The following is a 141,479-nucleotide window of genomic DNA, read 5'->3' as shown; positions in this document are numbered from 1 at the left end:
ATAAACTGAATGACAATATGGATTGGAGGGAGTAGAAGGCTAGAAGCTATACTGGGATATATCTCAATATTAGTTCATTAAGACAATCCAACCATATCCTTTGAATTAAGAATACTAGTTCAGACTTTTTTTTTTTTTTGTGAAGTTAAGCTTTCACAAGACCATTCCTGATTGGTTATATGAAAAAGTTATCCATGTGATTTCTTTTACTATTAAGTTATCCATGTGATTTCTTTTACTATTCCATGGACAAAAACAAGCACTATGCTCTTGAAAAGTAAAAACTACACACTAAACATTGTCAATAGAATTTATTCAAATTTATTTATATATTAGTAGCAGCAAAGGGGAATACTTAAGGATATTACATCCAGCATTATTTGTCCAACATATGCTATGTGAGCAATTTAATTCGTTGTATGAACTATCCATGAATACAAGTAGTGTTTTTGTTTTGTTTTGTTTTGGTTTTTTTTTTTTCAAGCATACATTGCTGGAAACCAACTAGAAGTCTAGAGTGGCATGCTAACATTGCTAAGAAAGAAATAGAATTTGATAATTACAACTTAAAATGCCACCAGCACATAGAGATTCAGGAAGAGATGGCATTTGATAGTAAGCAAACTCTCATATGAGGTTAAATTAAAGTGAAGGCAGAAAAAAATACTTGATATGGAGCCTGTTTATGACTAAGATATCATTCATGTAGATGAAGCTAGTAGAAAACTTACGCCTTCATAGTTAACTGGGGCCTTTATGAGCTTAGGATCCGAATCCACTACATTTTCCAAGTGCTTCAGCACAGCCTCTCCATAGTCCCGGAAGGATCTGCCCATATGTATTGATAATAGGTCATGACATGAAACCCAATTCAAAGTGAACAGATGCTAAGCAAGTCAAGGCACCATTGCTCACCCTCCTTTCAGATCTACATGATTCTGATCAATTTTTAATCTCAATTCAGTAGTAACAGCTGCTTCTTGCAGGCCTTCCACCAAATCAGTCAACACTTTGCTGCCCCCTTTAATTCCTGATGCCCTGGCAGAAGCAAGCTTATTTAGGAGCTTAACCTGCAAAAGGCATACTTTACTTACAGAATTAACGAATCCAGAACGAAAAGCAAAAAGGGAAGGCAGTAATAAGAGAAATTGCCTACCATGAGGTAAGCTCCATCATCAAGCCAGTGATTTTCTTTGAGGGCACCATGCCCACTGGTCTCAATGGCCAAATGTGACTCTTCTCCAATAGAGTTCTATCAAGAAGAAACTATAAGTTCAGTATGTATTTATGCTAGAAAAATGATGTACCATATCTGATCAAATGCCACAAATGAGGAGAAAATGGATTGTATTACATGGTTCAAGATCTATACCGACTGAAATGTGTACTAGAATAACTTCCAAAGAAAAGGAAATCAAAGTTCAAGCTCTAATATGTAACAAAAACATATGCAATATATGCAAACCTAATGACAGGAATCAAGGAAACATAAGGTTACAAAAAAAAAAGTTCAACATGGGCAGATGAAATGATAAAATATAGTACCATTTTCTATGTATATTTGCTAGTCTCAAAAAACTATCGAATGATAAAACTTAAATATTACCAGCCGGATAGCTTCATCGATTACGTTTTTATACCCTCTTTTGAATCTGTGATGCTTTCCTCCTATTCATACAAAGTCAATAACAAGTCCTCAGGGTATATACAATTAAAGAAAACCAAATCAAGTCCAATGTGGAACATTAAGTTGATCTGAACAGACTTGGACTTGAACTCACCAAGTTTCTTTTCAATAAATAGAGTAAGACCATCTGAAGTCACACTGTCTGTGACAATTGTTGTCCCTGGATGCTAATGTAGATATATTGTAGGAAAATAAACAAAGTTAGAAGCTCCTTCTACTTAACAATACACTCTGTATAAAACAGAAACTGATACGCGTACAAGCAGAAATTCTTACTTCTTCAAGGACTATTGCAGATATTAGAGCAATCAAACGATTTCGATTGAGCTCGCTGCCAGTAGAATCTACAGCAGCAGACCTATAAAAGGAAAATATCATAAATAAACACAATAAACCGCAAGAACATGTCATAAGAAAACTATTACCTATCCACATCGGTATCGAAAATGATGCCCAAGTCTGCTTCGTTATCAAGAACTGCCGCAGTAATTGCTCTCATTGCAGCCTTATCTTCTGGGTTTGGGATATGATTAGGAAACATACCTAAAGCAAATAAAACTAGTTAGAAAAGCATCAGGAACCACGCTTGAATAAGTCAACAATACCGTGAAGTACCATCTGGCTCCAAGAATTGACTGCCGCTAGTGACAGCACCCAAAGGCTCAAGCACCTTGTCCTAGAAGTAATTCAAAAGAAGACCAAGCCTTAATATCAGATATGAAAATCCTATTCAGAGTAGATGTTGCAGAATCAACACACCACATTGACAAAAATATAGCCACTATTACGGGTTATTACCCAGCCTGACTTCATTTCACAAGAAAAGGTCATCGGTATTATTATAGAAAAACTGGAAAACATAAAAGCTTTCACAACTAATTTTCCTATATTATTCTCTCCTTACTATGATTAAGCAGAAATCATCACTGAGGATCCAACAAATTTTATCATAAGGTAATCCAATAAGAAACTCGTTTCTCATAATTTTTTGATACTTAAGTCAAATCTTCTAAATCTATGATATAAAAGCGTATCATGGTTTGTTTCGCCAATATTTTTCAATGATATCGAAAAAAGGAAATAATGTAATTCCAAAAGGTGCACTAGTGTTTTTAAATTTTCAAATTGACAGAGAAGGCATTTTCATATAAAAGAAAAAGAATAGTTTCAAAAGATTGCAAATTCGCAATCTGAAATAAACCTCTATGATATAACAAGTATGTCATACTCTGCAACTTTTTATGATTTATCCACATGTTCTACTGAAAAAAATACTTGGAATTTAAAGCCTTGTTTGGTTCCCCGAATCTACTTATGCAAGTTACAAATTATTGAAGTCAAACTTCTTATACAAAACTTGGAATTTTGAATCCATTTACAATGATTAGTTTATAACATTGGAAGTATAATAGATGAAAAAATGCATATAACTACCTCCCTCCTCAAATAATTGTCATGTATTAATGTAATACTATTTTGATCAGTCCCCAAATAATTGTGTTGTTACCTTGAATGGAAAATCTTTCTCACCCATCATCTAACGCATATGATTTGGGCTCCACCACCAAGTATCGCACACTCACTCTCTTTCTTCATACCACATGTGATGTGAGACCTTCCACTAACCTTTTCCCCCTCAAACAAAATTTTTAATTCTTATTTTTTCACTATCTACCAAAAAAAACCTACACAAACCAAATAGCTACTCTTAATATGCATGCCCAAGCCTAAGAGGACGATGATTTAAGAGCAGAGAGAGTATTTAGTTAGATAAACATCGTGAAATTTCATGTTCCCCACATAGATAATTTCCTATGAGACATGAGATGTTGCTAAGTGGGCGGGGTTAAATAAATGTAAGTTTCCACGAACAATTTATGGCATCAACTTCCATAGAAGGCAATTCTACAAAGCATACATTATTAATGCCTTAAAAATTGATATCCTTTTGGAAGTTTCATTTCCAAAACTTCACAATTTCTACTAAAAGTTGATCTTGTTGAGCCAAACAATGCAACTTACAGAAGAGAAAAAAGAAAATTTGTAAGATAGGAAGGTTAAACTTCTCAAGTTCAATGTGACTCCTTTTTATTTTCCAGGAACTTCCAATTTCCATGACAGCTAACTAAAATATGTGGAAAGATAGATGCCAAGTGCCAATACACAAGGTCAATATATCGAATATCCCACACATGAAGACTTAACGAAAGTGGTTTCTCCCTCCTACCTTCCTGTTTCGAGGGGTATTGTCTGGTGGGTCCAATTTACTTTCTCCTCTAACCTCCATTACTGACTTTATGGCTACCGCCAACCAGTGATCATCAAGTACAAAGTGGATAACTTAGCTGTTTTGGTCAAATCACATTGAAGAACAGTAGCCTCTATGTAAGTATTGTTGTAAATGGTCTTTTTTAATACAAAAGTATGTTTATTGATCCAAGTCTTAGATCTCAACAATCTTATTATTGTACAGGCAAAGTGTTGTAGAGCCAAATCCACCCTGAGATCCACCCATTAGCAGGATAACATCCCACGTAGGATTGTTACAGCATATTAAAGGCCTTCTGAACCGTATCAGAGTACCAGAGACTATCTAATAAGGGAAGGCAATAACAAAGCTACCTTCCAAAACTGTGTACCAAAGAGCTCCTTGTGCTGGCAGGGAAAAGATTGAAGGCAAAGCATTGGTTAAGCCAATGGACCTCAGTCATCTCCAGTGAAAACGCTAATGGGAAAGGTTACTGAGCAGATGAGTATCAAGAAATCAGGGACACCATGCATTTTTCAAATTCATTGTTAATTATCAAGATGAATCAAAACAACAACACCGCATCATTTAGATTTTTCAAATTGATAGAGAGATGTAAGAGAACTCTGCAGGTTACTGTATTGTGACATGAAGGGAAATATCAAGCCTCATTTATAACCCATCTTAATAAGGTAGATCATATAAGCCTCACAAAGATCTTGAGTATTATCGTGAAGAATAGAGCATATGATACAATAGTATGAAGTGGGGAAATGTTTTTCCAAGCACTGAGGTTGGGAGTGATGATAGGTAATTATATCCTCAGATCAAATTCAAAATAAATGAAGGTAAACAGTACAAGTATAGACAATAGAATATAGTTGATGTCACTTGTTAGTCTAACAAAAGAAGAGTACTTTAAAGTTTAAACAAAGAATAGAAGACGAAGTAAAATTTCTAGAGCACAGACATGTTTCATGTTGTTCCCAGATTTTAAGATACAAGTAGAGAAGAAGACACGGTTTCGGTTTCAAGTTTCAATATAGACAGATAGATAAATGGTCAAAATGGATGTTTAGTCAAGAACGGATACTGCAAACAAAAGAATACTTACAACAAAAAAGCCTCCAGCTCCATTTCCAGCATCAACAACTATATGAAAGCCCTCTAGAGGCTTCTCTGATACAAGGAATAAAAAGGAATGAGAATAAGCAAATTAAAGAAGAAACAGATGACAGCAGAAAATGACAACATTCATATCTTTGCTGGTCTTATATTAGAATATAAAATATTTCCAAAGCAGAAAAAGAAGTCCAAGGTTCTAACTTATAAGGAGATACTAAGAGGGCAGATATGAGCTCTTTTCACAACAAATCACCTAAAAGTAGATATGTCTACTCTCTACACTTAAAATAGTTTCATTACAACACCCATAATTCGGAGTAAACTTTCCATGACCTACTTGATATTTAAAAGGAAATGAAGAAATAATTTTAAGGAAAGCATCACATGTGCTTAGTTTAATCAGTCGAAGATGCTGATGCTATTGTTGCTCATCTAATTCTAAAAGTTAAGGCTTTAAAAATATTGGTGGAAAGTGGAATAATTAGTTTTTCTAAACAAAAAAAAAAGTCATAAAATGCGTCACTGTGGCTTGTCTGTAATATAAATTAATTATTAATAAATAAAAATTTAAATGGACACTTTCAGGTATATGATACTATCAGTTCTGTCCGCAGGCATCATTCATGGTTTTATTGGTTATTGAGTACCTGACCTGATAACATTATTGTTTTGGTTACCTACCCATGTTCGGCCCGAGTTATTAGATCTGCATAAATAACTGATACACACAAACGCAAACACAGAAGTTGCAAGATCACCTATATTTCCAGCTGCTTTGCGAACGGCATGCACAAGATCAGATGCATAGATAGACATGTAATCTACACTTCTAACAGACGCAGAAGATGTTCCCTGTGATTCTTGGAGACCATCATCAGTTACTTTATTGTATATATCAGAAGCACGCTCCAGAATATCTTTGATGTCTGCTTTACCAAGACCTCCAGCATTGGTAAAAAATTTGAATCCATTTCTGTTGTAAGGAAGATGACTAGCTGATATGATAAGGCATTAGTTCAGTATGCGGCTATAGTAACTAACTGGATCAGTACTACTTCCAACTTTCCAAGTTCCCACACTATACTAGAGAGATTATAAATCATTTATGCCATTATCATACAAATGAATGACTACCTGTTATCATGATAGCTCCATCAACTGGACACCTAATCTCCTCATTTTCAGTGAGAGTGCTATTAAACATTGCAGGTGTGGAAGCTAGCCTGCATGTAATATCTGAAGTTTGTCAAAAAGGCTCATTTCAAATCATTAAACAGAACCAAGTGTGCACATGAGAATTCTAAAAAGAGTATGTGAAAAACCTAAATCGGTAGGATCCATACATGGTTTCCAATTCAAGAAACAGGAAGGGAAAGAAGATAGCTACCTATCTGCTTACTTGTTCAATAAGGATAACATAATGTCTTTTTACAATGAGATAAGGATGTTTTAAGACTTGCATTATATATGAACTATCATATTCATGGCTTTAACTTATGTCCAAGACCTTTTAAATCTAAGTATACACCCTGAGAAACAAGCAATTGTTTAGAACAAACAAAAGTTGTGAGTCATCAATATTATACTTAGTAATTGACTGCTTCATTCCCACATCACCTAATTACGATACAGAGGAGTATATTAACTTCTTTTATAAAGACAGGATATCAAAATGATTAATCTATTTCATACAGGGAAAAAGATTAAGGCTACGTTTGGTTGAACGAAAGACATTTTTAACTGAAAAACAACTTTTTATGGAATTGGTTTTCCAAGGGAAGATGCAACTGAATATCAGTATTCCTTTGTTTGGTTCCTTTAAAGAAAAGATAGAGAATGGAAAAGGAGGAACAGAGGGGAAGGAATGAAAACAAGAAGTAGAGGAAGGTGAGGTTTTTTTTTGAGGAGATTGTGGCATTCCTTCTTTATGAAAGGAAAATCTTTTCCACCCTTGATAAACCAGTTTTTAAACCCAACAAAAGCTAAATTTAAAGCTTCACAAACCAACAAGATTACTTAGGTGGAAAATTGTTTGTTGAGCATGAAAACTGATCATATCAGGTAAAAAATAAGTTTAACAAATTTGTAAGAACTATAACTGCCAATACATAAACCAGGCTCCTGAATATTTATGTGTTCATCAATTCCTCAATACTCATTGACAGCATGATAACTAAAATAAAAAACAAAGAGAACTGTCATTTAACCACTATAAACTAACATTCCTCCTGCCCACAAATAATCTTCCTATTAGGATTAGGCATGCATATTAACAAAATTAGTAGGGTGGAGTGAGAATATGAGAGAGAAAATTAGTGGTGCAGTCCACATCACATGGATTAAGTGTGAACTCTATCCATTTAAAGCAACATGAAGATTTTTTGTGGAAAGGAATACAGGAAGATTATTTGTGGATAGGAGTGACAGTGCTAGACATGTCCTGCTGCATAAAAACAGGAATATTACCAATTTTAAAATTAAAAAATAGGTGAGAAGGCAATCTAGTCTAGCATAAACAAATATTGTAATGAAAGCAAAATAAGATGAATAGACATAGCTTACCCAAAGTGCAAAACATTGACACCAGAACTCATCAGGCCTCGAGACACAGCATCCTAACAATAGAATTTTGATAATTTATTATCAGCTAAACAGTGCAAATGGAAGACTGAAATTGCTCTACAATTTTGTGGAGAGGAAGCCATACTTCATAATATGGGATACAGCATTTAGTATAGGACTACAGGGTTTGTAAGGAAAATTCAACATATTACAATGCAGCAGGAAGCAACTCAGAAAAATAATGAAGTTAAAGAACAGTATATCATCATTGCTTAAAAATGACATATTAAGGGGGGTGGGGGGGATAAAATGTCAAAGATAAGTCACAGGAAACTTATCATTTGAAATCTAAACTGACAAACATAAGCAAATATGTCAGTCACAATAAATTTCTTAAGCAAAAGATGCGTCAAAATTACATTTTTCTGAACAAGAAAGCTGTACCAAATTAAAATTCAGCAAAAACTTGGAGGGCCTGTATAGGCTGCATTAAATTGGCAACTAATGATAGAACGAAAGCATGGAATGTTACAACTTCACCTGTGTATTTTATGTTCTGATGCAACTTAATCTGTCATTAATTTTGAATGTGAATACTCTGATAGAGTATGGAGTAGTGCTCATCAGCGTTTAATAGACCATTACACTTTAATCTTAAGGCTGAAGGAGAAAAATGGGAGAGATAGGGTAAAAAGGGGGGAAATACGAAAAATGTGAGAAATTATCCTAAATACGTAGTATAAGAAAACATCGTGAAACATACTGGGAAAGGAACTTCACACTTTGGGATCTCCTAGGGGTCCCATGGGGTCATGGAGAACTCGTTTTTCAGGTTTGGGGCTTGTTATGAATTGGGCATGGGGCATTGTGGTGCTGGTGATGGTGCTGGTGCATGGATTATTTGGTTTAGAGATGAGAGGCATTGAATACAACATACAAGCTTGTGTTTATAAGAAAATTATTTTATTTATAAAATTTAACAATAATTTATGTAATTTATTTGATCTAATAGGTAAAAAATAGGGAAAAACAAATGTAATGATTTTCACCCATACTGATTTACCACCCATGAAGTTCTATAATATCCCTTTTTGGATTCTTTCACAAAGACTTAATTATGAACAATGGTAAACAACCAAAATAAACAAAGGTGGGTGGGTGTAATAACCTAGTGATGTATTATCGACACCTTACTAGGATCTCAAATGCCTAGTTGGTGATTATAACAATCTATTGCAGCTATTGATTACCACTATAACAAATATTCGAGATAGCCATATTATTGAACCAAATATCATTATTAGGACAATGTAAACCTAGTGGTAGGATAATTATGGATCCAAACCAACTTTTATAACCCCGTGAGACAAACCTCAAGAGGCCACCTAATTCATGTCTTGGCCCATGACTATGTAGCACTCATAATCAAGTCTTATGATGTCTTAACTACGCCTTGCCTTGCCTCTTCTCTTCTCTTGCTCATTCCTTTGCTTGGCTCTACTTCATGTCATGCCTCTCCCAAAATGCCCTTAAGGCGAGATGTTTTTCTGCTTTGTCCTAGTGCTCATGCTTTTTGCCCATACCCCATGCTCAAGGAGGCCCCCATGTAATTTAGACTTTTCCCACAAACTAAGTAATTGTTTTAGCAACCAAGGCACGTTCCTACCCTTGTGTAGCCACATATAAGTGTTTATAGGGAAGGTGGAGAATGAATCGAATACGCATATGTTTAAATCTTAGTAGTTAGGAATCAATCTCACTATGACACGAACAATATCCTGTCGCGTATTTAAGGCATCTATAAAAGAAGCCAAACTTCCACTCGGTTAAAAAATCATACTTCTAAGGTAGTTGACTTAGCCACCGACACATGCTCTTAGGGACCAAAGCCCCCATAATGGCGCATGCGCCCAGATGGTAGCTTTGCGTTACTAGCTTTACAACCTAATGCAATAACCAACTTTGTGAATCGACAATTCCTCTCATAATAGGTTGATATATCATTGAGACACTAGTTAGAAATAAGATTTAAACCAAGCTTACGTTCCCTATTGGTGGGTGAAAAATCCAACAATTAGGGGATTTGGCTTCACAATAATAGGAAGAGATGACATTGATGGATAAAAAAATCGTTATAGTGGTAAATTTCTAGACACCTCTAGCTTTAAATTCAAAAAATATAAAGGATGAGGCCACACTGTCTCGGTTCCTTTTGGCATTGTAATCCTAGGACACGATAAAAAAACCTAGAACCGGAAATGCACCCTCCATGAGCCTTTTCCTGGGAGTATGACAACATTTCTCTACTAGTCATTAATAAGGTGGCTTTTGGGGCATAGCTTCACATTCAAGATGATATTTCTATAAACAATTCAAAGACCAATCATAAAATTCAACAATGTTGTCAGGAAAGAGTTTCTCTTAAACTTTGACATTTCTCTTAAACTTTGACACACGTTATTATCAAACATACTCAGCAAACTCTTGATACTCATGTGTTGTACCATAATTAAAAGACTCCAGACCAATAGAGAGACGGGTAGTTAAAACACATTTTGCAAGATTTTCAGCATCTTATCTAAACAGACAACTGCTTAATTGTTCTTATGAGATTTAAAGAAGGTAATTACAATATATTCATTTAAAAAAACAGTAATTTACCTGAAGCATTGATGCTGAAATTCGAGAATCATGACCAATGGAAACGCTCATGGGTGTAGAAGCATCAACTTTCTTTTTATTAGAAAGCCATGCAGCAAATGCAGCAGCTATTGCCTCTGATACTGGTTCTGTAAGTGTAACAGGTTCGCCATCAACACCAGCAACAGCAACCCCTCGGATATCACTGTATCAAAAACGAAAACACATGTACAGAACCAAAATTTTAGTTTTAACAAAAAATTACGAAGTCCCCACTCCAGCAGTAAAATCAAACACATTAGTAAAACAAATGCTGCCATTTTTATAAACAAAAGATGAGTAATGGTTGTTGATTAGTTGGTCAAATGCACATTTCAAATTAGTTTATATTTTAACCAAAACTAATTCAAGTGACAACATCTACAAAATATATCTCCAGACTTCAAAGCATGATAACCCCAATTCCCTGAAGCAATTTGACTGCAATCTATACTTTGATCTTCTACAAACAACCATTTATCTTTCTGGTCCTTGTCTTTTGTTTTTCCGTTATGCTGATAAAAGAAAGAAGTGCAGGCAGTACAAGATACAGAAATTTTGCGCTCAGCCAATTCTGCTTACTAGGATAGAGAAGTTATTTGCCAACAAAATGATTACAAAATGCTTTCCTTTAATCACATTTACTATAGTGGAAGATCATGTCTAAATGAGTTTCTTTAACATAATATTTCCAGAACAATCAACAATGATCATTGTCTTCAAAGCTTATATTGGAAAAGTACTTGTTCCGAATTACATTACATTGACAAAGAAAAAATTAAAACAGCAGATACAGATTACTAAAAGTTAAGACAAGCTGTCCTGCTAGCAGCAGGAACAGTTTAGAATGTAGCCCAGAATCTTTGAATTTCCCAAACTAACTGCTAAAATCCCCCGCTACCAAAGCCCACAAAAATGCTAGATAAATTATTCTATCCCAAAGCATTTTACTAGTTAGCAGAGGTTAGCACAATTCCCAAGAAAATACAAGCATCCAGCACTTATAAGGGCTAGAGAATCACCAGTCCATCACATCTTCTTTTTCATTCTTCTAAAGCCCACAAATCAAAGTGGCATCAATTCAAAATCACATGACAGAAACTCCAACACTCCTTATGGACAGAAAAAAGGCCACCTCCAAATACTAGGCAGGCATGGGCCTTTATCGGTTCCCGAGGCCTGAATTTAGAAATATGGAGGGAAAACTTCGGGAGGTTGTGACTTTGCTCCTATGTTCCAATCAGGCCGATTTTATTTTATTTGTTCAAATTGGGTGTCCCAACGAGATCTATGCAATGCAAACCCCCTTTGCCTAAGTAAAAATTTGAAAAAAGGCCTCTAATTGGGGAATAGGAATTTTGCCATCAACATCCCAAAGGAAAGGGGTATAATTGTAAATTTATTTAATTTAATTAAGGATACTTATGTCTTCACCAATAAAAAAAATTAAGGACACTTATGTAACTGGCTGTCTCCCAAAAATATAAACATAAAAATCGTTAAAAGTCTTAAAATCTATTATGGTTTCAAATATAGGTTATTGTGAGTATATTTTAATATAAGAATTTACCTTGATGGAATGAACCTACAACATACACTGATGTTACATTCTTTTACATAAGATTGCAGGTGTAATTAGTATGTTGAATAAGACTGCTACAACCTATTAGCTACTATTGTTTCTCTTCAATACTTAGCCTAAACTTTTTTCAAGAATTAGTGTTTGCACTGCTTATATTAATCCTCAAATAATTAAAGATAGACTACTACATCATTGGATAAGCAAATAACAAATTAAGCTAGCATTCAACAATATGCCATATTGTTACAGTGTATCTATACTCATTATAACATCAATATTTAACTTCTGATACTATCCACTAACCTCTAGTAAAGTTCCACAACTTAACATTGTCTCATTTAGTCTCAATTTCCCAATACTTCTATATGTATATAAATAAATGATCAAGATATGAAAGAAAAACCAATTTGAAACATAAAAAATATTAAAAAAATATAATATATATACATATACATATATATATACATATGTATATGTATATACATATGTATATATACATATATATATGTACATATACATATATATATGTACATATATATATATATATATATATATATATATATATATATATATATATATATATATATATATATATAAAACCTTCACGCACTACCTCCCAAAAATGTGAATTTGCAACCAGTTTGTAGGTATGAAAATATGAAATCTAATAGAGTAATATTAAGGGTAACATTGTACCTTGGTGTAAACTCTAATTGTTTAATATTACATATAGTGCCAGGGCTAAAGTCTTTCAGTTGCTTGCTAAGAACTAATTGTTAAATCTGGTTTCATCAGGATGTGAAGTATGACATCAAGGTGTGATACCATGATGAATGAAAGGATATTGGACATGAAAAGGTTTAGTTCTGGTGTAGCTTTTCAAGCTACATGCAAAATGCACCATATGTTACAAAAACTCATGCTAGCAACATAATTATCAATAATTTCTGAATTTTGATACAAAATTGACTATTAAAAAATGTACTTAAAGAAGAAAAAATAAGCTCAAGGGTCCGAACAAGCTACCAGAAAAGCATATGAAAGTTTTTGATTTCAACGTTGTTCACCTTCAAATATAAATACAAGGAACCATACACCTCAAATTTGCAAAGCCACGAATATAAACAATCACATCATATAAGAAGTTGATAAGTATAATATTTCTTAACTGAATTCCAAGTAGACTGATAAGTCGGAAGAATACAGCCCAAATGATGCATAATGTTCTCTTACCTGCCATTTTGAAGTTTGAGAAAGTCACTCTTTTCAAGGGATCGAACTGCTGTGGAAGATGAAGCAGCTGCAAGAGCATAACAAAATGTGAATCTAGATGAAGTACAAGTAATTTTAGTCTTCAAAAGCAAAAAAACAGCCAAAAAAAATTAGAAAAAAATACGGAGTAATATGGTAATAAAATAGAAGAAGTCAAACAATAACAAGAAAAAACACAAATAAACTAAAAAGATTGCCAGAGCGCTACGGTAGCACTAGATAGCAATCTTGAGAGTCTAGAACAGACCATTGCAGCAAATACTTCCTCGACTAACAAAATTGTTCTGATACATTGACAAAGTGCGCAACTGCATGGCCAATATACCATTCCATGCTGACTTCCTTCCCTTTAATGGAAGGAAGTTGCGGAAGTTTGAAGTAAAAGAGTCTCTGCTGCATTGGCTGTGGAATTGTCTATTTTGTTGGCAGTGGTGTGCTACAGAAACATTTTGAAAAATCTTCCCTGACACCGCTGCATGAAAATTTACAATTCGTATCAGAATTAGAACTCTAAACCTTTGATAATGACTGTGGCAGGTTCTTTGTTTTCTAAGTTCTTCTTAAATAGGTATATTTTATGAACTTGACATGCCTTGTGGGACTTTGCCTATTATCATATTGAACCAGAGATGGTTATAATACAACAGTATGAATCCAGTAGAAATGTAGATTTAACAGTTTATTGCTACAAACAAGAAAATTCCCACAAGAATCAAGTGTACCAGATTATACGTTAAAGGTGCCAATTCCGTTAACACCGAAACCAGTAACCACAGTGAATTAATTCCATTTCTATGCAGTCAAAGTGCAGATTAATTATTGATAAGTGATTTAGATTTCTGTCTATTATCCTCCTTGTTTTGTTCTCCTCATTTTAGCTTAACCATCACAAGCATACTTTTTTTTTTATTATAAAATACGGCAACAGATAATATAATTAAACTCTTATGAATCCCATCTGACTATAGTATAAAAACACCCGCAAGCACAATACGATTTCTATCCTACACTCGGGTGTAAGTCGTATAACCGTTTAATTTTACACCCTCTCATATCTACAATCACATCCAAAACTAGCTCATTTGAAGCAAACTACAAAATTAATACTAACCCATTAACGACCCAACTCCCCTTATAAGCAATTAGCCTGGATTTAAATCTACTCGGATTGTCGCCTTGTCGGACCATTTTTTCCAAGTATTTTTTACATCATATTTCCTCAATAAGAACATAATTCAACCATCACAAAAATGTAAGCTATGATTCCACAATGTTAAAATGACAAACACACAATTTGCAATAGCAATAATACTAACATATACACTATAACAGCACCATTTGCAAGAGTATTTGACAGTAATTTAAAACTTGTATCATTAGAAGCAATAAATTCAAAAAAAAAAAAAATCACCTGACATGGTGGTGGGAATCTATCGAGTGTTGAATAAATAGGAAATGAAAATCACGAAACTAATTCTGAAGATTAATTCTTCGTTTAATTGAATTTATTAAGGTTTTCAATCGCGATTGAAAATTTTGATGAGATGAGGAAGAAGAGAAGCTGGTGGAAGAAAGTGGAGAAAAGAGGAGAGAGAATATTTGAGTTGGTGGAGCTTTCTGTGTAAAGTGCACAAATGCGATATCTAAATGGTTAAGACCGGAAGAATTCTAGGACTCTAACAAGGGGCATAACCGCATAATCGTCCATTTATTTTTACGGTATTTGAAAAAATTAATGTCATAACATATGTTGATATTTCATTGTATTTTAGATAATATCACCACGATATCAACAACCTTATTCAATGATACCAACGAACATAAAATTATTTTGTTGGTATTGATATAATTTGTTGTCGTGTGCTGTTAGAGTCATTTCTAACAATTAGAGTCCAAGAATTCCTCGACCGGCCGAGGCGTCGTAAGTTCACTTTATTTTTACAAGTTTTATCTAATTTGATCTGATATAATGTAGTCGAATTGCCTAATTTGATCAAAATTTACGTTAATTTATTTAAAAATACTACGTATATCAAATGAGATCTTATTAGATTTGTAATAATTGTAATTTTCATAAATATTTTCGCAAATAGAATGATAAAGAGTAGCAAAACCTATTTTTCTTTTTTTTTCTTTTTTTTTTTAAAAAAAAAAAAAAATAGTGTTTCAGGCTCACTTCTATAACTCTTATATACTAATCTTCTTTATAGCTTTTCAAACATGTTGAAGACTACACCTTCTATTGAATTCTATAAGTACATTTTTTTTTAATTTAGTTAGGTCTTGTATGGTATTATATGAAAATTCTTGATTGTTCTTTTTTTTGAAGAAATTCTTAATTGTTCCTTTACTTGAGTAATTTTATTAGTAGTATTTAATTGATTTGACACCGAAATAATTTAAACATGCAGATTAACAAGTAATAATAATGAATTTATATTTAGTCAAAAAAAAGTGGTAAAGTCAAATTGAGGCATTTATATTTAAACATAAGGATTAACAAGTAGAAACCATATTCTAATGGATTTAACTTATACTTGTAGTTGGTATATCATATTATCAAGGGTATATTGAAATGTAGTTCTATGATTTGCACCATAGACGGCAAAAATATTAGTTGATTAAAACCAACCTTGCACAGTATTAAAGCTACTACAAATCAATTGCATTAAAAAAGTAGTACCGAGTAACATCCATAGAGATAACTAAAGGACTCGCACATGAGAAAATTCTACCATCACGAAGTAATATATCATCAATTAATCAATCAAAGCCTCAATCTCATAAGTAGGATCGGCTACATGAACAAAATTTGATTATTTCGTGTGGAGAAGTAATATATCTCATCCATTACACAAAATAAGATAAAGTCTAGAAGCGTTCTAAGCCTTCATATTTGTCACAACTAATGAGGATCAATAGCTTAAGACGATTTCTCACCCGAGTTGCTTATGAAATCCATTGAGTCTCCCACACTTCATAAGCAAAATTATCCATGCTTGAGTGGAAGGAGTCGGCCTCTCCTCAACATACTTACCATTCAACTTACTATAAGAATCAAAGGAACCACAACCACATCATCACAACTGACCTTGGTAGCATCACATACCTCTTCCCATTAATCTTCTCTATATCCAAAGCAATAAAGGAATCTTTACCTGAGTAAGTTGTTTTGAGACCATTATATGTTCTAATTTTTTGTAGGTTAAACAACTTCGGTGTCCACAACAGCAAAAGTGTATTAGCTGAGTATCCTAACATGGAGCATTTCATGCCTTGAACTTGCTTCTACTGATAGACCACTACTTGACTGCAAGTTACACAAGTCTGCTTAGGCAATTCCTACTTAATACACACCTGTAAGGAAGTAGCAATATCTAATTAAATCGAGAGTAAGTAGGCAGCCTGCAAGCCACGAAGTGAGAGCAGCTACAAATTATACCCAAACAGACATCAATGTTATTGACAACAAGGTCAAGAGTCTAGCATTTTACAACTTGGCTCCATACCAAAAAAAAAAAAAAAAAAAAAAAAAAAAAAAGGTCCCATGGAGACAGTTATATGATTTAACGATAAAATTGAAGATTTAATTCATGGAAAAATTAGTTCTCCCTTGGAAGAAGAAAGTTGCCAGGATTGCGACTCGCAATCTACCCCATATGCATTTAACATAATTTTCAAACACATTTAGAAGATTAGCTTCAAGGAAGTAGCAAATAACAGCATAATTTACTTCGTTTTCAATATCTTCAACCTCAACTTAAGCTAAATTATCGTATCCTGTGTTCTCAGAAATTTTATGCAAATTGCAAATTAACATCTAAATTCATATTACCACAAAAAATTTCAAATCAGCAAAAACAGGAGAAACAGAGTCGTTACCCATATTATGATCCATCTTCTCAACCTATCAATGAACTGATTCCATCATCTCTATCTGGCTGGGATATCCATTAAGGCAGAATATTCCACCAATTCAACAGCAAGCCATAGTCAAAATCATATGTCATAGCTCCCTCACAATCATAAGAGAATCAATTTGCACAATAGTCACTTGGGACAAATAACAATCCCAAGATAAACTCTGCAATCAATAGAACTATATAGTATCTATACGTTACCAAGGACCAACATTGATTTTAAGCCTTCAAAAGCCTACTTATAATGACTGAGGTGCTGCTACGGTGCTACCAGAAACTCTAAGACATAGATAAGGAAATAAAACAGAATTGGTCAAAAAATCATTATGCACAAGAAGACACCGTACTGCAGCCTTCCATGTTTTCCATTTCTCAAAACTACTAAATTAGTTCTGCTACTACACAGAGTTTCAATATTAGCAGGAAGCCAAAGGTGTTGCCACTAGAAAAAAGAACAGAAGCAGTCTAGGCTTTGCAAGTTGATTATTACCATGGTCAGCAATTTCAAGATTAGCTAACCTTACTTTCATAAACTGAATTGCATTTGAACAGCACAAAAGCATAAAGAAGAAAACTACTCTTTCTTGTAACATCACAGCACTGTAACTAGTGCAAAGCTTTTCGCTATAAGTTATAATACTAGTAGTAGGGAAAATAGAGCAGTGAATGAGAGATACGTACCTCATCTTAATTATAAATCGACACTAACTTCCACCAAAAAATGTCCATCACTCCATCACAGTCCATAGAACATAGTAATAATTTACTGTTAAAATATAGAACCTATTTACATAGGTAATGATCTCAAAGGTTTTGCATAAAGGGGATTCATATGGGAAAAACCAATTACAAAGAATTCCTTAAGTCCAAACCTTTAAGAACAAAAATCTCTAAGAAAGCCATTTAATACTTCCTTTGTTCTTTTACAGTTGACACGTGTTGAATTTTAACACCATTTACAAACTCTACTTAAACTAACAATAGTTATGTGGGGTCTTGTTATAACCATCTCAATGTTTGTCTTTATAATATCAACTTTTAAAAAAATTTATTAGTTGATAGTTAGAGATATTAATCATTGAAATTGTACATTGGCAAACATGAATGAACAAACAGTCAACTTAAAAAGAAAGAAGGTAGTATAAAAATATGGAGATTAAATTTAACTTCTACTCATTGCAAAGCAACTAAAATATGGCATTGCAAACCTTCACAATTACAATGGTTTACAACCTTTCCTGGTTCATTCCCAACAGGTATGAAGGCCACTCAGGACAAGGAAATGATATCGCAAGAATATTAATAACGAAGTTAACATTGCCTGATACCTTATGCACTGACTAACATCAAGCAGCATTCGAACATGTAGAACTCTTTAAGATTGGCTTTTGCATCTTCCTACATTGAGTGACTCCACTGTAGAACCTGTCAGTTGAGCATAAACTTGATGGACTTCCTCAAATGGAAGAACAAACCTTTTCAAGAACACAGACTCAGTCAAGGAAATAGTAGAAGAAAGATGATAATCCATCCTTAAAAGCCCTTTCTCCTTCAAAATCTGTAAGACTCGATGTCTTGGCAATAATCTCTTCTCCAAGCTACATATGAATAATTTAGTCTGCGTTGCTAAATAATAAGGCTTGTAACTCATTTGGTTCATCAGAAAGCCTAGTCTTTCCTTGATTCTGGCCTTTGAACTAGTGAAACACATAGGATTTTGCCGGATCAATTTCATAACATCAGATTGAGTCCATCCAAAACTCATAAATACTTTGCATTTATCCTTGATATTCTTCTCACCATAGAAAAGCAGAATATTGACGCCATACAAGAACATTGGAAAGTCTCGAGGAATCCCTAGTTTTAGTTCAACCTTAATTAAAGTATCTCGAAGCACATCAGTTTTCACTGTAAAAATATTAGGCCGCCGAAGAAGAAGAAGAAGAAGAAGTTGAAGTTGAGTAAAACAATTGAGCATAAACATCATGGACTTCCTCAAATGGCAGAACAAACCTTTTCAAGAACACAGCCTCAGACAAAGCAACAGCAGAAGTAAGAAAACCAGTAAATAAACACCATACAAGAACATCGAAGAATCTCGAGGAATCCCTAACTGTAGTTCAACCTTAATTAAGATATCTCGAAGCACATCAGTTTTCACTGTAAAAATATTAGGCTGCCGAAAAATGTGTTTCTGGATTGTGTCCCTAGAAATGCCACAATACTTTTGCAATAGCTCAACATTGGGAATCAAATAATTAGCAACGCCATGAAAGTTGAACCAACCTGATCGCTTGAGAAATGTGACAACATTCTCATCACTACCCAAAACAGTCTTAAGAGCATGAATTGTTGGACCCAAACGTTGCTGCAATATCTTAGGATTTCTACTAACTGTTTGAACAACATCAGACTCAGACATACCCAGATCATTAAAGAGCTGAATTTTGGGTTTTAGGGTTTTGTGAACCCTAGAAACTAAAAACCGTGGATCATAAATAATGATTTTCTGAATATGAGATTGCTGAAACCCAAGTTGTTTGAAAAATTGAACAACAGAATCAGCATTTTCAAAGAAATGGAATTCAGTAGTATCTCCCACTTTCCATAATTTAGTGAACTTAGCGGAAAGGGAGAGAGATCGTTGATTGGAGATACCCAGATTATCAACTAAGAAATTAGCTAATGAGGTAGAGAATGAAGAAGAAGAAGAAGGAGGGTTACCTTGGTTGGTTAGAGAAGTTGATGTTGAGTACAACAATGGAAGGCGCAAGTAGATGCTTCGGACGCCATAAGAGCAGCTCCCAAGCTTCAACATTGGCACATCTTTCGCTTGGGCAGCCTCTCCTCAACGCCTCAAGGGACTAACGGTCTAACGGGGCGTTTGAATTGTGGGAATGGGAGTTTAGGAATTAAAAGCTGAGAATGGGATTGAAAATTAATTGATAGGAAATATGAAGATATGTCAATATCTTATTTAGATAGTGGGTGAGTATATAAGGGAATAATTAACAATTTTACAAAAATACCCTTATTAAGATTATTACTACCTCTGGTCCAAATTACTTCGCAAATTAGGAATATTTCTTTCTTTTCATTAATGGCAAAAATGTCATTTTTTCCTATTCTCGTTCCCATCCATTTATTACCTACTCTCTCTAGTAAACCTGGGCACGGGCCGGGTTGGCCCGCGTGCCGCCCGGCACGGCCCGCCGTTCGGAGCAGCCCGGCACGGCCCGAAGTCAAGCACGGCACGGCACGAACGTCGAATTCCGTGCCACGGGCCGTGCCACGGACACGGTGGAGAATTCCCAGGCACGGCCCGGCACGAGCACGAGCAAGGCCCGCCGTGCTGGCCCGCAGGCACGGCCCGAAGGCACGGCCCGCAGGCACGGCCCGCAAGCACGGCCCGCGGGCCAACGGCTAGTTCAACGGCTAATTAACGGCTAGTTTTTTGCCAAAAATTCTATAAATACTCACCTCCATTTCATTCCCAAATCACAAAATCACAATCTCTTCTTCTTATCTCTTATATTCTCTAAATCTCTAATAATCCTTATTTTCTTAAATTCTCTAATTATTCTCTTAAATTCTCTAATTATTTTCCTAATATCGGAAAAAATTAAAAAGTTCGTAATCGTAATTAGTGGAGCGTTGAAGCACGGTTGTAAGATCTAAACTAATCTTAAATTTATTATTGTTTTATTGTTATTATTAGAATAATCTTGTTTAATTATTATTGTTGTTAATTGTTATTGTTGTTGTTATAATTGTTGTTATTAATTATTATTATTGTTACAATTGTTGTTATTATTTATTTTTGTTGTTATTGTTATTGTTATAGTTGTTGTTATTAATTATTATTATTGATATTTTTATTGTTAAAATTGTTGTTATTAATTATTATTATTATAGTTAACCACTTTTTATTAAAAAATTAATTGTTAATTATGGCATCGAACAACCCATCATCTAGGTCTAGGGGGAAAGGCCGACTTATCCGTAGTAGTAGTTCTAGGGAACCACCAAATACAACGAGCCCCCAAATTACGAGTCAAACCAATGACCCCATTTACTTCCCCCCGGGCTATGAGCCATATAATACGTCGGGATTTCCAGCACCACCACTAAACCAATTTCCACAACCACCATACCAATTTCCACCTAATTATATCGGTAATCAACAAAACTATTGTTCTAGCCAAGGTAGCCAAGAAAGTACCCGAATTCCCTCCGGTTCTACTACCCCTTCTACTGCCACTCCCACTAGTCCCCCTACTAACCAATACACACATCATGAATGGTTAACCGAAACTGAGATGCTACTTTTGAAAAACCGAAGGAGTGAGGTATGGCGTTATTTTGTCCTAAGTAAAGATGGTGAACAATGGGCAAAATGTAAAACATGTAATAGTGTATTCACGGCAGTTACCAAAAACGGGACGGGACACTTATCTAGACACATGAAAGCTTGTGCAAAACCAGCTAGTGATCCAACCCAGCCCAAAATTTCCCAATTCCATCCATACGGCTTTACATACAACTATGAGAGGGATAGGGATGAACTAGGAAAAATGATAGTACACGCTGAACAACCTTTTCTTTTCTCGGAAAGTGACGCATTCAACACCTACATTAACAAAGCACTACAACCCCAACATAAAAGAATCTCTAGGAAAACCGTTCGTTCCGCAGCAATGAAAAATTTCCTAGAGTACAAAGTCCGGTTACAAGCCGAATTGAGTAACCTTAACTGTAGAGTATCTTTAACAGCCGATTCTTGGGATAGTGGTTATAAATATCACTATTTATGTGTGACTTGCCATTGGGTAGATGATCAATGGATGTTACAAAAAAGAATAATACATTTCAAAATGCTGGAATACCCACACACCGGCATTAACATTGCTCACCATTTAATGCAAGCAATAGACGAATACAACCTTCGAGATAAAATGATGTCTATGACTTTTGATAATGCAACCTCTATGACATACACAGCTAATCTTATCAAACAAAACTTAACCGATGTACTATTAGACGGTGAAGCTCTTCATACTAGATGTGTTTGCCATGTACTTAACTTATGTGTACAGGATGGAGTTCGGGCAATTGGCCCATACTACAGCAAAATCAGAGATGCTATTATGTCTATTAATAGCTCTAACATGAGATACCAAGAATGGAAGAGTTTTCTAAAACAACAAAAGATAAGGGTAATAAAAATTAGAACCGATTGCCCAACTAGGTGGAATTCCACCTATGACATGTTAACAAAGGCAATTGAGTACAAGGGCCCGTTAACATTATTTTACAACCAAAAATTTCCACAAAATGCTTTGTATGATGATGATTGGAATAACTGTGAAAGATATATGCAATTTTTACAGTTATTATATAACATGACGTATTGTTTTTCTACTGTTTACAATCCTTGTGCTCAAAACTTTCTTTCTAATGCATGCTTACTCGCCCAACTTTTCGCTGATCATCGCGATCAAAGTGATTATGATCAGTATCTTCCAGCAATGGAAAAAAAGTGGCGTAAATATTATAGTCAGATTCCTTTGATTTATATTTTTGCTTCCATATTAGATCCTAGGCAAAAGTATGAAAACACATTTATGTTAGTTGACATTTACTTTCAATGCATGTTTCTTGACGATGATGTAGAAAACTATAAGACTAATGTGAAGGATCAGTTTTTTGCTTTATATAGAGTCTATGAAGCCAAATATGGCACCGTTCCTCGCTCAGGGCCTTCCCAACCATCTAAAAACGTAAGTAAGAAGGCCAAACATTTATTTTCACAAGCTACTAACTTGATTTCAAGGTTTTCAGGTGATTCATCAATCAGGAGAACGCAAAGCGACGTCTCGGAGTTGCAGATGTACCTGAGTTACGACTTCACCAAAGGCATGGACGACGATGAGATAAACAGCCTCGACCTCCTTGCATGGTGGAAACAACAAAGCTCGAAGCATCCAACTTTGGCGGCAATGGCACGAGACATTCTTGCTATCCAAGTTTCCTCCGTCGCCTCCGAACGAGCTTTCAGCGCATCCGGAAGGGTTTTAGACGATAGAAGAACAAGTCTAAAACCCGAAACACTAGAAATGTGCGTGTGTTTCAAAGATTGGTTGGATGCGGAAAATCGCTCACAAGACCGTTCTTACGACCACAACGACAACGAAGAAGGAACCTCCGCTTCCGGTTCGGGTTCGGCTAGTTCCCAATCTATGCAACTAGCCGATGACCTTGAAGGCGAAGGCGAAGACGAAGACGAAGACGAAGACGAAGACGAAGACGAGCAAGAAGAAGGAGAAGAAGAATAGACAATTATTGTATATTGTACGATTTTAAAAATATCAATTTTATCATTTTCCAATTTTTGTTTAATACCATCATTGTATGATTTTTATCATTGTTATCATTGTACAATTTTCTCAACTCAAGTAATAATAATATAAAGTACGCATTATTCACATCCAAAGTCCAATTTGCCTTTTTTTCCCCGTTTTGTTACAATTTGTAAATTCATATTAAAAAAAAATAAAATTATACCAATTACTAATAAATCATAAACATTAAATTTTAAAGTAATAGTATAAAGTAAATATATAAATATAAATATTGAATATACAAATTATAAAACATAAATATTCAACTTATAATTATAAAATTCATAACTTAATAACTTATAACTTATAAGTTATAAACTTATAAGTTACCTTATAAAACTTATAATTATAATTTTATAACTTATATACATTATAAACTTATTAATTAATAATGTTGTCATTAAAAAAAAAAAAAAAAAAAAAAAAAAAAAAAAAAAAAAAAAAAAAAAAAAAAAAAAATTGGAAACTGCACCAGCCCGCGCGGGCCAGCCCGCAGCCCGGCACGTGGCCGGCACGGCACGAGCCCGCCAGGCACGAGGGCCGTGCCGTGCCGTGGGCTGGCTTGTGAAAATGGCCGGCACGGCACGGCACGAAATCCTGGGCCCGCCGGCACGACCGGCACGGCACGAACCAGCCCGCGGCCCGCCAGGCACGGCCCGCGGCGGCCCGGCACGGCACGGTGCCCAGGATTACTCTCTAGGTAATAAAATGGTGAAAATTCACCCATAAATAATCTCATTCCCAAACCCCTTTTTATTCTCATCCCCACCAAACAAACAAGACTTGTTTTTTCAATTGGGATTAAAATTCCCAATCTCACCCTCAATTTTCACTTGCGAAACACTCCCTAAAGGAGCAAGGGTGAGTAGATACTATACAGGTCTGTTCACTTCAGCTTAATTTCAATTCAGTTCTTAATTTCTTTCTCTCTTAAAATATTCATTTCAGCTCTTTTCGGTCCAGTTAAGTTCCAATCAGTTCAATTCAATTTAATAAATGTGAACAGGCTCGAAGTATGTATATTTAGGAAGAAAAACGAGTAAAAGTTTTCATAGGAGGTTGTAGGTGTAAATATAAATATAAATATAAATATAAATAAATAAAAAAACACTAAAAATGAATGATACTCCTTATTGAGAATTGGGATTTTGGAAAGCTATGGCTAAATGACTTTGCAATTATATAAAAGAATTATTATGCCAGCCAAATCAATGCACTTAGAAGAGAGTATAGTTTAGTAGAAGTTTAAATACGTGTAATTACCGCCTATAAACAACCTAAGTTCAAACAATTTAACATAATGCATGAGTATCCAAAATTTTAAATTATATCTTATTATTGGTTAGCATAAAAACAGGTACATATCATAGCAGACTATCAGCTCTCCAAGGTTATAACTTATAAGCTACATTTTTGCCCTTTAGACATGTGTTATGGTAATGCATGTGGTGGTATTCTTAACTTGGTTAAATCAACCTATGAATTACATTGAAGTTTGGAACACATTTCTAATACGAAAGGTAGAGGTAGAGGTGGAGGTAGAGATAGAGTACTTACTAAAAATTCAAACACAAATGTTACACAAACAACCTATGTTCAAAAATAACCCTAGCCTCCATTGTTGAATTTTATAGGGGCTTTCATTGGTTTAACTGGTGAAAAGCCCCAATTCTTGTTTCTTCAAAGTTTTTTTAGGTTTATTATAATGCTTCCTGGAACTTTCTCCCTCGAAATAAAGGGTTTCCAATCTCCTTCGAAAGAAAAGGGTTTTTCGACCTCCTTCGAAAGACAAGATTTATCTCCTCTTTTCGGGGAGAAATTTATTAGTTTTGAATCCATGATATTAGATTTAATGGATTGTCGTGAAATTATTTCTTTGGTGAAAAAGTTATCAAGTTTTCGAATACAAACAGATGAATTAGAGGGAAAACATCATCACGACTAAAAAGGATCGTTAGATTGTCTCTCCAACAAGGCTGTATTTTCCAGTGATATAAGCGGGAGATGTTTAACAGTACAAGATCTACTCGACGATCGTAATTTTTATAAAGGAAAAATTTATTTGATTCAATTTCAATATTTTATGTATTTGTTAATGTCGATCTCTATTGTAGATGTCGTATGACTTTTAATTAATGAAATGTTTTTGCTATTCAAAAAAAAAAAAAAAAAGTTCAATATTTAACATAATGCATCATTAACAAAATTTGTAATTTAAGAAGCTTAATAGAGCTAGCCTAGAACCAGATTAGAGAAATTAATACATATCATAGCAAATCTCCAAGGTTATAAGGCCATATCATTTCCCTTTGAGACATATGTTAAGGTGATGCATGACATTCTCGACTCGATTAATGTCAACCTTTGCATATAAACACATCTCTAATCATATCCCTAAATCTTATCTTTAAAATACTTGTATATTATTACAACGGCCTTCTCAAATCTCATGCACTTGGTAAATGATTAATGTCAACCTTTGCATAAATTTTTACGAAGTATGTATTGCGCAAAAACTTTATACCCTTGGTAAAATACTTGCTTGCCCCAATTTTTTTTCTTCATGAATTTTTATAATCATCCATTACCACCTTGAGTGTTTATATTAGTGATTATAAACGTTTATCAAGAAATCACAATTTTGCAAAATAAGATCACAAAGACTTGTGTGGACCTGTTATTGTGGACCCGATATTTATATACACGCAACTAACATTATATTGAACATAGTGACCCTTAGTCTTGACATAGTAACCTTAATTTTAACTTAGTAACCTTATTAAAATTAATATAACGTTTAATATTATTGTGAACTTAAAGCACAACGTTATGATCCTAATGTTAACATATTGACCTTTATTATTCATATTAACCAGTATATAAAATATTTCGTTAAAAAATTAACCTCTTATAGTTTACTTCCTCTGTTCTTTTTTACTTGACCTGTTTCTTTTATCACGCTTGCCAATACAAAACTTTAACGGTTAATAACTTTAATTCTCCATAATTAAAAAATATAAAAGTTATATATTATGATAGTTCTTATTGAGACGAATTCAAAATGATTTACATAAATATGTTTTTCCTTACATATTATTCACAAAACACGGTCAAAGGAGAGGTGGTGAATAGTGTAAAAGTCAAAGCGGGTCAAGTAAAAAAGAACGGAGGAAGTATATATATTACCAAAATGACTTTTATTTCAACATAGAGACCTTTTTTCAATTATAGTGACCTTTTTATTTTAACTAATAAAAAAAATATAGTTTCTCAAATATTAGTGGTCCACAATAAATTAGTGTGAACCAGGTCCATTTAAGAATTTGTACACACGAAAATAGTTAAAATATAGACTATAAAATGTAAGAATGATAAAATATACTCTAATCAAAATAGCCTAAAATATGTGTTTTTAGAGTTGATTTTTACTGAATTGAAATTAAATTTACTAAACTGACTAAAAAAAATGGATGCAAATGAAAGGCACTCGAAATTAATTTATTGCTACTAATTTTCTACTCCGTATTTTAATTCTTTTTAAAGTTGATTTTTATCGATTTGAAATTATTTTTACTGAGTTGAACTGAAATTGTTGTTATTGTTATTTTTTTTAATGGTTAATTAAACAGGGCCTGAAATTAAATTAGTCCTTGAAACTATAAAATATTACAGTAAAATTTTTAGTACAAGAATTTGATTGTATTCTCATTAAAACTAATTTACAACACTAAAATATATTTTTAGAAAATATTAAATTTAAGGGAAATTCTACATGGTGGCCTCAAGGTTTTAGTTTTTCTACGTGGAAGACGAAGTTTTTTCCAACTCTCTTAAGTGGCCCCAAGGTTTTGAAGAATTATGCATAGTGCCCATTTTTTGATTTTTTGGCTAACCTTTACAATTAACCCAGAAGAGAGTGACAATGCTAGCAGCCTAAACCTTATCAAACTCGGCTAGACACCTTTCCCACCAATCAGCAACTCAGTCTGTTCGTGATTAGACAACTTGGGCAAATCTGCTCCTACTCCAGACTTCCTTTGCGAGCTTACAGTAATACAGTATTACAGTCCCTGAGAGCGTGGATAGTAGTTTGAAAATCCCTTTGACAGATGCAACAATCCGGATCATACTCTCTGACTCGATATTGTAAATTATGTCGAGTTGGAAGGGCGTTCTGCAGAGCTCTCCAGGCGAATATTTTTTACTCGGAGTAGAACTTGAAGCTGCCTAATTCTTTTCCAGATCGAGCAAGAAGCAGACGGGGCAGTACCACTATTAGTAACAAGCTTTCGGAGAGCAACCCTGATAAACACCAGTAGAAATGACCAATACAAAGCTTTCTTCTACTGCTAAGCACCAACAGAGTTAAGAGTCAGAGTTACTTTTTTCTAGTTAAATCACCCCATAATCCATAACATGTAAATTGGTCATTAAACACACCTCTGGCTCAAAACAATAAAGCTTATAAAGTCATCCACTTCAACTGTGCATCTGTATCAACTTCAAATGCTTGCTTCGGCTCAGAAAAAAAGAAAATATCACACAATCGAGATTAGAGGCCTTTGTGGATGTGATGGAAATCAGAATAGCTGCAGAACCAAATCTGTCTTTAAAACTAAGGCAAACAAGCAGGCCCACCTTCATAAAACGATACTCAAGTTGGTGAGCTCAGCCCCAGTCCACAATTAAGCACACCTCTGCTCCCAAGCTTATGATAGAAATTCTGCAGATAGGAATTAGGAACCGTAAAAGTCTTGAGCTGACATTGGTATGATAGTCATCAAGCAGAAAATATGCGGATTGCTGACCTGACATCAATGTTTTGCTAAACAATAGTACTACAGAAACATACATCTAAGAAAACAATGTTAAATTTCTATCCCCTAACAATACATCACTGACATGATCAAGAATCAAGAGTTGCAACAAACTTAACTCCCAACCTCCTCTCCCCCCCCCCCCCCACGGCCCCACCCAAAAGAAGCAATTAAAGTTTTGCCATACATTTCAAAATTTACAAAGATTCACCAATTATCAGAAATATTCCAGAATCTCACAGAATGAAGATATAAAACAAAATGATTCCAAATTTTGAATTGGACTCAAATCACACAAAAGTATCTAGAAGAAAGCTATGTTACTCTTTCTTGTAACATCATAACACTGCAACTATTGCAAAGTTTTTCGATAAAAGGTATATACTAGTAGGGAAAAGAGAACTGAATATAAGAAATATCAAATATGTAACTCGTATTAATAATAAATCGACACTAACTTCCACCAAGAAATACCCATCACAGTCAACATATCATGATTTCAAAGAAATTGCATATAGGGGATACATATGGGAATACCAAATACAAAGAATTCTGTAGTCCAAACCTTCAAAAAATAATCACTGAATCAAACCCTGTTTTTTTAAAAACTTGAAACTTTACTTCTACTCGATGCAAAGCAACAAAGTATTGAAAGTAACAGCATTGCAATCAAACCTTCCCAATCACAATGGCCAACAACCTTTCCTAGTTCGTTTCCAAAAGGTATTACATTTACTTCAAACAAGGAAATGATTTTGCGAGTATATTGAAAGTTGTTTTGATGAACATAACAAAATTCACATTGCCTAATACCTTATGCACTGACTAACATCAAGCAGCATTCGAATTTGGTGACACCTTTAAGATTGGCTTTTGGATCTTCCTACATTGAGCGAGTCCAATGTAGAACCTATCAGTTGGGCATAAACATCATGGACTTCCTCAAATGGCAGAACAAACCTTTTCAAGAACACAGACTCAGAGCAGGAAACAGCAGAAGAAAGAAGATAATCCATCCTTATAAGACCTTTCTCCTTCAAAATCTCTAAGACTCGATGTCTTGGCAATAATCTCTTCTCTATGCGACACATGAATAATATAGGCTGCATTGCTAAATAGTTTGGCTTGTAACCCATTTGGTTCATCAGATAGCCTAGTCTTTCCTTGATCCTCGACTCTGAACTAGTGAAACACATAGGATTTAGCCTGATCAATTTCATGATATCAGACTGAGTCCATCCAAAACTCTTAAATACTTCGCATTTATCCTTTATATTCTTCTCACCAAAGCGAAGAAAATTGACACCATACAAGAACATTGGAGAGTGTCCAGGAATCCCTAACTTAAGTTCAACCTTAATTAAGGCATCTCGAAGCAAATCAGTTTTCAATATAAAAGAATTAGGATGCCGAACAATGTGTTTCTGGATCGTTTCACTGGAAATGCCACAATACTTTTGCAATAATTCAACATTGGGAATAACATAATTAGCAGCGCAATTAAATTTGTAGCGACCTGGTTTCTTGAGGATTTTAACAACATTCTCATCACTACCCAAAGCAGTCTTAAGAGCATGAATTGCAGGACCCAAACGTTGGCGCAATATCATAGGATTTCTAACAATAGTTTGAATTACATCAGACTCAGACATACCCAGATCATTAAAAACCTGAATTTTAGGTTTTAGGGTTTTATGAACCCTAGAAACTAAAAACAGGGGTTCATGACAAATTAGAGAGAAGAGATAATGAATAGCTTTTGTATTGCTTGATTATTATTCATCAATAGGTTGAGTAGGAAGTAATCTTCCCAAAAGATATACCATATATCCTAATGATATATTCACTAAATAATATCTTAACATAAAATAAACCTAAATATATTATTCTCTTAAATGATATTCACGGAAAATATATCACACATATATTTTCCGATATCTCATATGTCTAACACCCTCCCGCAATCGTAACAGCAGTAACGCGAACGTTGCGATTGGAAATTCTTCACTTTGTTGAAGCCGAGATGCACACTCTTGTGATGTCGCCTTCAATTTTTTTTTGTTTCTTCTTTTTCAACGATGAGAACGTTCATCTTTTTGAACTCATCAGTCATCAATCAAACAGGAACGCCATTCTTTTCGAACCTGTAAATATAACAATTTTTGGTTTTTCTAGAGCAAAACCGAGCTCCAATCAAATATTGGTTTTTCAGAGTAAACCACACTCTAATCTTTTAGAGGTCTTTCAGAGTAAACCACACTCAAATATTTTACTGGTCTTTCAGAGTAAACCACACTCAAATCTCTTGGTGTTTTAAGAGTAAACCAAACTCATATCAAAAGGAGCAAAATCATGCTCGAATCAACTCACAAACCTTGTCTCACGGCACAAGGAGAACCAAATATATCTTGTCTCACGACACAAGAGAGCCGATTTGTTTTCATAGGTCCAAGCTTAGACCCTCAATCACCTCGTCAACTCCACAGACTCACAAAAAATCTCATGATTAATTTGAGCAAGCAACACAAACCACAAACTAGTCTTAATAGAACAAAAGTCACGCATGATCAATTTATCAAGATTCATGCATTAAACAAGATCCTTTAATATTTGGGGGGGGGGGAATAATTATTGTTGGATAATAGTTCATCCCACCGGTGGGTTTAATATTCTAACCCATCGGCAGGGGGGAAAATTGTGTGAACACTCTCAAGATCTAACCCGTTTTTGATACCATGACAAATTAGGGAGAAGAGATAATGAATAGCTTTTGTATTGCTTGATTATTATTCATTAATAGATTGAGTATTTATACAAAACTTATGCTCATAAGATATGAAACAGTCTTCCCAAAAGATATACCATATATCCTAATGATATATTCACTAAATAATATCTTAACATAAAATAAACCTAAATATATTATTCTCTTAAATGATAATTACGGAAAATATATCACACATATATTTTCCGATATCTCATATGTCTAACAGTTCACGACCAATGATTTTCTGAATATGAGATTGCTGAAACCCAAGTTGTTTGAAAAATTGAACAACAGAATCAGCCTTTTCAAAGAATTTGAATTCAGTATTATCTCCCAATTTCCATGATTTAGTGAAGTCAGCGGAAATGGAGAGAGATTGTTGATAGGAGAAACCCAGATTATTAACTAAGAATTTAGCTAATGAGGTAGAGAATGAAGAAGAAGGAATAGGGTTACTATAAACGGTTAGAGAAGTTGATGTTGAGTACAACAATGGATGGCGCAGGAAGAAGCAGAAGCTTCGGACGCCATAGGAGCAGCTCCCAAGCTTCAACATTTGCAATGTGTTTGGTTAAGCAGCCCCTCAAATTCTAATACAGTAATACGGATGTATTTTTCACTAAAAAAAAAATACGGAGTATTGGGGTAAGGCCATAAGTGTGTTTTTCTCGATTTATTATGCCAGTCAAAGAAGTGCACTTAAAAAAATTCAAAAAATCAAGAATGTCGGTCAAAGAAGTGCACTTAAAAAAAAGTTTAAAAATCATGTAGAATATTACTATCTCCGTTTTTAAATACTTGTTCCTAGGGGTGTACACCGGTCCAAAACCGGACCGGACCTGGACCGGACCTGTTTGGACCGGGGACCTGAATTGGGTAATTATGAGGACCGGGGACCGGACCTGAATTAACAGGTCCGGTTCCGGGCTAGACCTGAAAAATCAGGTCCGGTCCAGGTTTGGACCTGAATGGACCTATTTTGTGATTTTTAGACCTGTTGCATAATTTAATAATTACATACAAACCAAAATTATTAATCACAAAAGTACAAAACTACATAAAGTCTATAAAAGTATAAAGTCCCAATTCTCAAACACCAAAAATACAAATGAGTCCACCGAAAGTACAAATGAGTCCACGAAAACTCATAACATTACATAAATTCTCTTAAGTCTCAAGTATTAGAAATACATAAATTCTCCAACGAGTTGTTTTCCCTTTGATCGCGTGATTCACACTAATGAGTCCACGAAAACAACTTCATCGTCTACATCGTTAGATTCACCACGTTGCACCTCTAAATAAAATACAATATAGAATATGTTAGAATATATTAATGATTGATAACAATGAAATAATAAATTTGGTGTAACAAAATTTCAAGTACATAAAATCATTACTACCTTTCTCTATTTCCTCTAGCTCTTTCAAATTTTCTTCCACATCAACAATTGGCACTTCCTTAGCTCTAAGCCAATCTTGTGTGCAAAGTAGCGCTTGAACCATCTTCAATACAAAAATATTACACAAATATGTATAAACAAAGTCATATTAAGATATAAACAAACTTGATTTTATAAAATAAAAAGATAACGATGCATTACCTTAGGAGTTAAAGAACTCCGAAATGGATCTAGAGTACGACCTCCCGTACTAAAAGCAGATTCCGATGCAACGGTCGATAATGGGATGGCTAGTATGTCACGTGCCATGCGATTAAGAATCACATAACGCTGACCATTCTTACCCCACCATGTCAATGCATCTTGTTCTTCCTCCTCCGGCCCTAATTGATCATTTAAGTACCTATCCAACTCACTTATCGCATACCCACTTGTCCCCTTCAATCGTTTTGCTCTTTCTTTTAGTTTCCTCACATAATCGGAACCCACTCCTTTATTATTATCAATATCCATTGGCATATTATCTCCACAATCTGGAATATTAGAAGTAGCATACATTTTTCTATATTCCTCAAATAAAGAGTAAGCGAACTCCTTCACATCATTAGCAAGTTTTGTACCCTTTTCTGGTCCATGCATGTCCGTTAGTGTCAATTCAACAATGACCATCTTAGAGTGAGGGTCGAGAAGAAGAGCAACATAAATGAATTTATTCATCTTATCCACATCCCCCCAATACTTATCAAACTTTTTTTTCATTGCAATGGCCATAGCTTGAAAATTCAAGTCCTCACTTTGTTCCCAATTATTCAACATATCATACATAGAAGCAATTTCTCCTAAACCTTTATTAGCTGTCACATAATGGGAACCAGAAATTCGTTTAGTCAACAGATAAAACCCCTCTAGAAACAAAACTAACCTCTCCACTTTTTCCCAATCTTCGGGTTCGGGAGGCCTTTCATTGTCATTCAAATCCTCTCCATCAGGAAGAGATAACCCACTAAAAACACGTCGAAACTTCAAAGTCGTTTCCAACATTATGTATGTGGAGTTCCAACGAGTGGGGACATCAAAGGATAAAGAAGATTTTGAATCTATGTTTGCTTTTTGCACAAGATCTTTGAATCTAAGTATTCTTGCAGGGGAGTTCTTAACATATTTCACAGCATTTCTAACTCTATCAATGCACACACCATGTTCTTTAATACCATCCCACACAATTAAATTAATGATATGAGCAATGCATCTAACATGAAGATTTTTTCCATCATTAATACATCCTGTTCTTCTAACCATTCTACTCAAGTGTGCACAAGCAACATCATTTGAAGAAGCATTATCAACAGTGACAGTAAAAAGTTTATCATCAATACCCCAATACTCTAAACATGCCTCAACTGCTTTTCCAATAGCCTCTCCTTTATGACTAGAAATTGGACAAAAATTTATGATCTTTTTATTTAATTTCCAGTCATTATCAATGAAATGAGCTGTAAGACACATATAATTAATTCTTTGTATTGAAGTCCAAGTATCAGTGGTCACAGAAATTCTTTGACATGTCTTAAACATTTCTCTCAATTTCTCTTTTTCACTATAATACAACTTTAAACAATCACGAGCAATGGTAACACGAGATGGAATGTGAAATTGTGGACATGCAACTTGCACAAAGTGCCTAAAACCGGGTTTTTCCACATGCTTAAATGGTAACTCATCAACAATAATCATGTGAACCAATGCCTCTCTAACATCATTCAAGTTAATAATCCTACTCCCACACTTTAATTCACCACTCTCATGTTCTTGATCAAAATACAATTTAGTTTGCTTTTCTTTGCCCTTTTCTTTTTCTATATTAATAGGATTACCGAGACATGATTCTGCATGATTTTTAACATTTTTGGAACCATTAAGATTACCATCAGCAGCAAAAGTTTTAGGACAAAACTTACATTCAGCTCGTAGTTTTCCATTCTCGACGTACTCTAAGTAATATTTCCAATACTCAGCTTTCCTCTTACTTTTTCTGTTCCATATATACTCCCGCCCCGCTTTTAGCTTCTTATCAGGAGGCAAAGTAGATTGCAATTCTTCCATATCCTTTTCAGAAAGTGGCTGTGACGTTTGTTCAGAAAAAGAAGCAGACCGTTTGGATTGAGAGCTCTCCATCTACAATATAATTATAGACAATATAAGTAATTTTAAAGTAACAATTATATACACATACCATTTTATAAAAAAATTTAAGAGCAACTTACATTGCAAGAATAAGAATCCGTGGTTCCTCCACTCCCTTGTTAGTCCTAGGCAAGTCTGCAAGAATAAGAACAAGAATAAGAACCCCTGAACTGCATACAAGTATACAACTATGTTTTATGATCTTATCAATTTTAAACAAGTTAGCCAACTCAAATCTGAATTCTGAACTGCATACAACCATGTCTTATCAATTTTGATACAAGTTAGCCAACTTATTTAATCATCTGAGTCTCTTACAAATCATGCACTACGTTTATTTATTTATTTATTTAAATTTGGCCTATCAGAGATTCAAAGGCTGTGAATCTGTGATAGTGTGATCAATTCTAAAACCTAAACCCTAAACTAAAAAAAAAACATAAATTCGAAGATAAACCATACTTGTTATCAATTCTAAACATTAAACCCTAAAACCCTAAACTTTAAACTAAAAAAAACCAAAAAAAAAACATAAATTTGAAAGAAATTCGAAAATAAACCAAAAAAGAAAAACATAAATTCGAAAACATTGAAGTAAAAAAAAGAAATTCAACATGCAAACATCAAATAATCATTATAAGCAATTGAAACATGAATAAACATATAAATTCTAACACTTAATTCATTATTTCGAATACAAAATACCCAAACATAATTAGATAATTTAGATTTACATTAAAAAAAAAATAACTTACCGAAGAAATGGAAAATCGCGCAGTAGCTGTCTCATGCGGTGGCCGGAGGGCGCCTGGGCTTCGCCTGAGAGAGTGAGGAAGGCAGGAGGTGTCGGCGGTGGGCGTTGCCGCGTTGGGCTGAGACTCGAGACAGTGAGCGTGAGGGAGAGGGGGAGACAGCCAGGGAGTTTGGAGATTGGAGTCTTGGAGAATGGAGATAGTCAGATAGCTGTTTGTTAGGGTTAGAATGAAATGAAAGAGAACTGAAGCGTCACTCAAGCAGCTTGCAGCGTTATTTTGATTTTTGAATTTTTTTTTTTTAAAAAAAAAAATACAATTTTTCCGGGTTTCAGGTCCGGACCTGAAAACCCCGGGTTTAGACCGGGTCCGGACCGGAACCGAGAACCTTGATTTTTAAGGACCGGGATCGGACCTGAATCAACAGGTCCAGGTCAGGTCCGGTCCGGATCAGGTCGGTTCAGGTCCGGTTTCAGGTCCGGTCCAGTTTTTGTACACCCCTACTTGTTCCATTTCTATATGCGCGTAGTTTTAGGAGAAATTGGAGAAAGTAATAAAATATAGAGGTAGTGGGGGTAGTTGAGAGAATAAAAAATTGTAAAAAACACAAGTAGTGGAAATGTAGAAGGAGAAAGAGTATTATGTTGGGTCCACTAGGTGTGAGAAATAAATTAATTATTGTAAAAGCTTTTCAAAAAAAGAAATTGAGCAAGTATTTAAAAACGGCCGGAAAAAAAAAAGTTGGACAAATATTTAAAAACGGAGGAAGTTCATATTTACGTATAAGTTCAAACTCAAATACTATACCAACAAGCTAAACTTGTAATTTAAGAAGTTTAATAGAGCTTTGACTAGAAGTATATTAGAGGAAATCTATACATATCATAGCATCTCTCCAAGATTATAAGGCCATATATTTGCCCACATACCTTAAGTTAAGGTAATGCAGTAATGCATGACATTCTCAACTCGGTTAAAGTAAACCTTTGCATTAAAACATATTTCTAATTCAAATTATCATTTCAAAAGGGATTGATTACTATTCTCCTCTCAAATCTCGTGCATTTGAGAAGTGGGTAATGAGAATAAATTTATACGAAATCTGTAAATTTGTAAGGAATATACTTTGTATTATGTAAACACTTTATTTGGCAATACCTGCTAACCCTCCCTTTTTTCTATCAATGAATTTTTATAATCATCCATCTCCGCTTTAGCTTTTTATATTGGTGAATATGAACATTTATCAAGAATTCACAAGTTTTAGAGAAGATTACATTTTCATAATTGTGATGATATTTAGAAAAAATCACACTCGAAATTATACTTATAAGTTACAATTGCTATTATTATGTCCTATCAAATGGGTTAAATGTCTTTCTCAAAAATGAAGTATTGGAAATAACCTAAAGTCTAGGGGAAAAATTAGAAATAATAATCCCAACTTTGTCTAATTTATATAGAATAATCCCAACTTTCGTTAATATTGGAATAATCCGAACTTTAGGGGGTCTTCTTTTTCTTCAATCCCAAATATTGGTTACCGGTTGAATGGGTTAATTATTATTTTTTGATTAAAAATGACACGTGTCACAAATTAATTGGTTTAAAAAATTTAAAAAAAAAAAACAAAATTTAAAAAAAAAGCCACCCAAAAAAAACCAGAATATCACCCAACTCTCCACCCCTGCTCATCGGAACCCCCCTGACCACCCACTTCCCTCTCCCTCTGTCGCCGGGAAACTGAGCAGCCCAACCGCATTACCACCGCCGCCACACACAACACCACTCTTTGCGGTGCAATTGCAACAATAAACCCCAAAACTACAATTCCCCCTCACTCGACCCGAATCCAACCCATACCCAACCACCTTCGTCCAAGCCATACCCAATCACCTTCGGCGTAGGAGGAGGGAAATCATCGGCGCTAGGGGAGGAGGTATTAGCGGCACAAGGAGGGGGAATTAGAGGCGTAAATTGCTTGATTTTTGGGGTGGAATTGGGTTTTATTGGTGGTTGGGTGGAAGTTTCGGGGAAGGGGGATGGGGGTTTAGATGGTAGGCCGGAGCGACGACTATGGTGGTGGTTTCGTGGGGGTCCGACGAGGGTTGTGGTTGGGCTGGCGGCGACTAGGGTGGTGGTTGTGTGGGGGTTTGACGAGGTTGGGCTGGTGATTTAAGTACAGTTTGATTATGACTATGGTGGTGGTTTCGTGGGGGTCCGATGAGGGTTGTGGCTGGGCTAGCGGCGACTAGGGTGGTGGTTGTGTGGGGGTTTGACGAGGTTGGGCTGGTGATTTAAGTACTGTTTGATTATGACTATGGTGGTGGTTTCGTGGGGGTCCGATGAGGGTTGTGGTTGGGCTGGCGGTGACTATGGTGGTGGTAACGTGGGGGTCCGACGAGGGTTGTGGCTGGGCTGGCGGCGACTAGGGTGGTGGTTGTGTGGTGGTCCAACGAGGTTGGCCTGCTGATTTTTTTAATAAATTTTGGTTTTTTTTTTAAATCGGACCAATCAGAACTTGACACGTGTCAAGTGACCTGATATAATAGGTCATTGACTTTTGTTGACCGGTTAAGGATTGAAGAAAAAAAAACCCCTAAAGTTCGGATTATTCCAGTATTAACAAAAGTTGGGATTATTCTACATAAATTAGACAAAGTTGGGATTATTATTTCTAATTTTTCCAAGTCTAGGAAGGTCATTTGTCTTCATGCCTTTGGGCACACTTCAGTACTAGGAAGTCTCTCCTTAGAGCATTCCCAACAATGAGCAAAAAAATGCTCATGAGCAAAACTTTGGGTGAAAGTAAAACAAAAATGACTTACATCAATGAGCAAAAGTAAAAATGCTCATGAACAAAATGAAAATTGCTCATAGGATGAGCATTTTTTAAGATGAATAGTAATCATGTGGGGTCCACAATGCAAGTAAAAAAAGAATTAAAAATAATATAGTAGAGAGAAATATAAGAGGGTATTAGTAAAAGTAAGAGAGAAGATGTAGTAGAGAGAGAAAATAGGGAAACATATTTTTAAGAATCATTGGTGGAATAAAAATATGATCACAAAAATACTCATGAATTGAAAGAGAGAGAAAGTGGGTAGAGAGAGAATGAGGAAACCAATTTTTGCTCATTGTTAGGATAAACATAATCTGTAACGGAGGTAGTATTTTTTCAAAATAAATTGGGGTACAATTAGACCTATCAATTCAAGTCAACAGGTCGAGTTTGGTCAAATTTTGGATTGTTTGTAATTATTTATCTTTACAAATTATGATATATTGGTCAAATTGAGTTAATTTTGGGTCACTTGTATCGAATCGGGTTGGTTTAAGTTCTCTTTGTAAAGTCGATTAAAAATTGACAAGTTTAGGTCAATATAACTTTTTACAGTGTTGTTAATTATAGATATTAATTTAATTATTAAAATTGTGCAATGGCCACCATAATAAAACAAATATGTTAACTAAAAACATCGAGAAAGTATATAACAAGACTTTATTGATTCATTTAAGAACAAAATAAAACATATGATAGGTTTTTTTTTTTTTTTTTTTCAATTAAAAAGGACAAGGATTATTATTACTTATATAAATATAAATGCTCTAGATTTAGTGCTTTGTCATACAACCACCGTCATTGTAATCATCACAGCATTTCTTTTGAGTGTTATAACATGTGAATTCAAGATGGCTCGCAAATGTTAAGCTCTACTTTTATAGATCCATTTCCATTGTCAAAATTATTCAACATATCCTTGAGTGATAACTTCAAATTGTCTTCACCGCCATAAATAGTACCACCTACACATTATTGAAAGAAAAAAATTATTTATACGCTAAGACGATTGAATCTATATTATAAATTTTAATGGCATATTTCTACTATGGAGTACTGAAATTTATGGAAATTTAATTGGTTTTAATTTGCTTCGAAATAACTTGACCCAGGTTGAATTTTGGGTCAATAGCAGATCAAGTTGAATTCGGGTTTCGTAGAGTTAACTCAGGAATGTGTTTTTCTTATGTTGAGTGTGTACATTTTTTTTATATGCGAATGTTGAGTGTGTGCTTGATATAGGTACTCGTAACTAAATCTTAAGTCAATTCGCATGTCACGTGATTTTGGTCGAATCAAGTCATTTTTTTTGTTGGCCGAGAAGAGCCCTATCGGGCCGGAACCTCTCATAAGTTCTCTCAGCCCGAGTTAACAGACTAGGCACTTTAAAAGTAACGGGAAAAGGGTAAGGGCTAGACACTTTGAAAGACTATTTGGTCTATTGGTAACCATTTTCATTAGATTTATTATTATTTTTTTTTTTTTTGAAAGACATTAGGTTGGTTTTAATCTGGAGTCAATTAAAACCAACCATTCACAGTATTAAGCCTAAAACAAATCAGTGGCATTGAAAAACTATTAACATCCATTGAAAGAACAAAAGGATTCGAGCATTAGAAAATTTAACATCATGATAACCAAATTAGAATACGCCACCCACTACAAACAATAACATAAAGACTAGAAGCATTCTGCGCCTTCACCTTTGTGATAGTTTACGAGGACCAAAAGCTTAAGAAAAATCTCTTATTACGCAAGTAGGCTGAGTAAAAGCCATTGAGCCTCTAGCATTTCATACACAAATATTTTACGTGCTAAGCGGGAGGAGTCGGCCTCTCCTCAACATACTTAACATTTACCTCACTATAAGAACCAAAAGAAACCATGTCCGCGTCATCATGAATTCACGAGTGACCTTAGTAGCATCACATACATCGTCCCCCCAGTCTAATCTCATCATCCAGAGCAATAAAGGAATTTGTTACATGAATAAGTTGTTCTGAGACTATTATCTGCTATAATTCTTAGTAGGTTAAAAGCCTTCCTTTTTTACTACAGCAACAATATATTGCTTAGGCCTAAAGAATCCTAAATACAAGTACCTTTTTTAAGGAGCTCAATAATTATCAGCTGAGTATCCTATATTATAGAGCAGTTCATGCCTTTGACCGACTTCAATGATAGACCGCTAATTGACTGCAAATTACACAATATATCTGTTCAGACACTGCTTACACAATATATTACAAGGCAGTAGCAATATTTAACCGTAACCGTTCAGGGACTCCCACCAAGCAAAACTTGATCTAGTGGTTGTGAGATGTCAAGCTTTCCCACTAGAAACACTTTGGAGTAGGAATTCCCTTACCCTTCCACCCCCCCCCCCCCCACCACTTCCAAAGTGCCTAGCCCGCTAAACCAGGCTGGGAGAACCTGTGAGAGGTTATGGCCTGTTAGGGCCATTCTCCTTACCAACATACAAAAAAAAAAAAAAAAAAAAAAAAAAAGTTCACCAGCACCCCTCACAATCTTAAGTCTAGGATCACTGCCCCTGCTCCCTAGCATCGAAAATTAAGGTTAGGTAATTATACTCCAACAGGCACAAAACAAACATCAAGGCTATTGATATCAAAGTCGATAGTCTAGCGTTTTACAACTTGGCTCCATAAATTTATAAAATAAGAAAAAAAAATATTTAAGAGAAGGAAAAAAAAAATATTTACGAGAAGGAAAAAAAAAAAAAGGTCCCATTGACAGTTTTATCTCTGTTTTCACAATCAATTGGATGATTAGCCCCAAGGACATAACAAATAGCAGAGAGCAAGAAATTAACTTCCTTTTCAATATCCTCAACCTCAACTTTGGCTAAATCATCTAACCATGTATTTTTGTTATCATAAATTTTATACAAGTTAACAATCTACATTCATATTACCACATCAAATTTCAAACCAGAAAAAACAGGGAATCAGAGTTGTTACCCATCTCGTGATCCATCTTTTCGCCTCATCAATGAACTGATTCCACCATCTTTGTCTGGGAAAGCCATTCAGGCAGCATATTCCACCAATTAGATGGCAAACCATAGTCAAATCATATTGCATAGCTCCCTCATTACCATGAGAGAATCAATTTGCACAATAGTCACTTGGGACGATCACAAGATCAACACTGCAATCAAAAGGGTTATATAGTATCTATATGGAACTAACATAGATCTTAAGCCTTCAAAAGCCTAAATGTAAAGACTGAGCTACTGCTACCAGAAGCCCTAAGACATGTAGCAAATAAAACAGAGTTTTTCACGTCATTATGTAATGTAAAGAAGACACCATGTTTTGTGTTTTTCAAAACTAATAAACTAATTTTGTTACGTCACAGAGTTTCAATATTAACAAGTCAAAGGTACTGCCACTGGAAAAAGAACAGAAGCAGTATAGGTTTCACAAGTTAATAAATGTCACTGCCAGCAACTTCAAGATTTGCTAAGCCAATACTTTAAAATTGCATCTAAATCACACAAAAGCTAGAAGTAACATAATAGCACTGCAAGTAGTGCCTAATTTTCCCTAAAAGGTATAATACTAGTAGGGAAAAGAAAACAGTGAATAAGAGATATATGTACCTCATATGAATAATAAATCAACACCAACTTCCATCAAGAATCACAGTCCACAAACCATAATAATTATTTGTTGTTTATACTTAGAACCAATTGCTTGGAGTTCCTAAGTCCAAACCTTACAGAAAAAATCTATAATCAAGCTTTTAATTTAAAGCAATACAGCATACATTACACTTAACTTCTACTCAGCAAAACAACAAAAAATGGCATTGCAATGAAACCTTCACAAATATAATGGTTTACAGCCTTTCCTAGTTCATTTCCAACAGATAGTTATGAAGGCTACTCAGAACAAGGAAACGATATTGCGAGAAGATTGAAAGTTAATCTGATAAAAATAACAAGGTTATCATTGCCTGATGCCATATGCACTGACTAACATACAGTAGCACTAGAATTTGATGACACTTTTAAGATTAGCTTTTACATGTTACCACATTGAGCGACCCTACTGTAGAGCTTGTCAGCTGAGCATAAACTTCATTGACTTCCTCAAATAGAAGAACAAGCCTTTTCAAAAACACAGACTCATTCAAGATGGCAGCACTTGGAAGAGAGTAATTCATTTGTATAAGACCTTTCTGTAGTCTGAAGATTACTGAAGTCAATACTCTTTCTTATAATCAAGAGTTGTAACATCAGAGCAATGCAATCAGTTCAGTTCCAGCAAGAATGCGTGGTAAATATATCAAAAATAAATATCACCTAATACATTGCACTCTTATCTAGAAGCAATGGGATTTCATGTCATCTTTGGAAATCCTCTTCCAGTGAGTGACCCTACTGTAGAACCTGTCATCAGAGCGTAAACTTCATGCACTTCCTCAAATGGAATAACAAGCCTTTTCAAGAACAGAGGCTCATTCAATTTGGCAGCACTTGCAAGAGAGTAATTCATTTGTATAAGACCTTTTTCCTTCAAAACCTGTAAGACTCTATGCCTAGGCAATAACCTCTTCTCAATGCTACAAGTGAATAAACAGATATTGGATACCAGAAATTCGGGCTTAAAACCCAGCTGGTTCATCAAAAAATCCAATCTTGCCTTGATCTTTGCCTCAGCCGCTGTCAAGCACATAGGATTTCGTCTTATCAATGTATTAACATCAGATTGAGTCCATCCAAAGCTCTTAAATATTTCACATTTATCCTCAATTCTCTTCACTTAAGCCACTTATCAATTGAAGGCCATAATTGAACATCGAAGAGTCTCGAGAAATCCCAATTTTTTCAACCCGACTCAAGTTATCTTGAAACAATTCAGTCCTCATTAAATAAGGTTTAGGGTGACGACAAATTTCTTTCCGGATTTTGTCAATAGGAATGCTGCAATAATTTTGCAACAATTCAATATTGAGAATCAAATACTTAGCAGAGATTCCAATATAGATTGCATTTAAGCGCTTGAGCATAGTAATTACATTATCATCACTACCCAGAACAGTCCTAAAAGCATGAATTGCAGGACCAACCTGTGTATTCAAAATTGATGGGTTCATAACAACAGTTTGAACAAGATCAGACCCAGAAATACCAAATTCATTAAGAAGCTTAACTTTGGGAATTAGGGTTTTCCCAACCCTAGCAACTAAAATCCGCGGAAATCGACAAACAATTTTCCTAATATCAGATTGTTGAAACCCAAGTTGATTAAAGAACTGAATTACAGAAATAGCATTTTCAACAGTATCAAATTCACTCACCCTCGTCGCCCCTACAGCTTGCCGCGTCACTGCGAGCTTAGCGGAAGTAGAGTGAGATTGTTGGGAAGAAAAACCCAGAGAATTGACCAATAAATTGGGCAAAGTAGAAGAGAGAGAATGCTTACCTTCCTTGGTTGATGTTGAGTACAACAATGGAAGGCGCCAAAAACCAGGCAGATAGGAGTACAACCCTCGGACGCCATTGTTGATGCTTCTGCAACTGCACCCAATTTTTATCATTTTAGGAGTATTTTGTGGGAATTTGCTTTGAAATACTTTGTACTTCGTATGTTATTGTGTGGGTCAATAGCAAATGGAGTCAAATTCGGGTTTCATAGGGTTTAATTAGGATCGTCTTTCTCATGTAAGTGTGAAGTATGTGTTCGAAAATCGATATACGTAGTAAGTAGGGGTGTCAATTCGAATGATCGGATCGGGCCTGATATAGTCGGGTCGGGTCGGGTCAATTTTTATAATAAAGTCATACTAATTTTTTATGTCTACGCAAGTCTAAATCTGAGTCGGATATTTTTCGGATCGGGTCAGGTGCGCTTTTTACACCTCTAGTAGTAAATACTTGGGTGATGTGTCAAAAAATAAAAATATAAATAAAAGGGTACTTGGGTGTTGAAACACGTTTGTGTACCTCATACGTAATTGCTAGTTTCCGTAGATTTGATGTGGCATTTTTCTCTAATTTTATCGAGTATTTGTTAGCAATTTATATTCTACACTAGTTTAATCTTATACCCTTTTACATTCTCCTTATTATACACTTTATTCTATTTGTTAGATGTGTGATGCATTGATAGTGTTACTAATATAGCCATATAAACACCTTGTGGATACTTGATAGTGATACAGAGTTAGTTATGTAAACACCTTGTGGGATGAGATATAATTACCAGAATCAAAAACTTTATTTTGGCATCATATCAGAAAGCTTGTGCTTTCGTATGCAAGTAATGATCCTCCGTTATATGTTCAAGTTATTATGTTGTGAGTGAAATGTGGGATAATAAATTAGGGTGGAAGCTTAACCTGTTCACGGATCCAAGCAATGATCATACGATTTAGCAACTTTAATTGAGGTGTTTTGGAATGGCTCCTTATCTGATATTTTCACGATTAGATCAGTCATTGCGACAATTCAAAGTGAGGATGGAACATCTCTTGAGGTCGCTTGAGAATGAAATGATTTGTGGATTGTGGAGGATGCTTGTTCCACAAAGAATATGATTCTTTTTGCTGGCGATTAAAGCTTAATGAAAATAGTTATGTTTGCTCTCTTGCAATGATCCAAGATGCTTAATATGTGAAGAGGCTGAGGAAATTGTCGAGCATGTATGTACTAAGAGTGTCCCAATTGTATGCATTGTGGCAAAAGCTAGGTCTAGCTTCTAGTCAACTCGTGAGCCTTATATTGTTTACAGACTGGATACATTTGAATATTAATGAGTTATAGCCCACGATGATGGGCACGAGTGTTTATTGTTCTCAACTTTGGAGATGGCGGAATGAGCGTTGCTTCAGTATAAATTAGGAAATGCTGATTGATCAAGTGAGCTTTATTTTTGCTCGTGTTGAAACTATTATTAAATAAAATAAGTAACATCCAACTTCTTCAATATCTTTAGTGTGTAAAATAACTTTATTGAACCGTAAAAATGTTCAGTCTGTGTTTTATTGCATAAAACTAATAATGGCTTTGAGTCGTGTCGTGACTTGGCCCACAAGATTTAAATTATGATTGTTTAGGCATAGGTCACGGACTAGCCCACTTATAATGGGTCAGGCTCATTTTGAAAAATAAGTTCCAAGCATGTTCAAGTATATGGGTATAAGGGGATAAGTTGGCCTAACATATGTGCTAGCCCACCCCCTAAGGTGATCCATGAATTGGCCCACAATTTTCTATGGAAAAAGGTTAATATATTAGTGTTTTTTCAGTTTTGTGGTATCCAATTTGTTGATTTATCAAGCTTTGGTCTAGTGGTAACAATTAACTAGTAAGGTTTGCATCTCACAACTCTGAGGTTGTGGGATCAAAACTAGAGACACTTTGGGATAAGGATTCACTCCCCCTCCCTACCACTTCCCAAGGGCCTAGCCCAAAAACTCGGGTTGGGTGGACTTGTGAAAGGTTCTAAATATCTAAAGCATTTCTTTATACCTAAGAGGCTAAGACCAATAAAATATCCATGTCAACAATCACTAACAAATCTATAAGTACACAAGGCGAAAGCTAGGTTGAGCTTAGGGTTTATGGCATGTAGACTAGCCAACTTGATGTGCTAGCTCATGGGCCAATATTGTGCTCAAATAAAACTAAAAAAGGGGTAGAAGGCTAGCCACACCACAAAAAACAGGGATCCTTAGGGGCTGCATGCACAACCCTAGTGATATTGGGCTTGGTTGGAAGCGGGGTGGCTTAGCCCAACCCAAAATCGTCTTTCATATAAAACCATGTCAATGCTATTTAGTAATTTCATATATGAAAAGGGACGCATCAAATGATGCTTACTTTACTTACTAATGTTCATATTTATAATTGTTATGACTTTCCATATATATCCATATTTAATTCGTAACTATTTCTCATTCTCAACAAAGTTGCCACCACCTCATCTCTCGGGCAACCACTAGATCAACCACCACCAACCGAATAATGAAACAACGTTTCTATTTATAATTGTTATGACTTTTCATACCCATGTTTATTGAACTCAAGACCAACAATAATAAGTTACACTTAAGTCTTACCACCTTAGCTATCATTTATTGTGTTTTTTTATCCAACAAAATTATAGTTAAATTGGATAAAATGATTAATCTTTAATTGTAGTATTTGTTCCTATTATGCAATGATCATACGATTTAGAAACTTTAATTTTTAAGTTTTGAAAACTTCATATTGTTTTTCGACTTGATGAAGAAAAAAAAATTATATTTATGTTAAATAATCAATAGTTGTTGAATATATTTAAATCATAACGTACGAAATATTGATGAAGACGATTCTCCTAATACAAATATGTTTCAAATTATAAAATTTTTAGATGATTATTAAACATTAAGGTTAAAAAAAAACAAAAAGATTATCAAATTGAACAAGTACAACCTAGCAACCTGGGGCATTATTAAATATAATTAGCACAATTTTTTTTCTTCTTATGATTACATTTGGTTTGACCTAATCAACCATTAATAATAATGTTGAAATCTGCTCTGCTCGGCTCTGTTCGGCTAAAATTTAATCTGCTCTGCTCTGTTGACCCCTGCTCTGCCCAGAAGCTCAAAAGAACAGGGCCTAATTGTCGAATTCATAACCTTTTATATGTGAGTTCAAGACAAACTTGTGAATCTTACGATACCTATGAAGCGACTATTTCCATAATCTCATTAAATCTTTCCAAAGAGTTATCAAACTCGTCATAAAGGAATTCGAGTTAAGTCATTAATGCCCATGTTCATCGCCATCTCTTAGGCCGTATGCTTGATTTATATGCTAGTCTTCAGATTGTTCCTGCAATCCAAGATTTGAAGAAGATTATGGGGTGTGATTACGATGTCATTGAAATTTTGAAGAAATCGCAAAAAAAAAAAAAAAAAAAAAAAAGACTTCATTGTATTTCCAAATTTGGTGCCAAATGTAGCTTTGTTGCAAAATTATGGGATCAAAATTCATAGTGAGCACATGATTGGAAGTTCTATGACTTTTATCAGAATGCTTGTTCTGTCTCCTCCTTTTGTTTGGATGTTTAATTTGTGAGTTCACAAAAATGTTTGTTTATTTGGTGATATAGTTCTATAATAGCTTGTTCTTTGTTGTTCAGCCTTTTGTTATTCTTTTATTTTTGTCTCCCCTTTTCCTCCCACACCTTATGGTCCTAATGTGACTATTTCGCAAAGTAATTGGAGAGATCACCAAGGCTTTATGTGATATGCAGCATTATTCTATCAGCTATATTATCGTGTTCGATTGCATCCTAACTCTTATTTACAACGTACTATCTATTTGTGAGCAGCTTTTTTTTTTTTCAACATAGAAGAACACAAAATGAAAAACAGAAAGAGAGAAGGGGCTACGGCCCTTTTCTAGCTTCGACTGCTAACTTGCTTAGGAGTGAGCTTTCTCAACTCTTTCTCTACTAACTTTCCTAAAAGTACAAGAGGCTAGATTATAGGCTAATTGCTGTAAATTAGCAATGATTGTTTTACACTCCGGTGGTGCATCATTTTCTTCTCATAGCATCTATCTGGATTAGGTTGCTGGAATCCGTCTCCATCACTGCTCTGCTGATAGATCCTCAATGCTTTTGATTGCGTGGAGGGCTGCTATAGCTTCTGCTGGTTTGTATGGAGGAAATTGCACAAACCTTGTTAGAGCGTTGTGATAAAATCTGATCCCCTATGAACCTGCTTCCCATTCCCCGTGTTTGTTTCCCTTCAGGCTTTTCCATGCTCCATCTATTATGGCAAGGATTAAGGACCAACCCTGTTCTTTAGTACTTAAGGATAAACTTCTTTCTGCTTACTGTTGCTCTCAATTATAGTAGTCCTTAGGATAGTGTTTATACTGCTGTGAATCCTCCTATCTTGCGACCCGGACATAATCCATCAGATAACAAGAGAAATATAAAAAACTGTCCCAAAATTCTATAATCAAGACTGTATTTTAATCAGTGCATTTGACAAAATACAGGAAAGTAGTACTACAAGGCATATAAAGCATCAAATCCAACATGTAGTTTCAATTTCTATTAGCAGGTAAGAAAAGCTACACTTTATCCTAATTTGAAATATTTTGAAAATGTTTCTCAATAACAAATTGATCAGAATAGTGAAAATCTTCAGGTAAGACTACTTATTAGAACAAGCATACTACAGGTTGCAAAAAAGCAAACATAAAACAGGTTGCAAAAAAGCAAACATAAAACAGGTTGCAAAAAAACAGACATAAAACAGGTTGCAAATATTTGCCTGCAAATAAAATAAGGATTGTATACTTATTTAACACTTTGTTTGGATAGGAAGAAATGGAAGGAAAAGAAAAGAAGAGAAATAGAGGGGGACAAAATCTCTTGTTTGGGTAAAAGATTGGGGGAAGGAAGGGGAAGGAGAGGGAGGGATCCATTTTCCCTTTCTCTATAATAACCATAATCTCTCCAAAATTGGAGAGATTTGGAGGGAAAATGGAGCTCACCTCCCCCTCCCTTTCTTTTCCCTTCCCTTCCTCCATTTTCCCTCCCCTTCTTTTCCTTCCTTCCTTCTTTTCCTTCCTCTCTGTTCTGATCACTTACGCTTTGTTTGGATAGCAAAGAAGGAAGGAAAAGAAGGGGAGGGAAAATGGAGGAAGGGAAGGGAAAAGAAAGGGAGGGGGAGGTGAGCTCCATTTTCCCTCCAAATCTCTCCAATTTTGGAGAGATTATGGTTATTATAGAGAAAGGGAAAATGGATCCCTCCCTCTCCTTCCCCTTCCTTCCCCCAATCTTTTACCCAAACAAGAGATTTTGTCCCCCTCTATTTCTCTTCTTTTCTTTTCCTTCCATTTCTTCCTATCCAAACAAAGTGTTAAGGAGAGAACTCACCTACAAGCAAAGAAATTATTTTATTGTACATATATGAGCATAAAGAACTGCAGAGGGCAGAAACAACCCGCAGTCCCGCACTATTGTCCCTATAAGCAAAAGCCTCTAAACGGAGGATTTTTTTTAATGCATTAGTCTAAGCAGCATATATTTCAGTTCATTTAAAATTAACAATGTAAGTAACTGATGCCTCATGATAAAATCGTTTCATCAGGGCAACAGTTAAGGTAATCCGTAAATATATGATTTCAACTAGCTGACTGGCAACAAAAGCATTGTGCAGTTACCCATCATCCAGTAGCATCGGAACCCTGGTTCATATGTTGAAAAATATGAAATTCAACTAGTTGACAACAAAAGCATTGTGCACTTACCCATCATCCACTATCATCGGAATCCTGGTTCATATGTTGAAATGGGGATTAGCTTTTCCTTGAGTTAGCAGCTTTGCATTAACACCAACATGGTTTGCATAAATTTCATGAACCTCCACATATGGTAGTACTAAGTTATTCACAAACTTCAACTCATTCATCCATATAATAGAATAAAAACAGTAATTCTTCTTGATCAAACCTTTCTCCTTTAAGACCAGCACGACTTGATGTCTCGGTTTTACTCTCTTCTCCAAACTACAAGTCATGAAAGCACTTCTCGACATCAGGTAAGCAGGCTGATAACCTAGCTCACACATGAAAAAACTCAATTTCATCTTAGTCATTGCTTCAGAATATCCTAGGCAACTAGGAATTCTCCTTATTAGCTCAAAGAAATCAGATTGTGTCCATCCAAAGCTCTTATAAACTTGAAATTTAGACTCAATATTCTTCTCACTAAGGCGCCTTAGGATTCGGACCACATACAAGAACATGGTCGAGTCTCGAGAAATCCGAAACTTCTGTTCAGCCTTAATCAAATCATCCTTAAACAATAGAGGACTTACAACAAAGGATTCAGGGTCCTGCATAACATGTTTCTGGATTATATTATATGGGATGCCATAGTTTTTCAACAATTCAGCATTCGAAAGCAAATGTTTATGATAAGTCCCCAAGGTTCCTCGGCGACAGTAAATAGACGATGAGCTAAGAGCCTTACACACATTCTCATCACTACCCAAAACTTGCCTCAAAGTTTGGATTACAGGATTCAAGCGCATACATAGTAATGTAGGATTTAGGGCTATAATCCTAGATAAAACAGACCCAGAAATTCCAATTCCTCGAAGAAACTCAAATTTGGGTTTTAGGGTTTTATCAACATTAGACAATAAGATTCGAGGTTGAACTAAGATGATCTTTCTAATCTGGGATTCATCAAACCCATTTTGTTTGAAGAAATTAGTGATTAAATTAGCATTACTAGCCTTATTACACAAATCAGTACTTACATTCGTTGCTTTCGCTGATTTCGGACGCTGAGCAAGCTTGGTAGAAGTGGAGAGAGATTGTTGGGAGGAAAACCCTAGAACTTCAACCAAGTAATTCGTTAAAGAAGAAGATGGATTAGCTTCAGTTGAGGAAGAACATGATGTTGAATAGCGTAGGCGATGAAAACCATGGATGAAGTTGAGAGCTTGGACGCCATTGAAGAAGTTGCTCCCACATTTCAGTTTCATCATCTTCAATGTGTAAGAATAACTTTGTTGATGTGTTTATGAATAGCCGAAAATCAAGGTATTGGATTAGAAATTTCTTAATTAGGAATCGCTGAAACTTGTGGGGATGAGCAGGTACCTTAAAGCGAAACTATAATTCATTATGAATCACAGGTTACGGTCGAAATTCTGGGTACGTAGTATATTTGAGAACTTGTTGCTACAGGTTCCGATTTTAGTTTCGATTTCCATTTTTCAGGAACATGTTGAAGAGGTTCCGATTTTCATTATGAGAAACTTGTTGCAACAAGTTTCGACTTTGGTTCCAAAAAAAATTTAAGGCTTATTCCTAGTTAATTTATCTAAACCAACTTAAAGTAGCATTTTTACTAAAATAAAATGCAATTATTTACAATTTTGCCATTTACTACGTACTAAGAAACAAATTCTCTAAAAGATTGTACTTTTTTCACTTTTTCTATTTTCCCAGATTCATTTGAAGTTTGGCTAACAAAGTAGAATTTTCCCTGTGCTTCAAGCTGAATTCATCTCCATTGGTGTAAATAAATTTGTGAGCTGTGTAATTTTATATTCGAGCAGCCAAATTCAAAATACATGTAGGAAACATAATTGTATATAAATGTAACTAAGACTGCAGATAATATCATGGACTATACTTATCTACACACTGATGTCTAACTACTGAGTTTGTCGAAAAGGTTTATTGTTATAAGATAATAATGGTGTTGTCACAACTCACAAAGATGTTGGGATGGCGCGCGGATGGATTGCTGAGTTCCCACTGCCTCCTATAGCCATAGTCCCTTGGTGGTTTCACAGATTCAACTCTTCGCTCACCTTCTTCCCCTTTGGAGAAAGGAGACGTAATTTCCTTACATTGAAAATTTTGAATTATGAAGTTCAATAATTAATCCCTTGAAAAATCTCCCAGTGATAGTGATATTAGCCAGTCAAAGGATATAAGATACCAAGTATATAGTTCGGGATAGGCTCCAAACACTCGAGTTCTAATCGATAACAACCCAACGCTTGTTCTAGACATGTAAGGGCTGTTGATACCATTCTAAAGTGTGAACCTTCTGTAGTTCGGGTCACTTATGGCCTCGTAAGGCACTTAATAAAGATTCTTATCCAATCATTCCCTGCTCTTCTAAAAAATATTCCCAAGTTTAGACTACATCCTACATCCAAACAGCCTACATACAGCATCAAAGACGGAATAATAATTATTTTAAAATATTTAAAAAAAAAAAAAAAAAAAAAAACAGTTATCATATTTCCTTCAAGATATTACTATACAGCTGCAGATCAAATAGACCATAGTTCATCTATTGGACATTATTCTAACAATCACGATGCTACCTTTTTACGCTTTTTGGCAGTCTTGGCAAGGGCATCACAGGTCTCCCTTCTTCGTTTTGAATTGTTATTATTAATACTATTGACATTATTGTTATTGTTTTCATTGTTGTCGTTATTGTTGTTGCCACCCAAGCTGTCTTGAGATTGCAGTGCATCTCTTACAAAGAATTTTAGCCTCCATAGTGTGGATTCACTCTGTGCAACCGAAAGCAATGTCAAAGGACAAATAAAAATAACATGATCTGACAAGATAATAGCCTATACGGCAGACAATATATCCTGACTAAACTGGATAAGGAAAAGAATACCTGAGCATCAATATCAAGGTCCACCTCCTCAGCATTTGCTAAAAACCCAGGATTGCTCTGGGAAACAATCTCTAGAGCTCTACTGAGATCATCAGTGGATAGCCTTGTGAGGGCTGTGCCAAGCAGCCTTTTTTCTTCGGTTGACATTTTCCTGAAATTTAGTGAATCAAATTCAGTTTCAAACATGCAGGGAGCACATAGTCCGGTGTTCAGCAAAAAAAAAAAAAAGAAAAGCCACAATCTGATTCGAGGTTGCTAGCAAGTATGGCAACTATAATCTGTACATAAGACAATCATCATTTACCTGCACTTTAGAACCAGCTGTTCCCTAAGATCATCAAGGTGAATGTCTGCCTCGAAAAGCTGATAATTTAGTTCAAGGAAATATATTATGGTCAAGTACGAATTTAGGTGTGATAATTCAATGAATAGCATTGCATAATGAATTAAAGCATATGCATAAACATTGCCTGAAGGGGGAAATTGTCATGATATAAAAGCCAGTTACCCTGATAAACTTTCTATGAAAAACAAATTTGTAAATCTCTACTTGACAATAAACCAAACACCTGTTAGTCTACTCCACAAAAGAACAGCATGAGAGTAATGCAGAGTACTATTATTATTATTAGACACTGAAAGTAAATATGGAGCTTTAAAAATAGGTAGTCGTGTAACCATCAAAAAAGTGGTTGTGGAATTTATTTAGCAGCATCAAGTTTATCAAATTTGGAGTATTTTACTTGTGATTTCAGAAGTATTTTGTTTAAAAAAAAAAAAAGACTATACCTCAGTGAGCTCAATATCTCATAAATCACGTCTGACAGGAACGTTAATTACATGACTGCCAAAGATTAAAGTTTCAATGAAACAAAGCCCAATAACTCCAAAATAAACAAACCTCATTGCTGACATCCCTTGCCATTTTGGCATAAGTAGCCTCTCGAGCTAGCTGCAGACTAAGCTGTACATGAGCTTCCTCTTCTTCTCGCCTTTTTTCCTGGAACAGCAGCCTGCCTTTTTTAGAACCATGTGAAAAAAAGGATAAAATATGGCAAATCACATATAACAAAGAGCTAAGTAGCTAACTATTCACACAAAAACAGTGGCCTTTTTCACTGGAATCTCACCTCTTCTGCAACTTTAGGCAAAAATTGTAGCCACTTTTCTTTAAACTTTGCCAGCAAGGTTTTTGCCATGACATGGTATTCATTCTTTTCACCATTATATTTCATTGCATTCTTGAAAACCAACCTCACATCTGCACATATCTCCCGTACATGTTTATAGCCACTACCGTCCTTAACTTCCATTTGTTTCTTTATCGTACTGAAATCCATAGGTTTTTCAATAATCTGGTATAAGGAAAAAATGTTAAGTAATAACTCATAAGGCACACAAAATGACCAGCAAAAGAAGATAAAGCTTGAAACAAATCTAACAATAATATTCCAACAACTTCTAACAAATTATTGGTGAACAATATCAAACATTGACCACAAAAGATCAAAACGAAAGGTGATAGGATGGAGCAGAGTAGTGTTCACAAAACTCTTTTTTTTTTTTAAACAGTGCTAACAGAACAAAACGAAATTAAAGCAGTGAAAAAAATGAAATAAGGACTTTATGTTACCTCATAGTAATCATCCAAACCAAGGCCTTTAACATCTACAGGCTCCATAAAAGGCCATGCACACGGGTGTTTAGTGATCTAAAAAACAAAGGAATAAAGGGTAATATCAGGACAATTTAAATAACAACCCATAAATTTGCGGCAATTGATCAAGACCGTAAAAACAAGGAAAACAACAGTACAAATGTACAATTGTACAAAGCCATAGGCAGCTTTTGAGGATGTCCACAGATTAAAAGCACAGCAAACATTCAGAACTTTTCCTGAATCAGCATAAAATCAAGTAAAGATGTTTTAGGAGAGGCCTTATTCTTCTTTTATAACTCTAATCCTACAGCAGCCTACACCTTCTTAGCCACCTCAAAGGCATCAGCTTAATTAATTTTTCGATAAGATCATTTCAAAGGTTTAATCTGAAAGTGAGGTTGAAAAATGTTTGGCTGGGTCAAAGTAAAACTTCCCAGTTATCCAGCACTACAAGTTTAATCCATGTAACTGAGGACAAGTTGTCCACAAAACAGCCAAAAATAAAAAAATAAATAAGTATATCAAGCCAATTCTATCATATTTTGTCTTTTAACTAACATTGCTGCATTAATTTCAGGAAAAAAAAAAAAAAAAAGAGCACCTTAGCCGTTATCCTATGCTCCTATTCTGCTGAAAAATGTACCTAAAGCAGTTCCCTTGAGCATTCACCCATCCCGTTCAATGAAGACATCGAAACCCACAATGTGGACTTTTAGTAGTTTAATCTAGATTGCGGATCTTAGTCCATGAGTATAGACACCGGAACTAAAGTGAAATGAGTTAAATTAGATATGCACACAGCACACCCCTCCATTAATTGAAAATATCCCTCCACTTGTTGGTCATTACGCTCTTAATTACAAATTTTATAGCTATAGGAATCCCCCCACCCCCTCTCCAAAGGACAAAGAGGCTAGAATTGAGGGTGTTGATTTACGGGTTGAACCATTGAGCTGCCGTGCACTTTTACATCCCTCAGGCCTTAGCTAAACATATCTGTTAGAGTCTGCTAATTCCAAGTCATCATGCTCCAAAATTCTCACAAGACTAAATATAATCAATTAGTTCTGACTTCAATCAAGCACGGGAAGCAAAATCACAAAAGCTCTCCTGTTATAGATCTAATCTATCCCAATGAGCAGTCTATCGAACCGTTGCAATTGATGTTCGGTGCCGACGACAAGGAAGAGATTTGCAGAAAGTAGGTTTTTATGATCTGATAAACTTATTTAACTCAAGTTGAATAGCTCACACAAAAATCTTGCATTTCATCTATTGAGCAGTCTCAAATACCCTTTTGTCTCATTTATAATCGATTTGAAATCAGAATTCTGATCCAAAACCTAGTGTTACGATATGAACAATCTAAAAGGTACTTCTAATTTCCTTTAAAAGAAAAGAGAAGAGAAGAAAATGACCTCATGTAATATTTTGCCAAAATGACATATCAGCTCCTGCATTCTCTTTGTGGCATCTGTTTCCTTGCTTGTTGCATCCTGCTGCTGCTTTTTAGTGAGAGCAACATGTCTCTCTTTATCCTTGTCTTTGTCTCTGGAAGCCAAGCCACCTTTCGAGCTGTTTGCTTGCTTTTTACTGCTGTTAAAGTAGAATTGCTCAATCTCATGAACTTTTTGCTCTATCTGCATATATGTATATATTAAATGTTATTCTATCTCATACAAACAATAAAAACAAAAAGATAAATAAAAACAACACTCTTAGACTGGTCTAGATGACAGTCAACATCAGTAATACAGTTCTAGTGCGAAAATGACTTTCAACAAAGAAAGCATGCTTAAGTAAAATTTTTATGAGATAGATATATAACAGATAGAATCTTAATGAAACAATCTATAACTGCATGTTACCTCACTAGTTATCTATGTTACATTCAAAAGCCAAAACAAACCGTTTCCTGGTTTCACAGTTTATATCAGGAGTTCAGCATAGGACACATACTGCAAATTCAATTGATGTAAACAAAATCCTTACAAAAAAAAAAAAAAATGGATATTGATGCCAACAAAAATTAAAATGCAAGACGAAACAAGATGAAACATCACAATTTTGACTATTTTAGGAGGGCACCTGACCCATATATCAGTAATTTCAGTATCAATTATTTACAACCATTTTTTAGGACTGTAGCATTGTAGCAAGTATGAGGCACATCAATTTGTGCCAATCAATACACTTACAATCATGAACATATAGTTAGACATTTCAACAAAGATGGAGTATAAATCATGCAGCCATTCTTTTATTGAGACAATACCAACTTTAGACTTCAGATACAACTGAAGTCAAGCCACATATCAATCAACTAGAGGTTGGAATAGGTGTCATACAGAATTATTCAGTGCCTCCATTACATGAATTCATATTAAATCTGTGATTTGTTTAAGCACCATACCATTTCATCAGTTCATTGTCAATCACAAAACTCTCACTAGAAGCTGGAATGCTGAATAGGTGGTTCGATGTGTGCAACCTATATCATGGAACCACAAAAAGGCCTTCTAGCTTTACCTCGTGGCTTGTAAGGTATAAGAGAATAACTTAAACGAAAGTGTATACGAAACCAAGAATGATTTTACATAAATAATCCCATATGGATATTGAGGTGAGGGCATAAGCGCAACTTCATAGGACACATATGTATAATATCTTCATTAATATTCATTCACTACAAAATCATATGGCGTGCTGGTGCAAATGCAATGTAACAGATATTCACATGGGACATTGTGCGTCAAATTACACATGAATATATTCCTGCTTAATAGATTTACCTTATACCAAACCAATACTTAAAGTGAAATGAAACTACATTGAGCATGCTTTTAATGCTAACAATTCTTATTTTACTTTAAGAGACCAAAGCAATCATTATCGAATATCATATGAGCTTGCATAGTTGCATAATTGAAGGGATTTAGGCCTCTAAACTAGCAATCACCAAACAAATATAACCATTAAAATGAGCAATAATTAGGCAAGTAATCACCTAACTCCAAATTCAGAAGCAAACTCACCCTATTGACATGTGACAACACCACGTCGACACGATTTTTGTAATCTTCCATCCCACAATCGCCCATTTCCTGAATTGTCAATTCAATTCCCACCCTCCATCTGAAATAGCAATTGCAAACTGTTTAGCATAGGACTGATATATCCTCAACAACGAGAAGCATACATAAACGATTCAAAAAATCTAATTTGAACAAAAACCCTAAACAAATTCAAATGCTTTCCAAATATTTTGCAGATGATTTTACTAGCATAATCAAAATTTCAAAAATCAAACACAATTGCACTAATTGATTCATAATTTAAGACTAAAACAAACATAAGCACAAAGATATATATCTAAATTATGCGAAAAAACAATCACGAAAAAGCCAAATTCAACAAAATTTAGAGAGAATCAAAATGCATAAACAAATATATTAGAATAATTAAATATTCAATCAAATTACAGTAATAATGCTTGATTACATACCAAATTTCAAGTACTATATAATCAGAATAATTAAATTTGATTAATTAGCTTCGAATTGAAGAAAGCAGAGACAGAGCAAGAAGTGTGAGACTTGAGAGAGTGTTCGGCGAGAGCTCGGAAGTTCTTTTTTTTTCCCTCTATTCCATGGAAATATGGGATGTTGTTAAAGTATAATCTTCATGGAAAAATGGGCACGGGTCATATGTCCACATGTCGTGTTAGTGTCTCGTGCTTAAGTAAATTGTGTCTAAATAACAAGTTATAAATTTTTTGGTAAAAGAGAGAGAGAAAAGTGGGTCGATCCATCGCGCTGGTGACAGGATTATGCCATTATATGTGGTTTACCACACTGTGTGATAGGGGTTAATTGAGTTACTCGGTTAAGGGTTACTCGATCAGGGGTTACATGAGGAGTTCGGTTAGGGGTTACTTAGTCATGGGGAACTTGAGAGGTTTGGTCAAGAGTTACTTGGGAGGGGTTACTCAAGGGTTTACTCACTCAGGGGTTACTTATGCTCAAAATTTGCTGCTTTTTAAAACCGGGAGCTGCCAATGGAGCCTCATCATTAACAACATTCAGATTCTCGCCTATGTTGAGATATTGTTGTGTAATCACTTGCAATTTTTCTACATTCTTCCCAAGTTAAGACTCTGCATTTGGACTAAGTGAGAAAAATAGCTTCCGGTGCTGCACCTAGAGCCTAGAGGACCTTTGCGAACCGCTCTAGGATCATTATACCCTGGTAGTCTTGCATTGTTGTGGCCCTTGAGCTTGGACAACCACCCCTTCTCTTTCTCCCTCTCAAAAGCAGAGAATCGGGCATTTTTTTTTTTTTTGGTGAAGCACCAAACCATGGGTCGTATTCATATACTACCCTTTTCTCCAAGAGTTTCTTTTTCTACAAATTAAATTGACATTCAATGTATTGTTCGTGTGGTCCATTCGCTCACAATAGGGCAATAGTAACAAAAATTAGCAAGACATTCATATTGAATACTACACCATTTTGAGGGTTGTGAACATATGCAATTTTGATACCCGTACGTAGAGGTTTATTAATGTCAATCATAATTTTCACCCTCAAATATTTGTCCCAACCAAGAGGATTCAAGTCATCATACTCTAGCAACCCTCCTAAGTGTTCTATAGACTTGGTTGGAACTTATTAGATCTTATTTAACTTTTTTTTTTTTTAGACAAGGAGATCTTATTTAACTTATAGGAACTTATAAGACCTTATTAAATTTATTAGACCTTATTAAACTTATTAGATCTTATTGTAACTTATCTGAACTAATATGAATTTATTAGACCAAAAACTTATTTTTAATTATACGGTGGAGAGAACAAGCCTTAGGTGTCAATTAACAAGTTAGTAGTACTTTTGTACAATTTATTTTAAAATGGTTGCAATTGACATAATCAAAACTTTGAAAGACTGCAACTAGCAAAATTTTCTTTTCTTGATATAGTATTTCAATTCAATTTTTGCAATATTCAATTACACTATTTTAATGAGTGTCTAACCAATTTTTATTCTTAATACAATTACATGAGATCCAATGTAGTTGTGTAGTCATGTACCCCCATTTTTTTTTTTTAAATGCACCAGTCTAATAGGCACAGTTGTTGAGATGTATCTTTTGATTATTAATAGGAAAATTTATCATAAAAAACCTTTTAAAATAACTTTTTTATCTTGAAAAACCTTTTAAAAAATTTCTTGGCAAAATAAAACCTATTTGTAACTTCTTCTTTTTTTGTTGAAAACAACCAAACCTTTTTTTGCGGCGTTGACCCACCCATGTCCATGTCATGTGCTCTTTTATTTACTATTCTCATCCCCTTTCTTCTACTTTTCCTCTAATTCCCTACTTAACCCCTCTAATTTAAACCCTCCTCTCTCTCCTCTCTCTTTATACTTGGCCATGGTCAAAGTTCATTTAATGTGAAGAAGGTAGTTGCTTTGTTGCAATAGAAGGTTTTCCCAATTACCTTTGATTAAGGTAATTGCTTTAGTTCTTAAAAAAAAAAAAAGTAATTGCTTTAGTTATGCTTAATTTATCACTTTTTTTTATGTTTACCGAAGTTTTCAACAAATTAGGGTTTTTTGTTCCCTTTTTAATATTTACGCTAATTTCATAGGCAACTATGGTTTGGGACAATAATTACATTACAATGACTTATATGAATGTGCATTCCCTTACCTGGACTTTAATTAGACATATCAATATCTTAATTTAACAAGTACAATAAAATGAAATTGAGTTCAAGCAATTATCAACAACATTCGCTTAACAAATACACCAAAAGGAACTAACCTTAACAGTTGTTTTAAAGCATGCAACACATAATTTCTGGCCAAGTTCAAATAGAGAGAAAGGTTTAAATTAGAGAGGTTAAGGAGGGATTTGAAAAAGGGGGAGAAAATAGTAAAATAAAAAAAAATGGACACATGACATGCACATGATGGGTCAACACCGAAAAATGACGAGTTAAACGTGCAATTTTATTTTTGCTTATTTCTCTTGTTGTAGGGATCTTGATGTTTGCTCGAACAAGGTCTGCATCCAATTTAAGAATTACAAGCAATGTTACAAAGCATTAAAAAAATTGTGCTCCCATTCTATGAAGAACGTGAGTATTTCTTTTACAAAAGGGAATTTTTCTCTAAGTCTGTAACATAATGCATGGAAGTATGTGTAGACTTCTATAAATATTATTGATGCTTATATATGATTGTCATTAAACGTGTTGACTTTGATATGATGAACAGATTGGAAATCGATGGAAGTGTGGTTGATTATGAATTGATTTTGAAAGACAAGGTTTTGGTATCGAATGCCTTTGATGAAGTGCTCTCCTACAAAAACAATTACTACAACCAATTAGATACAATTCAAGCTCTCAACAACCGAGTAGCAAATGCTTGAGAAAGAATTCAGCATGATTATAGGTATAATGGAGGAATCCAAAATCTAAAATTAATACCATTTTAGGCAATATTTTAAATGTTTATCCAACGCCCCGAAGACGTTCGTTAGCAAGATCCTTATTATTATTATTATTATTATTATTATTATTATTATTATTATTATTATTATTATTATTATATCTCAAAAACAAAAAGTTATACAACCTACAATAAATTAGTGGGAAGCCGAGATACAATCTGGGCCCCCACTCCTCTAGCTATAGCAAAGCCTACCCTAGTAAAAATATGAGCTGCAGCACGTGCTCCAATGTCTTGCGTCGTCGAGAACCTCTGAATTCGCTTAAGTAACGCAACAGCCTCCTTCTCTAATTCACCAAACGAAGAAAAGGAGAAGGGAATGAACCCATATCCAATCGCCTGACAACGAGCCTCATACTTATCCCGCTTCCGCCGAGCTGCATCAGCCACAACCCGTCCAGGAATAAAGTCAGATAACCTTGACTGTGTCAAAGGAGAAGATCCTGTCAAATCAACACAGACATCGCGACCACGATCCCAAGAATAAAGTAACACATCAGCAGGTCTGAGGGCATCACCGTTCCCTCCAGACAACCCAATATCAACCTCTTTCCTTGTTGAAATCCCAGAACGATAGCAAACATCAACTAAGGTATCCCGAACAACATTATGTCTATGTTTAATACCCACGATACCAGCACACGACACCGCGTGATCGCCAAAAATATCCCCTGGAAAAACCCTCGAACAAGCAGAGCACGGTGTCGAGGCAGAGAACAACGGAACACCCAATCGGTAGCATAATACACATCGATAAGTCTTTGCATTCATAGTCTGACCCAATCCTGAAATAGGAACGGCCCGAAGCCAAGCAGACGTGTGATCTCCCTGCTGAGATTTCCACAATGCTGATAGACGAGGGGATAATGAAAAGGTGGATTCTGCAGAATCGGTAACCTTCGTGAAATATATATTTGCCAATTTCTTCATAAGTTTTGGGGCAGCGACCTCACTAGGATTACTTAAAAAATCAGACTCCACCACGCCATTAAACAAACCCAAGACATCTTCAAAAGCTCGACCATGACCAACAATGTCAGCATGTCGTAGAAGCTTTGTTTGCAACCCAGTAGACTGCAACCGAGAAGCAAGAAAAGCATAATGCCGAACATCACCTGCAGAATAAACACCAAGCCCTCCAAACGCAAATGGTAAAGTGGCAAGCCGCCACTGCCAATCGCCAAACCCAGGTCCTGAAGCAGTAACAATACGCTCCAAAGAAGATCGAAGAGCCTCGTCAAAAGTGCGTTGAGCCGCCTCAAAAGTACTAGGGGGACAAGTACGCAACGCAAAGTAGAGTTTAGAAACTCCAGTACAAGCCCTAAGTAACAATAGCTCACACTGAGGATCATCCAGCGTAGCAACCTTATCCATAAGCGCAATGGTCTTGGTCACCCTATGCATCACAAGCTCACTACTAACCAGAATCAGAACTAGCAGGACCACCAAGCAACTTAACACCACGCGAAGGTCGAGCAATGTTAGGTGGAAAGACACCCAAAAGCCTGCTTCGGGGGTCTTCTATAGGCCAGAAAACTTCAGTTTTGTCCACGTTAAGATGTAACCCAAAAAGAGGCCCTTTCTCCATAATCAGCTGCAAAATGTTCCCCACCACCAACGTGTCACCAATAATAGTGCCATCATCTAAATACCAAGCCTGAAGACATACATCAAAAGTATCTTTGATTTTACACACCAAGGGTTGTAAAACCAAAGCAAAAAGCAGAGGACCAAGGGGATCACCCTGCTGCACCCCCTGAGACGACCATAAGGTGTGGTCCCCATAATACAATCTAGCTGGATTAGAGTAGCAGAATTCAACCCACCGCGAAATACCCGGACAACGACGACGGACCTCACGTAACATGACCGCACGATCAACTAGATTGAAGGCATTACGAAAATCCACCAACAAAAGCATGTATAATTGTATATAGTGCATTGAATAGGAGCGAAAAATGAAGAAAGTATAACGCTAGATTTAATTCAGTTTATTTAAGTACCTTGTTCATCCCATCAAAAAAAAAAAGACCTTATTCATTATTATTTATGATTAAACTAGAAAGAAAAAAAAGTTTATAACTTTAGATACATTATCGTCGTAAGTATGATTTTATATTGTATAATATCTTTCACTTTGAAATGAAAAAAGTATGAATATTACAATTTTAAGGTTAACACCTGCGTTTAAAAACTTACAAGGGATAGACCTCAATGATGGACCTTGACTCTAATATAGGATAGATCTTATAGTCATTCAAACCAGCACTGATAAAAAGCTTTTTCCATTCCTCTTCATTTCTTTCCTTACCCCCAGTGGTAGCATTCATCATCAGCATGTCAAACACCAACTGGGAATTCAAGTAATTAGGTATGTTATTAGCATTCTCCACCACCATATCAATGATAATTATCTTGCCTCCTCCATCTTTGCTAGGAATTGCCTCTTTGCATCGCTCGAGTATTTTTATGCAATCTTCATCACTCCAAGTATGCAATATCCACTACAAAAGTTACTTCAGACATTCAGTTAGTGCATGGACACGGCAACGACTATATTACTCCCTCTATTTCTAAATGGTCGTACAAGTATAAGTATAACATATGACAAAGGTTAGTAAAATTAGATCATACAATACAAATATACAATACAAAAATAGATCATATAAGATGAAGTTGAGTACAAAACAAACTATTTAGCATATGATTAGTATAATGAGCTAGTTCTGAATTATCTAACAAATTAAGTAAAACTTGAAAAGGAATGACAATTAGAGATTTTTACCTTGAGTAAGACAACTTGAGCAGGAGGAACAGCCTCAAACATATCACCTCCAACATACATTAAGTTGCTGCCATACCCTGTGAATCCCTGAACTACATGTGGGAGATCAAACACAGTGCACCTTAACTCAGGGAAAAGCTTAGCAATGGCCTTAGCCATTGTTCCATTGCTGCCACCAACATCAACTAACTATTCTACCCTCTCGAGTAATCCCTTGAACTCAATATCAGACATCAACAAGCTCACAACAAATTGAGTATCACTTGACATAGCGTTGTTGAAAAGCTTGTTGAACTCCGGTACACTAGAGGCATATTCCCATATACTCTTTTTATGAGCAATATGAAAAGGAGTATCATCATCACTTTGAAACCAAGTAGCAAAGTTATAAGACGATTCAACCAAGATTGGATCAAGTTCCATAAGCACAAAAGGAGCTAGGGTGAGAGGGTGATCCTTAAACAGAAGTTGGGAGTTTATGGTGAGATCAAAGGCTTCTTCACCACTCGATAATTCTTGCTTGGAAAAAAAGTTGGAATGAACAAGAAGGCGCATTAACCTACCTAGAGAATGAGCCTTGCTTGGATGGAGACACAATGAAATAGCTAGCTCCCCAAGAGTCATAGGCTTTCCATGATTTCGAATGCCATCTGGAATGCCTAGTTGAAGTGCACACTTTAAAGCCATAGGGGTTAGATAAGAGAAAGTATGATTCCATACATGAGTTTGTGCACCCAGCAGCTCTTTTGCTGGTTCATTGGCAACACTCATGAGATCCATATTTGCAAAACAATACACATTTTTTTTTTCTATCAAAACATATATGTAACAAAGGTTCTTTGTTAAATGATTTATTGCTGTAGATAAAGTGACAGACTTCCAGGCTTGGTCATAACATCAACTACAAAACTCTTATGTGGTGTTCATTAATGTTCAAATCAATTCAAATAGTTTTGTGTTTTGATTGTCAAATGGTTTGATGAAATTATGGCCATATGTATGTTAATGATAACATATAGTGACAAAAGATTATGACTTATAGTGAGTTTGTATAGTTGCACTCAGACTTCTAGAAATAGAGACAAAAATCTTGTTGGACATCAGTGATACAGTTCAAGTGTGAAAATGACTTCTAACAAAGAAAGCATGCTCAAGTAAAAGTTTTATGAGATATACATATAACAGGTAAATTCTTATTGGATTAACCTACAACTTCATGTTACCTCACTAGTCAATTATGAACTTTCAAAGACAAGAGCATCATAATGATGAAGGAGATAGTATGTGGTCTTGTTCTTAAGTCTTTCAAGTTATAACCAATTCAAAAAAGTTCTTTAACAGATCGAGACAATACCAATATTAGCTTAGACTTCAGTTACAGTTATAGTCAGGTCACATATAAATCAACTAGAGCTAGGAATGGGTGTCATAAAGAGTTATTTAGTGCGTCTGATCCATTACATGATTCGAAGAAAGAAAATAAAATGTGGTAAATTTGTTTAAGCATCATAGTGATCATACCATTCCATCAGCTGAATGTCTATCAGAAGGTTCTTACTTGGGACTGGAATGCTCAATAGGGGACTCTCGATCTACATGTTCATCCTTTATTGTGGAACCAAAAAGAGGCTCTTCTAACTTTACTTGTAAGGTAATAAAGAATAAGAGAATAACTCGATAGAAAGTGTATACAAAATCATGTACAATTGTACATAAAAAAACTCATATGGATACCGCGGTGAATGTGTAAGACGTCTTCATAGGACACATACACATGTATATCTTCATTAATATTCATTATCACTCAGAAAGCATATGGTTTGCTGGTTCAAAAGCAATATATTAGAAATTCACATGGGACAACTTGTCTCAAAATACACATAAACATACTTCTACTCAGTAGATTTACCTTAATTATAACAAAGTACAAGTACCAAAACAATAGGTAGTTATGTCTACTAGTGTATTATTACCATACATTATAATTCATAGTGATCTGATAGTGAAATACAACCACATTGACTATGCTTTTGGTACTAAAAACTCTTGACTATTATTATAGTTTGAAGGTTCAAAGCGATCAGTATTCAGTGTCATATTGGCTTGCATTATTGAAAGGCTTTAGGCATTTAATGAGCAATAATTAGGCATTTAATCACCATACTCCAACTTCAGAAGCAAACTCACCCTATTGATATGTAACAGCACTAGTCTAGTAGTCTAGTTGTCAACACGATTTATTCTTGTAATCTTCCATCCTACAATCACCCATTTCCTGAACTGTCAACTCCCACCCTCCATCTGAAAGAGTAACTGCACAAAAATGTTTAGCATGCCAGTCATTCCACTTGTCTTGAACATAACAAAAATTACCATAAAATTAAGCACAATTCACACTAATTGGTTCAAAATTCAAACCAGAACTATAAATCCAAGAAATATATTATGGGTATCCAGAAAAAACTACTTTTTAACCATAAAATGTTTTATAGGACTATTTTTGCTCTTGGATTTTTGTTAAGTTATGGGAGCTTTTGTGGTTCACCAACCTTTATTTCAATTATGTGAGGGGTATTCGTAATAGTGTAAAACTTGTTTGATTTGCATCTATATGACTATATATATGCTTTCAAAGTTTTAAAAATCATAATTTAACTTATAGCTAAATAGAGATGAACATGAAAAATGATCAAAGGTGTACAGCACGCGCGGGCAAACATAAGTGAGTTAAATTGAGGTCAGACTCTAGTACAAACAAAGTTCTTCGAAAAGTTTCAAACAAAATAACTATGTTTCCAAACAAATACAAATAAAATAAGTTATACAAGAATTGTACAAGTTTGTACTGTAAAAATAAAATAAAACAGAGCCTTATGTCAATGACCAGTAACCTTATTCGCAAAAGGTCACTTCCATTATTACATGCACACACAAAACCTTACACCTTAATAATTTGATTATCTCGATTATACAAGCATAACAACATAATTACACAAAACATTACAGCTTAACAATCAAGTAAGTTTGATTGTCTTAACACTCTTAATTATATAAACCAAACAGCATAAGTACACATAACATTACAACGTAATAATGAAATAATTTGGATTATTTTAGCTAAACAAATTGAACAACATAATTAACCACTGCACCTTAAGAATGAAATAATTTTACGGCCATCATCCGCGTATAAAAACTTGTAAGGGATAGACCTCAATAACAGACCTTGACCCTAAATTACGAAATATCTTATAGTCATTCAAACCAGCACTGATGAACAACTTTCTCCATTCCTCTTCAGTTCTTTCCTTACCTCCAGTATTCATCATCTGCAAGTCCAACAATAACTGGGAATTCAAGTAATTGGGAATGCTATTGTCATTATTGTTCTCCACCACTATATCAATGATAATTATCTTGCCTCCTTCACCTTTGCTAGGAATTGCCTCTTTGCACCGCTCAAGTATTTTTATGCAATGTTCATCACTCCAATTATGCAAAATGAACTGCAAAAGTTGTTTCGATAATTAGTGCATCGACATGATGACAACTATAATCATTTCTCTATTCCAAATAAAAGTTTCATTTGCTCAATATACGTTTATTCAAAAGTAATTAGCAAAAGATGAAAATTGAGTTCTATTAACTAAAGGAAAATATAATAAATATAGTAGAGCTTGGTAAATTAAACTGACTTTAGAAAACAAACATAACAGAAATAAATATTTTTAAAAAATAATAATAATTAAAAAAAAAAACACTAAAACATAACAGAATAAAACTTTTGAGTTAAGACAAGATTTAATAATGAAATGAAACTTTTATCTTAGAAAAAAAAAAAGAATAGTCAGTTTATACAATGAGCTCTTCTCTAATCATAGGCATTTATAACTCCTACATAAAATAAAATAATAATTAATAATAAAAATAAATAAATAAATAAAAGGACAAACATAAAGAACAATGCACGACTCTTTATATACAAATTATATTATTCCACCATACTCCCTCTGTCACAATAGTTGTAAGTTTGCAACACTTGGACTTTCTACTCATACAATAACTTTGAATACAGTGCCTCATATCAGATGATATTGAATAATACTCCCTCTGTTTCACGTAATTTTTCTCATTTCTAAAGTAATTTAAGTTTTTTTATTATTATTTTTTTATTTAAAAAAGTAGTGTTAGTTAATAGATGTGATCAATTCATGATGTTAAATAACACAAATAACATTATTTCCCTGAAAAATGAATAAAGTAATATTGGGGAAATAAAAACATGGAATAACCCAACATAAACAAAAAGTAGAAAGAACCTCGTGAAACAGAAAAAGTATGTTGTTATTTAGTCTCATTGTATATTTTTTAAATATCAATTTATATTGTTTTACAAATTAAATCATAATTTCAATAATTATGGAGGTGCATTGGCAGGTCGCAGGTGTTTCAATCAATAATCTAAAACAAGAGTATAACATATCACTTGAAGTTAGAAAAATTAGACCACATGTATCATATACAAAAGTAAGATAATATAACATGTAGTTGAGTATATGTTAACATATATAACCTATTATTTGTATAATAAAGTATAATTGAGTTATCTAACAAGGAAAGGAAAACTTGGAAATGACAATTAGTAATTTTACCTTGAGTAAGGCAACTTGAGCAGGAGGAACAGCTTCAAACATATCACCTCCAACATATACTGGGTTTTTGCCGTACCATGTTGATCCCTGAACCACATGTGGTAGATCAAACACGACACACATCAACTCAGGGAAGAGGTTAGCAATGGCCTTAGCCATGGCTCCATTGCCGTCACCAACATCAACTAACGACTTAACCCCCTCCAATAAGCCCTTGAACTCATCTTTGGACATCAACAAACTCACTACAAATTGAGTATCACTGGCCATAGCATCACTGAAAAGCTTGTTAAACTCGGGTGCACAAGAGATATATTCCCATATGCTCTTTCTATGAGCAGTATGAAAAGGATTGTCATCTTCATTTTGAAACCAACGAGAGAAATTATGTGACAATTCAAAAAAGATTGGATCAAGTACCATAAGCGCAAAAGGAGCGAGGGTGAGAGGGTGATCCTTCAATAAAAGTTTGGAGTTTACGGTGAGATCAAAGGCTTCTTCACTACTTGATAATATTTGCTTAGAAAAGAAGTTGGAATGAACAAGAAGGCGCATCAACCGGCCTAGAGAAAGAGCCTTGTTTGGATGGAGTGACAATGAAGTAGCTAGCTCCGTAAGAGTCATAGGCTTGCCATGTTTTTGAATGGCATCCGGGATGCCTAGCTGAATTGCACACTTCAACGCCATTGGGCTTAGGTAAGAGAAAATATGATTCCATACATGAGTTTGTGCACTCAGTAGCTCTTTTGCTGGTTCAATGGGAATGCCCATGGGATCCATTTGCGCTTCACACACACAATAAAAAAATTCTATCTAGCTAATGTAACATAAAGTTTTTTAGTAAAATGCCAAAGATAAAGTGACAGGCTGCCAGGATTGGTTGATTCATCAACCAATAACAAAACTATTACAAGGTGTGCATTAATGGTCAATACAATTCCCATTATTTGGAGGGTAGATTGTCAATTTATGCTACAATGAAAAGATGACAACTGAAGGAAATATGTCCTATGTGTAACATACTAACATGTATGCTAATGAGTAACATATAGTGATACAAAATGGTGGGACAAAAGACTAAGACAATAGTGAGGTTGTACGATAGTCACATATTTATTTCTTTCTCCCTGAAATTTACAGATATGCAAGTGTCCAAAGAAGCGTAATTATGAATCCACCTTAGCATACAAAGACACAAGATTCTTGAGCGATCAGTATCAGGCATCATATGAGGTTGCATTATTGAAGGGCTCTAGGCCTCTAATTAGCATTTCACCAACAATAACATTTGTAAAATGAGCAACAAAAAATCTTCAGTTTTCAGAAGCAAACTCACCCTATGACGTCGATAACACTACGTCAACACGATTATTGTAAATTTCCAACTCACAAGTCACAACCACCCATGTCCTGCCTCGTCTTTAAATCATCTTCCACCCTCCATGGGCTCCATCTGAAATAGCAATTGCACAAAAAACGTGCAGCATATAGCAATTCATTGCACAAAACATTACAGCTTAATAATGTAACCATTAATTTGGATTATCTGAACAGTAAAATATTTACGGATATCATGCGCATCTAGAAAATTATAAGGGATAGACCTCAATAACAGACCTTGACCCTAGATTACGAAATATCTTATAGTCATTCAAACCAGCACTGATAAACAACTTTCTCCATTCCTCTTCAGTTCTTTCCTTACCCGGTTACCCCATTGGTAATATTAATCATCTGCAAGTCCAACAATAACTGGGAATACAAGTAATCGGGAATGTTATTCTCGTTGTTGTTCTCCACCACCATGTCAATAATAATTATCTTGCCTCCGTTTTCTTTGCTAGGAATTGCCTCGTTGCATCGCTCAAGTATTTTTATGCAATCTTCCTCACTCCAATTATGCAATATCCACTGCGAAAGTTATTTCTAATAGTGCATAAACATGACGACAGCTATATTACTCCCTCTATTCCTAGATAAAAATTTCATTTGCTCAATGTAAATTTATTCAAAAATAATTAACAAAAGATGAAAATTGGGCATTAATTGATTGAAGGAAAATAAGAAATATAGTAGAGCTTGGTATAAACTTGGAAATGACAATTAGGGATTTTACCTTGAGTAAGACAGCTTGAGCAGGAGGAATAGCCTCAAACATATCACTTCCAACATATATTAAGTTCTTGCCATACCCTGTTAATCCCTGAACCACATGCGGGAGATCAAACACGGCACACCTTAACTCAGGGAAGAGCTTAGCAATGGCCTTAGCTAAGGTTCCATTGCCACCACCAACATTAACAAACGATTCAACCCCCTCCCATAAGCCCTTGAACTTATCGCTAGACATCAACAAGTTCACAACAAATTGAGTATCACTGGCCATAGCACATTCAAAAGCTTGTTAAACTCGGGTACAGAAGAGATATATTCCTATAAACTCTTTCTGTGAACAGTATGAAAAGGAATGACATCATCATTTTGAAACCAACTAGAGAGATTATGTGAGGATTCAACAAAGATTGGATAAAGTACCATCAACACCAAAGGAACTAGAGAGAAAGGGTGATCCTTCAATAAAAGTTGGGATTTTAAGTGAGCTCAAAGGCTTCTTCACTGCTTGATAATAATTGCATGGAAAAGAAGTTGGTATGAACATGAAGGCGCATTAACCAGCCTAGAGAAAGAGCCTTATTTGGATGGAGAGACAGTGATGTACCTAGCTCCGCAAGAGTCATAGGCCTATCATGCTTTTGAATGGCATCTGGTATGCCCAGCTGAATTGCACACTTTAACGCCATGAGGCTTATATAAGAGTTAATATGATTCCGTACATGAGTTTGTGCATCCAGTAGCTCTTTCACTGGTTCAATGGCAATGTTCATGGGATCCATTTTTGCTACTCAACACAAATAAAATATTCTATCAAGCTAATGTAACATAAATGCAAAAGATAAAGTGACAAACTGCCAGGATTGGTTGATTCATCAACCAATACAGTCAATACAACTCACATTGTTTTGTGGGTAGATTGTCTGTTTATGGTAACACTGAAGAAATGGTAACATATAGTGATACAAAATGGTGGGACAAAAGATTAAGACTCAATAGTGATGTTACAATTGCACTCTAAGACTCAGAGTCACATATTTAATTTGTTCTTTCAGAAACATGCAGGTATGGAAGTGTCTTCATTATCTCAGTTATGAATACCCCTTTGCGAATTTCAACTTTCAAAAATTATGTACGGAAACTATTTCAATAAGTACATTTTAATTGTAAGTGGACAACAAAATCTTTAAGAGTCCCTTATATAAAAGAGATGAGAGGAGTTATTAATTGAGAAGTTTGAAAGAGCTATTGACAATATAGATTGAGAAAGCAAAATATACAATTATAAAAAAAAGATCAGTGGAGAAGATAAGACTAGTTAGAAAGCTTATAAAGGCTCTATTTGAGAACTTAGGTCCAATCTAAGTGTAGGATCCATGAGAGAAATTTGTCATGACAAAATATTTATGTTAGGTATAACTAAGCAAACTTCTAGAAATTTCAATGTTAAACAAACCAAAAAAGGAAGAGGTCCTAAAGTTAAAGAAGCAGCTTAAAATCATCAACATTGCAGTAGAAAAAGTAACAAGAATCACCAAGACTTATCAAAACTCAAAAATAACAAATTTATTCAACCATTCTTTCAGCAGCTAGGAGAATGCATTAGAGTGTTTTTGGAGAAATTACTAATCTCAATAAACTGAATGTTACATGCTGAATTGCAGGCTTACCAAGCATCAAGATGCATTGGAATCTGTTTTCGATGATCCTAGAGTCAGCAACTCCAAACTAATACCTGTGTGTTGGGAATAAACTCCATGGACTTCCTTATATGGTAGCACGAACTTCTTCAAGAACTGAGACTCGGTCAGTGAAATGTAAGTTTGAAGGTTGTAGTCTGCCTTAATAAATCCTTTCTCCTTCAAGACAGTGAGTGTCTTATGTCTAGGCAAAATTCTCTTCTCCAGGCTACAAGTTAACAGGTTACACCTCTTTGACAAGTAACTAGGCTCGTAACCCAGCTCGTTCATAAGAAAATCCAACTTTTTCTTGATGGTAGCTTCAGAGAGTGCCAAAAGAAAAGGGCTTGATGATGAAAGAGTTGTAATATCAGACTCAGTCCACCCAAAACTTTTAAACATTTCTCGTTTCGATTCAATAGTCTTCTCGCTAACAGAGGTCAGTAACACAATACCGGACAAGAACTGCGGAGACCCTCGAGAAATCCCCAATTTCTCTTCAACCTTAATCACTGCATTCTCAAAAAAATCGAGTTTTCGAAGGAACGGGGATGCATCCCTAAGTAGGCATTTCTGGATTGATTCAATGGAAATTCCATAACTCCTTAACAAAGCTACATTAGGCACCAACACTTTGGGTATACAAGAAAGCCTCAAACCATTGGATTTTTTCAGAATTCTAATCACTAGGTGTTCACATCCCATAATTTCTCTCAAAGCTTGGATTGCAGGAACAATATTGGAATCTAAACCCATAAAATATATAGAAGGATTCACCCTTATAAGCCCAGCAAAATCAGACACAGAAAACCCCAAATCACGAAGAACTTGGGTCTTCGGAGCTAGGGTTTTATCAACATTACACAACAAAATTTGGGGATCAGAAATTACAGCATTTCGAATATGAGATTGTTCCAATCCAATTTGTTTGAAGAATGTAATCACAGAATTAGCATTTTCAATGAAATAGAATTCACTGACCTTTTTTGCACCTCGACCTAAGCGATGGTGAATGAGCTTAGTAGAAGTCGAAAGAGCTTGTTGCTTGGAAAACCCTAGAAAATCAACCAAGTAATCTGTGAAACCAGAGTTGACTTGGGTAGGTATTGAAGATGAAGTAGAATAGAGTAGAAGATGGTGGAATCCATGGATGAAGTTGAGAGCTTGGATGCCATTGAAGTTGCTGCGAATTTTAAGCATCTCTTCCAAACTTTCTGTTTATGTTCTTAGTTTGCTCGTTCTATTATTACACTCTTACTGATACAGAGTTTGGGACTAAGGGTTGGGTTCTGGCCGTCAGGGGTGCCTAAGAAGTGTGAACCGCGTCACTCGCGATTAGGGGCGTTCAAAATTTGGTTTTGACTACCGGATCGAACCAAATTATTTGGCCCGATCTCCGAGTCAAGAATTTTATTTTCCGTTTCCTAGTGGATTCCGTTAAGTGATAGTGAAATTTAAATTATGTGATTTGAGATGGTAGCAAAATAAAATAAAAGTTAAGATGAGTAATAAAAGTGAACTAACGTGTTTAAATGACAGCAAAAGTGAAATTTTACTTAAAATTACCCTTAACAGATTTGGTAAACTTTAGTCGTATGAGCTTTTATTTATACTAAACATACAATAAAAAAACGCTAAAATAATATTATTTCTTTATTTTTTTTGGACCATTTTTCCGATTCAGTCTTAGCTTAATCGGTTCATTCTCCAATTCTTGAAATTTAATTTTCCGATCCAGTCTGGTCTTGGACTGATGAACAGCCCTGTTGTCGTGATTAGATGCGTCAATTTGGATACTCAAATCGGCTTTATCCTAAATTATTGGGTCTATAAGAGTTGAAATCTTAAATAGGTATTTTTCGAATTGGATCAATCATGTACTTTTTAATACCTCCACTCATGAGTAGTTTGGATTTCAATCCAGTAAATGTTTTGTTGGGTTTGAATTATTTCAAATTAACAAGCTTGTACTCTTTAAATTATACTTTCAAGTTTCAAGCTTTAAATGAGTTTGAATCTACCTCAATCAGTCATTAATTCAAGAAAAACAATACAAATCTTTTAAAATTTTATTGAGATATGTATTTATTTTTAATCACATGGACTAAATGTCGTACGAGTAGTTGCTAAGAGAAGCAATTCTTATTTTTCATAACACGGCTTTACAATGTTTTTTACAGTATAAACTACAGTATAAACTGAATTAAACTTATTAGAGTGGAACTAAACTGAAATGAATATTTTATAAGAGAAGAAAATAATGTTTTGAACTGAAGTGAAATGAAGTGAAAATAATCGTATCAGAACAAGCCCTAGTGTATGACTATTGACTATTGACTACCTATAGTTCAAGTGGAGTAAAATTAGTTAAACAAGATGAGACATGTTAGCAATCAACCTTAATTATAGTACTTCCTATCCCAATTGGATACCCCCACCCTAAACATTAGGGTTGAAATTATAAACAACAATGTTCAAGAAAGCTTTGCAAGTATGACACCAAGGTTGAGAAACAAAAATTACTACATCTTCCTCACAAAAACACCACGTAGCTAAATATGGCAACACACCTTGCCCATAAGAAATTTCAAGCATGAAGAAAGGAACACTAAGAGGAAGTAGAAACTCTCTCTTGGTAATGAGACTTTGGTTCCTACTTACGGTTAAAACCAAAATACCTACAATGATTGTATGTTTAAGACGTGGCTGAACCATTCAAAGACCTTGAGTGAGCAAGAATGCTCAGGCCACCAACAAGCAAGCTAGGTGGTGAGCAAGTGATGAAGTTAGAGCTCGAGCTTGGGAGAGTTAACAGGAGAATAATCCTTTAAAAATTACATGCATTTTATATGACTTGGAATCAATTTGATAATTATAACTCTACCAAGTACCAACAAAACTTGGAATGAAATTACTTAAATACACCAGTTATTGACCCTAGAATAAGAAAAAAAATCTTAGTCACAGAAACCAACACTTATAAACAAGTTTTTCCATTCCGCTTCAGCTCTTTCCATACCCCCCAGGGTAAGATTCGTCATCTCACATGGGGATAATCTTGCCATCTTCATCTTTGCTAGGAATTGCCTCTTTGATAATCTTTTTTTAAAACCCGACGAAAGAAGCTTATATTATATGGGGATGATTAACAAAACATCCTGTAAACCAATGTTTGGAGCAAAAACAAACAGACCAGACGCCATGGAGCATAGAAATGAAAATTTTGCTCTCATGACATCCAAAAGTGGATTAACCCGCATCAAAGACTGAAAATAAAGCTGAAAATAAAACCTGAAAGTAACAAGGAAGGCAGCAGCCACTGTAGTAGACATAAGGGAGTCAGCATGCGACTCAAGAGGTGCAGCAGAAATTATTTCAATTGTAAGACTCAAGAGGGCCTCTTTGATCATCCCTGCAATCATACTATATTCACTGCAAAAGTTATTTCAATTAGTGCATGGATACGACTACATACTCCATCTCTTTTTAAAATAAATGTCTTTCATATGCTCGGGTTAGCGGGCTAGACACTTTGGAAGTGAGGGGGGAAGGGTAAGGGAATCCCAACCCCAAAGGTGCCTCTAGTAGGGTTTGATCCCACAACCTCTTAGTTGTGAGAAACAAACTTGACCACTAGACCAAGCTATGCTTGGTGCCTCAATTTCATATTGACCATCCTACTTTGACCAATTTTGTTTCACAAAAAGTTTCCAAGTAGGAAAAACAATAAGAAATACAGGAAGTAGCAGAGAAATTAAACTAGTCTAACCTATAATAGATAAGTTTAGACAATGAGCTCTTCTTTCATTATTACTACTCCGGAGTACTACATAGAAATAGGTTAAGCAGAAACTATAACGCATAGTTACAGAAAACTTGAGCAATTGGACTTTTCTATTCATACTATAACTTCAATAACATTTTTTTTCTCAGGGAAGTTTAACTTCAATAACGTTGTCTTACAATTACTATATAAAAATCAAATGTTATTGTGCAATACACAGTATGTTGTTAATTGGTCTCACCGTAATCTTACAAAAGTTACAATATATAACATATGATTATGGTTAAACTTATGCAGTAATAGGTGTGTCGATGAAACTAATATAAGTATTCTAAAACAAGAGTATAACACATCAGTTTAGGTTAGAAAATTATACTATAACATACAAAACATAATACGGAGTATCATATAGGATAAAGTTGAGTATAAAACCAACTTATAAAACCTATCATTTATATAAAGAAGTACTTCGGAATTATCAAACAAGGAAAGGAAAACTAAATGACAATTAGTGATTTTAACTTGAGTAAGACGTTTTGTGCAGGAGGAACAGCCTCAAACAGATCTCTCCAACATATATTAAGTTCTTGCCAAGCCCTATTAATTCCTGAACCACATGTGGGAGACTAAGCACAACATACCTTAACTCACGAAAGAGCTGGGCAATGGCCATATCCTTGGACCATGGTTCCACTGCCGCCACCAACATTAACTAATGCCGCAACCCCTCCAGTAAGCCCTTGAACTCATCGTTAGAAATAAAAATAAAACTAGAGATTTTACCTTGAGTAAGACGGCTTGAGCAGGAGGAACAGCCTCATGCATATCACCTCCAACATATATTAAGTTCTTGCAAACGCTAGTAATCCCTGAACCACATGTGGGAGACCAAGCACAACACACCTTAACTCAGAGAAGAGCTGAGCAATGGCCATAGCCATGGTTCCACTACCGCCACCAACATCAACTAATTACTCAACCCCTCCAATAAGCCCTTGAACTCATCGTTACACATCAACAAACCCATAACAAATTGAGTATCACTGGCCATAAAAGCGTAGAAAATCTTGTTAAACTCAAGAACACAAGAGGTTTATTCCCATAGTCTTTCTATTAGCAACAAGAAAAGGAGTATCATCTTCATTTTGAAACCAATTAGAGAAGTTATGTGACAAATCAGCCTATATTGGGACAAGAACCATAAACGCGAAAGGAGCTAGAGGGTGAGGGTGATCCTTTAATAAAAGTTAAGAGTGGGGAGTTTATGGTAAGATCAAAGGCTTCTTCACTACTCGATAATATTTGCTTGGAAAGAAGTTGGAATGAACAAGAAGGCACGTTAATCGACCTAGAGAAAGAACCTTGTTTGGATGGAGAGACAATGAAACAACTAGCTCCCTAAGAGTCATAGGCTTGCCCTGCTTTCGAATGGCACCTAGGAAGCCAAGCTGAATTGCACATTTTAATGACATGGGGCTTAGATAAGACAAAAAATGATTCCATATATGAATTTGAGCACCAAATAGCTCTTTTGCTGGTTCATTGGCAATTTTCATGGATCCATTTGTTCTACGCTACACAACTTTCTAACTAACTTAAAATACACTTTTTTTATATATATATTAAATGCTAAAGATAGAGTAATAGGCTGCCAGGCTCACAAAACTTTTATGTGGTGTGCATTAATGGTCAGATTAATTCACATTGTTTCATGGGTTGATTATCTTGTATCCACGTATGAAAAAATGAAAATATGGCCATATTTTTGTTTAGGAAAAAATATAGTGATACAAAATGGTGGGAAAAAAGATTAAGGCTCAAAGGCGAGGTTATACACTTATACTTAGAACCCAATATTTATTTCTTTCTGAAATTTGCGGGTATGCAAGTGTATACACAATCTCAATAATGAATCCACCTTTACATACAAAGAAATAGATCTAAATGCACAGGATGCGTATTTCAAATTTCAAAAAATATATATGACAACCATTTTAGAAGAGTACATAATATATACTTCGTATTAATCATAGGTGGAGACGCTAAAGAAGTTTTGGGTTTTAGCACATGCAAGTATGCAACACAACCTTATCTTTTGTGTCTGTTAGATTCATACACAATACAATGACACAACAACAAGAAACAGGATTACTGATAACTAAAGTAACAGAAGTCGCCCATAGGAAAAGCTATTGACAAAATACTTTGAGAGAGAAAAATATAAAAAAACAAAATGAGTGGAGAATATAAGACTAATTAGAGTATGGGAGTTTAGGTCCAATCTAATTCTGATAACCTGTGCAATTTGGAGGGAAATGTGTGTCATGAGTTGATATATATTTTATGTATCACAAAGCAAGCTTTCAGAAATTCAGACATTAGAGAGCAAAGTTAATATAACCAAAAAAAAAGCTGAGGTCCAAAAGTTAAGTACGGGTACATTGAGGAAACCATAGCATAAGGATGAAGCTCTAAATCCTATCATAGCAATTGTAAACACGATACATTACCAAGAATCACCTAGATGAGTAAGAAAAAAAACAAAGTTATTCCATCGATCTTTCAGCAGCTAGGAGGATGTATTAGAGTGTTTTTGGTGAATTACTGAAATCAATAATTTAAATGTTACATGCTAAATTGCAGGCTTACCAAGCATCAAGCAGCTTTGGAATTTGTTTTTGATGATCCTAGAGTCAGCAACTCCAAACTAATACCTGCGTGTTGGGAATAAACTCCATGGACTTCCTTATATGGTAGCACGAACTTCTTCAAGAACTGAGACTCGGTCAGTGAAACGGAAGATTCAAGAAGGTAATCCATCTTAATAAAACCTTTCTCCTTCAATACAATGAGAGTCTTATGTCTAGGCAATATCCTCTTCTCCAGGCTACAAGTTAACAGGTTATACCTCTTTGACAAGTAACTCGGCTCATAACCCAGCTGATTCATAAGAAAATCCAGCTTTTTCTTGATGGTAGCTTCAGAGAGTCCAAAAGCAAAAGGACTTGATGCTAAAAGAGTTGAAATATCAGACTCAGTCCACCCAAAACTTCTAAACATTTCTCGTTTCAACTCCATAGTGTTCTCGTTAACAGAGGACAGTAACATGACAACGGACAAGAACTGTGGAGACTGTGGAGAAATCCCCAATTCCTCTTTAACCTTAATCACCGCATTCTCCAAAAACTCGATATTCCGAAAAAACGGGGCTGGTGCCCTAACAAGGAATTTCCGGATTGATTCCATGGAAATTCCATAACTTCTCAACAAATTTATATTAGGCACCAACACATTGGGAACACTAGAAGGCCTCCAATGACACTTTTTCTTCAGAAACCTAATCACTAGCTGTTCACAACCCATAATTTCCCTCAAAGTTTGAATTGCCGGAACAATATGGGAATGTAAACCCACAAAATATGCAGTAGGATTCATCCTTAAAAACTCAGCAAAATCAGACCCAGAAAACCCTATATTATGAAAAGCTTGAATCTTAGGAATTAGGGTTTTATCAACATTACACAACAAAATTTGGGGTTCAGAAACTACGATATTTCGAATATGTGATTGTTCCAATCCAATTTGTTTGAAGAATTTAATAACAGAATTAGCATTTTCATTGAAATAGAATTCACTGACATTTTTCCTACCTCGACGTAAGCGATTTTGAGCGAGCTTAGTGGAAGTGGAAATAGCTTGTTGGTTGGAAAACCCTAGAAAATCAACCAAGTAATCGGTGAAACCAGAGAAGACATCTGTTGTGATTGAAGATGAAGATGATGTTGAAGTTGAGAAGAGTAGAAGATGACGGAATCCATGGATGAAGTTGAGAGCTTGAACGCCATTGAAGTTGCTTCGAATTTTGAGCATCCCTTCCAAACTCCCTGTTTTTTTTGTTTTGTTTTTTTTTTTTTTTTTTTTTTTCTTGAAAGGAAACTCCTTGTTTTGTTCTACTAACTGTCGTATGGAGTGTTTTGTGTTTACTAGGGTCTAGGGGCTCTAAATTGCCCGGAAAGTCGAATTCGAGCTGCTCGTGAATGGTTTTAGTGATTAAGTAGCATTTTATGAGTTCAAGTGTGAGTGAGATTGAGATTAAATGTGAAATATTGCCATCTAGAGAGTTAGGTTTGGGGAATTATTCGATTTGAAAAGACAAATGCCTTAACACGTATGATACGTCTGTATAAAGGACCTTGTAATAGAACTATAGAAGTATGTAGTATTTAATTTGATCTCATTTGAGTTGCTTCAAGCCATCAAATAGACAAGATCAAACTCTATACTAACTATTCTTTCGAACACTGAATGAGTTTGAACCTAGCTCATAAAGATGTAATCATGTAATTATTGAAAAACAATACAATCTGTAAAAATAAAAAATAAATCACAATCATTGAACCCTTCAAAACACAGCCTGCAATAAGTGTTTCAATCTAGTGCATTAGTAGCTAGTAATCCCAACCTCATAACTCTGCCCAATAAAGCTCTCCTTATTACTTATTACTTATTAGGCAACCCATCTGCTGTCAAGCTTCTCAACCGGAACCAGTTCGCCAACCCGACTTCCTGTAGTACGTAGTAAAAGTAATACTACGGCATTAGAATGGGGCACAAACATCTCCTTGTCTTCTAGCTGCAAACCCAAAACAAAACCCATCAGAAACCCTAGATCTTAATATACCCTAAACCCAAAAAATCTAAATCACACAAAACCTACAGATGTACTGCTATTTGACAATTTAAATGGATTAATGGGATTCTGTTCTTCTTTCACCCCCAAAAAAAATAAAATAAAAAAAATAAAAAAATAAAATAAAAAAATAAAATAAAATAAAAATAATAAAAAAAAAAAAACAATGATGATATGTATGAAAAAAAATAAAAGAATGATTATGCTTAAAACTGTGTTCATTAGCTAGACAGTGTGCAAGGCTTTCAGAACCAGAACACATCCAATGTTCTTTCTACTTTTGAAGCTTCTCAATGTTGTTCTCATCAAGCTCATCATCCTTCAGTGTCTTCTTCTGTCTCAATATTAATAAGTGGATTCCGGTAAACACTTTGCAGAATTTATGTTGCTTGGCAAGGGAGAACAACAGGGAAATTCCAGCAAGAGGAGGCTCAAAATAGTGTGATGATCGAGCCTAACAAAACTTGGTTTGCCAACAAAAGAACAGGCAACTACTGCAATTAAGATTAGCGTAATAGTGTGTTGAGATTGATGGTACTATACACTCATTCTCATCAATTTACTGCCAAAATTAGGCCTAGTATAGTTTGATTTATTCAGTTTGTTTAATATCAAGTAACAACATTGGAATCAATCTCACAACTACACAAAGAAAGAATATACCAGCATTGAGAATACAATCTGTAAGGTGCTGCAAATGGTCATATTCTAAGAATTGGCATCAGTAACAGAACAATATTGATTCATACCATGAGCTTAGACTTTGGTCCCTTAGAAGGTGTGGTCTTGATAGTATCACGAATGGCTGAAACACCTTAGGCGTAGAAGGATTTGTACGAATGGGCGACAGCTTTGCCCCGTGCTTAACATTCTTCAAATTCAGAGAAATAGGGATACTATCTGCTCCATCATCTCTCCTGAAACATGCACAATTGAAGCATCAGTCTCTTGGGTGTATAACATAAAAGAATCTAGTCCACTCAAAATTCAACCCAAAAATAAAATAGAAAACATATTCAAAGTGAAAAAAAGTCTTTTCATTAAAAAAAATAATAATAAATAAAGAATTTTATCTCTGTCTATAAATAACTACCCGAGTACTACGTAAATAATTACCCGGCACTCTTAAACATATCAAATTAGCAGACCCATTTGTCAAAGAAAAAAAAAACGAAAAAAAAAAATTTAGCAGACCCACAAAAATAAAACCCCTTATTCATGCACCAAACAATCAAACATGAACATTAACCATTTAATAATACTTAACAAATAAAATTATAATCAAAGAAATGGATAGTCTACAAATTAAAAATAACTCCGTAATTATCAACTTTAGAAGTCTACCGGCCGGAAGCTGAGTGACCGACCGAGTTGGAGGGGAATTGTTCTGAGATAAAGTAGCCGCAATCTAACTCATCTTCAAGAATCCATTAGACCTAACTGAGATACTCCTAGGCAGAATAACACGAGCTTTCTCCTCCTCTTGATTCTTCTCGGTCACACTTGCTCGATTCTGATAAGTACTACACAATCCTTCACCCCAGTTCCCACTCTCTCTCTCTCCCTTTTTCAAAGCCACCACCATTGTCGCCTATCTACTCAGTAGCTGCGTAGAGAGATGAAGAGACTAATTGCTCCTGCAGACCACAAACAAAACTCATCAGAACCCCTAAATCAATTAAATTTGAGAAAATAAAAATAAAATTAAACAAATTAAGAATAGGCAAGTAAAATTAACTATAACTGCCAAGAAAATTCAAATATATGTTAGGTTGTGTCCCTTTCATATCTAACTTCTTAATACTTCACTTGTAAAATTGTGAGAGAAATCACTCCCATTTGTGCTCTTTTATATATATATATATATATATATATATATATATATATATATATATATATATATATATATATATATATATCAAAGGTGATTCTTGGGTTCAGTTTGATTTTGATATGAAAGTTGGAAGTTTAAACAATAAATAACAAAATTGTTGATTTCTGCTACTCAGATTTGGTAATTTAAGTGTTTCATCACAACGCTCTAATCTTATTGGTTATTTTGCTTAGTTATCTACTTCTGTTTCTAGGTGCAAAAACATTCAATCAATCTGATATATTAAGTTATGCATCTTTCCTTTAAAAAAAATTATTAAAAAAAAAGAAAAAAAAAAAAAAAAAAAGTTATGCATCTCTTTCAACTTAGTCTAAGATGGACATGTATTTTGAATTCCCATTTTCGCACAAGTCGGTAGAAGACAAAAAAAAATAAAAAAATAAAAAAGGAAGCTCATACACCGCTATGAAATCGGACTTAAAGAGACAAAATATAAAACAGACAAAAAGAATTTTGTTGCACAATGATATAAGGAGAATTTTACCTGGTCCTGTAGTTTTTCCAGGTAGAATCCTGCAATTAGTGTACCACCAGTTACAATAACTTCTAAATTTGACACTGCTCCCAGCTTTTAGTTGCAATAATTCCCTATTTTCAGTGACACAAAATATACTCAAATGAATCCACCAATCTACCAAAATTTCTTGGTAACTGAATTAATGAAATTGCAAATTCATAACAATAATTCTCAACTTCTAAAGGGTAGAAAGCCCTATCCCTCCCATCCCTATCACCCCCTCTAACCCCTCTCCTTTCTCACTCTTTCTTCCCTCCCCTCTGTCCCTCATTCTTATACACTATGCTACAAAGTCTAATCCACAACAACAGATTCAAGTTTCCCAAGTTCGCTACTAGAGACCATAAACAAAGTATGATCCGATAAAAATTGAGTATAGGCAAGCAATTTAGAAGGAATAAGCAATTATTATCTCATCACTCATAGGGTTACTTTTTCAGATGGAATAAAAGAGGCATTCAAGACAGCAAGAGTAAAAATGCAAACAGTTCTTGGAATCACAATTTTTTGTCATATCAAATATAAGAGAGCAGCATGGAAAGTAAAATGCCATTTCAATTCAGAATGAAACAAACCTTAACCAAGAGCTTAAGCTTTCGATGAAAAGATTTAAATAATTAACCTGAATCATCATGCCAAACAAGAACTGTTGCTATTTTTAGTTCTTTCTCTTTAATTATGTCTCTACATTATCCCCTCTAAAGTCTAAACAAACACATGTACAATCTGTTTCCCTAATGTGACTGAAAATCGCACAAAATTGAAGAGCAAACGGGAAAGCAAGAACGGGAGATTAATATTATAAACATATAGAATCTTTTTAGAATGATAAGGGATTTTAAATAACCTAAATGTATATATTACATTATTTTTCAAACCAAAAGTAAATTTAAAGAGAAAACTATTGTTGTAGAAAAAGTACAATTTAAGAAAAGGACATGTTGTAAGTACATTGTATAGCTAAAACACACACACACACACATATAGCAATTAAATTTAGAAACTCCATATCTAATATAGTCTAAATAGTCAACTTTTGTACTTGTAGGCTTGTAGCTCTTTAGTTGACTTCCAATATATCTTAGGAACTACTCGTGGTTGTTTGACCGGCATAACAACAAAGTACAGGACATGTGCAATACACCCTCACCCACCACCCGTGACCTTGGTGTACAGCAGGAGACCAAAGAAGAGACAAGGGCAGCAAGAGCAGCAGACACAGCAGGACACCCCTCCACTACCAATACAAGCAACGGTTCACTGATATTGCAGGGGGTTTGGTTTTGGTTTATTAGCCCTTCACTGTGGTAACTTAAGCTTAATGACAAACAATAGTAAAAGTAGCAATTAAGGCTTTTGGCCATTCTTGTAGTGCTTGTAGTAGTATAAATAGAGTAGCCTAAGACAAAGGAAGGTATCCAGAAAATTATTGTAGAGTGTTCTTGGAGAGTAATGGTCTAAAGCCATTTACGATGTACGCAAGCTTTAAGCTTTATCAATCGAATTAACCTTCCGACAATTTATTTAACCACTACATTCGTTGCAAAATGTAGATTCAAGGACTCAAACCAAACAACCACTTGACTTTGGTGGTCAAGACTCACTAATTTTGACAAAAAAAGATTGTAGAGAAATGTGACAGTCTTTGGGAAGATACTCTAATTTTAACAAACTAATTCATAACCTAAGACCCAATTTAACCAACTCTCATAGGAAGACAACCTTACGATACCTAGTTTGTTTGTTTGTCCAACTTCTAATATTGCTGAGCCTATGCAATCCACAGTACGTACATCTTAACTATTAGCGAACAATAAATATACAAATTTCAATATTTAAGTAATTGCTCTTAAGGGGAATTTGAATGAACATAACTCAAAGAGAACTGTTAATAAAGATACAAATTCTACCTCAATTATCAAAAGAGAACAATGGAAATAAAAAATAATATGTTCAAAATCATCAACATCTCCAATCCCAAATGTTAGAGCACACACTCAAATGAAACCATTAGGGCTATAGGGGTAAATAAAGTTAAGGACTTGAGCTAGAACATAACCTGTATGTCACACACACTCATGCACAAGCAAAGAGAGTTTTTCATCATATGATCACTGTGGAGAACATTGGCTGCTAAACAAAAAAATTACATCCTGCACACACAAACACACATACTTGTCCTCCCAAATCTAAATTTCAGAAAAGGTAATATAATCAGATCTATAGCCAAAGAAAAGAATTAACAAAAAAAAAAAAAAAAAAAAAACTTAGCCTTGAAGAACTGATTCAAGTTGCAAAGTTCAATATACACACCAAATAGTTCTGCAAAGAGAAAACTACTGAAGTGCTAAAGTTTTTACCAGGAAAATAATAAGCATGCATATCATAATTTACTTTTCTATCCACATTTATCCAACAAATTACATGTTCAAACCAGGAAACTCATCTATTCTTTTAAATATAGATAAAAAAAAAATCTGGAAAAGAGTCCATACAGTCCAATTTACAGTAGAGGGAAAAGAAGAGAAAGAAACTAGCATGGGTGTCATATGTAAGTGGCCAACAATAGAAGAGTCTAAATGCAATCGTCTATATCACAGCTATGTGACGAATGGAGAAACACCAATACCCATTTTTAAATGAATTAATTAGATCTGTCCATCTATAAAGGGGGAATTCACCATCTTTTGCATATTGTAGAACCACTAAGGCTAAAATCCTAAGGACAAGATTATGCTTTTGTCAAGGTAACAATATCAAAGACCCACATTGAAACCAAATTCCTAAATCCCACAACAGTGATGAGATTCAAATTACATGAAAGAAGAATATAAAAGTATAAACATATAGTTAATATGAACAAACAAATATACAAAACTCAAAAATTAAAACTATATCATACAATTGTTAGTTATCATCTATAACACCAAATGTGAGCTCAAACAGATCTGCAAGCTCATAATAGCCAACCATCCAAACAACCTCTACAATACTAAAAGTTCATAATAGCTGTCTGGCATAACTATAGTCATACTTAGCGAAATAGTAAAGTTGTGAGCTTGAAGAATGCGTCTTCAGGTTTTTCAGAATGAATGACATGCTGCATAATACTACTCCTATGAATTAACATTATTTTTTCCCCTGTGTACGAAAATCTAATGTTTCTCTTAATATGAAATGGTCAAAGCGTCATCGCATTATTGATCTTGAGCAACTACAAGTACTCTTCATATATGATTTACTTATATCTCTCATTTCTACAAGTACTCTTCATATATGATTTACTTATATCTCTCATTTCCTATAATGTAGGTATATAAAAAATTCCCACAACTCTCAGTCAACTACAACATAATTCCAATTTCCCAAACCCGCAAGTCAACAATTTCACAGAAGATTCCCTAACATATTTCAGTCAAAGGATCAATTGAAAACCATAAACCATGTCTCTTGTTTTCCTTCTCATAGAACACCACTCGATTCTTGAAAACAGAATCCTGAAGTATCAAAGAACATCAATAACTGCAAAAGGTTTTACCAGCAAGGGTATCAATGATTATAGTTTATAACACTCCATAAGAGTGCCAAAACACAGTTCACAATCTTAACGATTCGGTAAAACCAAACAAGCATTCAGAAACTCTTTAGTTAGCAGCACCTCGACTCTGAAAAATGGTCACACAAAAAATCTAGTCAATCCAGCACTGAGCATTATACATATGATTCCTGAAATTTTAGCATTTCAGATTTCAAAAGCACCTTAATTATACTTCAGAGCTCAGGATGGGGTTGGCACATATTCTTGTAGCCAAGTGGGTCTTTCTATTATACATACAAAGGATCCAAATCTTAAAATGGCAAGTAACAAACAGAAATGTGAGAGCAACTCCAACATAAGCTTATCGATATAGGAGTAAAAAGTAAAGTGTCGGAAAAGGAGTAATTTATACATCAACCATGCGTCCATGCACATAAATCAGAATATGCTTGTAAAGATCAGATATCATACACTTGAAGCAAATGCAAGCAAAAATAAGGAAAAACTAAAATACCAACTGCATAGGTGTTCAGTTGATACCTCTTTAGTGCCAATCAAGAGTTGTTCTGATTATAAATTGTTTGCATAAAAAAAGGTATTCACAACCATGTGTATTATCACAAGGGGGAAAAAAGAAAGAAAGAAGAAAAATGGGAGATTAAGCTATATAGCTTTAAAGCTCCCTTAAATAGCACATAGCTCTACCAACAACATGAATTTGATAAATTTCAAAAAAAAAACAACAAAAAAAAAAAAAAAAAAAATCAAACCTGAAATAGGGCTTTGCATAAAGAAATCTTCCTCAAGATCTAGTGGATCATAACAATGAAATTATCGGTACCACGGCCCATCATTGAGATAGGAACCTCCAAATAAAGGTCACATTATGCCTATACTCTGTAGAAATTTTTCAGCTTCTTTTCTAAAGGCTGGTTTCTAAAGCTTAGCTTCATATCCCCAAAAATATTCAAATAAATCAGTTCACTCAATTTATAACACAATCAGGCGGTTCTGGTGCCTGACAAATTTTCACATAATACTTTGTTTGTCACTATTTGTAAAGGGGAGTCAAGAAGTCACCTCACTCATCCAAGAGCAGGTGATCTAAGCTGAAAATTTTGTCAACGAAATTCTTAAAGCAAGCAAAACTTACAAGGAATACACCCAAATTTGCAAATAATATTCAGAAGTCACTATTACAATTCTAAATCATCATAACACGTCACATCAACCACCGGAAAAACCGTATGCATCACCAATTTATAATCTATCACTATTACAATTATCAATCACTGAACATCAAATCAAGCAGAAAAATGAATTACCTTGTCATTACCCAGACAGTCACAGTACTTGAGCTTCTACACATAGATGTAATCCCCATTACTCACCTTAAATTGACGCAGTCTCACCTACATCCCACAACAAATTAAATACACCAATTAAACCTTAAAATCAAAACACACCTAATCTCAAACAAAAGGTACAAAATCATCAAAAGAGACCCAAAAACCACAAAATAATCTAAGGAGACCTAAAAACCACACTAAATTCTTGTTGCCTCAAAATATCAAAGTAAATTATACATATCACAATTACAGCATCAAAATTGACCTTTAAAATTTCTAATAGCTTCACTAATTGTAGCCATAGTTCAATGATCTAGCATAGAACAACCAAAAGTTGACTTACCTCACAATTAACTTAACGATAAACCCAAAACAGAAATTGATATTCGATGGTTTTGAAAAAAGTATGAGCATACCTCAGAAGCTGCCTCAATATAATGGAGGAAAGAGAGCTTCAAGCTAATGGAGAATTAATTCTCTGCCTTCTCATATCAAAAGTCCCAAAAAAGAGGAAATTGACACCAAAATAAGCAAAAAATCAAACCCTTCTCCCCAAAAAACATAAAACCCTAAAACAATTGCATCAAAATTAACTCTTCCTTCCAATTCAAATAATTTAAAAAAAAAAAAAAAAAAAAAAAAAACAAATGAAAAAAGCAAGGTGAAAGATGGAGAGGAGAGAGAAAGAGAGTAGGAAGAGAGAGCCAAATGAGTGATGGTGAGGGAAAACGGGAGAGCAAGAACAGCAAAAGGTAATGGATGGCAGAACCGTAAAACAAACCTAGATGGAGGGTAGTATAGTCCACGCACTGTCCTACTATTCATAAGGAACAGTGCCGGTGAACTTTTCACTTATTAAAGAGTGTAGATTCTCCACCAAAGTCCACATCTACTTAAGCAAGTTCTAAAACATAAACAGTTAGAAGCATCACTTGGGTCAGATGAGATTGCATTAGTATAGATGTTAATTACACTTAAATAGTAAAAACCATTTCCATTACAAAACAAGATTCTATAAAGTTCAAGAAAAGACTAATAAGAGACAATTTCCACTCCTATACAGTTCACTCCTTACAACGGCAAGACTCATCATACCCAGAGGAGTGATATACTAACTCTTGTCTCCATATACAACAAATATGGAAATGTTGTCCTCACTATGGGTCTCCAATGTTGTCTTCGCTATTGGTCTCCATCATCATATCTAAAATAATTATCTTGCCTCTTAGCCTCTTAGGTCGTTGCAAGGAATTGCATCGTTGCACCATTGAAGTATATTTAATCAAGAAATCAATTATCATGACTCAAATCATGCAATGTACATCCTTACAGCCTTCTCAAAAAATTTCTACCATACTATGATCTATTCCCACAGTCTGACCCCTGACAAAATTTGGATCAGAACTGGTCAGTTAGATTATATGTATCAGTTTAATCTGTATAAAAGAGATTCAAGAGAAATCTAACTTTACTACAGGAGCAATATACAGTATCACAACGAAACAAAAGAGAAAAGGTTCACAAAACCGCAAGTGTAGAAGCAGCAACATTCACAAAAATACTAAGTAGTATTTGCTATGACAATAACAATAAAGCTTAAAAAGAGAAAGCTAACAAAGTCAGGGAAGTCCGGCTTGACTGTATCAGCAATACAGCACCAGGCCTTAAGGATTCAAACAAAATCTTCAAGTTCTTGATAATAGTTAAATAGTAAATTGAAATCTAAATGCAACAAAATCCTCAGCTAAAAAATATTAAAATACAGATAGTAAAAGGACAGATATAACAGTACATTAGAAGTTTAGAACAACACAGCCTGCAAGTAGCAATTCATAGATATCTAGCTTAGGTTGGAATAAGGTCTCAAATAAGAAGAGACATAAAAATAGGTTCAAATTGCCTATTTATAATCATAAATGAGAATGCTAAAAGGAGCAATTCACAAATGAACCTTCTAACAGGAGCAATTCCAAACAAACTAATATTTCCTCAATAAATCCGGAAATGGCTTTGAATTCTCACTTGACTATGATTTAGCTTATTCTAGTAAAATTTCTTACGAAGTGTACATAATTGATCCTTTTAAAACTGCTAGGGAAACCCAGAAAAGGCTCACTCTTTATAAGAGAAATAGGACAGTGATTCCTCATTCTAATAAGGAAATATAGGCAAGAAAAGCCCAAGAAAGCAATCACGGATTAAAGTAACCAACATCTGAAAAATTAGGGCAAGATCAACCACAGTTCCACAGTTATTCCCAAATCTTTACCAAAGTTTCTCTAAATTGCAGACATTTCTTTTCCAGGAAACCAGGACAAACGAAATATGATGTCTTTGCAGTTATCAAAAAAAAAAAAAAAAAAAAAATATATATATATATGATGTCTTTGCAAAAACACAATTGAATCACAGCCACCTTACTGACGAGGCAACTGACTAACAGAAAGAATAGAAATTTAATTATTCCCTCCATCCCTCTTAAAAATGGTCCCATTATTTCCATACATGAGATTGAGCACTCAGTAGCTCTTTTGCTAGTTCATTGGCAATGCTCATGGCTTCATGGATCCATGTGTTCGTTCTACACTACACAAAATTTCTACTTTGTACCTAAATAACGTAAAATAAACTTTTTTATTTTTTGTTAAATTTTAAAGATAAGAGTGATAGGCTGCTAGGCTTGGTTCAATCATCAACCACAAAACTTTTATGCAGTGTGCAATGGTCATAAACTCATAATGTTTCATGGGTTGATTTTCTGCATATGGTAAAATGAAAACATAACCATATGTTTGACCATGAAATCATATAATGATACAAAATGGTTGGACAAAAGATTAAAACTCAATGGTGAGGTAGTGCACTTGTACTCAGATCCACATATTTATTTCTTTCGGAAATTTCCAGATATGCAAGTGTCTATACAATCTCAACAACAAATCCACCTTGACATACAAAATATACTAGATCTAAATGCACAAGATCCGTGTTTCAAAATTCAAAAAATATATATGAAAACCATAACATAAATCCCCATGATGAATAAAAAATAACTAAATTATTTCCATCATTCATTAAGTAGATTGGAGGATGCATTGGAGTGTTTTTGGTAAGTAAACTGAATTCAATAAATTAAATTTTATATGCTACATTGAAGGCTTACCAAGCGTCAAGCAGCTTTGGAATTTGTTTTCGATGATCCTAGGGTCAGCAACTCCAAACTAATACCTGCGTGTTGGGAATAAACTCCATGGACTTCCTTAAATGGTAGTACAAACTTCTTCAAGAACCGAGACTCGGCCATTGAAAGGGAAGATTCAAGAAGGTAATCCATCTTAATAAAACCTTTCTCCTTCAATACAATGAGAGTCTTATGTCTAGGCAAAATCCTCTTTTCCAGGCTACAAGTTAACAGGTTACACCTCTTTGACAAGTAACTAGGCTCGTAACCAAGCTCGTTCATAAGAAAATCCAACTTTTTCTTTATGGTAGCTCCAGAGAGTGCCAAAAGAATAGGACTTGATGATGAAAGAGTTGCAATATCAGACTCAGTCCACCCAAAACTTCTAAACACTTTTCGTTTCGACTCAATAGTCTTCTCAGTAATATGGGTCAATAAATAGACACCGGAAAAGAACTGTGGAGAGTGTCGAGAAATCCCTAATTTCTCTTCAACCTTATTCACTGCATCCTCAAAAAAATCGATATTCCGAAGAAACGGGGATACATCCGTCAGTAGGTATTTCCGGATTGATTCAATGGTAATTCCATAACTTCGCAACAAAGCTACATTAGGCGCCAACATTCTGGGCACACGCGAAAGCCTCAATCGACGCGGTTTCGTCAGAATTCTAATCACTAGGTGTTCACAACCCATAATTTCTCTCAAAGCTTAGATTGCAGGAATAATATTGGATTTTAAACTCGTCGAAAATATACGAGGATTAACCTTTATAAGCTGAGCAAAATCAGACACAGAAAACCCCATACTACGAAGAAATTGGGTCTTAGGAATTAGGTTTTAATCAACATTACACAACAAAATTAGGGGTTGAGAAATAACGGCATTTCGAATATGAGATTGTTCCAATCCAATTTGTTTGAAGAATGTAATCACAGAATTAGCATTTTCAATGAAATAGAATTCACTGACCTTTTTTGCACCTCGACGTAAGCGATTTTGAGCGAGCTTAGTGGAAGTGGAAAGAGCTTGTTGGTTGGAAAACCCTAGAAAATCAACCAAGTAATTCGCGAAACCAGAGTTGACTACTTTTGTGACTGAAGAAGAAGATGATGTTCAAGTTGAGTAAAGTAGAAGATGAGGAAATCCATGGATGAAGTTGAGAAATCGGACGCCATTGAAGTTGCTCCGAATTCTGAGCATCCTTTCCAAACTCCCTGTTTTTTTTTTTTTTTTTTTTTTTTTTTTTTTTGCCAAGTACGAATCTGTTTATTTTTTCATATGGAATGTTGACTACGGGTTTGTTTTCATTGACTGAACTCAGCTAAACTGAATTAAATTGAGCTGAACTGAATTGAAATGAATATTTTATAAGAGAAGGAAATTAGGAACTGAACTGAAGTAAACTCAGCTGAACTGAACTGAATTTCAACGTATGAAAACAGGCCCTACGTCCTAAGGGCGGGTCTAGGGACTCTAGATCGCCCGGAAAGTTGAAACCGAGCTGCTCGTAAATGGTTCGAATTTAAATCAACTACAAGACTAGTGATCGAGTAGCATTTTATAAGCAGTTCAAGTGCGAGTGTTTGTGAGATTAGCCTTATAAGGAGTTCAAGTGCAAGTGTTTGTGATATTAAGGGCTTGTTCATATTTACTGAATTGAACTGAATTAATTGGAGTATGGATGTCAATGGGGCGGGTCGGATGTTGGTCATTCTATCCTCATCCCTACCTAACATTTTCATACCCATCCTCATCTCCATCTTCACCCCCGCGGTGGGTCCAATACTTATCCCCATCCCCGCCCCAGCGGATACAACTCCAAAACCATCCCCGCCCAACCCCTCTACTTGGATATCCGTCCCCACCTTATTCCCACCAAAGACCCGCCTAATCCCCACCTAATCTCCGTCTCTCAAATACACAATCCTACATAATTAATACGGATTATGATAATAATTAAAAAAAAAATTCTTAAAATTGCATACATTTTTGTTTATAATATAAGCATAGTACAAAGTATTATAATTAATATTTTTTTCACGTAATTATTTTATAAAATAGTATAAAAGTATATAATTTTGCTTTTAAAGATATATATATGTGGGTATGAGGTGGCGATGGGGCGGGTACGGGGCGGGGAGGAGGCGGGTACAACTTCAAATCTACCCACACGGCCCGGCCCCATCACCCATGGCAAGTATGGTTTTTATCCCCATCCCCGCCCCACCACCCGCCAAACCAAGACCCAGCCCCGCCCCAATATGAGGCGGGTCTCCCACTTGACCTGCTCCACTAACATCCCTAAATTGGAGCAGAACTAAAGTGAACTGAAATTAAACTGAAGTGACAAGCCCTAAATCAGCTAAATGTGAAATATTGCATGTAGAGTTATGTTTGAGATTTGTTTGACTCGAAAAAATAAATGCCTTAATATATACTTTACTGAGTGTTTCATTTTTACCCGTTTAGAGCGATTTTGGGCCAGTAGTGATGGGGAAAGGGAGTGGGATGGGGTCGCCGGCGTCAGGAGATCGTTTGGGCGCCGTCGTGCCGGCACAGGGAAGGGGTGGCTATGAGGTTTCGGAGCAGCGTAGATTGGGGAAAGGGAGGTTGGGCGATGGCTAAAGATGGAGCGGTGGGTAGTGAGGTGGTTGTACTGTGGGTGGGCCCCACCAACAAAAATAGTAACAACATAAGACAACATGTAGTGATATCTATAATTTTGGAATTTGGGTAGTAGTAAGATAAATTTAAAAATTAAATAGGTAGCAAATGTTAAATTTTCCTTGTTGCCATGTGTTAATTACTTCATATAAGGTTAGTTTTACACTTTCCGGCTTAATGAGCATGTGAAACAAAACAAATTGCTCAGGGTTAGGGTTTTAAGATCGTTTACAATAGATAAGAAATATTGGATAGTTAGGTGGGTGGAGAAATCCAATCATGTTAAGGAAGAAATTAGCTAGATAAGTTTTAGATAATTTCAACACCAAAGTCCACCTCTACTTTACCAAATTATAAAACATAAAAATTTAGGAGCATCACTTGGGTCAGATGAGATTGCATTAATATAGATGTTAATTACACTTAAATAGTTAAAACCATTTACATTACAGAACAAGACTAATAAGACATTCTATAAAGTTCAAAACAAGGCTAATAAGAGACAATTTCCTCTTCTATACAGTTCACTCCTTACAATGGTATGATTCATCATCTCCATGAGGAATGATATACTAACTGTCATCTCCATCTCCAACAAAAACGGAAATGTTGTCCTCTCCTCACTATTGGTCTCCATCATCATATCTAAAACAATTATCTTGCCTCTTAAGGCGTTGCTACGAATTGCATTGTTGCACCATTGAAGTATCTTTAATCAAGGAATCAATTACCATGACTCAAATCATGCAATCCTTAGCAGCCTTCTCAAAAATCTTCTTCCATATTATGATATACTTCCACAGTCTGACCCCTGACAAAATTTGGATCATAACTGATCATATGTATCAGTTTAATCTGAATACAAGAGATTAAAGAGAAATCTAACTTTATTAAAGGAGTAATATACAGCATCACAAACCGCAAGTGTAGAAGAAGCAACAGTCACAAAAACACTAAGCAGTATCTGCTATGACAATAACAATAAAGCTTAAAAAGAGAAAGCTAACTAAGTCAGGGAAATCCAGCTTGACTGTATCAGCAATTCAGCACCAGGCCTTAAGGACTCAAACAAAATCTTCAAGTTCTTGATAATAGTAAATTGAAATCCAAATGCAATAAAATCTTCAGCTAAAAAATATTAAAATACAGATGGTAAAAGGGCAGATATAACAGTACATTAGAAGTTTAGAACAACACAGCCTGCAAGTAGCAATTCATAGATATCTAGCTTAGGTTGGAATAGGGTCTCAAATACGAAGAGACATAAAATCAGGTTCAATTTGCCAATTTATAATCATAAGCTAAAAGGAGCAATTCACAATTGAAGCTTTTAACAGGAGCAATTCACAAACGCACCAATATTTCCTCCTCAATAAATCCAGATAAGGCTTTGAATTCTCACTTGACTATGATTTAGCTTATTCTAGTAAAAACAAACTTAGTATACATAACATAATTGAGCCTTTTAAAACTGCTATGGAAAACCAGCAAAGGCTTACTCTTTCTAACAGAAATAGGACAGTGATTCCTCATTCCAATACGGAAAAATAGGCACGAAAAGCCCAACATCACAGATTACAGTAACCAACATCTGCAAAAATAGGGCAAGATCAACCATAGTTCCACAGTTATTTCCAAACCTTTAAGCAAATATCTCTAAATTGCAGACATTTATTTTCCAGGAAAGCAAAACAAACGAAATATGACGAGTTTGCAAATTACAATTGAATCACAGCCACCTTACAGACTAGGCAACTGACTAACATAATGAATAGAAACTTAATAATTCCCTACATCCTTCCTAAATAGGGCACATTTGGTTAAGGAATTGGGATGTAAGATACTACAATTATCCTTGATTATTTAAGAACTGAGAATAAGCATATATTGTAATAGTCCTGGTACAAGGAGCAACACTAGGAGACAAAACAAATTAAGACTAGGGACTTAGGGAGTGTGGCTACATAGGACTGAATTTTGATACCTTTGAGCAGTAGAGGACAACCATTACTAATATTAGGTTATTTTGCAGTTTTGCTTGACTAAAAAATAAAAGTAGCAAAGCAGTAGAAAGGTATGAGATTTGTATTGTGGTCCGTGGAATGAGCTCTTCTTTCAGTATTACTACTACGTAGAAATAGGTTAAACATAAACTACAACGCATAATTAAGGGGTTAAGCTCTAAACTACAATGCATAATGAGGTCCAAAAGTTAATACAATTACATTTAGGAAACCATAGCATAAGCATTAAGCTCTAAGTCCCATCATAGCAGTTTTCAACATGATACATTAACAAGAATCACCAAGATGAGTTAAAATACAAAGTTATTCCATCAATTTTTCAGCAGCTAGTTGGATGCATTAGCGTGTTTTTGGTGAGATTACTGAACTCAATAAATTAAATGCCACATGCTAAATTGCAGGCTTACCAAGCATCAAGCAGCTTTGGAATTTGTTTCTGATGATCCTAAAGTCAGCAACTCCAAACTAATACCCGCGTGTTGGGAATAAACTCCATGGACTTCCTTAAATGGTAGTACAAACTTCTTCAAGAATCGAGACTCGGTCATTGAAACGGAAGATTCAAGCAGGTAATCCATCTTAATAAAACCTTTCTCCTTCAATACAATGAGAGTCTTATGTCTAGGCAAAATCCTCTTCTCCAGGCTATAAGTTAACAGGTTATACCTCTTTGACAAGAAACTAGGCTTATAACCCAGCTTGTTCATAAAAAAATCCAGCTTTTTCTTGATGGTAGCTTCAGTGAGTCCAAAAACAGGAGGAAATGATGATGAAAGAGTTGCAATATCAGACTCAGTCCATCCAAAACTTCTAAACACTTTTCGTTTCGACTCAATAGTCTTCTCACTAATACGAGTCAATAAATTAGATACCTGAATAGAACTGTGGAGACTCGAGAGAAATCCCCAATACCTTTTCAACCTTATTCACTGTATTCTCAAAAAATTTGATATTCTGAATAAACGGGTAAGGTGTGCTAAGTAGGTATTTCCGGATTGATTCAATAAAAACTCCATAACTCCGCAACAAAGCTACATTAGGCACCAACATTTTGGGTACATACGAAAGCCTTAATCGACGCGATTTCGCCAGAATTCTAATCACTAGGTGTTCACAACCCATAATAACTCTCAAAGCTTGGATTGCAGGAACAATATTGGAATATAATCCCATAAAATATATAGAAGGATTCACCCTTATAAGCTCAGCAAAATCAGACACAGTAAACCCTAAATTACGAAGAAATTGGGTCTTAGGAATTAGGTTTTTATCAACATTACACAACAAAATTTGGGGTTGAGAAATAACGGCATTTCGAATATGAGATTGTTGCAATCCAATTTGTTTGAAGAATGTAATAACAGAATTGGCAGTTTCAACAAAATAGAATTCACTGACCTTTTTCCTACCTTGACGTAAGCGAAATTTAGCGAGCTTAGTGGAAGTGGAAAGAGCTTGTTGCTTGGAAAACCCTAGAAAATCAACCAAGTAAATGGCGAAATCAGAGTTGACTTCTGTTGAGATTGAAGATGAAGATGATGTTGAAGTTGAGTAGAGTAGAAGATGACGGAATCCATGGATGAAGTTGAGAGCTTGGTAGCCATTGAAGTTGCTGCGAATTTTGAGCATCCCTTCCTGTGTTTGTTGTAACTGGAGTACTGACTGAGCATTGACTAAGGAGTAGTTCATAGGGGCTGGGGTTTGGGCTTTGGGACTCTGGAAGTCTGGATCGCTCCGAGTAGACGAGTACATCCGTTATGTTACGTGTAACTTTTAGGCGGTATGTATAGGTAATAAAAGTAGTATGTTATTATATATACTTTTTGACTTTTTTTTTTAAAAAAAAAAATACTACTTAGGTTTTGTGTAGAATTTAAGTAAAAGCGTAAAAGATGGAGTATGTTAAAAGCGTTTAAGTAAAAAAAAAAAAGACAAATGGGAGATAGAAATGGTGGGATAAAACTGCAAGAGTGGTTGTTATAACAGGTGAACAAGGGTAAGTAGGGAATTTCGTGTGTTAACACGACCAAAAAGTGAAAAATAAATAAATAAATAAAATACTCCGTTTGTCCGTCATAAGGAAATGGTGTAATTAATATGCAATTTTCCACAGTGAAAAATGGTACAAATAATATGCAACTTCTAAAAAGGAAAATGGTACAATTTGAAAAACTAAGAAAGTATAATTATAAAAATGAGTGTTAAAAAATTTGCGATTATTACGAAACAAATTGCATAGTGTTTTACACATCTCCCTAACCAATAAGCATGCCAAACTTAGGAAGTTTATGACAGATGTAGTTTTAGCCTTAACCTTGGGAATCTTTTGCTTATGCATCAATTTTCCTTAAAAATAACAATGGCATTAGCCTTTTAATATATTCTATCTTCTCTTTGTATAGAAACATAAGCATGTCAAACAAAACAAATTGCTAGAGATGTGGTGTTGAGATCATTTACAAGAGATAAGTAATTGTTTTGAAATAGTTATGATTTCCCCTAACCAATAGGTATAGTTTTCAAAGAGTCGAAAGTGCAATTAATAAAAATAAAATAAAATAAATAAATAAAATTAAACAAAAAAGGAAGTACTTATAATTTTGCAATACTCATAGTTTAGGCAAAGAAAATAAGAAATCTAATCAAGTTTTAGACAATTCTCAGCCAAAGCCCATATGGCCATATCTACTTTACCAAATTCTTCAACATAAATTTTTAGGAGCATCACTTGTGCATTACCGTAGATGTTAATTACACTTAAATAGTTAAATCCATTTCCTTTACCATTACTTACAACTGATAACTAAAGGACGGCCAATATAAAGTTCAAAACCAAGACTAAGAAGAGAATTTCCACTCCTATACAACTATACAGTTCTATCCCTTACAATGGTAAGATTCTTCATCTCGATATCCAAAATGGTCTCCAATATTGTCCTCACTATCGGTCTCCACCCACCTTATCCAGCCTCCTAGGTCGTTGCTACGAAATGCATCGTTGCACCATTGAAGTACAACTCATGCAATGTACATCCTTGGCAGCCTTCTTAAAAAAATTCTTACATATCATGATCTTCTCCCACAGTTTTGACCCCTGACAAAATTTGGATTGTAACTGGTCAGTTAGATCATATGCATCAGTTTAATCTGTATGCAAGAGATTAAAGAGAAATCTAAGTTAATTGAAGGAGCAACATACAGCATCACACAGAAACAAAAAGAGGAAAGGTTAATAAAACTGAAAGTGCAGAAGAGGCAACAGTCACAAAAACAATAAAGCTTAAAAAGAGAAAGGTAACACAGTCAGAGAAGCCCAGCTTACTTTATAGCTGTATCAGCAATTCAGCGCCACGCCTTAATCAAACAAAATCTTCAAGTTCTTGATAATTAAAACTTGAATTCTAAATGCAACAAAAAAATAAACCCTCAGCTTTAAAATATCAAAATACAGATGGTAAATAGGCAGATCCAGCAGTACATTAAGTTTAGAACTACACAGGAACACAGCCTGCAAGAAGCAATTAGGCCATTTATAGATAGCTTAGGTTGGAATAGTTTTGCAGATAAGGAGAGAGAAAAATAGGTTCAATTTGCCAATTTCTTATCATAAATGAGATTGCAAACAGGAGCATTTCACAAATGAATTTTCTAACTCACAAACGAAACAATAGTTCCTCGGTACATTCTAATAAGACTTTGAATCCTCCCTTGACTATGATTTATTGCTAGCTAGCTTCTTTTTCATTTTATTTTTTTGAAAGGTTGGTAGTTAGCTTATACGTAATTGGTCCTTTTACAAACAACTAGGGAAAACCAGCAAAGGCTCACACTTTCTAACAGAAACAGGACAGTGATACTACATTCCAAAAAGGAAAAATAGGCAAGAAGAGCCCAGCAAAACAGTCAAAGATTATAGAAACCAATATCTGCAAAAATAGGCGAGATCAGCCACAGGTCCACAGTGATTTCGGAATCTTTAAGCAAATATCACTAAATTGCAGACATTTCTTTTCCAGGAAAGCAAAACAAACAAAATATGGTGTCGTTGCAAAACGCAATTGAATCACAGCCACCTTGCTGATGAGGCAACTGACTGACAGAATGAATAGAAAGTTAAAACATTCCTTCCATCCCTCTATAATAGGGCTCATTTGGTTAGTGGAATTATTCAGGAATTGGGTTGTAAGATACTACATATCCTTGATTATTCAAGAAGATTTGAGAATAAGCATATATCTAATTATATATTGTAATAGACCCAGTACAAGGAGCAGCACTATGAGACAAAACTAATTAAGGAAGCACTAGGGACTTAAGGAGTGTGGCAACATAGGACTGAATTTTGATACTCTTGAACAGTAGCGGACAAACATTATTAATATTAAGTTATTTTGTAGTTTTGCTTGAATATGAAAGGGAATTAGCATAGCAGTAGAAAGGTATGAGCTTTGTATTGTGGTCTGTGGAATGAGAGAGAATGGTAACCTCGGGTAACTAAGAGAGTGATAACCTTAAGTTATCAAAGAGAGTAATAATAGCCTAAAGCTATTAACCTATCATTTGACCCTCTTGCTATTATCAATCAAAACTTCAAGCTTTCATCTATATTTATTTGCCTTGTTAAATCAGAAATACAAAGTCAGATAAGCAGTGTATTACATATATCATGCACAGGAGCACAAGAACAGATCTCAGCACTAACACACAAACAGTTTCTGATTATCTTGTAAGCAGACTCAACGTACATTTTCTCAAAACACTAACTGATCATGCCTCTCTTCCATGCTGAAATTTCCTAAAACACAGACATACTAAGAATCAGCCATACCTCTACTAGTATACAACAATCGTATCTTGCCTCTTTTCAAGTAGTTAAGCAATACAGCACAAAAAACCTTAAAGCAATCACGTCAGCACACCAAGTAATTTGTTGGGCACTGATCATATGTGAATAGAGTGACGAGAGCCTAGTAGTAAGGATAATATGGGAAAGATCATAGTTTAATCTGCTTAGTATGGAAATTTGGCCTATTACTTTGAGAGTTGAGGCATACCAAACTGGAAAAGTGGCCAGTTAGAAGATAAAGAGAGTAAGTCAGGTACAATAAAGCAAGCTTCTTTAACTATCCAATTTTCAATTGCATGCAACAGAATATACTTCATGTACCCAGCCAGCTAATACTTAACCCCTCCTACCCCCCCCCCCCCCCCCCACCTCCCAGCCTCATTTGCATCAGGTTTGAATATGGGTTACCAAATTAATTGATCAAAATGCTATACATAACTACATACATCTGCCAAAACTTTCCAAGTAAACACCCCTCCCCATAGAAAAGAAATTATGAAATCAGTAGATAGGCATGTCAATAAAAAACGAACTATTATAATAACCCCGAATCCGGATTAGCCCAAAGGGTAAACCGTGTGAAACACCAAAAAAGAAATGAAGCACAGGAGAATGTAGCAATTGTAGGTATGTAGCCAAGACAATGCTATAAGAGATTGTAATTTGAAAGTTCGAGTTCTTTTAAGAGTACCAACAATAACATCCATATTCAAGAAACACTAGTAATCAGCTATTACAGAGAAATCTAGCATTTGACAACAAAGACTCTTCAACAGAAAAAATCACTTCCAAGAGCAACCAATTCTATCATCTATTTTTGTAATATCATTTGCGATAATAAAAAGAAGGTATGGCCCAAATGAAAAATCAATCATACTTCATATATTGTACAATGCACTTTACCTATCAACCAACAGCAATTGATAGCTGATATCATCTTCAGGGCTTGTCGTCACCCGCTCTTCCTTCATTTGAAGGTTTCATAGAAGAACGATCTGTAAGTTTAGCTAATTCTTTAGCATAAACTTCACGGATTTCCTCAAATGGAAGCACATACCTGTTCAAGAAGTGTGGCTCTGACCGGTTTAAAATAGTATATGGAGCGTGATCCTTTTTAATCAAACCTTTCTCTTTCAGAGCCAAGAGGACTCTAATTCGTGGTATTATTCTTTTTTCCAGACTATAACTTAACAATGCACCATGAGACATCACATAATCAGGGCTAAAACCCAGTTCCTTCATCAGATATTCCAATGACCTCTTGATCCTAGCTTCAGACAACCCCAACAACATTGGATTTTTCCTACCGAGGGCTAAAACATCTGATCTCATACACCCAAAGTTCTCAAACATTCTAATCTTTGATTCAATATTCTTTTCACCAAAGGAAGCCATCAAATGAACTCCATCCAAGAACCTCGACGAATCACAAAGGAATACCCAAATATTTTTCAGCTCTAATCAAGAAACCCTTAAACTTTTCAATTTTCCTCAATAAAGGGGAATGTGATTGATATGAAAAGCGTTTACGAATTAAGTCAATGGAGACTCCATAACTCCGCAACAAAGCAACATTGGATATCAGATTGTTACTCATACCACTAATTGATGTCCAATGTGATTTCTTCATAATAGAAATTACATATTCATAATTACCCATAACATCCTTCAAAGCTTCAGTTGCCCTAACAAATTGAGGGTGACAATTGAATAATACATAAGGATTAACAGAAACAACCTCAAAGAAATCGGGTTTCGAAAACCCAATTTTCAAAAAATGATCAATGTTAGGTTTTAGGGTTTTATCAACTCTACAGAGCAACACCCTAGGCTGAACAGATACAACAATTCGAATCTGGGAAACGTCAAATCCATTTTGCCTAAAAAATTGAACAACTAAATCAAAATTAGAGACGAATTTCGAGCTACTCACCTCATGTTTGCGTTTATTGACTACATGATGTTGTTCGAATTTGGCGGAAGTGTAGCGAGCTTGTTGCTTGGAAAACCCTAGATAATCAACCAAGTAATTCGCCAAAAAGGGGAATTTTTTAATGGAGGTTGACGAAGAAGTTGAATAGAATAGTGGATTATGAAAATTATAGATGATGAAATTGAGAGCTTTGACGCCATTGTTGTTGCAGCAAAGCTTGAGCATCTTGCTAGCCGTAAAGAATGATTTTTTATGGAGGGAAACACAAATATGGAGTACTCGTATATGAGATGGGACTAACTAATTAGTTATGTGGGGGCTAAAGAACCCAAGTACTCCGTACATGGGTCCAACACGAGACACGACCCACGACTATAACTAGCTTTTTTTTTTTTACTTCTTTCATAATGGTTACAAGTTAATTTCTGAAATTCACAAAATTTGTTTATCACATGGCAATTTTGTAAATAAATTAACAACTTTTTTCATAAAAGTGGGTCCTACATTAATGATGACTAGATAAAGTTGTTCATTTATGTACCAAAATGTCATGTGATAAACAAATTTTGTTTATCCTAGAGATTAAATGGGGCTTCCTCTTTCATAATTATGTTCATTATTTAATTTCTTTTTATTGAACATTGGATATAAAATGACATCCCTAAACTCCGGAATTGTTGTCCAACCACCTGCATGATCAGATTCAGTGTTTTACTTTCATAGGGCCTTTGTTCTGCTACAATTTTGTGGAATATCATCATCTACAAACATATTTATCAAGGCAGTTCAAGGTGCTTGACAACATTGATCTTGATCTAACCATTGTTGAATCTCATCTCACACCCATTGTATTCAAGGCTAATTGAGGCCCAAATGCCATAGAATTCAAGAAAGATTATCAAAAAGGAGTTGAGACAGTGGCGGGAGATTAATAGTCAGTTAGCACAAAGCTAACGAAGTAGGAACTAGGAAGAGATGACGTATTTTTTTCATTTTTTATTTTTTAAATTTTTTTAGACCAATCACGTGTTGACACATGTCTTTGGTAACTTGTAATAAAAGGTTGTTAGAGGCAAAGTAACCTTCTAGTTGGGACTTGGGATTATTAGATAATAAATTGGGATTATTAGAAATAAATCACAAATAGTTAAAAACATTAACGTATATTTTTCCTAAAAGTATCGACTTAGAAAACAAAAATAAGTACTCATAGATCAATTCAAGAAATATGTTTGATTTAAATCATCTGAAAATCCAAAAATTTGTCATCCTCTACTTTATGTACTTCGTATGAAACAACTATTTACCATATGAAATTTGCTAAATGAAGTAAAGGACTTAAAATTGGAAGTGAGTATAACATTTGCAGTGTGATTATTGAGGCCGACTTGACTGACTCAAGAGTCAAGAGTTCAGGGTGATCAAGCTAGAAGCAAGCGAGGGCGAGGGCAAAAAAATCGTAAGAAACCACATTTCTCTCATAAACTGCAGCATATTCTAGAGGGGTTACACTCGAACAGGATATCTACAAAACCACTATCCTCCACAGGCTATTTCATGAGGCATGTGGTAAAGGGGAGGAACACCATATTTATACTGTATAATAAATCATGTATAACTCGAAAAAAGATAAAAACCCAAAAAAAAAAAAACATATGGGGACGAAGAAAATGGGGGGAAAATTCAAGATATTAACAATCAGAACCCTTCAACACTAGATCTTCGGAATCCCACTGATGATGATGATTTTCGGGCCTCTTGGCGTTCAATGTCATCCAATGAAAGAAGTGAAGAACAAGCACGAGGAGGAAGTGACAAGGGCAAAGTGAGAGGCCTTGTTGGAGAGATGGAAGAGGTGTTGGCCCTAGATGGTGAGGGGTGAGAATAACTTTGGCGAGGTGGTAGACTGGGTGATCGAAACATCTGCTTTCCAGCAACAGTTCCTGGTTCTTGAAGAGGAAACCGGCAGGAATGTTTCATATCTTGTATGGATTTGAGGTTCTCCACAACTGTTCTCATTGTGGGTCTCTCTGAAGGGTCTTTCTGAAGACATTTTTGAGCTATATCAGCAACTGTTTTTGCTGCTTTTATGGGGAATCGCCCTTTCAGCTGAGGGTCCATTATTAAGGAGAGCCTACATTCATCGGCAAGGAATGGCCAGCTCCATTTGACTAAGTTCCTCTCCTCTTTGGATCGTCGACTATCCATATTCTTCCGTCCAGTGAGAACTTCTAGGAGAACTATTCCGAAGCTGTAAACATTGCTTTTAGGCGTGAGTAACCCTTTCTCCACAGTCTCCACAGAAAGATTCCCTAGTGCCTGAAAATCAGGTAGCAAAACTTGTTTACAATCTTAGATAAATGGTTTCGTGAAACAAAAGCCACATTCCACTACACGGGGATGGTTCAACCAAACGCAAGGATAATATTTGTGTTCATCCTCAGTACACAGGGTTATTGAGGGCAATCAGAATATAATAGGTGAAAGCATCAGTATAAAGTCTAGAATCTATATCCTTAGAAAAAACACCCAATATAGAGATCCAAGAGCAGTCAGTTAGGAAATGAATGATTAGTGTATTTAGTATTTTCTCAACTCAATCTCATGGTTCTAAAGACTATTTCAAAATGGTATGTGTAAAATTATGAGACAAAAATAAGTTATATTTATGTTTATCACTTCTAACACAAATCTGCAAACATCAGGAACAAGATTATGACCTATTATACCAAGAGCAATCGCAGTATTACTCACCGAAGAGGTATTGGAAATATCTGTTTCTGGGAGGAGGCCAACGCAACCATATCCTGAAAGCTTTGCACTAAAATCCTTGTCAATCTGAATATTTACTGCAGTAAATTCGTTGTACATTGCCTGCAGAAGTAAGAAGATAGCTTCCATCAGACATGCAAGCTTGTACCCTCTTTAACAACTGAGATCAATCGATTTGTCAACAATGAGACAATTATACATATAGCGACGTACCCAAAGACTGTACTATACAAAACTTGATTGCTACACGGTATCTAAAGATTTTTCTTTGGAAGTTTCAAAGCATAATTATCACAGTTATATAATAAGCTCCAATAGACAGCAAACATTAAATGTATTCATCGCCAGAAAGGCATGGATATAGATCGCAATTACCTGGAATGGACCTTGTTCATGTAAGAAGGTAAGTCCTTGAGCGGCACATAAAGCTACTTTTACTCTCGTATTCCAATCAATTGGAGGACCATCTGATCTACCGTATAATAACCGATCTAAGCTTCCATGATGTAGCCTTTCATAGACCAATATCCTCTGGTCAGAGCCATCTCGTGCATGATAACCAAGCAACTTACATAGGTTGGGATGTTGAAGAGATGCAAGTGTGTTCACCTCATTCACAAAATCCCTTAAACCCTATAAGACCCAAACAACAGCATGTGTGTTAGTATTAATCCTCAAAATGAACTTGCTGTGTAAAATTTCTCAAAAAACATTGACGGTTATAGTCTCATTGCATTCACATAATACAATGCAAAAACAAGTTACCTGAGCTGTAGGATAAAACCGGGTAACAGTGGCTTCAATCTTTCTCACACTAGAAGAAGCATCACAGAAGGAAGCCTTAAACATAGTTGAAGAAAGACTCTCGGATGTACAAGTTTCTGATGAAATACTGTGGCAGGCAGATGTAATTTCTTCATAGGAAAAATTTCGAAGTGTTCCTGATGGAGGTAGAGGCAGTGGACCTGAAGTACATAAGGGGCCACTGGAATTTCTCACTTTAAAGCTTCCTGTACTTTTCAGGGAGCCAGATACATGAGGCGAAGGAAGAGGGAGAGGCTGTGGACTAGGCGATCTTTGTTCTTGTGGTAATAGTACATGGGATCTCGGCTCTTCTCTCTCTTCACATTCAGTTGATGACAACTCTCTTTCTCCATGAAAACTTGATGGCGCAGAAAGTGCACGCATCCTATTACTAGTCAATTTTTCTGTGGGTTGAGCAGGCTGCCCTCTGGTGCGAAAACTTGGAGGGGCTGATTGCAGGGCATGACTGCGGATTTGTGGTTCAGGAAGGGTTGTTGGTGTACTTTCCTGGGGGAGTACACGTTTGATATGTACACTATGATCAGTCTTCTTCTTTTTACCTTTTAAGACCGTGAAACAACCCATTTTATTCACAACTCTTCAAGCATGTAACTCAATCTAAAATCCTGTGACACATGTGAAAACAGAAAATGAGCATCGACCAAAAAAACACGGTTTGCTGTATCAATTACTGAAATCTCACCACACCAAAATAACAGCATAATTGAAAACATTTTACAGCATACAGGTACAAACAACAATAATGTGAAAGCCTTAATCCCAATAGGATGGACCGATGGAGTCGGCTACACATATGTAAAATAAGAAGTCAAACTGATAATGATGCCTTATCTAATAACCAAAGCTCCTAAACTACAGCCAAGGAACCTAAAGCTTGTGGCATTGCCTCTCACAACTCGATAGACTACTAACATCCAATCAATAACATCACCTATCCTTAAAAGACAACAAATTAGAACCAATTAAACATTCCTATGCCTCCATATGAACATAAAAATCGATTAACTCGATCAACCTCATTCATACCAGCCGCTCAACCAGATTAAAATTCCATATAAGTTCGAATTTATAGTGCTAAACTACAACAGAATCCAGAAATATAAGTAAGAAGCTTAACATCAAATTATTCTATTATTTCTTAACACCATACTGCCCCACTCACCTCTGATTTAAAGAAGAACTGAATGTTTAAAAAAAAAAAAAACATCCATGAATAGATATTGAAAAGTATAACAAGCAAACAAGTACTATTTCAAAAAAAGCATATTAATTCCAAATTAGAATTGTCAAAGTTTTTATCCATTCAACTGTAAGTCCCCCTGAAAATCCGCCAGCAAAAAGTTAAAACGAATCTGAATCACCTGTAGATTATTACAGCAAGTACACTATCAATATTCATCATTAACACATAACCCGATACTCGAGATCGAATCCCGTCTACATCACTAACTTTGCAACTCTATGTACAACCAAAAAAGGGGGAAAACTAAGAATACCCAGATCCAAAATACACCCATAAATCATCCTGGCAAACAAGATTAATGACAAAAACCCAAAATTGAACTAATCTACAACAAAACCCCAAATTCAAAAAAAAAAAAAAAAGAAAAAACATAAACTCCAAATAAAAAATAAAACCCCCAATAAGTATAATGGATCAAACTAGCAGCTCAATTAAATTTAATTAAATGTAAACAAATTGCACAACTTTAATTGAACAAATTAGCCCAAAAAAATACAAGGAAAATTAGAAGAAAAATACCTGAAATTAGCTAACTTTATACAATCAAAGCTATGATCTTTATTGGTGAGGAAGTAGGAAATGCAATGAAAAATTAAAAACCCAGCAAGTCAAATGAAAGCTGAAGAAGAAATGAGGAAAGGTCATAAAGATTTTTCCAAATGCCAAAAAAAAAAAAGGGAAAATATACAAGTACTAGTAATACTATGAATTGAACAAGTTTCGGAGTGGAGGAAAGATAGAGAGAGAAAGTAGAGAAAGAAAGGCGGACCCAATGAGGCAGTGGTCAAACCTACCATAAGAACTTGGATTTTTAAATACCTTTTTTAAAATTAATTTAATGTTTTTTATAAAATTGTTTTTTTTTTTCTTTTTTTTGAAGGATTTGTATTCTGTATAACTGTATTTAATAAAATTAGTGTGATGGCATCATTAAATTTGATGAAGTAAAAAGAGGTTGTGTAATCAAAATATTGAAATGAAGCCCAACAGATTTTTGTACTAGTACTTCCCTTTTAGAAATTAAGGTTTTAGACGATTTTACCCCTATGTGAAATGACGGTTTTGCTCTTATATTATTGGATTTTGGACTCTACTCTTAGGGCTTGTTCTCATTGACTGAACTCAGCTGAACTAAACTGAATTGAGCTGAAGTGAACTGAATATTTTATAAGAGAAGAAAATTAGGAGCTGAGCTGAATTGAACTGAACTGAATATTTTATAAGAGAACAAAATTAGGAGCTGAGCTGAACTGAATTGAACTGAATTGAGCTGAACTTAACTGAACTTAACTTAATTTCAACGTATGAGAACGGGTCCTTAGTAACCTTCCTAGATCGGTAATAACAAACTAAAACATGGAAAATTATTTTGGATCACTTGTTGTGAGAGCATGGTTTACATCTAGCTTCTTTCAAATAGGTGTGCCAAAAAATCAATTTTCCTAACTTATCAATCTTGAGCTTTTGTGTAATGGCTAACGTATGAGACAAATTGGGTAAAATTGAGAGCAGCATAAGCGAATTTGGATCGTAGTAGTGCACATGAATAACATTGTGACGATAAATTCCTAATACCCTAACGTTGCTTCTTTGAATAGTTGTTGTATTTTATGGTATTATCATTAGTAAAATTGATGCATGATAAATTGATAATAACTAGCAAGTTCCTTTGACTATATTTTGATAGTGTCATTCCTCTTTTATGGGTTTTATGCACTCGTCTCTAGTGTTATTAATGATCTGGTTCATTCAATTCATTATACTTGGTATTGAATTTAAGTTGGATTCGAAAAGCTAAGATCAATATATGTATGGGATTCTTTATTTATCTATACAAAAACTAAAATAGATTGTGAAAGTCACATTCCCTATTTTGACAGATTGTGTTAAGCTATAAAGTGTTACAAGCAACAAGATTGAAGTTGAAGATTTAAGTTATGTTCAAATATAACATATTTAGTTGTTTATATAACATATTACATAACTTTTTTTTAAGTGATCTTTGTACTTGAGTAACATCCCCATCATCATTTAAGGAATTCTAAGGAGTTTAAAGGGTTAAATGGATTTACACCGAGTTGAATATGTTTCGTTTTGAATGGTCTAAAGACGTGATTAACATTTGAATTTTAAGATCTATTAGTTCTATTTATTTAAGTTGCTTTCATTGTCAAATATTTTTGTTGTCTAGTAATTAATATAGTCATTTGAAGCATAAATATTATTGTTATAATTGGAATGATCAACTCAAACCTTCTCTTCCATTTTTTGGGTATGTAGTTACAAAATCGATTAATCCAAAAACTTCCCGGTGTTATAAATTATAATACTTTTGATGTTGACTGTTCATCACCTTCCATTTGAATCCGTATAGTTATCAAATATAATAACCAGTGTAAATATTATCTAGTCATATTCGGAGTATTTATCAATCATGGAGCACATCAACTTATAATTTCATAATTTGAATAATAAAAGATGACAAGTGTAACAATTAGTTTTTACTAGTCTAAATTATTAAATTTTTTTGGTACGTGCTCTTAATTCTTAGATCATATACAAACTTATAAAGTATGTATCATGCCATTATTACATGACATACACCTTACAAGTAGTTTTTACTAGTCTAAATTTATACAAAATCATGTATTCATTTTTGTCAAAAAAAAATCATGTATTCATGCATGAATAATGTCACTCTCACCTTTCACGTATTGTTGAATTCAACATAATTGTATTTAATTATTACCTCAGCTCATTGTTTTTTCCTTACTTGTTACACAAATGACATTCACAAAATTTTCCAAGATTTCATAAAAATTCTAATCAAAGATATATTCCATACAATTAGAGCGTTACTAATAAAAATGTAGAGTAAGACATAAAAAGTACTTCATATTACATTTAAAAAGTTTAATAAAAAAAAGTTACGGAATACTTTATATGATTAAAACGGTTACTAATAAAATTAAGATAGGACGGAAGGAGTATTACGGTATGAATTACCGATGACAATCTAGTAATCCTCATAAGGACACGAAGCTCATTTTAGACAATCAAAGAAATTGGATGAAATTAGAATAAAAATAGTGAGATCGATGGCCAATTATGTCAATTAAGTAGGTGTCTAAATTTTTCAAAGAAAAGCACCTTGATTGAAGTGACAATCCAGTCAAAGGTCGGAGATATAAACTTAATTAAAATAATTAAATAAAATATAAATAAATAAATAAATAAACTATAGTATGTGAAAAGGCAAATCCAAAAAATAAAGAAAAAAATTATAAAAAGCATATGTTTTTTTATTTCTATTTTCATCACTCATTATCAGTATATTTAGTCAAAGAAACCCATCGAAGAGGTCTTTGACTCTTAATATCAGCCGTTGGATGAAGAAGAAAGATAATCAATCGACGGTCCAAAATAAGTATGGTAGACCCCACATTTTACTAAATTAATGTTTTTATAATGATATTATATGTACCCTCACGCGCGGTAGCACGCGTGCAAAGGTATATTCTGATTGTAGACGAAAGTGTTAGTGGGCCCCAGTTGAAGTAGTATGATCCTGTTCTAATAAGTGGGACCCACTTCGTGCTAAATTTCAAAAATTGTTTTAAGATGTTTTTACATAGTCTTTGGATTTTATGTACAACTCACTTGAGCTTGACGCCATTCGGAATTTGAGACGGCTTTTAGCTTTTCAAATCTTTAGGTACCTTCGGCATTAAAATTAATACTCCTTCCGTTTCTTTATATTGTGCGTTTTTTTTTTTTTAGTTTGATTTTCTTTTTAGATATCAGTTTACATGACTATGAATTTATAATCTATTTCATTTAGAAATAGAGGTAGCATGTTTTATCATTTGCTCTTGTAAGCTTAGACCGACGACATTCACTCTCATCAATATTATTATGTTGTCATATTATAACGAAGTGAATATGCTATTATGGCAATGAGTGTATGTTAAAATTTTCACTATTATATGGGGCAAATAAAAAGGAATTAAGAGAGTATCATCTGATTTCCTCCACCTCTTAAGGTTTATTTTATATAGGACTATTGCTGTTTACTCCACATAGACCGCATTAATTTGTACTCAGCATAAAATTGTGAAGACTGACTCTTGATTTTATTTTATTTTTCTTAAAAAAAAAAGAGGAAATGAGACAATTTTAAAGAGAAAAATTTACAAAATTATTTTTGCTAGATTCATTTCAATACTTCATTTGTTGCAGAATATTAGTCTCATTTAAGATCGAACACTAAACCTCATGGATATAAATCATATAATATATCACACTTCTTTCCATCTTAGCATTCTTAGCCAATATCGATTAATATTATTTATATGCACCTTAATAATATATATTTAGTACGACTATGTTATCTTCACCTTATTTTTGTTGAATTGAAATTAATTTTATTAAACTGATATTATTTTACGTATAATTTTACATTATATTTCTTTTTTAAACTTATAAATTTTATAGTGAGCAGAAAAGGCTTGAACTAGGCTGTTTTTTTTTAATTGAAAATTATTTCTTAAAGATGAAGAGAACATATTTATTTCATATCTCTATTGTTTTTCTAAATAAATCTAATAACTCTAACAATTTTGTGAGTATATACATAAAAAAAGTGATTAAACTACATAAACTAAGCATAAGCTTGAATTCTGAATTCCTACTAGCCTAGTAGACAATGTAAGTTGTTCATGAACTATCTCAAACACATTCCAAAACAAAATGAGGTACTTCATAAGAAATAAATAATTTTAAAATACAACTTTTATCAAGAAGTCGCTTTGGTCGAGTGGTTAAGGCGTGTGCCTGCTGAGTATATGGGGTTTCCCCGCGAGAGTTCGAATCTCTCAGGCGACGTTTTTTTAAAGACCTTTTTCTCTTTTTCTGCTTTTACCAACTTTTGCAAATACAGTTGGGCCTTTCCAGTTTACTTGTATAATCCAACTTTTTTTTTGGGATTGTAGGTGCACACTGCACACACAACTTGTTAAGATTCTTAAGAGTAGGCCTAGTAAGATTGATCACTACTTGAAATATCCAACCCGACAAGAAATCATTTGACTAGAGATCTGACCTACTTTTAATTGACTCGACAATCATAGTGTATACTATAATAGTAATCATTTTTTGATCCTAAAAGCCAGATTGACACTAGAGCCGACTTGAAACCAAAATCAATCTAAACTTGACTAGACGTGATTCAATCCTTTTGGACATAGCTCAAAACTCAATATGTGATGACTCGGAACCAATATAAATGACCTAATTGCCACCTCTACGTTGGGAGTCATGATTATCTGTCCCTACTTGCATTAAATATATTCCGTCTTGTATCCCTTCAAATTACTACGTATGAGACATAGTCAAGACACAAACCTAGGAGTCTAGGACCCAGAGTATAATATTATTGGTGAACATAGATGATGCTGTTGAGGGTAAGATCAGAGATAATGAGACATAGTATGAGACAGGTGATCAACTGATTGATTACAGTATGCTTCAATAGTTCATTTGCTTCAAATCTGACTGATTATAGCACTCAAAAAGGGTCAAAACATCATCACTTAACACATTAAGGTTCTCAAATAAGTGGTCCATATGCTTGTTACTTTCAACCAAAGGGTGCTGCAATAGTTTAGTCATTCTTCAAACTTTCTCCACAAATCCAATGTAATCAAGCTCATAATAACTCTTTTTCTTGTCTGATGACCCCATTCATATAATGCAGTTACAAACTCTTACAAGTCAAGACACCGATGTACTACTTTGGCTGAACCTTTCACAATGAAAAATGTGGTCACTGTAACCTTGGTAGGATACTAAAGTATAGGCAGAAGAACTCGACGTGTATGTGGCTTGATATTTAAAGATTTAAACCCATAGGGAGAAGATCTCAGCCATCCTTCAAACAATTCACTTTGCTTGGCCTCGTTGATATGATTAAAAGGGTGATTAGCAACAGGATCAACACGAATACATCAGTAAATATGTGATACATTAGCATACATATGTTGGCGTTAGACTACTGAACCTAGCCCAAAAATAACTTAGCCAATCAATTTGAAATTATAAAATCAAAACTATTATTGGCTTAAGCTCAGAGGGGGAGTGAGGGTTGGCAATCCACTACAAAAACTTGCAAGCATAATCGGAAACCAAAAAAAAAAAAAATAAAAAAAAAAAATAAAAGCCTTGAATAAAAGAGAATTGAACCTTAATTATATTATGTCTTGACATTTGGCTGCAGATAAAAACCTCAACTTTGCTTACACAAGCATATGGGAGTTTAGTATGCAAAAGTTTTCAATGGTGGTCATTGTAGGTTTGGAAGACACATAAGGTCACTGCTTTCTATCATGCTGGATGAGTATCATAATGTTTGCTCGCAAAAGCATCCTAATGGTCAGAAAATCATAGTTAATTTTCCAACATACACGACTATTCAAAGTACACTTCGAAGCTGCAAATGAGAAAAGTTTTGGCTTTTGGGAAGAAGGGAAGCCGCGTGGTAGGCCAAAATGAAGGTAGAGGAGAAAGGCAGTCACAAACCATGCTAGCATGCGGAGGCAAAGATGGAGTAAGTGGCGCTGTGGTGGTACTATTGGTGAAGAACCAACGGCGCAAAAGGCAACTCCTGAGTTTTGAGGAAGATCCTAAGCTATTTGGCTTGTAGTATCATAATTTCCATGTTGTTCTCAGCAATGCAGGCAGGTTCATATAGATATTGTGTCATATATCTCAATGTATTCTCGCCTATGTCCCATTTTTGAAGAAAGCAATGTCTAACCCAAAACTTAACTAACTGGGCAGTGGCCAATTTCTATGATAGGTCACTAACTGAGTATAGGACGTGGCTCACCGGTATCGAAATTCGATCTCGGATACTCGGAATTTAACCATCAAACACCAACCCTACCCAAAGGTGATGCAAGGGAATACTCTATATCAATAATTTTGCAATATCCATCAACCTAAGTCAAATGCAATGTCAATCTTTTCCAGAAAACATGCCTCCTCAATCTTCCATTAATTAGCAAACAACAATTATCAATGGGATACAAATCATACAATCAATGCAAAAACCATAGTTTATAAATCATGTCTAACATTTCATTTCAGATTAACAAAAAAAATCAACAGTCTATAAGAAACTAAAGAATTGATCTTAAACCCAACTCAGAAAATGTTACATTGAAACTTCTCATATATATCACACTACTCCAAATTCGCCAACAACTTAAAGAACAACATTAAATCATTATCAAACATTAATAAGGGTACTACATTGAATTTACAACTAAATTGCAAAAATAATCAAGAAACTCAGAAATCCCAGATTCATCAAAATCTAAAAACTTGAGCAAAGGATAACGAAATAAAGATACCAACATTGCAGCAAGCAAAGCGACCCGCAAACTTTTGACTGGTTGCAATTTGACGGCATTTTTCTGGGAAGAAATTGACGGAATTTTGAACTTCTTTGGCACTAATTTACTGAAAAATCGGAGGAATTTGGATTTAATAGAGGATTTCTGGGAATAATTTTGGGTATTTTTGAACTTCTTTGGTAGTAATTTACTGAAAAATCGGAGAAATTTGGGTTTTAATTTAGGGTTTGATGACGAAAAAGATTGATAATCTGAGCAAAGAAAGAGATGAAAATTTGGGAATTTAAGATTGAGGAGGAGAGAGAATGGTGAATTGTGTGAGTTACAATTAAGGTTGAAATTGAGAAGAAAATTTTTGGTTTTGATTTTTAATTTCCATGGAATTTTTTGTTGATGAATTTGGTTTTGAGTTTGCAGTTGCTGTTGCATTGTTGCAGTTTCAACAGTTGAGTGAGGTGTATTGCATTCCTATGGCAACATTCTTATGGTAACGTTCAGTAGATGGGTAAAATTGTTTTTTTTTTTAAAAAAAAAACTATATTTTTATTTTATTTTGTGAATTGACAAATATGGTGCTCTGCATACAAATGGGTGTGAGAGTAAGAGCAAAAAAAAAAACCCATTTTTGATTACTCCGTGAGGGAGCCCCAGTTAATCTCCGTGACAAATAAAATTTGTTTATCACATGCCCTTTTGGTAAATAAATCAACAACTTCATCCAGTTATCATCAATGTAGGATCCACTTTTTATTGATAACTAGGGTGGCTAACGCGTGCGTTGCGCGCTATAGTTAGTCTTGTTCGGAAAGCTTTTTTTTTTTTTTTTGTTACATTGATATAATATATGTAAACAAATTTTTTTTAGAGGCAAAAATGTCTGCATTAGAAGCAAAATTACCCGCATATTTTTCTAAATATTTTTTTTATATAAACAACTAACATTAATAAAAGCCAAATTTCTTTAAAAAAAAAAACAATTAACATTAATGGAGGCAAAATAAAAAAGGATATAATTAGCATACCTTATGCATATTTGCACGATATTTTATTATATTAATTTGCATAGTAATAATTATATACTCCCTCCGTCCCAAAAAGAACGACCCATTTGGGTTGATTACGTGAGTATTAAGGAACTTAAGTAAAAAGAAGTAAAAGTATATTGGAAAGATAAATTTACATGAGGTTTGTAAAAAAAATAGAGAGAGAAAGTAATAAAATAACATGAAAAATCAAATTTTTATATAGGGAAGCTAATTTTGCACAAATATTGTTGCAAATTGGTGGTGTTTTAATGCAAATGGGTCATTCTTTTTGGGACAAAATTTTGGCCAAATGGGTCGTTCTTTTTGGGACGGAGGGAATACTTTGTAAAAAAATGGCGAGTCTAAAATTGCTTTAAACATTTAAATAAACACAATCAATTAATCAATTTTGGTGATTCAAGAGACAATTTTAAGGCTTTTGAATTCAATGAACATAAATATGTAAAATAACATTTTTAAGGATATAAATGTTAATGCACTATTCATAAGAGTATTCTCCCACTTTTTATAAGGAAGGGAAGTAGTTGATTTATTATTTACAAAATTGCCATGTGATAAACAAATTTTGTTTATCCCAGAGATTAACTTGTATTTACCCTTACTCCGTAAATCCGTAACAATAACAGTTAAGTATTTTATGCTGACATTGAAACACTTACAAAAAATACATCATATTATGAACATTTTCCTAAATTATCAAAAACAACAACCTAAATCATACAAACACCCTAAATCATACCATCATCAGAATCATCGTCACTTCGTCACCAGAATTCTTCAGAATCATCATCATCAGAATCATCATTAACGTCATCAAAATCATCATCAAAATCATTATTAACGTCATCAAAATCATCATCACTATCATCATCAGAATCATCATTAATGTCATCAAAATCATCATCACTATCATCATCAGAATCATCACTAGCGTCAAGCTGAGACAAGTCAAACCGGCAAAATGGGCAAACATGTTTTTTTTTTGTATGAAACCATCTAAGCACACAAGTCTCATGAAACACATGTTTGCAAGGCAACTTCACAAGAGACTTTGTTATAGCACCACTATCAATAGCCCTAGCAACATTATCATCAACCTTTAGACTTTGTAGACATATACCACACTCCCTTTCCAAGAGCTCACCATTATTACCATCCCCATGATCAATATCAACCCTTTCCAACCCCTTGATTAATGATACTTCCTCCTCCACAACATCACCATCGTTTCCATCTTTAGTCCACTCGTCGAACTCCTCTTCATTACAAACTCGCTCATGACCAAAACGAACAATCCCATGATCCAGAAGTTCAATAACACGACCATCAATTAGCTCCATGCTCGTAGCCATGTTCCATATCTTATCGCGTAATTCATTCAATTTTTTCATCAATGGGCTCTTAGGTATGTATTTACTAGTGACATACATACTATAACATAGAGATGCCCTACATGAAGAGCAAAAAGGGTTAAAAGGATGATCGTAATTAGGTGGTATATGTATCTTTCTTTTACTCAACAATCGTCGACCGTTTGTACGATAACAAATTATGGGTTCATAATAAATATCAAAGATGAGAATAACTTTGACGATAATTTTTGGGGGTATAGTATCATTACTATCATTGTCATGGTCACAAGAAATCTTGATGCCATATTTTTGGAGCAATTCGAACGACTTATCGACTATGACTCCTTCCATTGTTGTATGATGATCAAGAACGAACTAACCTTCGAACAACAACTTATTTTAAAAAAAATAATTTGAGAGTTGTACGTACTTCTATTGTGTATATTGTAAAGGGGATTAGAGGAGACCTATATATATATATATGTATAGAAGAATTTAGGAGGAAGCTTATCTTAATAAATAAATTACTTACCAAATTTATGATCTTAGTTCCTAAATTGCGTTGGATAACATATGATATGATGTTAAAGATAAAATTTTTGTGAATTTCTTGAACCAAAAGGCAAGGCAAGGCAGGGCAGGGCAAGGCAAGAGTGTAATTACTTTAAATTTCCTGTAAAAAAAAAAGAGAATAATTAACTGATCATATCTGCCTTTTGTTTCTCCCTTACATTTTATGTTGTGTTTTTGTTAAAATATATCGACTATGAAATTTCTGCTATTTTTCTGATAAACTTAGCTTGATTGTTTCTTTGTTTATATACTTACCAATGGATAAAAAAAAAAAAAAAAAACTTCAAAAGTTTATAATAAACCTTTTTCTTAACAAAATTTATTTTTTACAACCTACCTAATTTTGCATATCACTCGTTTATTAAGACTAAAAAATAACTCAAATATGTAATGGGTTTGAGAGGTAATTTTGTATTGATTTCAAAAGTAAAATCCATACAAAGATTTTAAACAATTACTTTTACTACCTTCGTTTTTTTAGAGTATTAAACTTTTATTTTACAACATTTTTGTAAGTGTAACAATTCTTTTTTTAGGAAAGCTATTTCATTTAAATATTAATATCCTATCTCTTATACTCGCCACTCAAACCCACAATTACTTTTATTATTTATTTTCACCTTACATTTTTACTTTTTATATACGGAGTAACTTCACACAATATCATTTCATATAATAATATCCCAAGTATCCCACTTACAACGTTTTATACTCCGTATTTAGTTAATTAATTAGTTCAAAATATGTCACAATTATCTGTAAAAATAAATGTAATGATTAAAGTGTACAGTGTACTCCGTAACACTTTATTTTTAAAAAAACGAAGGTATTTTTTCTCTCGTGACACAGATAATATGTTGTCAATTCGGGTGTTCAAATCGGGTTCGATAAGATCAGGTCTACTCATAAACTTGAGTCATGATAGCTTGTGATCACCCTTTGATCATTATGCTATATAATTTGTCGGAGAGTTCATATCATATGCCAAATTGGTATTTAAGTGTGATAGCTTGTGATCACCCTTTGATCATTATGCTATTAGAATATGTAATCAAGTGAGTACAAACCATAATCTTCATTGATTAATTACATTAATAAACTTGAGAAATTACAAGTAGTATTAAAGATTTCCCACTGCCAAAAGGGGAAAAAAAGAAAGAAATAGGTTTGGTAATTCACACTTGGTAAAAAGAAAAAGATCCTTTATAATTTATCACCAAGTATCAACATCTTGACTCTGTACTAGACGATCTCAATTGTATTGTTAGGCTTTCATAAGGAGAAGTGAATTGCTATTCACAGCAAAGACATCCACCCTACCACTAGCAAGTAGCAACCCATTTGATCATAGCTGCTAACTTGTCGCCACCATTCCATGCATCTGACCACAACTGCAAGCCACCACCAACACTCCACACATCACTGCTTTCAGCCTGCCATCACCATGCCGCCTCGCCACCCCCACTAGATCTCTCCTCTCCGCAGCCACCACTACAGCGCCCAAACCAAACCACTAACACAGCTCAACCAAAACCTAAAAACTATCACTGAATGACAGAGATGCTTGTGGATTCCACCCAGGCTTCTGCAATACATTATAAAAAAAAAGGGAAATTTTTTGAGATCACAAAATTAATGCAAAAAAGTCTTTGTCCATTCCCTGTACCTTGTGCTTAGAAACTATAATTCATGCAATCACGATAAGACAGGAAGCTCCATTTTGTCAAAGGAGAACAAACTAACTCGTCCATCATCTACATGACCAATTTTGAAAGGAAATCCATTGCTTTGTCTCTCCAGTTCTTTGATATCAGATAGTGAAGGTGGATGGCCACTGAACGACACAATATCAAATTAATTTACATGCATACATTTGGAAAAAAAACACCCTACTATATTTATCTAAAATACAGAGCAGTGCTTCAAATGAGATATTGACTAGGAGACTGGAGCGTAACATATTTATCATTTATAAGTTTATAACACTATTTCTTGGTTTTTCGTACATCAAACACGCTCTATAATACCACAGTTAGATTACTTAATGTCATGCAATCATGCCATGTCAGTTCCTAGCAGAAACTTACATCATAATAGCATGTCAAAAAATAATTATGCTCCTCTGATATGATGATATCCCAAATTCTCTGACTGACTTGACCACATGCAATATTTCCTCACGATCCTCACAAATTTGAGATATTGCATGCTTTCTATGTTCTATAACACTCAGGATATAAGTCTCATCTGTTATTTTAGACAAGTGTGTGCTAGGATTTTGCAAAGCTTGACACTTTCTGAAATTTCATTCGACTCGATGATAAAATTTGCAAAATTTCCAGCTATGAAAAGAAAATAGGATTATTTTCCAGAAGCATTTACCTGGAAGGATAGACAACAAAATTTGGATCTCCAGGACATGTCTTCTTGAACTGGCTGTTTGGAAGATAAACTTCATAAACAGGTAAATGGACAACAAATCTTGATTTTTCAGAAAATGTCATCTTAACACTATTTAGAAGATCATCTTCAGAATAAGGACCTGCTTCCTTAAGTTGCAAATTTTTCAATGATTGAACAATGGAAGTCCCAGCAACTAGAATTTGTGTTGAATTATCATTTTCGGATGTATTATCAGGAACCAGTGTGCAACTCTTTACGCTCTTCAGGCTCCATGGAGTGCCAAGCCTCCCTAAAATGTAGCCAAGAGACTTAAGATGCTGATATATTTTGAAACCTTCCCAACTGCAACCACTCTTGTCTTCTTCAACTTTCGGATAGATCTCTCTTAAAGAAAGTGCAGTATTTTGATCATCAACAAGAAGCAATGCCCCTATTTGTACTAAAAACCTATCATATTGAACACTTAATCAGAGACTAAAACAGATAAAGGTAAACATCTTTAATGTGGACAATTCCATAAATATCTGATGTGTCGATAGCTTTTCCAAAACATCGGCTGGATAAAATTTATCAGGGAAAAAAAAAGAAAAAAAAGAAAAAAGACTCGTCCAAAAAGTAGTTTCATTATGTTTCAGTGACTGCAAAAGAGCTCCTTTTAGTGCAACTAAAGGCATTCTAATAAAAGAAGCTTCCAACGTTGATCTAAACAAATCATTGATTAACATTAAGATTCGATAATAAACAGTTAGCAGAGTACACATGGTACTCAGTCTCAGACCCGAAAAGTATACCTTAAATCATTGACAAACTTCAGTTGTCAGAGGGTCTAAGATTATTTAGCAAAACAATCTCATAGAATAGAAGGCAACAAATCAAAAGGCATGCACAAAATCCACTTGGCATTTGGCAAAGCAGTGAAAAAAAAAAGAAAAAAGAAAAAAAGGTATGCATCATATTGATTCCTTGCAGCATCATTGTTAAGGTAAGGGAAATACAACGATAAAAAAGACAGGGCCAAAAAAGGTCACCAGATAACTTACAGAGTCTCTTCAATTGAAAGATATATCTTGCCATTACGATTAATCCCCATTGATTTCAACAAATTGCCCTTGTGTTTCATGATCTCAGCCACACCCATTTCATCATTCCAACAAGCCTTAAAGACAACACTCCTGCAATAGAAAGATCACATGCTGTTTAGTCATTGTGAGTTTATTCAAAATTCCCCAACTTTTGCATATTGGAATACATAACCTGAATTGCAATTTGGTTTGGGAGCCTGCTTCACTGTAAAATTCATCATCCGCAGAATCCTGTGAAGAGAACTCAGAATCACTCAATCCATCTATAGAAGTTGACAGCTCCTCTGCCTCCAATATACCATCCATAGAAGTGTTCATCACTGATGTTGCAGGTAATAGCAATCTACTTCATATCAGAAGGGTCTTCCAAATCAGATCATAGATTTTTTTCCTCCTACAGATTAGCATGTTAAGATAGAAATGAGCACAACAAAATGAGAACATATTCATGTTTAAAGTTATAAACCTTAAACTTCAGTTGTAACTGACCTAGAAAATCTTATGGGAGATCAACAATGAACACAAAATTAATTCACAAGGTAACATTCAGGCAAACGACTTTACGTAGCAGTTATCCATAAAGACATCTCATATTTGAAATCAATTTTAACTCATAATCTTTTGAACATGAGAACCACCAAATTTTTTGAATAATATGTTATAATTCACATTTCACAAATTTTTAACAACTACTACAGCAATAGGCTGAATTCACAGCTAATAAACCAAGCATACAGATGCGATCACTATAAGCACAAGAGCACAGTGATACCACATAATGTTCCATCCTAAAATCAAACCAATTATTGGCTTAAGGCCTTAAGCACAGAGTGGAAATGAGGGTTAGGGATTACAGTAAATTCTGAGGCAATCCTCACCCAAAACTTGACTGCATCATCGAAAAACCAAAAGGAAACTGAAACAAAAAAACACTAGCATTAGTAGTTTGGATGTTTTCGTTGGCTCTACCAATTTCAACCATGAAGTAAGATTACCGACAATTTGTCGACCATAAATAGGCAGTGAGATGAAACAGAAATATAGGGTCAAAAACCTTGAATAAAAGAGCATTGAGCCTTAATAAAATTAAGTCTGGACATTTGGCTGCAGATAAAACCTCAACTTTGCTTACACAAGAATATAGAAGTTTAGTATGCAAAAGTTTTCAATGGTGGCCTTGTATGTTTGGAAGACACAAAAGTCATAAGGTGACATAACGATAAACTCATAATAATCTGCAGAGATTCCTTTTTCTGCCTTCTATCATGCTGGAAGAGTATCATAATGTTTGCTCCCAAACTCATCATAATGGTCAGAAAAGACGAACATCAAAACAGATAATTTCTCCAATATACACGACTACTAAAGGTACAGTTTGAAGCTGCAAACGCAAAAATTCTTGGCTATTAGGAAGAATGGAAGCTGTGTGGTAGGCCAAAATGAAGGGAGAGGAGATAGGCAATCACAAACCACGCTAGCATACGGGAGGTAGAGATGGTTTAAGTGTCACTGTGGTGGTACAATTGGTGAAGAAGCATTGGCGCAAAAGGCAACTCTTGAGTTTTGAGGAAGATCTCAGCTATTCGACTTGTAGTATCATACAAAGTAGTTTCCATATTGTACTCAGTAATGCAGGCTGATTCATACAGATATTGTGTCATAGTATATTTTAATGTATTCTCGACTAAGTCCTAATTTTGAAGAAAGCAATGTCTAACCCAATGCCTAACTAACTGGGCAGTGGCCAATTTCTATGATTGGATGTGGCTCACTGGTATCAAAACTCGATCATGTAAATTCGGAATTAAACCATCAAACACTATAAGTTCATGTTTCCAGTTAAATTGCAACAACAATTAAACCATCAAACACTACCCCTACTCAAAGGTGATGCAAAGGAATACTCCATCATATCAATAATTTTAGCAATATTCATCAACCTAAGAAGTCAAAATATCGATCTTTTTCAGAAAACCTGCCTCAATCTTCCATTAAAATCCTCACTTTAAGTTCATGATTCCAGTTAAATTGCAACAACAATTGTCAATGGATACAAATCATACAATCAATGCAAAAACCAAAGTTTAAAAATCATGTATAACATTTCATATCAAATTAACAAAAAAAAATCAACAGTCTTTAAGAAATTGAACTTAAATCCTACTCGAAAATGTTACATTGAAACTTCTCGCAATTAAAGAATAGCATCAAATCATAATTAAACTGGGTTTACAACATAATTCCAAAAATCATCAAGAAACTCAGAAATCCCAGATTCATCAAAATTTAAAAACTTGAGCAAAGGATAACGAAATAAAGATACCAACATTGCAGCAAGCAAAGCGACCCACAAACTTCTAACTGGTTGCGATTTGACGGCACTTTTCTGGGAAGAAATCGACGGTATTTTGAACTTCTTCGGCACCATTTTACTGAAAATTTCGGACGAATTTGGAATTAATTTAGGATTTCTGGGAATAATTTTGGGTAATTCTGAACTTCTTTTGTTGATGAATTTGGTTTTGAGTTTGTAGTTGTTGTTGCATGGTTGCACTTTCAAGTTTCAACAGTTGAGCGAAGTATGTTGCATTATCGTGATTCGTGAACGTTCAATAGACTTATAGATGGGTAAAGAACTAAAAATGTAAAAAAAATACTTGTTGCAAGAAAATATGGGTCATTTAGGGTTTGTTTTTTTCGACTTAATTTCATTTCAGTTCATTCAGTTTCAATTACACTAGTTCAATTTAGTTTTTATTTTTCTTCTTTCATAAACAATTCAATTTAATAAATTAGAACACGCCTTTAATAATAATATGGACATTATACTTTGTAATAAGGGTTTGTTCTGATTTACTGAACTGAGCTGAACTGAATATATTGGAACTGAACTGAACTGAACTAATTGGAGCTGAACTGAATATTTTATGAAAGAAGGAAATTAGGAACTAAGCTGAACTTAACTGAATTGAAATTAAGCTAAACATGCCCTAACTCTAGTTTAATTCTTATTCTTTCAGATGCATTAGGAATTCTCCTCATGTGGAAGGTTTCCTATTTTTTTTTTTTTTTTTGTCATTTTTCTTACCTAAAAAAAAAAGGTACTTCGTATTCTGTATAAAAATTGGTGTAAGATTAAGGGCGGAAAAAAAACATTCACGATGTTGATTTTATTTTTTTATCACCTCTAATCCGTAATAATTGAGCATTTTTTTTTAAAAAAAAACAATGAAACACTTAACAAAATAAGCTCATCCACTATTATGAATTGTTTCTAAATTAACACCATAAATGATACAAATATAACACCTATTTTGTAAATAAATCAACACCCTAAATCATACTAGTTTCATTCATCAAAATTATCAATCACTAATGACATCAGGATCATCATCACTATCGTCATCAGAATCATCACTACCGTCATGTTGAGACAGCTCAAGTCGACAAAATGGACAAACATGATTTGTATAGAGCCATCTAAGCACACAAGTCTCATGAAACACATGTCCGCTAGGCAACTTCACAAGAGACTTTATTATAGCACCAACATCATTAGCCCTAGCAACATTATTATCGACCTTTAGACTTTGTAGACATATACCACACTCCCTTTCTAAGAGCTCACCATTATTACCATCTTCATGATCAACATCAACCCTTTCCAACCCCTTGATTAATGGTACTTGCTCCTCCACAGCATCACCATCGTCTCTATCTTTAGTCCACTCGTCGAACTCCTCTTCATCACAAACTCGCTCATGACCAAAACGAACAATCCCATGATTAAGAAGTTCAAATATATAGTGTATACCATCGGTTAGTTCCATGCTCGTAGCTACGTTCCATATCTTATCGCGTATGTTATTCAACTTTTTCATCACTTGGCTCTTAGGCAATTGTTTGTTAGAGACAAACAAATCGTAAGAGAGAGTTGCTCTACATGAAGAGCAAAAAGGGTTATATGTATGATCGTGTATTATAGGTATTTTTCTTTTACTCACCAATCTTCGACCGTTTGTACGATAACAAATTATGGGTTCATAATAATATTCAAAGATGAGAATAGCTTCGATGATGATTTTTGAGGGTTTGGTATCATTATTATCATCGATATTATGGTCACAAGAAATCTTGATGCCATACTTATGGAGCAATTCGAACGACTTATCGGCTACTTCTTCCATTATTGTTGAATTATGATCAACAATGTTCGTTTTTTTTTTTTTTTTTTTGGCTTTTTGGAATTTGAGAGTTGAAAAGGGGATTATAGGAGAGAGCTTATTTATATAGAAAAGGTGAGAATATTGGCTAGCAAATTAATTAAGAGGAAGCTTATCTACCAAAAAAAAATAATTATTACCAGGTCAAATTTATGATCTTGGTTTCCTAATTTGTGTTGGATAAGATATGATATGATGCATGATATTGTTTACTAGTCGGTTGCAAAATAATACGATTCAGTATAGGAGTTAGTTGTTATAAGCCTCGATCAACTTATTTTTGTAAATTTCTTGAACCAAAAGCTAGCCTCAGTTTTATTTTGTGAATTTCTTGAACCAAAAGGCAAGAGAGTAATTAAGTTTCCCATTAATAAAAAAGAGGAGTAATTAAGTTTATCTTACCTTTTTTTTTTTAGGTAATTAAGTTTGTCTTAGGGCCTGTTTTGATCTACTGAAATGAGTTGAATTGAACTGAATATTTTATAACGAAGGAAAGTAGGATATGAATTGAACTCATTGAAGCTGAAGTGAAATTAAGCTGGAGAGAACAGACCATTACCCTTAAAAGTTAAAATAAAACGAAGTTTATAATAAACCCTCTTTCTTAACAAAGTTTTTCCATATTTATTACAACTTATCTAATTTAGGCTTTTTAGCATATCACTCTTTAGTTTAGACTTAAAATTAATTCAAATATGTAACTGAGATTGAGAGATAATCTTGCATTGATTTAAAAACTGAAATCGAGACTAATCTAACAAGATTTCAGTTAATTACTTTTACCCTTTTGGTTATGTTAGTATTACACTTTTATTTTAAGAACTTTTTTTAAAGTGTTATACGTCTTTTTTTTTTAACCTCCTTCATCAAATATTAATTTTCTATATCCTCTCATAGTCATCACTCAAATCCACTACTATTTCTTGTTAGTTTATTTTCCTTTCACGTTTCTTATTTTATAATAAAATATTAACATCACTATCTTTTCATATAATATCCAATGTATTCTCAAGTACCCTACTTACATTATTCTCAAATCTCAAGTACCCTTCATAGTCATCTTTTCATATAATGTTTGGACCTAACCAATTAGCTATTGGTGCAATGGTGATTGGGGCTACACTTAACATAGCGAACCGCATGTTTGATCCCATATTCCCATGCAACAACAATTGAGGGAAGACTAAAACCTAACCACCCATAATTAAACCTTGAATCCAGATTAGTCCAAAGAGTGAACCGACTTGAATACCGAAAAAAAAAAAAAAAAAAAAAAACTTTGGACCCAAATATTAGACTACAAGCACAAAACAACCAGGCCCAGCCCAATCCTAAAAGGCCCTGAATAATTTTGGCATAATAAAACCGCAATCAAAATTAGGGTTTTGAAGGTGATCCTTTTACACTGCTGCTTGAGTCTTATTACGCCTCTGTTTCTTCTTCTTCGCTTCTTCAATCTCAAGCGCAGCCATGGTTTGTTCTTTGTTCTTCATCTCTTTCTCTCTCCTCACCTTAATTTTTCTGCAAATTTCTATCATCTTATCATTTTCCAATTTCTGTTATATTGATTTTCTGCTTTTGATTTTGTTTTTTTTTCCAGATTATCCCAGAGAAGAATCGTAAGGAGATCTGCAAGTACCTCTTCCAAGGTCTGTCTTTTTATCCTTCTTAATTAATTTTTGAATGGATTTAATCTAAATTATTTTGTGAATTTGGGTTAATTTTAGTTCTGTTATTGTTTAATTTTCTATCAATTTGTATGCTTGTATGTGTTAATAGCTTAATTTTACTTGATTATTTTGTAGATAATTATTGTTTCTTTGAAATTTTGATGAGTATATTTGTAAGTGGAATTTGGTTATAATGAACATTGTTCTGGAAATGTGTATATAATTTGTTAATTGGCTATAGAATGCTTATACGGCAGTTAGAAATTATTATCCTTTGGTTTGATTTGTGAATTGAGCTTAATTGGATTAATTAATAGCAGTTTCAAGATTGAATTTTGTTGCTAATTTTGTATATACTTGCTAATTGATTTTCTTGGCGGTGTGAATTTTGGATACATTTAGGTTAATTTCACTATATTCCTAATTGATTTCTGATGCCAATTATACGTAACGTCAGAGTTAGATTGGTGATTTTGTTTCAGAATTAGTGTTATATTTATGTTGTTTAGTTTTGGGTGTGTGAAAATGATGCTTGATGTTATACATGCCTTGTTGAATTTGCCGCCTTGTAAATGCAGAGGGTGTATGCTTTGCTAAGAAGGACTACAATCTTGCAAAGCACCCCGACATCGATGTCCCAAATCTGCAAGTGATTAAGCTCATGCAGAGCTTTAAGTCAAAGGAGTATGTCCGTGAGACCTTTGCCTGGATGCACTACTATTGGTACTTGACGAATGATGGTATTGAGTTTTTGAGGACTTACCTCAACTTGCCATCAGAAATTGTTCCTGCTACCTTGAAGAAGCAGACAAAGCCTGCTGGTCGTCCCATGGGTCCTGGTGGTGATCGCCCACGGTATGATATTACTTGTTGCTTATCTGTAATATGCCCTTTGCAGCAAAGGGTTTTCATGTTAGGTGTGATAGTTTTTTTAATGTTGAATGGTTTGCTGTCTGTTGTACAGTGGCCCACCCAGGTTTGAAGGAGACCGACCAAGATTTGGTGACCGTGAGGGATACCGTTCAGGTCCCCGTGGTCCACCTGGTGAATTTGGTGGTGAGAAGGGTGGAGCTCCAGCCGATTACCAGCCTTCATTTAGTGTAAGTGATTTGAAGCACACCACTATCTATATTGAACACATAATAAAATTGCGTAGCTTTTGGTTGTACTAGACCTTTTAGGTTAATTGCTTTCTCTGCATTTATATTCTTTATTTTGTGTGACTGAATATTATGCTCTTCTTGGAATATTACTCACTTTGATGGTTTCTTTGTGCTTCAGAATGAATCAAATAATGAATTAGTTTTTCTATCTTTATTTTTTGGACCATATTTGTTTAATTGAATTGAGTTTAAAATGAAGTGTGTATGGTCAGTTTTTACCTCAATGCTTTGACTTGCTGAAATGTCCCTTGTGTCAACTACAAGGAAAATGAGCTCTTTAAATGAAAGAAGCGTGAAATGTTGTGAAATGAACTATTGTCCATTAGCAGTTTTAGCACCTTAACGGTATACTGTGTGTGTGTGTATGATGGATTGAAAGTATATGCTTGCTTTAAGCTCAACGTATTTTGTAGTCCAGAGAATAGTGGTGCAAGTCATCTATTTATATCGTTATACTTGAATCCTTCATGAAACTATAAATCCCATTCTTTATACTGTTAGGAAGTTATCTCTCTAGATTTAGTTCCATTTTTTTTAATCATCTACTATCATTGTATATTGACTTGCTTGTTTCTGAATATGCAGGGTGGCAGGAGGTCTGGCTTTGGTCGTGGAGCTGGAGGATTTGGTGGCGGTGCACCTGGTGCTCCCGGTGCTTCAGGTTCTTTTGCTTAGGATCAGGACTAGGCTTACGTATGGCACCCAGGCTGGATTGTTTTAGTGGTTTCTTTATTAGGCTATAAGAGTACAATTTCAAGCGCTTTTAGTGGGCGTGGCCTTTGTTTTGTATCCTTGTCTTTATTTTCAGTGTAACTACAACAAGAGCTAGTAGTAATATTGACTATTGGCATTTGTTTTTTGATTGAAATACCCAAACCCTTCTTCCTACTAAAACAGACTCGATTGTTCTTGTTCAGATCACTGGCTTAAATATGTTCTAATGCATTACCTTGTGTTGCGCTCTTACCAAAGAAGTTACTAGTGAACTGGCATACTGGACTAATAGAAAGTAGGTTATGCAATGAACTGGATTGAAAGAAAATAAGGTACGCAATGAGCAATGTGTTGCATAAATGTGTGCTTAAGTAGTTGAGTTCAAGCTTAGAAGTTGTGTCTAGCTAATTTGTTGCCATCCCTAATCTCGATGGTACGCAATGAGCAAAGTAAGTGTTGCATAAATGTGTGCTTTGTGCATATGTAATAGAGTTCAAGCTATGAAGGCGTTTTTAACTAATCTGCTGTTATCCCTAGTCTTTATACATTTATAAGCTCTTGGTGAAATGAATGTTTTATTTGGAATGCATTGGTTGTGTATTTAACCCACAACCTAAACATGGACCTTGAGATTGAGCATTAGACCACCCTTTACCAGTCAGCAGTCACCCATGCTTTAGCACCTGATGAACTAGCTTGTTGGACGAACTTGTAAACAAAATGAAGATTCTAGGAAATCAGAAACACTTTGTAGCATCTTCCACATGTTTTATACAGGTCTTAAATTTCGAACATAGACGATTATGGCCAATCTCAACTTCATTGTACTTTGAAACTAAAAAATTATGGCAATTGATAGTATTCACTACTATGTTGAAAATACAGTACAGTATAAAGAAAAGTGAAATGACTTAAATGATAGAGAATTCATTAGATTAGCACAAGCCAAGGCTTCTAAACATAATTTAAACACTATCTCAGAAAGTCAGCGAAATCGAACAATTTAGCTACTAATAAAGAGCAGGATCCGCATTGATTATAACCAGAATGACAGATTGGAGGCAAATCAAAACAACATATGTAACCAAAAGATTTTTACTTACTACTCCGTATTGATTGTTGAACTCGACCAAGTTACAGACACTGCAACACAACCAAGGTCGACATTGACACCAAAAGGCTAAGAGAGGACACTCAAGACTCTCAAGGAAGTACTTAATACAGGAAAGGGTCTCTTAATATCAGCTGCTGCTGTTATGGATGTTGCACATCTGCTGCAAATGAAATCTTGAAACATTTCGGAATGCGCCACATTCCAAGGGACCAGAACAATCTTATTGCACATAAGCTAGCAGAGTAGCAGCAAAGGTGTTCGGGCGGTCCTTAAGTCTAAAGCCATAGGTAAGCAGCATGACAAGGTCCTTGACTCGCTTGTTATTCCTATCAGCCTCAGATCAGCTCTCTTCCTGAACTCCATAGTCCCGTTTATTCAGAGGAGACCTTCCACGGAGCCCTTTGGGTCCCGACCCCTAGTAAATTATTGTTATTAATTAGTTAATGAATTTAAATAAACTTATTTTACTCTTAACATATCAGAACATAGTGATTAGTTTTGAGCGAGAGGTAAAATATTTAAATCCCGACCCCTCTAGTATTTTTGGCAAAGATCCACCATTGCATTTATAACGCAATTACCTTTTATTTGCTATGTCCTAATTAAGAAATACACTATAAACTTGCTAAAATGCTAAATGATCTAGTTAAATAGCAAATAACGCTCTTATTTTGTGTAGTGATTGTTAAATTAAATTGATGTTATTATTAAGAAAGAGTAGGTATAACTATAAGGTACACATAATGCATTGATGACTAAAATGACCTTCACGTAGTCTCACGGTTGAGTATAAATGTTAAGATCATTGAAATTAAAGGAAATTTTAAATTTTAACACCATACAAATCAATGAGAATTGATATTAACACCCCACAAAAAAAAAAAAAAAAAAAAAAAAAAAAAACAGTTTATTTTAACACCACATAAAAAATTGAAAATTTGAAGTTACCACCAAAATCTTGCTTCTGTTAACGGAACTGTTACTGGACCCCACTCCAACGGTCACTTTTTACAATTCTCTCTTTAAAAGCACGATTCTCTTCATTTCTGTTCTTTTGTGAGCAAATTTGTGGATTACATAGGTTGATCCTGGTATCAATTCATTCAAAAAAGTGATTTCATATCAAGAATTCTAGGGTTTGCTGGGAAAGAGGAAGGAATTGAAGGTGGTAACAGGTATGTTTGTTCATATATCAAAATCGCACTTTCTCTCCAATGTAATGGCAAATTGAGCTTGTTTGGTATGTATTTATTGCTTAAATTACCTTAGTTTAGCAATTCAGTTATGTATTATGCTGGATTTGGTGGTTGGATTAGCATTGTCGCAGTTAATTGGTCAATTTCGAAAATTAGGGTTTATGTGAAACTGAAATTGGGGCTTTTTATGGTAGACGGGTTTAATTGAAAGTTTTTGTTGAGAATTTGAATTCGTATGTGTACAGAGCAGTAATTGTTATATTCATCTTAAATTGATGCAGATTATGTCTTCTTTGAGCTATTCTCCTTCAAAGGAGAAAAAATGCAATTGTGGAAACCCAATGGCAAGGCTAACTAGCTGGACTAGGGAGAATCCAAGAAGGAAGTTCAGAGCTTGCAAGTTTTATGATCCAGTCACTGAATCAAGGGGGTGCAAGGTCTTTGAATGGGTTGACCAACGTGATGGGACAGACTGGCAAACAGGGGTTATCAATAACCTCTTGCTGGATAAGAAGCTACTTAAGGGTGAAGTGAATGAGTTGAAAAGGGAAGTTGATGATATCAGTGGGCAGAGGAGGTGTCTACTTAATGAAGTTGACAATTTGAAGATTAGGTGCAAGGCTTTGAATGGTGAAAGAAAGAGAATGAACAGGGACTGCAAGGCGGGGGGGGGGGGGGGGGGGGGGGGGGGGGGGGGGGGGGGGGGGGGCTCTTTAGTGCATTGTATGTGGGTGGGCATGGCTATCTGTATTAGTTTGTCAATTGGTGTAGTTTTCCTAATGGTTAGGGGTGTTTAGTTGTAATAGAAGTAGGTGTTTGAATTGTTATTTTGTGACTTGTAGTGTTGGGAGCCTTTGTGTAATGAAATTCTAAATATTTTAGTGAATGAATTCCAATTATTTATAATCATGTGGTTGATGTTTAGTTATGATGGTTTTTGAAAAAAAATTGAAAGCACATGCATGCAGTAAAATAGGGAATTATTGCCAAATTAGTTAACAGAACATATATATTCATAAATAGTTGCCAAAAGGTGTTTACTTGAACCTGTCTTCATGGCAATTACAACCATACAAAATGTACACCATCCTAATATCTCTGGTTGTTCAAATGCTAATGACAAACAAACAAAATGATGACATAAATATGAATTCAAACATAATATTGTTTTCTAGCTATTACATCACTGAGTGAGGTTAACATCCTTGAAATTTTGCAGCTTGGCCCTAGTTATCACACCTGTGTGTGATGCTTGTTGAACTGTTGTTGTTGCAGGGTGACTTGAGGAACACTTAGAAGTTTTGTGTGGATGCTGAGTAGTGGTTGTTGCAGGTTGGCTGGAGGAAGGATTTGCCTTTGACTTAGACTGATGCTTTGGCTTTGGTTGACTTGAGCTTGGCTTTGGTTGAATTAAGCTTGGCTGACTTAAGCTCTGTTTTAGGGAAATCACAACATAATCAGCTTACAGGATCAAATTCATAAAGTTACAGAAACATAAGGTTCAAGGTTTATACCTTTTTGGAAGCTCTGAGTTCTTTCTTCTTCCTCTCCTCCACCATCCAAGGAGTGTTGGAGGGTGGTCTCCCTGGTTGCCTTGGCTTCTCAGTTGCTAGTGCAGGAGTGTTTTTGCAGGTCTTGGCATAATGACCAAAACCTGCACACTTACTGCATTGTTTCTGCCTCTTTGCTGTCTGTGGTTGTGCAGTTGCAGTAGAACATTCCCCTGGTTCCAGCTTCCTTTTTTTGCTCTTTGGTCTTCCAGGCTGTACCTTAAATGCTGGAGACTGTGGTTCCCTCATACTCACTCTCTCCTAGTGTTTAGGACCAGGCATGGGTTGGATAGGGGGTTCATAAGCCTTCCTGTATGAGTCCATGGTGTAGTAAGGGTCCACATAAGCCTCTATGTCACCCCTAATGTCCATCATGCATTCATAAGCATGGACACAGGGAATCCCAGTAAGTTCCCAATGGTAACAAGTACAAGTTTCCTTCTCCAAATCCACACACTCTTGATCATCCATCAACTGCACTTCAAATGTTTGCCCTCTACATGGTTGCACAACACACTTCCTAGCCACAAATTCTATCCTAGCCAACAAATGTCTCACATAGGGGGTAAGGTTGCTGGAAATCTTTTGTGAATCCTCCCACTTTTCATTGTTCCTATTCATTACATACCTCCTCATCGATTCCATTTGGGTGAGGATAGGCTTATCTCTGGCAGGCCTGATGACTGCATTGAAAGTCTCACACATGTTGTTTAACAACATGTTGGACTTGCAGTTAGATGAAAATGCATGTCTTGACCAAGACTGGGGGGGGGGAATGTTCACTAAATACTGATATGCATCCTCTGATAACTCTTTGATAGAGTCCATGGCAAATTTGAAGTTAAACTAACAAAATGCAATAATGTAAACAACTTAAGACAAGCACATTCCCACACATATGCATACAAACATTAAATAAGTATTGGAATGGGATGACTTACTGCAGTTGTTGATCTGGCTGCTGCCCAAAACAATTCTTTGAATGTTGACCCAGTGAATTTGAGCTTGAAATTTGCTCAAATGTGCCTTACACAGAATATTTTTTCAGCTTTTGGTACTATATCAGCCATTGCTTCCAGAAGCCCCTACCATATTCATTCACAATATCAATAACTCATCCTAATTACTTACACAAAGAAAAAAAAACAAGTACAAATGAAAATGAAAATGTGCAAAAAAAAGGCAAAAACTGTTACCTTTTGCCTGTCTGACATTATTGTCAGCCCTGCTCCTTGATCATGTGTGAAAATTGCCATTAGAGACTCTAGGAACCAACCCCAGCTATCTTTATTCTCTGCCTCCACTATTGCCCAAGCTAGGGGGGACAGGTTGTTATTCCCATCCTTAGCTACTGCCACCAATATAATTCCAGGATATGCACCCTTGAGGTGACAACCATCCACCCCAATCATTGGCCTACAACCCTTAGCAAACCCATCTCTCAAAGTCCTTAGACACATGAACATTCTCAAAAACATAGGGGGCTCAGGACTGTCTATACCTTCCACAACCACATTGCACCCAGACCCAGGGTTATACTTCATCACAGCCCTCCCATAATCCCACACCCTAGCATATTGCTCCCTTGCTGACCCATATATGATGAGTTTAGCCCTACACCTAGCCATCCATGCTTTAAAGTATGTCACCTCAATACCTAAGTCATTAAGAACCTTGGCCCTAATATCCTTAATTCTCCATGCAGAATTACACCTAAACTCCTCTAGATATCTATCTGCAATGAACTCAGCAGTAATCATCCTATTCTTCTTGACTCTAAGACAACTGTGTTTCAATTTACAGCTTTTAATTTGCCAAGTTTCCTGCTTGACCAGTTTTGATGCATACACCTTAAAATGACACTTTACCCCCCCCCCCCCACACACACACATGTACATGCAGGCATTCTACAAGTATAACTATTGAACTCACAGTCACATCTATACCTACACTGCATTGTAATCCTCTTAGAGTCATTATGCAAGAAATAAAACTCATACCTCTCTTGAATGGCATGCAGTCTCAATACCCTTCTCAATATTGCAGCATTCTTGAACTTCTGCCTCACCTGCAGCTGGATGGGCTTCTGGAAGTCCACATTTTCATTAAACCATGGAGCAGTATCCTCCTCTGAATCAGATCCACACAAGCTTCTTAAACTCTCTGAATCACCTTCATCATCCTCTGGATTGACCCTAACTGTTCCTATATCCAGGTCATCTTTCAGATCTGACCGCTTATCTTTCACAACACCCTCATCTATGCCACTTCCCTGCAGTTTCCTCAAAGTCTTGTTAACCTTCTCTAAGATGTCCTTAGACCCTTCAATAAACCATTCTTCATCCCCTTCATCAAATTCTTCTTCACGTGGTTCCCAATCTAGGTCTTCATCACTCAAATCTGAGCTAGAGTAATCAGATTTATTGCTACCATCATCATCCTCTTCAAACACCAATGCTTTAGCCTTTGCTGAGGCTTTACCTTTGAGCTTACTCTTCTGTTTTGAGCTACTAGACACTCCAGCTTCTGCAACCTTCCCCTTTAGTTTCTCCCTTGGTGGACTTTCCTCACTTTCAGTATCAGTCTTCTTAAATCTAGGGCTTCTCCTAATACTGACAGTTGAAGTACTTTGACCCTTCTTCCCTTTTTTAGTAACCTTATCCTTTGGCTGGGGATTGGGTTGGGCCTTAGTTGTGGTCTTCAAATTAGGCTGTGCTGTCACAAAGACTTCTACATAACCCTCTCCATTTCTAGTCTCTAAAAGTCCCCTCACTTCATCACTGTTGACTAGTTCCCTTCTACCAGTGTTAAAAGTTTTCCCCTTCTGCCTATACCAACAATTGAAATAGACAAGCACCTCCATATCACCATTAACAAATCCATGAATTGCAGCTGACCTAATCTCCTGTACATCCAACTTAGACACTGGGACTTTTCTTCTCCAATAACACCCCCCACACCAACAAAGCAACTGTCTATCTTTGCTAACTCTTTTAGGGACAAATGCACCCCCCACCCTTAGACAAATGTCAACCATATCTTCATTGTCACTCATTATCTACACACCAATAACACAGATACAATAGTATTATTAATTTATTATAAGACATATAATATCAACACTTTATTAATCAACTACAGTAATTGAATATTTAACTTCAAATATACAAATAAACAAATAATCTAGTCCAACATGCATCAATAAACAAATCACACATATACAGTCTTCAATAAGTTCATTCACATAAACCCCAATTAATTAGTGTTAAATTTCAACCTAAACCACCAATTAACCTAATTCGCAGTCAATTTCAAAATAATCCCTTTTTCTAGGGTTCTCAGTTTCAGTTGCCAAAGTAACCCCAATTAAGCATAAAATTGCAAAATTGACATCAACCATTCACCAATAATAGACGAAATTGCTGTAAAAAGATAAAAAAAGATACCTTCTTTGGAATCTTTCACCTGTAATTGTCAGCAATTTTCGCCCTTTGTTTGAAGATGGATGACGAAATCCTCGAACGCTTTTCTCCTGCTAATGATAGCTCCCTTGTACTTTCCTATCCCCAACCACACAAATTTTAAGCAATTGAATGCCCTAGATGAAGATATTACTTTGAGTAGATGAAAATTCAGAGCGAATTCAATGAAGATGGTTGGAAGTAATCAATGAAGAGGAAGAATCGTGTTTACTAAGTGTGAAATTTGGAGGCAAACCTAAAACATGGGACCCATGTCACTTTTCCGTCACATAAACCGTTATCTGGTGGTAACTTCAAATTTTCAATTTTTTATGTGGTGTTAAAATAAACTCTTTTTTTTTTGGTGGTGTTAATATCAATTTTCATTGATTTGTATGGTGTTAAAATCTAAAATATCCGAAATTAAATAACTTTGTGACACGTACTATAAGTGCGTTTCTATCGATTTCACTTAGATTTTCTTTAATTATTAGTGATTTTATTTCTTGCAAGTCGTTCAGGTAGTTGTATTAATTGTTGATTATTAGTACATAAACTAGGGTTAATTCTAATCTTAACTAGAATAAAACAGTCAATCAAGAGTGGTTTTAAACTCGATATATGTTAGATATCAAAATACTATGTTTGTGTGCAAGTATATGTTGTATGTAGCAGACTAGTTGTATATAAAACTAAGCTTAGGTTTATAAATTTGAAAAATCCCATCTCATATTAATATTTCGCCATGCGTTACTTATTTACTTGTTGCATTTCTTTAACGGCAAGTTTATTACAACTTTACAATCTCAATCTGTACTTTATTTTAGGTCTTTTAACCAATTTTTCACTTTCTTTAATGTTGTTCATTTGTTCATGGGACAAGCTTAGAATTAAGACATCAGATGGAATATCCAATTCATCTAAATATACAATTCCAATCAAAAAATTTAACAAACTAAATTAGTCGACATCATTCGTCGTAATAAACCGTGGCTATAGATAGGACATATATAGGAGAGTATTAGAATTGTACCTTCATTAACGTGTACGGGTATAAGATGATCAACTAAGAAATAATAAATGTAGGTCGCACATTTTTATTAAGAAAACTACATTACTATACATGAAATGCTTCAAAAAGTAAGGTCATTGTCATTGATGCTCCGTGGTATGATTATGTACTGAGATTACTAACTTGGTCAATTAAATGAATCATTTAGCTGGTAGATATGTATTAATAAGAGGTGGTCCATTATATATTTTATTTATTAATGAACGTTCATTTAATTTTTGGACATGAATTACGTGTCCAATTTTGCCTTTTCACTTAAATTGTACTTCGGCTTCGTATTATATGAGCACGAAAGAATACTTTCCAGTAGCTCCTTGGGTACTTTTCATAGTACTTCTTTCATTTCTGTTTAGGTTGCATTTTATTCATTTAATTTATTTTTCTCGAGTTTATCTTATCTAAAATTGTCATGACTTATTAGTGAATTAACTCTTATTTTTATTTTATTTTTTTTGAAATAAGTGAAAATAATATGAAGATTGAAATACTCGTTTTTTTAAAAAAAAAAATTTACTCTATGTTTGTCTTTAATGCATTGTTTTTAAATACTTACTCTTTATAAATTTATAATTGTTATTAAATTATTGATAACTAAAGATATTAACATTTGAATTCCGGAAACAAGTACAATATTTATTTAATTTGCCACCCGAAATTTCTCCTCCGAACAATTGTGAAACCTTGCACCGGCCACACACCCATGCTGAATGATACATAGCCTACATACCATCCAAGCTATATTTAAGCTGAAGTATTTTGGCATATGAGAAGAAGACACATACATTTATGAAGATGGTGAGATGCATCAAAATCTATGTCTTAAATTTGAGGGTTTTGGAGTTTTATATGGTCTAGTATGGGTCATTCATAACACCTCTAAAAATTTAAAATTGACTAAACATATATCCGATCTGAATTACCCGATCTCAACGTATGTGGCACTAAATTTAATCCAACTGATATTTGATTAATACAAGCATGTCATAATGATAATATAGTTAAGTTAATAGTTTATGATCACACTATTAAGAGAATTAGATTACATCAAACTTGAATGTGACTCAAATGGAAAAAAACAAAATAAAACTAATCGATAGAAATCTACAATTACAAGTTTAATTTGTACCAAATTGCTCATTTGCCATCATTGAAATTGTAAGAGATAAATCTATTAAATGATTTTATTTTTTGAAACATAAAGTATTGAATGATTTTGTTACTGCAAGTCCATATATATAGTCTCTAAAATAAATCAAAATTTGACAATCGCGTGATAAAATCCTAATTATTACCCATGTGCAACAAATAATTCATGTTAATCACTTGTACTACGGATAATTTTCCAATAAATTTCAATAAGGTTTGATAAATTGTGGAAAAGTTCAAAAACTCTTTTGATAATAGAACGAGGTTGTAAGAAAGTTTCACCAATAATGTGGTCTAACAATTATATATAATGTCTTAGAATCTCTTGAGGCTATCATGCTAAATTGAGTTGATAATCAGTAACAACTTGGACTTCTTTGTCACATGACTAGGTTAACTAGTTCAAACTTGGATAGTGTTAATTGGACCAGTCAAGTCTAAATTACGCTTTATAAGATAGAAAACAATATGAACGTGCAATTGTTAGCGGTAAAACCTAAATCCTTGACGGATAAGATTTTCAAGATCATACAATAATTACTCGTAATGCCAATTATCGAAGAAATAAACACTTTCTAATCTTCAAGTGGACTAGATTGATTTAACTGTCAAAGCCAGCCCATTGGTGAGGCTAATTGGCTATCTCAGCATATGCAAGTGTGCAACAAAATTCTGTTCTTAAATTACATGACTACTAAATTGATTTTTAATTTTATTTTTTAAATTATCAGTGTCAAACTACAGATCTTTTTCTTGTATCCTATATATTCTACAATATACGCTAAAAATCCTACAAATGAATCTAAAATCATAAAGATCAAAATTTAATTTAGATAAATTGGTGACCACTAGTTTAAACCATATTTTCTGTGGGCCAAAAGATGTCTAGTATGTGACAAACTCACAGAAAACTTGCATATTCCAAAGTTGTCAAATTGTATCTCCAACTGCCAAATTCAATTATCTCAACAGCTTGGACATGGACCCACTACTATCTAATTACTCCACTAAATGTGTATTTAATCAATTATTGTTAGTAGCTCTAACTTAATTAATAACACATCCCAAAAATGAGTATGTTGCAAGTAATATGCAGCTTTCACAAAAGAAAAATATTGCAAGTAATAATGAAAAACGGAAGAAGTATACTATGCTTATAAAAGTTGTTGAAAAGCTGTATACTATAATTTTTACGTTTAAGATCAAAATTGTGTAGAATATGCGTGTTGCAATGCTAATTGCTTGTTATGTGTGTTTGAATTTCAAGTAGGTACAACGTATCCCTTACACAGTTACACCTATAAAGAGTTATGTATTGGTTTGTGGTATATGCTTGACTTCTTGTGTTTCCGTGAATCATTTCATTTCGAACAAAAACTTTTCACTATATAATTCCCTTGAAACATAATAGTATGAAACTGTTTTTAAATGCAAATTCAAGAACATATATTTTTTACCAATACATAATTGTAAACATAAACATGGAAAAAATAATTCATAATATAGGGAAACATATAGAGATAAAGTAAACATGTACTTTTTAATCAAATGCCTATTGCACAACTACTCCTTTAGAATATATGAAAAGCCATTATTGTACTTGTACATAATAGAGTGCTTCTCTCACTATCTCACCCAACCCATCTGTATCTATGAAAAGGTTAGTTTTTGGAATTTTCACTTCAAAGTTAAAAGACTAACTTATTGCGTAATTTAATGTATTTTTTACCCTCTAATGTGACAACACAACCAAATTATTTACATAACGGGATACATTGAGAAAACTACACTTGAAAGAGAAAAATGTATGAATTTTCATCGGTAAACAAAAATTTGAATATTAATCTCTATACATATAATGGACCCAAATACAAAATCCAAAAGGTTATTTAAGACTCTATTGAACCATCACATTATCGGATTGTAATTGAATAAAATTATAATATCTATTTTCAAAAATACCTCTCCAATAATTCACTCAATAACCTAACGAGAGAGTTCTAATTGAGTCATCGACATACAAAATAAACTACTATACAAAGTATAGTTATACATACCAATTATTGTACTCCAATGAATACATTGTTTCATGTATTACAATTTTCCATTTTATGTACAAAACAAATTCATTGTTGCTTATATCAAGCATCTAATATTCTCAATTAAGGAGTAACAAATTAAATCTAAAAAATATTAAAACACAAAAGGAAATGAAACACCAAATAGAAGATGAAAGATGATAGTCAAAAGAATACCTTCCAAAATGGCATCTCAACAAAAACAAGACTGGTGTAATTGATCAATTTGACTTAGCTATCTTAGCTAAGCTTCTCCCTCTTTTTGTAATACATAACAATCTTTCTTTTTACAGGACCACTAATTTTTTTCCACCAATACACAAAACATAAACTATAAAAATCACAATTAATACTTACTCAACTCCCACCACTACTCACCTCAACCACCACGTGGTCCTGTCTGCCACTCCTGTCGCCACCGTCACGTAACGGTGGCGTCGATTGGCTACCCTCGTCGTTTATTATGTCCCCTCCTGCCGCCTTTGACGTAGAGCCAATAGTCTCTAGTAACGAGAGGCGGCAGTTGGGGCACGACGAGTGGGACCCAAGCCACGTGTCGATACACGACACGTGGAACCTATGGTTACACTTAGGAAGCACTCTCACTTTATCCCCATCAATAAACTCCCCTAGACAAATGGGGCACTCTGTGTCATCACTTGGATCCATACTCATGTCTGATGACCCTCCTTTACTCCCGTCTGCCCCATAGACGGCGACAGGTATTTTCTTTAACGCGCTTTTCTTTAGCCCGGTGGCCGACATCCGTGCGGCCGCCTGTTCCGCGGTCTCCATCCCGAACCGTGGCCCACACCTCAAAATACACCGTACCATAGAGTTCAACCCTAGAGCACATATCAAAGCACACAACAAAGCAGCCAAGATGATCACCATGTTGGTGTCAAAGTTAGCTTGAGTCAACTGAGTATCCATATTAGACGGTGCTCCCGTCCGGTTATTCGTCGTAGTCGGTGCCGCTACCGCGATCTCCAACAACTTCCGGTGCATCATCATAGCAAGCTATAACAAGAGAGAACTTTAGAAGAAGAGAAATGGATAAGCTAAACTAAGCTAAGCAAAGGGAGATAACAAAAGAGGTGTAA

General features: G+C 34.8%; 19 protein-coding genes, 1 long non-coding RNA gene and 1 other non-coding gene across 38 annotated transcripts in view; 2 read left to right on the top strand and 19 right to left on the bottom strand.

Moving 5' to 3' along the window:
• Nucleotides 1-14,816, bottom strand: part of LOC110690692 (phosphomannomutase/phosphoglucomutase-like) — a 15,856-nt gene extending 1,040 nt beyond the window's left edge. The window contains exons 1-16 of one of the 2 annotated variants that reach the window (XM_021867563.1): nt 14,567-14,816; nt 13,403-13,627; nt 13,117-13,183; nt 10,284-10,467; nt 7,623-7,675; nt 6,195-6,283; nt 5,819-6,055; nt 5,050-5,114; nt 2,303-2,363; nt 2,113-2,230; nt 1,964-2,045; nt 1,782-1,854; nt 1,607-1,668; nt 1,157-1,252; nt 916-1,070; nt 732-828 (exon numbers count right to left, since the gene is read on the bottom strand). In XM_021867563.1, coding sequence (XP_021723255.1) covers nt 732-828; nt 916-1,070; nt 1,157-1,252; nt 1,607-1,668; nt 1,782-1,854; nt 1,964-2,045; nt 2,113-2,230; nt 2,303-2,363; nt 5,050-5,114; nt 5,819-6,055; nt 6,195-6,283; nt 7,623-7,675; nt 10,284-10,467; nt 13,117-13,183; nt 13,403-13,627; nt 14,567-14,573 — 1,671 coding nt within the window. In that variant the 5' untranslated portion in view covers nt 14,574-14,816. The remainder of the gene's footprint in view (nt 1-731; nt 829-915; nt 1,071-1,156; nt 1,253-1,606; nt 1,669-1,781; nt 1,855-1,963; nt 2,046-2,112; nt 2,231-2,302; nt 2,364-5,049; nt 5,115-5,818; nt 6,056-6,194; nt 6,284-7,622; nt 7,676-10,283; nt 10,468-13,116; nt 13,184-13,402; nt 13,628-14,566) is intronic. The other variant, XM_021867564.1, reaches the window with a different exon arrangement.
• Nucleotides 14,817-18,450: 3,634 nt separating this feature from the next.
• On the bottom strand, nt 18,451-19,893 carry LOC110690784. The gene is made up of 2 exons (XM_021867675.1): nt 19,152-19,893; nt 18,451-19,088 (listed from the first exon to the last, which is right to left on the bottom strand). Exons 1-2 carry the CDS (start codon nt 19,891-19,893, stop codon nt 18,451-18,453), a joined length of 1,380 nt encoding a protein of 459 aa, XP_021723367.1.
• A 9,260-nt stretch (nt 19,894-29,153) lies between these two features.
• Nucleotides 29,154-29,945, bottom strand: LOC110690783 (transcription termination factor MTERF9, chloroplastic-like). The gene has a single exon (XM_021867674.1). The coding sequence runs from the start codon at nt 29,943-29,945 to the stop codon at nt 29,154-29,156; it is 792 nt and encodes a 263-aa protein (XP_021723366.1).
• Nucleotides 29,946-39,343: 9,398 nt separating this feature from the next.
• LOC110690691 lies at nt 39,344-43,913 on the bottom strand. Its single transcript, XM_021867562.1, has 2 exons — nt 43,695-43,913; nt 39,344-43,598 (listed from the first exon to the last, which is right to left on the bottom strand). Exons 1-2 carry the CDS (start codon nt 43,807-43,809, stop codon nt 43,018-43,020), a joined length of 696 nt encoding a protein of 231 aa, XP_021723254.1. The 5' UTR covers nt 43,810-43,913; the 3' UTR covers nt 39,344-43,017.
• A 3,576-nt stretch (nt 43,914-47,489) lies between these two features.
• On the bottom strand, nt 47,490-51,167 carry LOC110690689. Of its 3 annotated transcripts, XM_021867560.1 has the most exons (3): nt 50,551-51,165; nt 49,535-50,121; nt 47,491-48,167 (listed from the first exon to the last, which is right to left on the bottom strand). In XM_021867560.1, the coding sequence occupies exons 1-2, from the start codon at nt 50,779-50,781 to the stop codon at nt 49,564-49,566; spliced, it is 789 nt and encodes a 262-aa protein (XP_021723252.1). In that variant the 5' UTR covers nt 50,782-51,165; the 3' UTR covers nt 47,491-48,167; nt 49,535-49,563. The 3 variants fall into 3 exon arrangements, with proteins under 3 accessions (XP_021723250.1, XP_021723251.1, XP_021723252.1); XM_021867558.1 differs by having other exon boundaries at nt 47,490-48,167; nt 49,535-51,167; XM_021867559.1 differs by having other exon boundaries at nt 47,490-48,163; nt 49,535-51,167.
• Nucleotides 51,168-51,333: 166 nt separating this feature from the next.
• Nucleotides 51,334-57,816, bottom strand: LOC110690690 (transcription factor GTE1-like). The gene is made up of 9 exons (XM_021867561.1): nt 57,614-57,816; nt 57,144-57,243; nt 55,527-55,748; nt 54,082-54,159; nt 53,579-53,803; nt 53,350-53,448; nt 52,753-52,811; nt 52,449-52,599; nt 51,334-52,335 (listed from the first exon to the last, which is right to left on the bottom strand). Exons 2-9 carry the CDS (start codon nt 57,207-57,209, stop codon nt 52,129-52,131), a joined length of 1,107 nt encoding a protein of 368 aa, XP_021723253.1. The 5' UTR covers nt 57,210-57,243; nt 57,614-57,816; the 3' UTR covers nt 51,334-52,128.
• Nucleotides 57,817-62,277: 4,461 nt separating this feature from the next.
• Nucleotides 62,278-64,214, bottom strand: LOC110690817 (trans-resveratrol di-O-methyltransferase-like). Its single transcript, XM_021867702.1, has 2 exons — nt 63,413-64,214; nt 62,278-63,131 (listed from the first exon to the last, which is right to left on the bottom strand). The coding sequence occupies exon 1, from the start codon at nt 64,190-64,192 to the stop codon at nt 63,602-63,604; it is 591 nt and encodes a 196-aa protein (XP_021723394.1). The 5' UTR covers nt 64,193-64,214; the 3' UTR covers nt 62,278-63,131; nt 63,413-63,601.
• A 2,044-nt stretch (nt 64,215-66,258) lies between these two features.
• LOC110690687 (trans-resveratrol di-O-methyltransferase-like) lies at nt 66,259-73,141 on the bottom strand. Of its 4 annotated transcripts, none has more exons than XM_021867557.1 (3): nt 71,847-73,127; nt 68,065-70,963; nt 66,259-66,918 (listed from the first exon to the last, which is right to left on the bottom strand). In XM_021867557.1, exons 2-3 carry the CDS (start codon nt 68,842-68,844, stop codon nt 66,592-66,594), a joined length of 1,107 nt encoding a protein of 368 aa, XP_021723249.1. In that variant the 5' UTR covers nt 68,845-70,963; nt 71,847-73,127; the 3' UTR covers nt 66,259-66,591. The 4 variants fall into 4 exon arrangements, 2 of the variants coding, with proteins under 2 accessions (XP_021723249.1, XP_021723248.1); XR_002505138.1 differs by lacking the exon at nt 66,259-66,918 and having other exon boundaries at nt 68,863-69,975; nt 70,181-70,963; nt 71,847-73,141; XR_002505139.1 differs by lacking the exon at nt 66,259-66,918 and having other exon boundaries at nt 68,863-69,517; nt 70,181-70,963; nt 71,847-73,141.
• Nucleotides 69,451-70,450, bottom strand: LOC110690782 (trans-resveratrol di-O-methyltransferase-like). The gene is made up of 3 exons (XM_021867673.1): nt 70,181-70,450; nt 69,770-69,975; nt 69,451-69,517 (listed from the first exon to the last, which is right to left on the bottom strand). Exons 1-3 carry the CDS (start codon nt 70,448-70,450, stop codon nt 69,451-69,453), a joined length of 543 nt encoding a protein of 180 aa, XP_021723365.1.
• A 1,534-nt stretch (nt 73,142-74,675) lies between the features above and the next one.
• On the bottom strand, nt 74,676-92,430 carry LOC110690686 (transcription termination factor MTEF1, chloroplastic-like). Of its 6 annotated transcripts, none has more exons than XM_021867553.1 (7): nt 90,791-92,430; nt 87,604-87,690; nt 82,708-82,811; nt 81,674-81,966; nt 81,079-81,246; nt 78,289-80,272; nt 74,676-76,682 (listed from the first exon to the last, which is right to left on the bottom strand). In XM_021867553.1, exon 6 carries the CDS (start codon nt 79,507-79,509, stop codon nt 78,295-78,297), a length of 1,215 nt encoding a protein of 404 aa, XP_021723245.1. In that variant the 5' UTR covers nt 79,510-80,272; nt 81,079-81,246; nt 81,674-81,966; nt 82,708-82,811; nt 87,604-87,690; nt 90,791-92,430; the 3' UTR covers nt 74,676-76,682; nt 78,289-78,294. The 6 variants fall into 6 exon arrangements, with proteins under 6 accessions (XP_021723245.1, XP_021723247.1, XP_021723242.1 ...); XM_021867555.1 differs by having other exon boundaries at nt 74,676-75,287; XM_021867550.1 differs by having other exon boundaries at nt 74,676-80,272; nt 90,791-92,429.
• LOC110690781 lies at nt 81,925-91,504 on the bottom strand. The gene is made up of 3 exons (XM_021867672.1): nt 90,856-91,504; nt 82,708-82,736; nt 81,925-81,966 (listed from the first exon to the last, which is right to left on the bottom strand). The coding sequence occupies exons 1-3, from the start codon at nt 91,502-91,504 to the stop codon at nt 81,925-81,927; spliced, it is 720 nt and encodes a 239-aa protein (XP_021723364.1).
• A 1,422-nt stretch (nt 92,431-93,852) lies between the features above and the next one.
• Nucleotides 93,853-97,732, bottom strand: LOC110690685. 4 transcript variants are annotated; one of them, XM_021867547.1, is made up of 3 exons: nt 96,898-97,731; nt 94,975-95,066; nt 93,853-94,286 (listed from the first exon to the last, which is right to left on the bottom strand). In XM_021867547.1, exons 1-2 carry the CDS (start codon nt 97,249-97,251, stop codon nt 94,980-94,982), a joined length of 441 nt encoding a protein of 146 aa, XP_021723239.1. In that variant the 5' UTR covers nt 97,252-97,731; the 3' UTR covers nt 93,853-94,286; nt 94,975-94,979. The 4 variants fall into 4 exon arrangements, with proteins under 4 accessions (XP_021723239.1, XP_021723238.1, XP_021723241.1 ...); XM_021867546.1 differs by having other exon boundaries at nt 93,853-95,066; nt 96,898-97,732; XM_021867549.1 differs by lacking the exon at nt 94,975-95,066 and having other exon boundaries at nt 96,898-97,730.
• Nucleotides 97,733-98,114: 382 nt separating this feature from the next.
• LOC110690684 lies at nt 98,115-99,241 on the bottom strand. Its single transcript, XR_002505137.1, has 2 exons — nt 98,822-99,241; nt 98,115-98,593 (listed from the first exon to the last, which is right to left on the bottom strand). It is a non-coding gene; the product is annotated as an uncharacterized LOC110690684 (long non-coding RNA).
• A 2,043-nt stretch (nt 99,242-101,284) lies between these two features.
• Nucleotides 101,285-102,283, bottom strand: LOC110690780 (transcription termination factor MTERF15, mitochondrial-like). Its single transcript, XM_021867671.1, has 3 exons — nt 102,279-102,283; nt 102,002-102,225; nt 101,285-101,802 (listed from the first exon to the last, which is right to left on the bottom strand). Exons 1-3 carry the CDS (start codon nt 102,281-102,283, stop codon nt 101,285-101,287), a joined length of 747 nt encoding a protein of 248 aa, XP_021723363.1.
• A 1,317-nt stretch (nt 102,284-103,600) lies between these two features.
• LOC110690683 (probable serine/threonine-protein kinase PBL1) lies at nt 103,601-108,119 on the bottom strand. The gene is made up of 5 exons (XM_021867545.1): nt 107,638-108,119; nt 105,816-106,480; nt 105,426-105,683; nt 105,033-105,152; nt 103,601-104,597 (listed from the first exon to the last, which is right to left on the bottom strand). Exons 2-5 carry the CDS (start codon nt 106,437-106,439, stop codon nt 103,977-103,979), a joined length of 1,623 nt encoding a protein of 540 aa, XP_021723237.1. The 5' UTR covers nt 106,440-106,480; nt 107,638-108,119; the 3' UTR covers nt 103,601-103,976.
• Nucleotides 108,120-111,920: 3,801 nt separating this feature from the next.
• Nucleotides 111,921-112,002, top strand: TRNAS-GCU. The gene has a single exon. It is a non-coding gene; the product is annotated as a tRNA-Ser (tRNA).
• A 4,310-nt stretch (nt 112,003-116,312) lies between these two features.
• LOC110690779 (aspartic acid-rich protein-like) lies at nt 116,313-116,931 on the bottom strand. Its single transcript, XM_021867670.1, has 2 exons — nt 116,422-116,931; nt 116,313-116,354 (listed from the first exon to the last, which is right to left on the bottom strand). The coding sequence occupies exons 1-2, from the start codon at nt 116,929-116,931 to the stop codon at nt 116,313-116,315; spliced, it is 552 nt and encodes a 183-aa protein (XP_021723362.1).
• A 1,586-nt stretch (nt 116,932-118,517) lies between these two features.
• On the bottom strand, nt 118,518-123,714 carry LOC110690682. 4 transcript variants are annotated; one of them, XM_021867543.1, is made up of 6 exons: nt 123,317-123,714; nt 121,162-121,383; nt 120,948-121,079; nt 119,887-120,354; nt 119,171-119,338; nt 119,001-119,089 (listed from the first exon to the last, which is right to left on the bottom strand). In XM_021867543.1, exons 2-5 carry the CDS (start codon nt 121,305-121,307, stop codon nt 119,200-119,202), a joined length of 885 nt encoding a protein of 294 aa, XP_021723235.1. In that variant the 5' UTR covers nt 121,308-121,383; nt 123,317-123,714; the 3' UTR covers nt 119,001-119,089; nt 119,171-119,199. The 4 variants fall into 4 exon arrangements, with proteins under 4 accessions (XP_021723234.1, XP_021723233.1, XP_021723236.1 ...); XM_021867542.1 differs by having other exon boundaries at nt 118,518-119,338; nt 123,313-123,714; XM_021867541.1 differs by having other exon boundaries at nt 118,518-119,338.
• A 640-nt stretch (nt 123,715-124,354) lies between these two features.
• On the bottom strand, nt 124,355-124,819 carry LOC110690778 (E3 ubiquitin-protein ligase SDIR1-like). The gene has a single exon (XM_021867669.1). It carries the CDS (start codon nt 124,817-124,819, stop codon nt 124,355-124,357), a length of 465 nt encoding a protein of 154 aa, XP_021723361.1.
• A 1,715-nt stretch (nt 124,820-126,534) lies between these two features.
• On the top strand, nt 126,535-128,961 carry LOC110690681 (40S ribosomal protein S10-3-like). Its single transcript, XM_021867540.1, has 5 exons — nt 126,535-126,685; nt 126,813-126,861; nt 127,461-127,737; nt 127,847-127,982; nt 128,631-128,961. Exons 1-5 carry the CDS (start codon nt 126,683-126,685, stop codon nt 128,718-128,720), a joined length of 555 nt encoding a protein of 184 aa, XP_021723232.1. The 5' UTR covers nt 126,535-126,682; the 3' UTR covers nt 128,721-128,961.
• An 11,355-nt stretch (nt 128,962-140,316) lies between these two features.
• The window catches only part of LOC110690680 (RING-H2 finger protein ATL74-like), a 1,537-nt gene continuing 374 nt past the window's right edge, over nt 140,317-141,479 (bottom strand). Inside the window, exon 1 of the mRNA XM_021867539.1 lies at nt 140,317-141,479. This exon is cut by the window's right edge and continues 374 nt beyond it. Coding sequence (XP_021723231.1) covers nt 140,734-141,390 — 657 coding nt within the window. The 5' untranslated portion in view covers nt 141,391-141,479 and the 3' untranslated portion in view covers nt 140,317-140,733.

The sequence above is a fragment of the Chenopodium quinoa genome, unplaced genomic scaffold, assembly GCF_001683475.1.
Source record: "Chenopodium quinoa cultivar QQ74 unplaced genomic scaffold, ASM168347v1, whole genome shotgun sequence".
NCBI lineage: Eukaryota > Viridiplantae > Streptophyta > Magnoliopsida > Caryophyllales > Amaranthaceae > Chenopodium > Chenopodium quinoa.
This window is presented reverse-complemented; position numbering and strand designations above follow the sequence as displayed.

Coding starts and splice junctions, on each gene's coding strand:
- LOC110690784 (XM_021867675.1), bottom strand. CDS start 19,893: ATGTTGAAGCTTGGGAGCTGCTCTTATGGCGTCCGAAGCATCTACTTG. Junction 19,089..19,151: donor TTCTTCGATGTTCTTGTATG/GTGTTTATTTAC, acceptor GTTCTTGAAAAG/GTTTGTTCTGCCATTTGAGG.
- LOC110690783 (XM_021867674.1), bottom strand. CDS start 29,945: ATGTCTGAGTCTGATGTAATTCAAACTATTGTTAGAAATCCTATGATA.
- LOC110690691 (XM_021867562.1), bottom strand. CDS start 43,809: ATGATAAAAATTGGGTGCAGTTGCAGAAGCATCAACAATGGCGTCCGA. Junction 43,599..43,694: donor CTCAACATCAACCAAGGAAG/GTAAGCATTCTC, acceptor CTAAGCTCGCAG/TGACGCGGCAAGCTGTAGGG.
- LOC110690689 (XM_021867558.1), bottom strand. CDS start 50,781: ATGATGAAACTGAAATGTGGGAGCAACTTCTTCAATGGCGTCCAAGCT.
- LOC110690690 (XM_021867561.1), bottom strand. CDS start 57,209: ATGGGCGATTGTGGGATGGAAGATTACAAAAATCGTGTCGACGTGGTG. Junction 53,449..53,578: donor TGCCTAAAGTTGCAGAAGAG/GTGAGATTCCAG, acceptor CTGCTGTTCCAG/GAAAAAAGGCGAGAAGAAGA. Junction 52,336..52,448: donor ACCTTGATATTGATGCTCAG/GTATTCTTTTCC, acceptor TCGGTTGCACAG/AGTGAATCCACACTATGGAG.
- LOC110690817 (XM_021867702.1), bottom strand. CDS start 64,192: ATGGATCTCATGAGTGTTGCCAATGAACCAGCAAAAGAGCTGCTGGGT.
- LOC110690782 (XM_021867673.1), bottom strand. CDS start 70,450: ATGGCCAGTGATACTCAATTTGTTGTGAACTTGTTGATGTCTAGCGAT. Junction 69,976..70,180: donor CTCAAGCTGTCTTACTCAAG/GTAAAATCCCTA, acceptor TAACTTTCGCAG/TGGATATTGCATAATTGGAG. Junction 69,518..69,769: donor ATTACCAATGGGGTAACCGG/GTAAGGAAAGAA, acceptor TTGCTATTTCAG/ATGGAGCCCATGGAGGGTGG.
- LOC110690687 (XM_021867556.1), bottom strand. CDS start 73,055: ATGCTTAAAATTCGCAGCAACTTCAATGGCATCCAAGCTCTCAACTTC.
- LOC110690686 (XM_021867553.1), bottom strand. CDS start 79,509: ATGCTCAAAATTCGAAGCAACTTCAATGGCGTTCAAGCTCTCAACTTC.
- LOC110690781 (XM_021867672.1), bottom strand. CDS start 91,504: ATGGGTTGTGAACACCTAGTGATTAGAATTCTGACGAAACCGCGTCGA. Junction 82,737..90,855: donor AGTTTATTCCCAACACGCAG/GTATTAGTTTGG, acceptor CACTAATTGCAG/GATTCTACCTGGAAAAACTA. Junction 81,967..82,707: donor TGGAAAAACTACAGGACCAG/GTAAAATTCTCC, acceptor TGTGGTCTGCAG/GAGCAATTAGTCTCTTCATC.
- LOC110690685 (XM_021867546.1), bottom strand. CDS start 97,251: ATGTACTCGTCTACTCGGAGCGATCCAGACTTCCAGAGTCCCAAAGCC. Junction 95,067..96,897: donor TACGTCAAGGTAGGAAAAAG/GTCAGTGAATTC, acceptor CTATTTTTGCAG/ATGTTGGTTACTGTAATCTG.
- LOC110690780 (XM_021867671.1), bottom strand. Junction 101,803..102,001: donor AGCTTTGAAGGATGTTATGG/GTAATTATGAAT, acceptor TTTCTTGATTAG/AGCTGAAAAATATTTGGGTA.
- LOC110690683 (XM_021867545.1), bottom strand. CDS start 106,439: ATGGGTTGTTTCACGGTCTTAAAAGGTAAAAAGAAGAAGACTGATCAT. Junction 105,684..105,815: donor GGTTTTATCCTACAGCTCAG/GTAACTTGTTTT, acceptor TGGGTCTTATAG/GGTTTAAGGGATTTTGTGAA. Junction 104,598..105,032: donor ATATTTCCAATACCTCTTCG/GTGAGTAATACT, acceptor CCTGATTTTCAG/GCACTAGGGAATCTTTCTGT.
- LOC110690779 (XM_021867670.1), bottom strand. CDS start 116,931: ATGGCTACGAGCATGGAGCTAATTGATGGTCGTGTTATTGAACTTCTG. Junction 116,355..116,421: donor GTGATGATGATTTTGATGAC/GTTAATAATGAT, acceptor ATGATTCTGAAG/AATTCTGGTGACGAAGTGAC.
- LOC110690682 (XM_021867542.1), bottom strand. CDS start 121,307: ATGAACACTTCTATGGATGGTATATTGGAGGCAGAGGAGCTGTCAACT. Junction 120,355..120,947: donor CTTTCAATTGAAGAGACTCT/GTAAGTTATCTG, acceptor TCAATATGATAG/GTTTTTAGTACAAATAGGGG. Junction 119,339..119,886: donor TTTGTTGTCTATCCTTCCAG/GTAAATGCTTCT, acceptor TGTGTCGTTCAG/TGGCCATCCACCTTCACTAT.
- LOC110690778 (XM_021867669.1), bottom strand. CDS start 124,819: ATGGAACTAACCGATGGTATACACTATATATTTGAACTTCTTAATCAT.
- LOC110690681 (XM_021867540.1), top strand. Junction 126,862..127,460: donor CTGCAAGTACCTCTTCCAAG/GTCTGTCTTTTT, acceptor TTGTAAATGCAG/AGGGTGTATGCTTTGCTAAG. Junction 127,738..127,846: donor CCTGGTGGTGATCGCCCACG/GTATGATATTAC, acceptor TCTGTTGTACAG/TGGCCCACCCAGGTTTGAAG.